Source organism: Lacerta agilis, chromosome 8 (genome assembly GCF_009819535.1).
Source record: "Lacerta agilis isolate rLacAgi1 chromosome 8, rLacAgi1.pri, whole genome shotgun sequence".
In the NCBI taxonomy this organism is placed as follows: Eukaryota; Metazoa; Chordata; class Lepidosauria; order Squamata; family Lacertidae; genus Lacerta; species Lacerta agilis.
This window is the reverse complement of record NC_046319.1, coordinates 911,669-1,055,046: the sequence shown is the minus strand read 5'-3', so window position 1 is coordinate 1,055,046 and position 143,378 is coordinate 911,669. Positions and strand designations below refer to the sequence as shown.

The 143,378-nt window shown below is 45.3% G+C and overlaps 3 protein-coding genes across 3 annotated transcripts; 2 read left to right on the top strand and 1 right to left on the bottom strand.

The window, feature by feature from the left end:
• The first annotated feature begins 6,625 nt into the window (after nucleotides 1-6,625).
• On the top strand, nucleotides 6,626-38,968 carry PLAT (plasminogen activator, tissue type). The gene is made up of 13 exons (XM_033156690.1): nucleotides 6,626-6,643; nucleotides 7,490-7,529; nucleotides 21,934-22,065; nucleotides 22,827-22,943; nucleotides 25,319-25,493; nucleotides 27,575-27,666; nucleotides 28,717-28,888; nucleotides 32,383-32,468; nucleotides 32,916-33,105; nucleotides 33,756-33,892; nucleotides 33,985-34,125; nucleotides 36,834-36,982; nucleotides 38,048-38,968. The coding sequence occupies exons 1-13, from the start codon at nucleotides 6,626-6,628 to the stop codon at nucleotides 38,204-38,206; spliced, it is 1,608 nt and encodes a 535-aa protein (XP_033012581.1). The 3' UTR covers nucleotides 38,207-38,968.
• Nucleotides 38,969-47,688: 8,720 nt separating this feature from the next.
• AP3M2 (adaptor related protein complex 3 subunit mu 2) lies at nucleotides 47,689-60,547 on the bottom strand. Its single transcript, XM_033158989.1, has 8 exons — nucleotides 60,198-60,547; nucleotides 58,152-58,323; nucleotides 55,897-56,034; nucleotides 55,522-55,607; nucleotides 54,069-54,202; nucleotides 51,416-51,623; nucleotides 49,359-49,503; nucleotides 47,689-47,897 (listed from the first exon to the last, which is right to left on the bottom strand). The coding sequence occupies exons 1-8, from the start codon at nucleotides 60,468-60,470 to the stop codon at nucleotides 47,797-47,799; spliced, it is 1,257 nt and encodes a 418-aa protein (XP_033014880.1). The 5' UTR covers nucleotides 60,471-60,547; the 3' UTR covers nucleotides 47,689-47,796.
• Nucleotides 60,548-74,841: 14,294 nt separating this feature from the next.
• On the top strand, nucleotides 74,842-143,101 carry KAT6A (lysine acetyltransferase 6A). Its single transcript, XM_033158988.1, has 16 exons — nucleotides 74,842-75,771; nucleotides 104,158-104,266; nucleotides 106,092-106,207; nucleotides 107,751-107,832; nucleotides 108,462-108,597; nucleotides 109,656-109,972; nucleotides 110,750-110,868; nucleotides 116,818-116,933; nucleotides 118,882-119,023; nucleotides 119,815-119,976; nucleotides 121,660-121,753; nucleotides 125,214-125,445; nucleotides 130,056-130,260; nucleotides 132,044-132,760; nucleotides 133,983-134,280; nucleotides 138,086-143,101. Exons 1-16 carry the CDS (start codon nucleotides 75,169-75,171, stop codon nucleotides 140,689-140,691), a joined length of 6,054 nt encoding a protein of 2,017 aa, XP_033014879.1. The 5' UTR covers nucleotides 74,842-75,168; the 3' UTR covers nucleotides 140,692-143,101.
• Nucleotides 143,102-143,378: the final 277 nt, after the last annotated feature.

Genomic DNA, 143,378 nt, shown 5'->3' with positions numbered 1-143,378 from the left:
CAACCCCCTCCAATGCAAGAATCTCAGCTAAAGCATCCATGACAGAACTGATAATCTGCTTACTTTTTTAACCACCTCAAAGTGGTTTATAATTAAAAATAAAAATATCCAAATTATCATCATACATCTTTACAAGTACATATAAGTGGGAGGGGGGAGACCCCCTCCTCCTCTTTCTGCACAGACAGCACTCAGGAATTTGAGAGTCACGTAATAACAAAAGGTTGTTTTGTCTTTCTGCGGGTTCTGGCTGCCTTTGCAGCAGATAGATGTTCCCAAAAGGCAATCCAGTCCACACGGTTTTAAACTGCCTTTGGCACTGGATTTACTATCTTCTCCTTTGTTTGTAAAGGCAACAAAGGTTTACCAGACTGCAGAGAATGCTTCCTTTGTCTTTTGTCCTCTGGTGATGCATGACTTCTGGGTTGGTTTTTTTGGTTAAAGCCAATTTCTTGGACTCTCTGGGATACCATTTCTGGATGGCTATTCCTTTTCAAGTCTTTGCTATTTGAGTCCTTTCTAGAAAGCAGCACTTTGAAAGATGTGTTTGTGCTATCTTTTGATACATTGCTAGTGAGCCGTACCCATCACGAGAAGGCAACCTTTGAATGAGAAGAGAGAGAAAGAGGCAACAAAGAGAGACGCCAGTCTGTCCAGATGCATTCACTGTGGTGCCCAGTTGCTCCCACTTAAGGTTTTGCAGTGGGCTCCATCACAGTGGCTGGATCCGCCAGAGCAGCCCTGTGTCCCATACAGGTGCTGCTGTTGTGTAGCCTGTTCATGATCAATGCTGTTTTACTTATTTTGACTATTGGGTTACTATGTTTGCCAACGAGATGCTGGTAACAACGGACTATTAACCTTCCCACTTCCTCAGGTGATGAGAAATCTAGAGCAGGGGTCCCCAAACTAAGGCCCGGGGGCTGGATGCGGCCCAACCACCTTCTAAATCTGGCCTGCCGACGGTCCGGGATTCAATGTGTTTTTACATTAGTAGAATGTGTCCTTTTATTTAAAATGCATCTCTGGGTTATTTGTGGGGCATAGGAATTCGTTCATTCCCCCCCCCCCAAATATAGTCCACCCCCCCCACAAGGTCTGAGGGACAGTGGAGCGGCCCCCTGCTGAAAAAGTTTGCTGACCCCTGATCTAGAGAGCTTTCTTTCCATGAAATCCCTCACTCAATGCTCCTGTCCTGAGTAAACTAAGGTCACAACCACACCACACATTTAAAATGCATGGCTTCTGCCACCCAAGAGCTGTAGTTTGCCTGGCACAGAGACACAGTTTCCAGCACCCTTAACAAACTATGGTTCCCAGGATTCTTGGGGAGGAACCACATGTTTTAAATGTTTTTATATGTGAGGTGCAGCCGTGAGCTAAGGCATCCTCATGTGGATCAATAACCAATTGAAACAGCAGGAAGCAGAATGGAAGTATGGACAGTTGTCACAGTGAATCTGTATTGCCTCATTTTGCTTTTTAACTTCCTCATAAATAGCGTAGAGTGCAGGGTGAGGAGCTGTGAGGTGCTGGATTTTCCTGATTGTCTCTCCAAAAGGAGTAACTGGGAGGCCAAATGGCAAATGGGGTTTGATGCAGGCAGGGGTAAAATGTTGCACAGGCAGGGGGTGGAGGGAGAATCCCAACTCTCTCTCTCTCTCTCTCTGTATGATTGTGGTCTGAATGGACAATAACTGACCGTTAAAGGGATCTTTGCTTTGTGGTGGACAGCTCAGTGAGAATGCTGAACAGCTGCTGTGAAAAAGTCAGATTCCATGTTGGGGATCTATAAGAAAGGAGTAAAAAATAAAACTGCTGAGAAAAAGATGCCTGAATGCAAATCTGTGGTGCAACTGCAGTTGGATTGCTCCGTGGAGCTCTGGTTGCTGAAATCAGTGCATGGTTTAATAGGGGTTTGGACAACTTAATGGGGGATAAAGCTATCAGTGGCCACTGATTTATCTCCAGGATCAGAGGCAGGATTGTGAGGGAGAGGGTCACTGCCCCAAGGCCCAGTTCAGGGGCTGCCAGGAAGAACAGGTGCTGCATTAGGTAGGATTTTGGACCGACCCAGGAGGGCTCTTAATGAGCATGAAGTTCCCCAAGGACAGCAGGGCTGGTTTATTATCTTGTAAAGCAATTCTTTCGGATCACTTGTTTGGGCAGCGAATTGGGTGGAGACCTGATAGAGGCTGGTCTCTTCTGGAAACAAATAAAAGACTTGTATAACAAGAAAATAATATAGTAAGGCAAAATAACCCAGTAGATGGTTCAGTTTTGAGTTTTGTGACAATCACATTAGTTAAGCCGGATTTGGCCACCTGCTTCACAGTTAGTTAATTCCCCAAACTATTAGATTTTGGATCTACTTCTCATACTCAGTACTAGGACACAGTAAGCAAGAATGCAGTGGGTGGGTGTTTGTGTGTATGTATGTATGGTGTTGTTGTTTTTAAAAAAAGGAACCCAAATAAGTTTTTTAAAATAATTGTATTATTTAATTTTTTGCTTGTGCCACTCTTTATCCAGCTAACTATGCAATCTGATAGCCTGGGGAAGGTCTAACTCAGAGATGGCAGCTATAGCTCTGTGCCACAGGCCATCATCAGTTTTGCATGCAGAAAGTCCTGGTGTGGCTGGGCCTGCCCTGAAACCCCAGGGAGATGCTGCCACTGAGTGCAGACTGTGCTGCTCTAGATGGGCCAATGGAAGCTTCCTGTGGACAACAGGGGCAGCCACCCTGTGCTGCCACAGGCATTGCTGCACGACAACCTCCCTTATCCTTGACTTGTAGGATGGGGCTGAGAGGAAGTGTAAACAATAGCGACCCAGGTGGATCAATGGTCTGCTTCAACAGAAGGCAGATTCCCATTTTCCTAATGTCCTCTGGCACCTCAGAGGAAGGTCAGCTGTCTGCTGTTTGTCCTCCTTAAATTCAGACTAGGAACCAGTTCTTTCAAAACAAACCTTCTGCCTCCAGTCTATTTAAGAGCATCTTAAAGAGCTCCCAATTTCCATTCAGGCTCGGCCAAGTACTACACTGGAAGCAAGAGTGTTGCTAATGGAACTATATGCAGCAGCTCTCTCTTTGTGGCTCAATAAGTTATTTCTCCTTCTTTCTAATACAGGATTATATTATATACAAGCACCAGGTTGACTCCCTTCTGGTGGGGCTGATCCTTGGAGCTGGCTGGCAGGGGCTTTGGGAGCAGGAAGCAGGTTGGATGGAGGTGGCGGCCTTTGGGCTCTTAGAACCATTTGCTTCCTTGAGATGTGCTTGCCAAACTCAATTTCCACCCCCTGTAAACACAGCTGTAACTCTGACACGTGGATCCAGTTAGATTGCTTTATCTTTTTGGAACATCCTTGTTGCTGGCTGGAGAAAAGGGCGCAGGCACCAGCATACAGAAGACAGTGGGCTCTGCACATCATTGGGCACTGGCAACAGCAGGTGTGACACTGTTTGGGTTTCTTTTTAAAAAAACGCTGGTCAACTTTTTGTGCCGAGCACTCAGATGTGCAAATCGCCATAATACTTTTCTACCATAATACAGCAATAATGATTTTTTGAAAAACAGAGGGCAACAGTGCAGATTAAAATCCATTTACAAAGTGCAGGGGATAGAGATCATAGAATTGTAGAGTTGGAGGGGACCACAAGGATCATCTAGTCTAACCCTCTGCAATGCAGGAATCTTTTGCCCAACATGGGGCGCAAATTCACAACCCTGAGTCTCTTGCTCTGCTGACTGAGCCCTCTCAGTCTCTCTGCTGGAGCGCTGGTACTGAAGTGAGGTAAGAGAGACTCCCTGGGAAGCAATTCCACCATGGACAAGGACCTTGTGGGGCCCTGCAAAATGTCACTTTGTGTAGAGCAGCCCCTTCTCTGTCCAAGGGCCTTGTTCCCTTCTGGAGAAGCTTCTGGGGTGGGGGACACATGCCGGGGGCGGGGGGCGGGGGCGGAGCAATAAATGTGGGTTTTACCTTTGCACAGGAGGCTGGTTTACACACACACACACACACACACACACACACACCACTCTGTTCTCCATCCCTGCAAGCTGAGAGTCACTATCAGCTTTCAAGGACACATTCCAGCCAGACAAGGAGGGCGCAGAGCACTGGTTGAAGGAAGAGTTTGCTCATCCCGCTTTTGCCTGTGGTTTGTGGGTTCGCAAAACTTTTTCACAGACAAAAGAAATGTGTGTGTTCGGTGCCTATAGAAAGCAGACAGCTTCTCAATAAGGGTGTGGGAGAGAGATTAATTCATGCAAACCTAATCTGCCCTTCCTAAGCTAATAAGCAAACTGAAACACAGGTATTCCTTTGGCTTGCAAACTCACCAGCCGTTCCTTGATTTTCAGGTTCCAGGATGGACCTATGCCTCACTTTGGTAGCTTAATGAAGTAATGCAAATGCAAACTTTTTGGGAGGTTTTTCTTTTCCTTAGACAGGTGGCTACCTTTAAGCAAGGGTTTTAATTAATCTTTCTCCAGTCTTATGCCTCAGGCTTGAGGTAGATAATTAGGATTTTTAAAATTATCAAAAAGTACAGTGCTACCCTCACTCGGTAAACTCAGGTTTTGTGGACCTCCAAATAAAATGTTTGCAGAGTATTATTGTTAGTATTCTTTTCTTTTCTATACCGCTTTATATTTTTAAGAAAAAGTCTCAAAGCCGTTTATAACACATTGAAACATCAAATAAAACAATCCAGAATAAAACATTACTGAAGAAAGTCAAAGATAAAGTATGTATTCAAAGCAATGTAAAAGGTGAACCGACTCCTGACCATTAGGTCTAGCCACGGACGACTCTGGGGTTGCGGTGCTCATCTCGCTCTATAGGCCGAGGGAGCCGGCGTACAGCTTCCGGGTCATGTGGCCAGCATGACTAAGCCACTTCTGGTGAACCAGAGCAGCGCATGGAAATGCCATTTACCTTCCTGCCGGAGTGGTACCTATTTATCTACTTGCACTTCGTGCTTTCGAACTGCTAGGTTGGCAGGAGCTGGAGCAATGTACGGTAGTTAACTGGAAACTAAAGTATTATCTTAAAGACTTCAAAACAAAAGCTTATAAGTCAAACATAAAATGCACATTTAAAACAGCACAATTAGCAGGAGATGTTACCTTAAACCAGTGCTTTTTTCTTAAAAAAATGTTTAGGGGTACTCTCATTTTCCTACTCCTATTGAAATACTGCCCCTCAATGAGGCCAAACTTAGATTCCAAAAATGTTTAGGGGTATGCGTACCCCTGCACCCCCCCCTCAGAAAAAAGCACTTGTCTTAAACAGAGAACCTATCTGCTGCTGTTGCTGCCAGTCCTGCCAATGGTGGTTTGTGGTGGGTGGTGGCTGTGGATGCTCAGGCTTGAAGAACTGCATCTGCGCTAAGAGATAGACAAGATGGTCTCTGGCCTCTTCAGCAGCCCCAGCTTTTGTAGCTGGAGTCAGTCAGGGCCCTTCCTCCCAGACCAGGCAGGGAAAGGCCTGCAAGGCAGGGGTCAATTCTTCCAGGACTCCCAGCCAAGATGCTCTGTGGGAGGAGACCTTCAGAAACCTTCAGTGACCTTGCTGGATGGCAGCACCTTTCCAGAGATTTTGGGCCAAAACTCCCCTCAGTTTCAGCCAATTTGCTTAAAGCATCTGGAAAGGCAGCTATAGAGGGCAATTTTAAAATAGGGAAAGTATGGGGATAAGGGGAAGGAGAAAATAATTTTTGCCTTTGGAGGAAGACTGTTGGATAATTTAGCACCCACAGCCACAACTTCTTTTGGGGTGGGCGCGATGCCATAAATATGGCAGCAGGAGAGTTAAACCAGAAGGGCAGCAGTCAAAGTCGACTCCAAGGCTACAAGAGGCTTGTTGTGGCTGCAGGGAAGTGAGTCAAGGAGGTGAAAGCACCTCCACCCGGATGAGCAGAGAGCCAAGACCACAAGCCCCGTTGCTCTCAGGCCAAGTAACCTACTTTCATCAGCCAGCCAAAGGGAGGGACCAGAATGCAAACAGCCAGCCTGGGCTGAAAATGCTGCAGCAGATGGGCCTGGCTTGGAATCCACCAGCAAATATGCTCTGCTGCTGCGGCAGCTGCTGTTGCGCTTCCGGGCTCAGCTCTCCAGCTGAGAGATCCGCTCCTGCTGCCCAGCCACCCATTGTTGTGTGTGCTTCGCAAGTCTTGGGCAAAGTTCCTAGAAGAAGCCAGTCAGCTCCCGGGCCAGGGTTGCCATCACAACTCCCTTCCTCCAAGTAGAGGTCTCCAGTTTTATTATGGATTAGGTCTTCCTCAGTTGCCTTCTCTCCTACCTCTCTTTTCTTTTAGGGTTCTTGATTACACTTGGAAGAGAAGGCCTTGAAAAGACTTCGAAATGAGGCTGGGACAAGGACTCTCCCCATTTCTCCTGCTGCTGGGAGCATTTGCCACAATTCAGTGCCAGGTAAGAGCTCATCCTGCCAACCTGTCTGTTCACTTTGGCCTTTCTTTCCAGCTGCCTTAGCAGCGCATTAGAACAGGGATAAGCAGACTTCCAGCTTGCGGTGCAGTTGGGTAATTTTAGACTCTGGACTTAAATCACCTTAGCAGGTTTGAGGGGATGGAGAGATGCAGCCTCTTTAGATGGTCATGTATTGCTTCACTTCCGTTAGAAGGCCAGCTCTGCTCTGTTGGGGGACCCCTTCTGCTGACATCTGTCTCAAAGTCCTGCCCTGACAGCACTATGGGGCATGGCCTCTTGCTTCAACCCCTTACACACACGCACACCCCATAATGGCAAGAATGAGCAAGAGAAAATGTTTATGTGTGTAGTGCTTAGTTTTAAGTCATGTGCTGCACACTGTTTGGGGGAGCAATCCTAACTGGTGCAGCAGCTGGTGGGCAGAGATGTGTTGGGGGAGAGGCAGACAATTGTTGCAGCAGCTTGAAGTAGTCTGACTGGACCCCATGCTATCATGCAACATCACTGGGACCTGCTTGGGATCCAGTAGATCCTGGGCTGATTCGCCCCTCCTTGCCTCTGGGACATCACCTGCCTGGACATTTGGAGGGGGCCACTGCACTGGTGGATTGACACTTGGGTCACCCCTCAGGCAGGATGCCAGCTTAGCCTGCAGAGTGGCCCCTCCACCCAATCAAATTGTCTCTGGGGTGGGGGACTAGGTTACTCAGCCAATTTATCTCTTCTTAAAAAACAGTGTTTAAGTGGGTTAAACAACAAAGGGGCCAGCTGAGAACCCATAACTCATTTTGCTTCACTTGGGAATGGCAGGACATGGAGCTCTCCCCATGCCACCTTCCTGCTGCAAAGCATCTCTAGCATGCTGATTGGGACTGATTGGAATTGCAGCCCAAAATATCTGGAGGGCTCCAGGTTGGGGAAGGCTGCTCCAGAGCTTAGGAAGTACCAGAAGCTGTGCTTGGCACAATAGGACTTTCTCTGACAATGTCTTTCTTTTAAAAAGCCAACATTTCCCCTCTGTGTCTTGGCAGGAATTTTCTCAGTATACTGCACTAGGAGCTCGGTCAAAGGGTAAGTAGCCAGGATTAGCACCCCAGTTCCAAAATAAATGAGTGGGGTGTGCTATTTTGAGCAGATAGACACAAACAAACCAGGTGGTCTATTTTGATTTTGCTCTCTCAGTCCTAGGGGTCCCCACACAGAACACCAAACTAATCCCAATTCTGTGCTCAGGATCTGTAACTGGAATTTTAAGCAAGCATGGAAATCTGTGACCTAACCTGTTCAAAACTTGGGTTTTGTAAATGGGATGAAGTTGGGATTCGTTTGGCAAGGCCAAAAGTAGTGTAAAAGTAACTATTGTTAATGATAATATTGGGATTTATCCAGAGCTTAGTTCTACTCTGAGTAGACCCATGGAAGTTAATGGACATGGCTGAGCTGCTTTAATTTCAATGAGGCTACTTGGAGCAGTTCTAGCATTGGATACAAGGAAACACCATTAATATCAATACTTAATACACTGCTTAATGCCAAGCAGTTTTATGAAGTTGAGGATAAATGGGGCCAAAGCACAATGGTCACGGGCAGGTAGGACTAGCTGCACAAGTATTCCAAGTTGCTGACCCCGGATACCCACATGGCATGATCTGTTTGCTTGCAACAAGAGTGAGCACTGGGGACTTGGAAACTACTGAGTGTATTGGAAGAAAGCAGGCTGCTCAAAGCAGGCAGCACAACTGCCAGTCCTGCATTGCTCCCCCTCGCCAAAGTCACCAGCTGTTGCCTCCTTGCCCCCCCCCCAAGGCTCCTGTGGCTTCAGGAGGCTCTGCCCAACATGGTTTATCAAACTTTTCTCTGCAGCCATGAGGACCAGGCAGAAGCTTGCTTTTGATTAATATGAGTGTTACAGGGACTGTCTAGTTACAGGCAGGTAGCCGTGTTGGTCTGTCATAGTCAAAACAAAATAAAAAAATAAAAAAATTCCTTCCAGTAGCACCTTAGAGACCAACTAAGTTTGTTCTTGGTATGAGCTTTCGTGTCCATGCACACTTCTTCAGATACACTGAAACAGAAGTCACCAGACCCTTAAATATAGTGAGGGAGTGGGGAGGGGTATTACTCAGAAGGGTGGTGGGAATGGGTGATCAGCTGATAGGTATGGAAAACCTGTTGACGACTGTTATTTTTACAGGGTCTTACAGGGAAAGGCAAGGGGTGAGATGGCTAAAGATAGCTTTGTCATGCATAATGAGATAAGAATCCAATGTCTTTGTTCAGACCAGGTCTCTCCTTGGTTTTAAGTTTGGTAATGAGTTGCAATTCAGCAACTTCTCTTTCCAGTCTGTTTCTCAAATTCCTTTGTAGTAAGACAGCTACTTTGAGATCTTGTACAGAATGTCTTGGGAGACTGAAGTGTTCTCCTACTGGATTCTCTGTCTTGTGATCCTGGTATCAGATTTATGTCCATTTATCCTTTGGCGTAGGGTTTGGCCTGTTTGTCCAATATAGAGAGCTGAAGGGCATTGTTGGCATTTGATGGCATACACAATGTAGCAATTAAATAGTCCTGAGACTTCCGGCGGCAACGCCATCGCGGGCGGTCGTGGGTTGCCTCGGCTGCGAGGTGACCCAGTCCGTCCCGGGGGTTGGAGCCCCGCTACCGCAAAGCGGGGCTCCGGTGGGGTGCGGGAAGAGCGTCCCGCACCCCGGGCTCCCCGGCGGGCCCATTATGGCTCTGAACCCTTCCCTCGTTCCCCCTGTAAAGGGGGAGTGGGGGTGAAGGGACAACAGAGCCGGGCTATAGGGGACATGCCCCAACCGGGACGCGGAGCGGCGGTCGCCGCCCGCGACGAGCGTCAATGTTCTACCTGTCAAGACTGGAACTAAAGAAACCCGGTGGTTGTGAGTATTTGATTGGACTTGTTTTTCGTTCTTTTTTAACGATCCGGGAGGTATTTGGAAAGGAAGCCTGCCTCCCTCCCCTCGGTGGATAGAAAGTAACCAGCTTAAGTGACTGCTGTTACAGTGATGGCTACAAAGTATTTGAATTTTGATAAGTGAGACTCTTTTTGATCCCCCTCTGGGGAGCAAGTTTGTGGAAAATATCTCTTTTTAAAATCTGTGGTTCTTGCGCCCTGGTTACAGGGAAAATGGCTGCGAAAGACTGTGACTGAGTGGAAAGTTACTGGCATTAAGATGGAGAAGTTTAGAAGTCGAAACTGTAATTTGACACCTATGCCCGCTTCTGCCATGCTGGGTTCTGTGTTTGAGTTGGTTATGAACTATGAGTTAAGTGATGATCAAAGGATTACTTTCTTGAGACTGGAACTGCTCAATCAAAAATTGGTGATATTGAACCGGGACATGTCAGAAAAGATATACCCCACAGAGGAGACTTTTCAGGAAATGGCTGCATTGGAAGAGAGCCTTGGCAAAGAGCTGAAAGGGATGATTGAAGAACAGGACAAAATGGTCTGGCGACTCTGGGAAAATGAAACGTCCTTCGGGGGTGGCAGACCCAGGACGGGGAGAATTGTTGTATCTAACTCTCGAGGTGAGAGCTCGGGAGTGTTGGTGAAAAAACTATTATGTCTACAAATAAAAGAAGAATGGGATTGTGAACCGGAGAAGCTGGAAGAAGAGGATGCGTGTACTCCGATGCTCTATGCAAGGAGTGTTTTGGACTTTGTCTGGATCTGTGGACTTGTAAGGAAAAAGGATATTTTGAGGAGCGGCTCTGAAGTAAGACGAGTAAAGAAAATGGACAGAAGGGGGATAGGGTGAACTGTATTAAGGGTAAAGAAAAAATGATATATTATGGTACCCTGAAACCGGTGTGTCAAGACTTTAAGCTTTTGAATAAGAAAAGGGATATTTAAATTTTTGTTATTAACAGCAGTTTTAGGGAAGGAGGATATTTGTATTTATATGATTTATTTTGAGAATAATGTGTTAAGAATTAGAATCTTGTGTGGAATGAATATGAATTAGAATATGATTTGACTTTTGTCAAGTTAAGAACGGGAGAAATATTGTATATTAGAAAACAAGATTTTTTAAGAAGAATGTTTAGATGTGAACTTTTTAAAATGAACTTGAATTTTTTTAGTATATGATGTTATTAAAGTAATATTTGGAATTAGAACCGAAGGTGAAAAGGCAGGGGAAGTCTGTGCCAAGATTCGAACAAGATTTTTTTTTTATGGTATAAGAAGAAGAATTATTGGTGTATTTGTATTTGTCTATTTTCAGTTAGGTGTTGGGTTAATGTTGGTGTTGTATTTGTTTGTTATGGAAATTAATAAATTCGTATTAAAAAAAAAAAATTTAAATAGTCCTGAGATGGTATGTATGATGTTGTTGGGGCCAGTAATGGTGTTGTCCGGGTTTATGTGGCAGCAAAGTTGGCATCTGGGTTTATTGCAGGCTCTGGTACCAGTGTCCATGTTGAGTCCTGTTGTTGTATTATTGTGGGTGAGGAGCTGTTTGAGATTGGGTGGCTCTCTGTAGGCGATGAAGGGTCTTCCTCCCAGAGCTTGAGAAAGAGAACTGTCAATGTCTAGGAGAGTTTGTAGATCTCTGATGATGGGTTGTCCCTATTTTCAAAAAGGGGGAAAGAGAAGACCCAAACAATTACCGCCCAGTCAGACTGACATCAATAGCAGGAAAGATTCTAGAGCAGATCATTAAGCAAACAGTCTGTGAGCACCTAGAAAGGAACGCTGTGATCACTAAAAGTCAGCATGGGTTTCTGAAAAATAAGTCATGTCAGACCAATCTGATCTCATTTTTTTTACAGAATTACAAGCCTGGTAGATGAAGGGAACACTGTGGATGTAGCCTATCTTGATTTCAGCAAGGCCTTTGACAAGGTGCCCCATGATATTCTTGTAAAGAAGCTGGTAAAATGTGGGCTAGACAATGCTACCATTCAGTGGATTTGTAACTCATAGAATCATAGAATCCTAGAGTTGGAAGAGACCACAAGAGCCATCCAGTCCAACCCTCTGCCAAGCAGGAAACACCATCAAAGCATTCCTGACAGATGGCTGTCAAGCCTCCGCTTAAAGACCTCCAAAGAAGGAGACTCCACCACACTCCTTGGTAGCAAATTCCACTGCCGAACAGCTCTCACTGTCAGGAAGTTCTTCCTAATGTTTAGGTGGAATCTTCTTTCTTGTAGTTTGAATCCATTGCCCCATGTCCGCTTCTCTGGAGCAGCAGAAAACAACCTTTCTCCCTCCTCTATATGACGTCCTTTTATATATTTGAACATGGCTATCATATCACCCATTAACCTTCTCTTCTCCAGGCTAAACATACCCAGCTCCCTAAGCCGTTCCTCATAAGGCATTGTTTCCAGGCCTTTGACCATTTTGGTTGCCTTCTTCTGGACACATTCCAGCTTGTCAGTATCCTTCTTGAACTGTGGTGCCCAGAACTGGTCACAGTATTCCAGGTGAGGTCTGACCAGAGCGGAATACAGTGGTACTATTACTTCCCTTGATCTAGATGCTATGCTCCTATTGATGCAGCCCAGAATTGCATTGGCTTTTTTAGCTGCTGCATCACACTGTTGACTCATGTCAAGTTTGTGGTCTACCAAGACTCCTAGATCCTTTTCACAGTAACTGGCTGACTGACTGAACCCAAAGGGTACTCATTAACGGCTCCTCTTCATCCTGGAGAGAAGTGACTAGTGGGGTGCCACAGGGTTCTGTCTTGGGCCCAGTCTATTCAACATCTTTATCAATGACTTGGATGATGGGCTTGAGGGCATCCTGATCAAGTTTGCAGATGACACCAAATTGGGAGGGGTGGCTAATACCCCAGAGGACAGGATCACACTTCAAAATGACCTTAACAGATTAGAGAACTGGGCCAAAGCAAACAAGATGAATTTTAACAGGGAGAAATGTAAAGTACTACACTTGGGCAAAAAAAATGAAAGGCACAAATACAGGATGGGTGACACCTGGCTTGAGAGTATTACATGTGAAAAGGATCTAGGAGTCTTGGTAGACCATAAACTTGACATGAGTCAACAGTGTGATGCAGCAGCTAAAAAAGCCAATGCAATTCTGGGCATCAATAGGAGTATAGCATCTAGATCAAGGGAATTAATAGTACCACTGTATTCCGCTCTGGTCAGACCTCACCTGGAATACTGTGACCAGTTCTGGGCACCACAGTTCAAGAAGGATACTGACAAGCTGGAACGTGTCCAGAGGAGGGCAACCAAAATGGTCAAAGGCCTGGAAACGATGCCTTATGAGGAACGGCTTAGGGAGCTGGGTATGTTTAGCCTGGAGAAGAGAAGGTTAAGGGGTGATATGATAGCCATATTCAAATATATCAAAGGATATCATATAGAGGAGGGAGAAAGGTTGTTTTCTGCTGCTCCAGAGAAGCGGACACGGGGCAATGGATTCAAACTACAAGAAAGAAGATTCCACCTAAACATTAGGAAGAACTTCCTGACAGTAAGAGCTGTTTGACAGTGGAATTTGCTGCCACGGAGTGTGGTGGAGTCTCCTTCTTTGGAGGTCTTTAAGCAGAGGCTTGACAGCCATCTGTCAGGAATGCTTTGATGGTGTTTCCTGCTTGGCAGGGGGTTGGATTGGATGGCCCTTGTGGTCTCTTCCAACTCTATGATTCTGTAACTTGTGAGCTGTATGTCTGTTGTTTTCTTTTTTGGGTCTGTCTTGCAGCAAGTTCTCTCTGGGTATCAGTGGCTCTGTTGATCTGTTGTTTAACTTCATCAGGCAGATATTTTAGTTCTAAAAAGGTTTGCTGTAGATCTCTTAAGTGAGAGTCTCTGTCTGTAGAGTTGGAACAGATGCGGCTATAACGTAGGGCCTGGCTATATACAATGGATTGTTTGGTTTGTTTGGGATGGTAGCTAGAAGCATGTAGATAGGTTTGTCGGTCAGTTGGTTTACGGTATAAGGTGGTGCCTATGTGTCCATCCTGTATTTTTATAGTAGTGTCCAGAAAATGTATTTCTTGCATGGATTTGTCCATTGTTAGGTTGATGGTGGGGTTTATCAGTGTTTGTTTTAAAGGTTCTGATCTCCTTTTTCTCCTTTGCCTGTTCCTCGAACCCGCACCGGCACAAAGGAGTCTTTGAGCAGAGTATCTTTGCAGAGTACTGCTTTTATTCTTAAAAAGAGTCTTTGTCTGCAAACACGACTAACAGCTATTACACAAACCAACACTACCAGCTCTAACCAACCAACCAACCAACCAATACTAACATTTCAACCACTTTATATACACAGGTACAATTTGGTGAGAAATAGCATGAGTCATCGCAGGCTGCTGACTCATGCTGACTTTCTTCTTTTTAGTATTAAAGGAACAGCGGCCAATTTTCTAATAGCCGTGACACCCCTTCTGTTTCTTTAAATACAAAAACTCCAACAGAAAACAAAACATACACATACTATATACCGGTACATAAACCCAGTTTTGTCATCAATTCCTTATGACTTGTTGCTGGCAAAGGCTTGGTAAACAAATCAGCAATATTATCATGTGACTGACAATACTCCAGTTTGATAATTCCATTCTGTACACAATCTCTAACATTTGCATGACGAATAGCGATGTGTTTTGATGCAGATTTCATTATTTCTGAGCCCGCTAGTGCAATACACGATTGACTATCCTCATACACTTTGATGGGCAAATCCACTTTACAATCCAGATCTTTCAGTATCTGAATAAACCACATGATTTCATTACATGCTAGTGATAGACTTCCATATTCCGCTTCACAGGATGAAGTTGCAACAAATCCCTGTTTCTTTGATCTCCATCCCATTAGGGAATTGGCAAACATTATAACCATTCCACTTGTGGATTTTCTGGTAGCTACACAGCTTCCCCAGTCTGCATCAACAAATGCTTCTAATCTCTCATCTTGTGTACTAGATATCTTCAAACATATATTTAATGTCCCCCTTAGATATCTAATAATCCTTTTCACAGCACACCAATCCACCGTACTGGGTTTAGATACACGTTGGCTCAGAATATTTGTAGCACATGCAATGTCTGGCCTTGACCACTGACTTAAATACAACAATGATCCGATTTTTGAGTGATACAATTCAGGCTGATCAAATTCATCATTACACATTATCTTTTGGAAATCTGGTATCATGGGAGTCTGAACTGGCTTGCAGTCTTCCATGCCAAACTGCTCTATTAAATGAAGAATTTTCTCTTTCTGACTTAATAGGAAGCTTCCATCAGTTTCCCTCCTTACTTCTACTCCCAAGTAGTTGCTTACAGGCCCTAGGGCTTTAAGCTTAAACCTCTTTTCCAGTTGACTTGCAAGTTTCTGGATCTCATCTGTGGAACTCCCTGCTACAAGCAAATCATCAACGAAGACTAGGAGTATTAGATATTTGTCACCAGTTCCCTTAGTGTACAGGCATGGATCAGCTACACTCTTTTTAAAACCAAGCTTTATAAGGGCTTCATTTAAATACTGATTCCAGCATCTTCCACTTTGTTTGAGACCATAGACAGCCTTTTTTAAACGCCAAACTGCACCATTTCCATCTTCAAAACCAGGAGGTTGTTTCATTAACACTTCATGGTCTAAATTTGCATTCAGATATGCAGTATCAACATCAAAATGGTGCACTACTAATTGTCTTACAGCAGCAACAGACAGCATTAAACGGAAAGTTTCACTTTTTACAGTGGGAGAAAACACTTCATTATAACTTTCCCCTTTAATCTGAGTGAAACCTCTGGCTACAAGTCTGGCTTTAAAACGTGGCTCTCCAGATGCAAGGGTTTTTCTTTTGTAGACCCACTTGCATGATACCACCCTGCCACTAGGTGGCGCCATTACAGTCTCAAACACTTTATTACGTTTGAAAGAGTCCATTTCTTCTTTCATAGCTTGTTGCCACAAAGCACGTTCCCCAGGGGGTAAGCCTAAGACTTCATCATAGCTTTGTGGCTCTACACAAGTCACATTACATACTCTCACTCCTCCTATGGTGAAACGTTGAGGAGGTACACCCTTATTTGTACGCTGAGAGCGTCTAGGCAAAACTACTTGTTCCTGCTCTCTTACATCAGGCTCCTCTTCCTCTGGGGAAGAGGTATTATCTATTGTCTCATCTTTTGGGGAAATCTGTGCCTCCTCCTCACCATGATCTTGTGTTTCCAATGGCTGCAAAGAAACCTCTTCTCTTGCTTGCAGGGGTAGTAGGCAATCTGGGTTAGCATGGATCATGGTCCACCTGTCTTGGTCAGCGAAGTCTGCACTTCGTGACAGAACCACGCGTCCTGGGCATAAATTAAACTGCCACCCTTTGCCATAGGACTGATAGCCCACAAATCGCAGTTTCTGTGCTCTAGCGCCCCCTTTTTGGCGCTGACCTTTGGGGATATTTACATGTGCCCAAGAACCCCAATTATGGAGCATTGACCAATCTGGTTCTTTTCCAAACAACACACGATAAGGTATATCTTTTATAGAGCTTGTCCAGGTTCTGTTAATCAAAAAATTTGCTGTGAGGAAAGCCTCACCCCACAGCCTATGGTTGTGACCTAATCCTGCATCCACTAGCAGGCAGTCCTTTACTGACTGTATTACAGCCCCACGTCTCTCACACAGACCATTTTCTGCAGGGCTATAAGGGTTGGTCAAACGATGAGTAATACCCTTATGTCGCAACCACGCCCCAAACTGTTTGTTCAAAAATTCACCACCCCTATCTGTTTGTAACTGTACAACAGGGCGATTGAAGAGCTTTTCAACTTGGACAACCCATTCTCTGAATGTGGGGAAACACTCTGATTTCTGCTTTAACAAAAACAGCCAACTAAAACGTGATTTGTCATCTATTACCAGAAAAGCATATCTGGCGCCCCCTTCAGTCTGTTGTGGAAAAGGGCCTATCACGTCACAATGGACAAGTTCTAAAACCTCTTTAGATACCCTATCACTTTTAGAAGCCACAGGCTTTCTCTTAGATTTTGCCATTTTACATACATTACAGTCTAGGAAACAATTGCAACTGTTTACTTTCAGGTTCTTACACACCTTTTGCATCTCTGAAAGTACACGAAAATTAGCATGACCCAATTTTCTATGTAGTTCATGTACACACCCCTTATGAACTGGCAAATTCTCCTGAACCACTTGGGCTACCTTAACAGGTCTGTTTTGCATTACATATAACCCATTTTCCAACTTTGCATGGCCACATACCTCAGCTCCATTCTTTATCAGACAACCATCCTGTGTGAACTGAATACTATACCCTGCTTTGATCAAACAGCTTACAGATAGTAAACAGTAGTCCAAACTGCTGACAAACAGAGTATCTGGTAGAGTAGTGTTCAAACACTCCAAAAAACATGTCCCCTGGCCATCAATCTTGCTTTTATAACCATCAGCAAGATAGATTGAGTCTTTTCGGTTGACTGGCTTCCTCAGGGTCCTAAAGTCCTTCCGGCTATTGCAGATGATTTTGCTGCTGCCAGAGTCCAGCAACCACGTTCCTCGAGGTATATTCCTCTCCTCTCGAGAAAGTGCCGACACAAACTGAGCAGAACGCGTGTTCCTCTTCCCTGAAGAGAACCCCTTCTGCTTGCGTTTCTGCGTCGATTGCTGTCTCTGCTCCACATCATCTCCTGGCAGCTTGGCCCTGCATTGACGTCGAAGATGCCCAGGTTGGTTACATCTATAGCATCTCCTCACCGCCATGGCCAAATCAGTTTCTTGGCGTTGCTGTATTTGCAGATTATGCTGCTGGCCCCCTCGGTTGTTACTCCTCTGCTCCTGGAGTTCAGTCTGCCTATCTGACCTTCTTTCTGCCTCCTCGGTCAACCTTCCAACCACATACTCAAGGGTCAGATCTCGGGGACGCATACTCTCCATGCTGTTAATCACGGGCAACCAGCTTTCAGGTAAACTTGAAAGGATAATGTAGGTCTGGTCAGTCTCATCATAACGCTTCCCTCTTTGTTGTAATTGGAGGAAAAGAGATTTTAGCGTTTGCAGATGAGTTGCCAAACTCTCGCCTTCCTTCATCACTGTCCTGAACAGCCTTCTAGTCAGAGAAATTATAGTTCCAGCAGTTTCTCTGACATGCATTGCCTTTAATAGACTCCAGCACTCAAACGCTGTACTGGCATTTGCAACATGTAATAACTGTGAGTTGCTTAAACACAGCATTATTTGGGTACGAGCCCTTTCATCTAGCCGTTTTTTCTCAACAGAGTCAGTTATGAAAACCTCATTTTCTACACAGTCCCACAGTCCATCTCGCCTCAGCAACTGCTGCATTCGTATTGACCATGTTAGCCAGTTGCTCTCAGTGAGTATTTCAAAGGGAATGCCTCCCCCAATATTCACAATCTGGGGAGACTGAAAATCTGCCATCCCAGCTGGTACCTGCTGAGCCTCTTCTATGGGGCCTTCAGCAATTTCCTCTGACTCACGTTTTAGAGTCTGCTCAGACGGTCCAGGCTGGCGCCCACCGGCTTCTGGTTGCTGCCTCTGTCGACCCTCAGGTCCCACCTGGCTTTGTAACCAATGCAGCCGCTCAGTGAGGCGCCTGTTACGGTCCTGGATCGATTCAAGCTGTTCCAGCAGCCAACACCGGATACTTTCCTGCTGCTCCAGCGTTGACTTAGACAGCCTGCTCCCTTCTGAGATGCTGTTAGTCAACCTGCACTCTGCTTATGCTCAGGAACACTGGGCCCATAACCTATCAGTGTTTGTTTTAAAGGTTCTGATCTCCTTTTTCTCCTTTGCCTGTTCCTCGAACCCGCACCGGCACAAAGGAGTCTTTGAGCAGAGTATCTTTGCAGAGTACTGCTTTTATTCTTAAAAAGAGTCTTTGTCTGCAAACACGACTAACAGCTATTACACAAACCAACACTACCAGCTCTAACCAACCAACCAACCAACCAATACTAACATTTCAACCACTTTATATACACAGGTACAATTTGGTGAGAAATAGCATGAGTCATCGCAGGCTGCTGACTCATGCTGACTTTCTTCTTTTTAGTATTAAAGGAACAGCGGCCAATTTTCTAATAGCCGTGACAGGGTTAAAGTCATTGAATGTCTGGTGGAAGGTGTCCAGGGTCTGTTGACCATGTGTCCAGATCATAAAAATATCGTCAGTGTATCACAGGTACAAGAGAGGTCTGAGTGGGTAGGAGTTCTAAATCTGCTTGTTATGATCACTTGGCAGCCCTAAGCAGATGCAAATAAGGCACTGCCCTGGAGGAAAAATATTTTGGATTTATCACCCTCACTTTGTCTGACAAGGTTTGAAAGTATTTTCAAGCACTTGGAAGTGACGGTAGACATTTCCCTTTCTACTTAACAGGACACATGGGCCTTGGCCAAGTGGCAGGCTACAAAATGCCCCCGTCACCCACAGACACCAGTGAGGCAGAAAGAGGGTGACTGCTGAGCAGGGGAGGCTGGTTCATGAGGGCACATTGGGCGGGGCCCTACCATCCTCAGTCTGCTTTCAGGCAGCCCCTCTAGGAAAGGATATATTGTTTAGTTGTTATCCTTCCTTGTCCACATTTGTAAGATCAGCAGAGTACCATCCTTTGCAGCTTTTAAACTTGGAAGCTAAGGCAAGGTTAATTTAATCTTCTACAGCAATAATCCAGGATGTTTTAAGGCACACTGGATATCCTGGTGCTACTTCTTTTCTCCCCCTTAAAAGCACCAATCACACAAACATTGTTTTGTGAAGAAATACAAGTAGTATTTACTTACGTAATCTAGGTATTGAAGCAGGAGTTAGAGTAGCAAAATGAAGGCAGGTTTAAAACTGCTAAGTTACCAAAGTCAATACACTCAATATGCCAGCAAGTTTGGAAAACTCAGCAGTGGCCAGAGGATTGGAGAAGATCAGTCTACATCCCAATCCCAAAGAAGGGCAGTGCCAAAGAATGCTCTAACTACCGCACAATTGCACTCATTTCACACGCTAGCAAGGTTATGCTTAAAATTCTACAAGGCAGGCTTAAGCAGTATGTGGACCGAGAACTCCCAGAAGTGCAAGCTGGATTTCGAAGGGGCAGAGGAACCAGAGACCAAATTGCAAACATGCGCTGGATTATGGAGAAAGCTAGAGAGTTCCAGAAAAACATCTACTTCTGCTTCATTGACTACGCAAAAGCATTTGACTGTGTCGACCACAGCAAACTATGGCAAGTTCTTAAAGAAATGGGAATGCCTGATCACCTCATCTGTCTCCTGAGTAATCTCTATGTGGGACAAGAAGCTACAGTTAGAACTGGATATGGAATAACTGATTGGTTCAAAATTGGGAAAGGAGTACGACAAGGCGGTATATTGTCTCCCTGCTTATTTAACTTATATGCAGAATTCATCATGCGAAAGGCTGGGCTGGATGAATCCCAAACCGGAATTAAGATTGCCAGAAAAAAATATCAACAACCTCAGATATGCTGATGATACAACCTTGATGGCAGAAAGTGAGGAGGAATTAAAGAACCTTTTAATGAGGGTGAAAGAGGAGAGTGCAAAATATGGTCTGAAGCTCAACATCAAAAAAAACTAAGATCATGGCCACTGGTCCCATCACCTCCTGGCAAATAGAAGGGGAAGAAATGGAGGCAGTGAGAGATTTCACTTTCTTGGGTTCCATGATCACTGCAGATGGTGACAGCAGTCACGAAATTAGAAGACGCCTGCTTCTTGGGAGAAAAGCAATGACAAACCTAGAGAGCATCTTAAAAAGCAGAGACATCACCTTGCCGACAAAGGTCCGTATAGTTAAAGCTATGGTTTCCCCACTAGTAATGTATGGAAGTGAGAGCTGGACCATCAAGAAGGCTGATCGCCGAAGAATTGATGCTTTTGAATTATGGTGCTGGAGGAGACTCTTGAGAGTCCCATGGACTGCAAGAAGATCAAACCTATCCATCCTAAAGAAATCAGCCCTGAGTGCTCACTAGAAGGACAGATCCTGAAGTTGAGGCTCCAGTACTTTGGCCACCTCATGAGAAAAGAAGACTCCCTAGAAAAGACCCTGATGTTGGGAAAGATGGAGGGCACAAGGAGAAGGGGACGACAGAGGATGAGATGGTTGGACAGTGTTCTCGAAGCTACTAGCATGAGTTTGGCCAAACTGCGAGAGGCAGTGAAGGATAGGCGTGCCTGGCGTGCTCTGGTCCATGGGGTCACGAAGAGTCGGACACGACTGAACGACTGAACAAAGTTACCAAAGTACAAAGTGCTGTCTGAGCTGTAGACCTCAGATGTGCACCTCAGATGGTCAGTTTGGAAGCAGGATAAAGAAAAAGGAGACTGCAGGAAGGAAGGATGTAGTGTTACAGCTTTCTGCCAAGGCAGACAGAGGAAGTGATCTCACAGAGTTCTCTCGCAAATGTCACAGGAAAGCTCTATCAGCTCAGCCCCTTCATGTGCCTGTCTAGCAAAGCATGAATTGTTGGCTTGACTGTAATAATGTCCCACAGCCCTCACCTGCCTGCCTTCTTATGTGTCCAGGGGTTGGTCTGCTTCCTCCTCCTCCATCTCAGTGTCCCCCTTGTAGAGCTTTTGCAGGGAGGAGGAAGATGGTGACAAACCTAGGATTTGTTGGCTCTGGCCTGTCACTGGCTACCTGGCACCACCTACTGTTCGCCTCCTGGCTTAAGTCCCCCCACTTCCACGGGGTGCTAGCCACCATTGCTGGGAACAAAGGGAACTTTGGTGCTTGGAGGGTGGGAAGTGGCAGGGGCGTAGCAAGGGGGGTGGGCCGCCCCAAGCTCCATAATGGAGAGGGTGACAAATTATCAAGGAACATTTTTTTTGATTGAATTTTTTTTTGAATTTTTTTTTAAATGCCTGCTCCGAAGGTCTTATCTCACTATACTAGGGATTATATAGCTATATATGAAATTCCATGCATATCGGTTAATATCTTGACCCTCCTCCACCAAAATAGCTGTTCACTTGGCTGTTTTCCTATGTCATGAAGGCTGAAATTTCAGTTCAGAGAACACTTACTGTTCCCAATCCTAACCCTGTAGAAAGCCATCCAATCAGACTTTAATTTGATTTTGAGATGTTTTTAGGAGGTAATTTAATTATTGTTTGATTTTATACCAATGTTATGTATCTGATGTTAGCCACCCTGAGCCCTACTTCGGCCGGGGAGGGTGGGATATAAATAAAAGGTTTTTTTAATTATTACTTGTTATTATTCCTTTGTAAGAAAATATGAAATAATATAAAACCATTTTTTGCGGGGGGGATCAATGGGGGGGTTGACAAGAAATTTTCTGCTCCGGGTACCGCCTGACATTCTCATGCCTGGGAGGGGGGGTGACAATTTTTTTTTTTGCCCCCGGGTACCAATTTACCTTGCTAGGCCCCTGGGAAGTGGTGATGTGGGGGACTCTCTTCTCAGCAGCACTTCCTCTCTCCTGATTGCAGTTGTATGCAAAGACCCAGTAACGCAAGAGATCTACCAGTTCAGGGACAGTTGGCTACGCCAAAGAGAAAAAGAACTTGAATATTGCCGGTGTGCGATCAACAGCATCATTTGTCATATTGTGCCAGGCACAGGTGGGTATTAGATGGGTAGATATGGGAGACAGTTTGGGTGCAGGATGACCAAACCTTTTGCAGCTTCTTTCATAGGACCCTGGTGTTGTAGTGTGGGGTTAGTGATTTCAGTAAGTGATTTCAGCTTTCTGACGTAGCAGGCAGGAGACAGCTTCTTCATGTAACACTCTTTATTCAGGCAAACAAGACACGGGAACTGAGGAGAGGGAAGCTACATTTATAGGGACAGAAGACTGGCTAGAAAGGATACATTTTGGAGGGAACAATCTCAAGCAATCACAAAGCTGCCTTTTGGTGGGAACCAATAAGACCGAGGATCCAAATAGCTTAAATGAACCAATAGTAGCTGTTCCTTCTGGAACAGAAAGGCAGTTACTTTCCCCTAATGTGAATACAGACAGTAGTAATACAGATATGACAACACCTGGGACCCGATGGCGGGAGCTTGACAGTCTTGCCTTGGTCCTAGGAACACCCCTCCTGTGATGTTGCTCACTGTCCTCCTCCTTCTGCAGCAAATTGCAAGGCTTCCAAAGGCAGTGAGTGGGGTAGTTGAAAACGCCTGACCCACAATGTGGCTCCCTAGAACCTCTTTTAACTGGAGAGGCCAGCAAGTGGTGCACTTGAGACCTTCTGCAAGCCAAGTATCTGCTCTGACTTTGAGTTGCTCCTCCACCCCAAGAGGTTATGGGCCCAGGAACTGAAAGCACTCTACTGCTGGCGGGGGAGACCTGAGGTTCTCTTTCTTCCTTGTCTGACAGCCTGCAGCAGGAGGCAACAGTGCTTCAATGAGGGCCGCTGCAAGCAAGCATTATACTCTTCTAACTTCTTCATCTGCTTATGCCGCCCAGGCTTCTCTGGGAAGCGATGTGAGATTGGTGAGTAATTGGTATGCAATGTGGTTGGTTGGATGGCTGATTGATTAATTAATTAATTGATTGATCGCATTTATAGTTCACCACCTTCTCCAAGGAGCTCAAGGTGTTATACGGGGGCCTCCCCCTCCACATTTAATCCACGCAGCAACCCTGTGAAGCTGAGGGGCAGTGACTGGCTTCGTGTCTAACAGGATTTGAACCCCAATCTCCCAGGCCTGACACTCTAACCACTGTGCCACATTTATTGTGGGGTGCAATATAAGGATCCCTGACTTGGGTTGAAAGCCACAGTGTAGAAACTTGGCCTTTATTTGGCTTTCATCTTGGTAATCCTTACAACAGTCCTATGTGCAGGCAGGCATTATTCTCCCCTGCCTTGCTTGTCTATTATTGGATGCATTTGATGTGGGATGTACCGTATTGGTGACCTTACAGTATCACTGCTGAAGCAGCTGCCCACGAGGGCCGTCAGGGGTGTGGGACAACAGCACCCGTCCCAACCGCGTCTCTCAAGCCTCTGCCAAGCCACTGTAAGGAAGGGGGAAGGGCAGGGAGGCCTCTGGCAAAGCGGCATGCCCCCCCCCCCAGAAGCAGCCTGGAAGTGTGGGGCAATGGCACACAGCCCGTCTACCACTGCCAAACCTCCCCCGGTGCCGGCTTGGGGAGGTAGTGCCAGGAGGCGGTAGTGTTGGGAGGTGGGCACGCAGCACGCTCAGAACTGAGCACTGGTGCTGGCTTGGGGAGCGGGGTGGCAAGTGCTGGTGCCAACCACCCCCCGTTCAGGACGGTAGTGCCAGGAGGCGGGCTGCACCTGCAAATAAGCCTTGAATTTTAAAGGTGCGGCTTATTTGCAGGTGCATCTTATATTTGGGCCAATACGGTAATCCATTGGCACAGTCAAATACAACATTCCTTGTTTGCCTAGAGTGGACACAGACAGGGGGATGTTGATCCAGTCAGTTGAACTTCCAGTTACACCTGGTCTGGAACATCCTCCCCCTGCATGTGACCGGGTAGGTGGGTGTGACCCTTGCAGACCTAACAAAAGGTCCAGTCATGCAGCCACCCTCCTCTCTTGATGTTTCTTCTTCCTCTGCTCTCCTGATACTGATGTACTTTGCTGTCTGCTGGCTCTCAGCCAGCAAGACATGAGCTCATTCCCATATGGGATGAACTCAAACTCTCTTCTGTAATTCCAAGCTAAAGCCTGCCTTCAGGGATCCAGCTGTGAACTGAATGTGAGTAAACTTCTTTATTCTTTTTAGGAGGGATAAAAGGGGTCTTACCAGGACAAAATCCAATCTGAACAAAGCCACATTGGATTATTTAAGTACAGAGTTTCAACCGAAGCTACCAACTAGCTTCCTGCTATATATTGGGGAATGAACTCTGCTGTATGACTCACTAGTGTGAGTTAAGAAGGATAATATTTAATCAAGATATCCTCTCCTAGTATGTACAACATTCCCACATTTGATTTATTACCTTCCCTCAGCATAAAATACTGTATTTTGTATGTAAAATACAACATACAAAAAGCAGTATAAAAGAAATAAAACCAATGGCTGTAGTTGCTTACACAGAAAAATTTTGGTCTGCTTAAGACCACATCTGCGTTTGACACAGATGAAGCCATAATATGAACTGGAAACTTCCTTGCCTGCAGCCTTTTTGGGGGAAATAGCTGTGGGTCCCCAATTTGGAGAACACTCCTGAACCAGATCAGGACCCTGCTTTGGTTCCCCACTAAAAATGGCCCCCTGGCTGGCTGCTGCTGTTATGATTAATTAGTACAAGACTGCATATGTGGTGTAGTGGTTAAGAGCGGTAGACTCATAATCTGGTGAACCGGGTTCCTGTCTCCGCTCCTCCACATGCAGCTGCTGGGTGACCTTGGGCTAGTCACACATCTCTGAAGTCTCTCAGCCCCATTCACCTCACAGTGTGTTTGTTGTGGGGGAGGAAGGGAAAGGAGAATGTTAGCCGCGTTGAGACTCCTTTGGGTAGTGAAAAGCGGGATATCAAATCCAAACTCCTCCTCCTCCTCCTCCTCCTCCTCCTTCATTTCAAAAAGAAATACCTGAATTTGGTACACCTGCAGCAGTTTTTTCTCCAAAATAAAAGCAAGCAAGTTTAAGCAGCCTTGTTCAAAGATGTGACTGTGTGGTGTGATGGTTAGAGTGCTAGGTTATACTCTGGGAGACCAGGGTTCAATTCCCCACTCAGCCATGAAGCACCTTGGGTGACCTTGGGCCAGGCGTCATTTGTAGCCTACCTCACAGGGTTGTTGTGAGGAAGAAATGGGGAGGAGGAGAACCACGTACACCACCTTAGGAGAGCAGGAGGGAGACTGATACTCTGCTCCTCCTTTTCAGATACCAAAGCCAAGTGTTACGAGGGCGCTGGAGAGAGCTACATGGGGACATGGAACACAACTGTGAGTGGAGCCAAGTGCTTGAACTGGAAGCTTGATTCCTTGAGGAATAAGCGGTACAATGCATACCGGGCAGATGCCGCTAGGTTGGGCCTTGGAAACCACAACTATTGCAGGTGAGAAAGTGAGGGGCGTCTTCCTCTGACCACCCATATTCTTGCCCCCCAATACTGTGGGACATTATTGCAGTCAAATAAAAAATTCATGTTTTACCAGATAGGCACATGAAGGGGCGGTGGCTCATAGAGCTTTCCTGTCAAATTTGTTAGAGAGAACTCTGTGAGATCACTTCCTTTGGCTGCTTTGGCAGGAAGCTGTAGCACTACATCCTTCCTTCCTTCCAGGCTGGGCAGCTTCCTTTTTCTTCGTCATGCTTCCAAGCTGACCACATGTCCGTGTCTGAGGTCTGCAGCTCAGACACAATTTTGAACTTACATTTTGTACTTTGGTAACTTAGATAGTAAAGTCATAGCTTGGTTTTGGAACAGCTTAGTTCCCGAACGTTTTGGCTGTTGAACGCTGCAAACCCAGAAGTGACTGTTCCGCTTTGCAAACAATTTTTGGAAGCCGAATGTCCAACAGGGGTTCTGCAGCTTCCGATTGGCTGCAGGAACTTCCTGGAGCCAATCAAAAGCCACACTTTGGTTTCTGAACATTTTGGAAGACGAATGGACTTCTGGAATGGATTCCGTTCGCCTTCCAAGGTACGACTGTAGTTATAAACATGCCTTTATTTGGTGCTGCAATTGCTACTTCAAGACCTAGATTATGTAAGTAAATACTACTTTTACTTCTTTACAAAACAATGTGTGATCGTTGTTTTTAAGGGGGAGACAATGGGCAATACCAGGAAAATCCAATCTGTCTTTACCTTTAGAGCACCTTGGGTTATTGTTTGTCGAAGCTTAAATCAAACTTTTCTTAGCTTCAAAGTTTAAGCTGCAAAGGATGGTACTCTGTTGATCTCACAAATGTAAGCAAGGAAGGGTAATAACTAAACCGTGTATCCTCTTCTAGTGTCTAAATCCATTCCCACAAATACTTCCTTGTAGGCAAAATCTACTCTGAGAGGGAGAAATATTGACATTGTCAACATTGTCAATGTTGCGAAGCTGGAAAAGGTTCAGAAAAGGGCGACCAAAATGGTTGAGAGCATCTCCACTGTGAGGAAAGGTTACAACATTTTAGTGTAGGTGAGACTTGGGGAAGACACACAAGGTGGAGGTGTATAATATCATATCATCATAATTTCATGAAACTCTGCACTTTGTGGAGAAAGGGAATAAATAGGAAGACATTAGGCCATATAATGAAGCTGAATATTGGAAGATTCAGGGCTGACAACAGGAAGGACGTCTTCCCTCAGTGTTTAGAATTAAACGATGGAGCTCCCTCCCCCAAGGAATAGTGTCAGCCACCAACTTGGGAGCCGGTGGAGGCAGAGCATGGTCAAAGTGGCCCAATAGCCCTCTCCTCCTCCTCCTCCTCCTCCTCCTCCTCCTCCTCCTCCTCCATGAATTGGTCCAATCCTCTTTTAAAGGCATTCCGGTTGGTGGTTACCACTGCCCCTGTGGGAGTGAGTTCCAGAGCTGAATTCTGCACTTCATGAAGAAATACTTTTTAAAAATCTATCCTGAATCTTCCAACATTCAGCTTCATTGGGTGTGTTATGAGAGGGAAGAAAGTGTCTCCAACCACTTTCTTCATGCCTTGCATAATTTCATAAAATTTCCTTGTGTCAGCTCACACTTGCCTTTTCTCTGAATTAAGGAGTCCCCAATGCTGCAGCCTTTCTTCATAGGAGAGTCACTCCACCCCCTTGGTAATTTTGGTGGCCCCTTTTCCTGGGGGATAAGGCGGTCAGTGGCTACTGGCCTTGACGGAGGTGATGCTTTGCTGGGGGGGGGGGAGGCAGTCGGCTTCTGGGAATAGCAAGTGGGGGCTGCTTACAAGCCTTTCACTGACTTCTAGTTGGCTACTGTGAGAACTGCGTGTCTGTCTAGATGTTTCTTTGTATGGTCTAGCAAGACTCTTCCTACATCCTTAAAATTATCAGTGCATTATTTTGAGTATAAATGTTGGCCTTTCCCCCCTTCTTTTTGAGTCTGCAGCTGTCTCCAGTGGTGCAGTGGGCCACTTCTACGATAAATGTCTTAATTGTACAAAATGCCCAGTGCTTGCCTTTCCTTTCCTATAGAAACCCAGATTCCGACACCATGCCCTGGTGCTTTGTCTACAAAGGAAACAAGTACGGCTTTGAGTTCTGCAGCCTCCCTCCCTGCGCCAACAGTAGGTTCAAGGCTCCTCTGCAGTGGGGCAGAGCCAGGTTGGGGTGTGGAAATGTTGTGCTATGAGCATCGGAGCCGAAGGGAAGAAGGCTTTTAGCAGATTCTCTCCACACCACGGCCCTGATCCAAATTAACTTGTGTTAATTCCACACCCACACACTTGTATTTTAGTCTGCTCTTTAAAAAAAAAAAAAAATACGCACCAGACTCCTAGAATCTTGCGTGGAATCTTGAGCTGTAGTTCCACCACAATCATTCCCTATTTGTACAGCATGTTTAGTTTTGCAGAAACATGCAGAATTTGCTTCATATATGGTTATTGCCACACTTGCAGGAAAACGGAAGTTGCTGGTAACACTATTTGAAGAATGGTTAGAAAACTTGTGGTAGTTGGTGGCCTCAATGACCAAACTCGCTCATTATGGTAAAAAAAGAGAGACAATGAGAAGATACCATATACACTAAAAGAGACTTGATTATGAATTAAAGAAAAATGGGAGGGTACTGGCTTCAAATAATCATTTTGCAATGTTCTGATGGCATTCAACTTAAACATTTTCTTAATGTTGCATTTTGGATTTTGATACCTTCATGTTTGCAGGGAAAAATGTATTATGTTGTTTATTACAAATTATTTAATAGGGCCCGTTTTCATAAGGTATGTGTAAGCTTTGTTCTAAGACATGTAACTTTCAGCTTTTTCTTCTCTGTTGGTTTTCTAGTTAAATAAAATATGTAAAATTTAATTTAAGAACCAACCCCATCCCTTGCAACATCTGTGGGGCTTTACAGATGAAAAGTGGATCCCTGCCCCAAGGATCATACATTTAAGGCACATTCCCCCCCTCTAAAAAGGAATCTTGGAAACTGTGGGTCATCAGGGGTGCTGGGAATTGCAGCTCTGTGAGAGGGAAACTATAGCTCCTTTGGAGGAGGAATGTGCTTTTAATGTAGGCTTCACAATCGAAAATCTGCAGTGAGAAAAAACTCTAAACTATATGCCCCATGAATGTGGTCCGGGACTGATTCAAACCTGCCATTCTTGTCACAGAAAGCCACACTTGCATTTCTGGAAGGGGCAACAACTATCGAGGTCCCCACAACCGCACGGAATCCGGCGCTGCTTGCTTGAGGTGGGATTCCCAGCTGCTTACTGGGCTGGTCTTCAATGCCCGCAGGGAGGATGCAGAGCAGCTCGGTCTCACTAGCCACAACTTCTGCAGGTAGGCAGACCCTCGCCTTTTCTCCTTGGAGTTTCTTTTCCAAAAAGAAAAACTACATGCAAAACATGGCTTATTGATAAGATAACTGAGAAATGTGTTTGGTCCACATCTTATAAATTGAGGTTAATACACCAGCCTCCAACTTGCACAACTTGTTGTGCACTGCTCCAGATTTTGCAATGCGAAATTGTGGTACAAGTCGGTACAAAAATGGGTGCAAAAATTTGTTTTGGGGAGCAATGGATATTTTAAGAGTAAAATGTGCATAAAATTTGTACAATTTAAATATGATTTTTGGTGCAGCTCCCTCCACCTAAAAAGGGGATTTATGATAGAACACACGTGAAACAGACCCAGAAAGGCAATGAGCTGATTTGTCCATTGTTACTAAAAACCCATTTAACGGGTTTCATATGCTCAGGGTTGCGGAGGGGAGGCAAAGTGGCAATACCTTTGTTGAAAAATGGAGTTAATTTATGAGAGAATGCAGGATGACATAAACCCTTATGTCAGGGTAGCCCAACCTTTCATACCAAGTGGCCTGCAAGAGAACACAGAACCACGGGCCACACCCTGAATGACATTTACATTTCCCCCCTAATTGTTGACATTGGTATTTTCCCTGTCTACAAATGCTCATATATACAGCAACACTGATACTTCTAATAAATTTTAATGCAAATAATTAAATACATGTCACCAATATTCAGACTTACATTTTTAAAACTGTAAGGTGTTTTTTTTTTCTTGAATGTTGCTAAGGGCTTCCCAAAAAAGGCATGTGGACCGCAGGTTGGACCATTCTGCCTTATCTAGTGATTTGCTCTGCCCTGTGTGCTGCTTTTATTGAATTCATAGAAATAATTCTGCAATTAGATTAGGGTGTGTTTTTTGGTTCATCCAATCCATTTGTGCCATTTCATTCATGTTTGCTACAAATGCCTATGTGGTTGTTGATGAAATATTGGTGAAAACCCAAATCTGGATGTGGTTACGTGTAGGATTGCATTCAGGGTCTTGGTGTGTGTTCTACTGGTGTAGGCATATATGATCTTCCACACTGGTAAGAAAAAACACCACACACAAAGAATCTCGATGCAATTATCTAGAAACTTAGGAAGTCGACTTGTACTGAGCCAGAACATTCCATGCAGGGGCGCCGCTAGGGGGGCGCGGTGGGGGCGGCATGCCCCCGGGCGACAGGGGTGACAAGCGGCGGGTGGGGGTGACATGCGGCGGCCCCTCCTCCCACCACTCCCCACGCAACGCCGGTCACCCTGGGAGCAGCAGCGCTGCATGGATGGGGTGCTCCCTCGGCCGTGCGCTGTTGCTCCTTGGGTGACGGAGCGAGCGGCGGCGCGTGGGGGTGACAAGCGGCAGCCCCTCCCGCCATTCCCAAGTGCTGCCGCTCCCTCCGTCACCCCAGGAGCAACAGCGCATGGCCGAGCGAGCACCCCGTCCGTGCAGCGCTGCTGCTCCCGAGGTGACCGGCAGCGTGGGGAGTGGCAGGAAGGGCCGTCGCTTGTCACCCCCACACGCCGCCGCTCCCTCCGTCACCCAAGGAGCAGCAGCGCACGGCTGAGGGAGCACCCCATCCATGCAGCGCTGCTGCTCCCGGGGTGACCAGCCGTGCGTGGGGAGTGGCGGGAGGGGCTGCTGCTTGTCACCCCCACGCGCCGCCACTCGCTCCGTCCCCCCGGGAGCAGCAGCGCACGGTGTGTGTGTGGTGCTGCTGCTCCCGGGGCAACGGAGCAAACGGCGGCACGTGGGGGTGACAAGCGGCAGCCCCTCCCACCATTCCCACGCGCTGCCGCTCCCTCTGTCACCCTGGGAGTGGCAGCGCACGGCCTGGCGACGGAGTGCGCAGGCGCACTCTGTCGTTGGACCGCCGCTTCCAGCGCCTCCTTTTGAGCCGCAGAGCTTAAAAGCGGGCTCTTCGGCTTAAAAGAGGGCTGCAGAAGCGGCGGCGGCACCCCCGGAAACGCCCTGGGGGCGGGGCGTCACGACGTCACAATGTGATGTCACGACGCCCCGCCCCCGGGGCGTTTCCTTTGCCGCCCCTGGTACCGCGGAGCCTTGCTCCGCCACTGATTCCATGCACCCACCGCAATGGCATTGGCTCCCCTGGAGATGGAGCGTGGGTCCCTTGGCGTGCAGAGTAGATGCTCTTCCATCCCACCATTGGCTAGGCTGGTGGGATGGTGGGAAACATCTGGAGGGCACCAGGTTGGGGAAGTCGGTGTGGCATGTTGATCAGCCACTTTCCAAAATTTCACTGAGAGTCCCCCTTCTATCTGTGATCCTTTTAACTGAACATTTCAGGGATTGAACCTGGGACATTCTGCATCTGTGGTCCCATCTCTGAATGTACCTTGACTTGTCCCAAGGTGACCTTGATGCAGTGTGGCAAAGCATTGGTACTGTGTTACCAGGGCACATTTGTGCACCGGGAAGGGAAGGAGTGCAAAAGAATGGAAAGCTGTTGCAAAACGTGCCTGCATAGTGCCCTGTCCAACCTGAAAACAATAAAAACAAGGGAGAGTTTCAATAGCACTGCAGAAACTATTCAGATCTTCTAGAATGAAATTGGGATGAGGACAATTTCTCATGCGCCCCCTCCCCAAGGACTCTGAGTGAGGCTTTGAATCACAGCTGAGGCCAAAGGCCACTTCACACAGCGTCTGTGAAAGCCGACCAGGAAGAGGACAGGGTGCTGGATTGAATGGCTTTTGACTGTCCCCAAGTGTTCCCAGGCCTGCCGGTGACTTTATAGTGTAGGATGGATTGCTGGATGGACACAGGAAGTCACGGCTGATGCGGAGCTTTCTGTGGCATGGACCAGTTTCAAATTCATGTAGTGTTAAACTGGGTGGGGAACCTTTGGCCCTCCAGTTGTTGCTGAACTCCAGCTCCCATGCACCCCACAAAAACGGCCAAGGATGTTGGGAACTATCATTCAGCAACATCTGGAGGGCCGCTTGAAACAGTCATGGCTTTCCCCCAAATAATTCTGGGAAATATGGTTTGTTAAGGGTGCTCAGAGTTGTTAGGAGTCTCATATTCCCCCCCCCCGAGCTACAGTTCCCAGGGTGGTTTAACTACTCATCCCCCTTTACAGGGAACTCTGGGAATTCTAGCTCTTGGAGCAGGAACAGGAGTCTCCTACTAACCTTCAGCCACTTAACAAACTGCAGATCCCAGAATTCTTTGCAGGAAGCCCTCTAAAGTGGTATCTGGTGAGAATGTGGCGCCTTCGTTAGAGCCTTGACCAATCTGCATTGAATGGGGCTGATGGACAAAACGTCAGGAGTGTTGGGGAAAAGCTGTTCTAAGTACATGCAAAAATCAGAGAAGGGTACAAAGCAGCCCTCCGTAAACTCCAGAACATCACCTTCAGGGGACTTACAAACCTGGGTACCCCACCCTGCTGTTCTTTGCAGGGGCAGGGGGGCATTTGATCTCTGAAGTAATCCTGTTCCACTTGTGTGTTGCAGGAATCCTGATAATAGCACCCAGCCTTGGTGCCACATGCTCAGGGGTGGCAAGAGGAAGTGGGAGTACTGCAATGTGCCAGCTTGCTGTAAGTGCCCGCCCTATCCGTAGGGCAAGATGCCGGCAAACTGCATTTCAGTTGCTGGTTCTGGTGGTGTTTTGATGTCTCTTTACTATTGCTTTCATTGCTTTGTATTTTATAATAATGTTTCTAAATGTCGTGAGCCACCTTGGATCCAGCTTTGGGAGGAAAGGGGGGATAAATACTACTGCTGTCTGGTGTCTTATGAGCACTCTTCCAACTTTTAAGCAGGGATCTTTCTGTGTCTGCATCTGTACTGGAATTGTTTTGAAGATGCTTTTATCACTAAACTGTTTGCCACCCTGGGCTCCTTTGGGAGGAAGGATGGGACAGGAATGTGCTAAATAAATGGATGAAGAGGTTGGCCCTGTGAGAGCATTTTGCCCCAAACTGAGAGTTAACGTTCTATCCAAGTCTGGGGTACATTTTCCTTATTTTCCTGGCCACCTACAGCCACGTGTGGAACGAGAAAGTACCGGCAGACTCAGTTTCGGATCAAAGGAGGCCTCTACTCGTACATCCAGTCCCACCCGTGGCAGGCGGCCATCTTTGTCAGGGTACAAGGAGTGGAGGCCTACCTCTGTGGTGGGGTCCTGATCCATTCCTGTTGGGTCCTCTCAGCTGCCCACTGCTTTGTGGAAAGGTAAGAGTCCCGCGCCTGGTTTGCTTCTCTTCTGCACTTGCTGCCCCCTCAGGAATTCCGTCTCTTGAAGTCCGAGGCAATTTGTGGTTCTGGAGACTAAGGGCCAAGTGGGAGGCAGCAACATTTGTGCACTTTGCAATTGTGCCGTTCGTGCAGGTTTTTCTTGGAGTAAATAGCAGGTGGGATTCTACTGTGGGGAGGGTTTTAACCCTTGGCCTTGCTCCTGCAGTCCAGATCTCCCCCACCCATTCCTGGTATTTGTACTGGGAGGCAAGTCCCAATTCTCCATCTACCTCAGTAACCCCCCTCTGACAGGGAACATCCTTTCAAGGTCTGGGCAGGGTTTTTGTTTTTTCCCCCAAGACGCAAAATGTTTGCTCTGTTGTTATATGAAAGTAATCCATCTAGCAACTTTGCAAGGGAGTCCGTTTTCTCCCCCCGTAAGGGATGTTGCACATGGTTGAGCTGAAGCTTGAGCAAAGGCCTTCCAGTTCCTCTTCTAGACAACCACGGTGGTCAGTTAGCTGCAAAGGCCTTGAACGCTTGAGCAAGGAAGTTGAAGTCTGTATTTTTAGAAGCATCATAAATTACACCTGAAGTTGGCAGTCACCAAAGCTGTCCCCCCCCCCTCCCGCCCCCTGATTCTGTAGGTTTGACACCAGTCGTCTCAAGGTTGTGTTGGGCAGGACTTCCCGCAGAAACCCGGAATGGTCTGAACAGACATTCTCAGTGGAGAAATACATTGTACATAAAAGCTTTGTGCAAAGCACCTTTGACAACGATATTGGTAAGACCTTTCCCTCCCTGCACACAGCCCTAGATCTGCACCTGCTCCAGCCCCTTGCCTTGACCCACGCTGCCTTTTTCTCTCTTTGCTAGCTCTTCTGAAGCTGAAGTCCTTGTACAATGAGTGTGCAATGGAGACAGACTCCGTTCGTCCTGTCTGCCTCCCAGAGCCTGGGCTGAAGCTGCCTGACTGGACAGAATGTGAGATCTCAGGCTACGGCAAACATGAAGAATGTAAGAACTTCTGGCTTGCTCCAAACAGTGGCTTCTGAGAGTTGTGCTCAAAGGACCAAGCCCCATCCCAGTAGCTAGCTAGGAAGAGACCAACCCCGTCCATTTCTGTTTCTCAGCTTTCCAGTTTGTTACACTTCTGCATAAGTTTGAGAATTTTTTTACATGCCCATTTTGTAAGCAGTTTCCCCTAAAATAATGAAAGTCATCTTATTTTAATTAATACAGGCATTCCTGTGTATGATTTTTCTAATGTTTGTTTATTAGTGTGTATGCATTTTTTGTATGGAAAAGTGCTTTGCAAAATTTAGAGAAGGGTGAATCTCAAAGGATATCTGTATTGTGGTTTGGGAAATGCAAATATGTAAGTTAGTTTTTCAAATCAAACCAAGCAAATTTCTCCCTTTCCTATTCTGCATCCAAACCCCTTCTGCATTTTGAACAATGTTGAGCAGTGTTGGAGAACTGCTCAACATTGTTCTGGGTCTCTCTCACTGCCACCTTTGATAGCCCCCCCCCCAAAAAAAACCCTCTGCAACCTTCCCTTTCCTTGCAGTAGTCCCAGACCAGTGATGGCGAACCTTTTAGAGACTGAGTGCCCAAACTGCAACCCAAAACCCACTTATTTATCTCAAAGTGCCAACACGGCAATTTAATCTGAATACTGAGGTTTTAGTTTAGAAAACACAACTAGTACATTAACATATTTTGTCTTAAAAGAAAAACAGAATAACAGAGCTTTCAATGATACAAACAACATTTTATTGAAAGGTAAAAGCATGGCCGTTTTGATAATTTCCCTTCAAGAAACTCCTTTTTGGGGGGAGATTTCAAGCAGAAGCTGCATGGCCATCTGCCATGGATGCTGTAGTTGAGATCCCTGCATCACAGGGGGGTTGGACTTAGATGACCCTCGGATTCCCTTCCAGCTCCCCACAATGCTATGAAAAAACCAAAACAGTCTCCTTTGCCCTCCGCTGTGTGTCCCCTAGCAGGGAGGGTCTTGCACTCACCCATGGTGATGGGAGAGAGTTCAGCTTGAAAGTTTGCTTTCCGGCCTGACCAAGCAGGCGAAAAGGAGTGATGCCTGGAGACGCGCAGCGGTTCAGCGCACCACTGCCGTCGGTCGCAGCCTGGAAGGGAGGCGCCCCAACACAGAGTTCATAGGGGCAACACGCACGCCGAATAGAGCTGCGCATGCACAAGTAGCTGGTTTGCTGCCCGCGGGCTGCAGCCGAAACGTCAACGTTCTATTCCGCTGTCTTAAAGCGCCTCGGTGCAGAAGTGCCAGTAAGCCCGGCGGCATTTTGTGGGGAGTTGGAAAGGGCAACGGCACATGTGCCCACAGAGAGGGCTCTGAGCGCCCCCCATAGGTTCACCACCACTGACCTAGGCAGCGGCGGGGGGTGGGGGAGTTGTTTCACAAATGTCTTATGTACTTGCTGAAATTAAGGTCACTTGGTCTAGAATGGGACTGTCCAGTTGCCAGATTTCGCCTGTTGTGCAGCTGCAGAATCAGCCTCTCTCAACAAACATCTCCCCGCTCCTAATTTGATGCAGTGTTTGTCTGTGAGCTGAATTCCTATCTGCTTACTAACTGATCTATATGACTGAACCAAGTTTACACCAGAAGAGCATCTGGCTTCTATTAAAGCCAGCCAGATCCTGAAAGTGGTGACCTTTATCCTAAGTGTTTGGGGAACTTCCTTTCTTCCCTTCAAATTTCTGTGTCCCATGGCTTTCAAAGCCAATGAAAAGGCAAGTACCTAGAGCAGAGGAAGGCAGCGCATGGCCCTGGTCCTTGCATGTCCACCTGTGTCTGGGATGCCTCTCTTCAGAGGGCTGGGGTGGAGAGCTTGCATGATGGAAAGCTCATTCAAACAAAAGCATATCTGTATGCAGAAACCTGGCTTTTCTCTGAAATCTAGTTTTCCATGTGCAGTGAATTCTTTCTTGTTTTTCTTTGGCATTGAGGAACATTCTGCCATTTGAGCCTCTGACTCTAACTGCCTTCATGGCTGACTCTACATTCAGTGATCCTACGTATATCTCCTGCTGTATGCAGAACATGGTACAGAGACTTGTTGAATCAGGGGTGGGGGACCTTTTCTGACTGGGGGGCAGTATCTCTATCTCCCCACCCCTGCCTGGCCAGACTTGTGTCAGTCGCATGACATCACTATGGTGTCAGGTGATGCTGCACTTTGATGCTCCAATTTGCCAGGACATCAAAGTGCAGCATGGGACTGTTTGAAAGCCTTTTGCATACAACCCAGTGCTGTGCTTTGGCTACATGCACCTGTTCCTTTTTTTCTTTTCTTTTTTAAAAAATATTTTATTAAGACTTTTCATAATACATACAATTAAACAACAAACTAATATAAACAAAAACGAGGAAAAAAAGAGGGGTGGAAGAATGATTCAAAGTCCTGTTTCCAGCTGTTTTCCCCTCTGCTAGGTGATGCTTTTCCAGTCTTCAATTCAGGCATTCAATTTTCTTTCAAGAGAAGAAGTCCAAAAGAGGTTCTCTTGATTATTATTATTATAGATAAACATCAGCCATAATCTTCTACCAATCCAACATCACAACTTTTGTTCTAATATTAAGAAGTATTCAGTCCTCGTTCTTTATTCACTCCAGAGTTTCTTCACTGTGATTATGTATTAAGACAGTGATCCGGATGAATATGTTCTCTTTCTATCATCTACAGTTTCTGCTTTCTTCTCGGAGCGTCTGAAGGAAGGACATGTGAGGCTGTATCCAGACAGCCAATGCACACCCAAGCTCCTTTCAAACAGGACAGTCACTGAGAACATGCTGTGTGCAGGAGACACCAGGGAGATTGATGATGCCTGCAAGGTAATCCCAGTTCTAGGAATGTTAGGAATTGCCCCGCTGGATCAGACCAGTATCCTGTTTGCTGTGGCATCAGTTGGGTACCCCTGCAAAGCTCACAAGGAGGACATCAAAGCAATGTCCTATTTTTTGTCTCTAGATTCTGAGGATCAGAGGTAAATAACATCTGACTTTGGAGGTCCCATATTTCAGAGGGGGTGGGGGAAGCTTTGACACAGGATTTTTAAAAATAAACAGCCATTGTGGCTTATAGCCATGGTTTGATAATAATAATGATAATATTTATATGCCACTCTGGGCAGCTTTCAGCAAAATATAAACACACAATAAAACATTAAAAACTTCCCAGAACAGGGATGCCTTCAGATGTCTTCTAAAAGTCATTTGATCTGTTTGACATATGATGAGAGGGTGTTCCACAGGTTGGGTGCCACCACCCAGAAGGCCTTTAATCTGCCATTAATTTTGTCTGCCCAAGCTGTTGACCATCCCTGCACTTTGCAGTGTTTCTCAGACTTGGGCCCTCAGCTGTTGTTGGACTTCACTCCCCTTATGGCTGACCACTGGTTCTGCTAGCTAAGGATGATGGGTGTTGTACCACAACAGCTGGGGACCCAAGTTTGAGAAACACTGCTAATCAATTTAATTGAGTAACCTCTTGAGTTTCGTGATTATGAACTCTACAATTCTGAGATTCCGTTGTATTTCCTTTTGGGGGCCTTTTTAAAATAGTTTTTTGAGTGGATGCAAACATTTTGAAGTAGCCTTCAGGCACCAGGCTGGGGAAGGCTGCTTTACCCTTTCCTCCTAGAGCACACCATCTCTTTGGCATGGAGCTTTGCAAACAGTCTTCATGAACGCAACAAGGAAGCCCACTGACCCACTTAAAGGTGAGCTCATTTGGCGCCTGGGTCTAGGCAGCTTATTTAGATAATGGTTCCTGGATCTGCTGAGCATAGAAGGACTAGGAGGCTAATCGTGGCTAAAGACTTGTCTTCAGTGAGCTTTAAAATGAATAATGAACCTGTTGCTCACTTAATTCACCCCCTCCTTTTTTTCTTTTTGCAGGGTGATTCTGGTGGGCCTTTGGCTTGTCTGAACGATGGCCAGATGAACCTCCTGGGGATCATCAGCTGGGGCGTGGGTTGTGGGAAGAAGGGCATCCCGGGCGTCTACACAAAGGTGGTTCACTATCTGAGCTGGATTCATGAGAACATGAAGCCTTAATGGCACCCGCAAGCCAGTCATTCTTCCCATTGGAGAGACAGTGGACGGCAGAACAAGAAACTTGTTTCCATATGTATGGAGTGGGAGCTGGCAGAAAGCAGGCATGTGCATGTCTGAATGCACCTGCGTGTCCAGCAAGCAGTATGACCCTGACATGCACTTTCTATGAGAGGAATGAAATCTTCAGCATAGAGCCACACTTGCATTGTATATCTTTCCCACTTCCACCCAGTAAAGAACTTTTCAAACCAGGAAGTGCTCTAAAGAGCAGTTTATGAACAGGAGAAGACAGAGAGTGTATTACTCTAGCAGCAGGCTACACAATGATGATATTGGGGGGGGGGCAGCCAGTAATAATAAATGCTCTCTCATGCGCTTCGCCTGCTGAATGAAGCAAGCTCGTTTCCTACAGGTATGCATGTGAAGGGAGTGGGGGCATTGCAAAGGAGGGCCCTGATCCAGGCCAGCTTGCCACTTCTCTCCTGCTAGGCCCCTGGCCTGAAAGACCCAAGGCTCCCCCAGCTGGGGACCAAATCACACTTCTAGTCAGGAACACATTCAGATCCTTTTAATCCAAAAGTTTGTTTGTTTGCAGGTATTTAACCTTTCTGTGTATGTTTTATATAAAACTCTCTTTAATACCATGTTAACCATCTGTCCACAGGCAGAGTTTTCTGCCGCTACTTGAAAATACTCCTGTGCTGAAAATTGTCCTTCTGTGTGTGGTTCCTAGGGCATTAAACTACCTTGTCTTTGAATTAATTGGTGTGTATTGTATTAATTTGCTTCGATGTTTTTCTTTATTTTTTTAAAAAAAGGGGTTACAAAGAAAAGACACAGGCACAGTATCGACCGATCCAGAATCCCACTGAAATCAATAGCACAGTAGTTCTGCTTGCCCAGTTCCCGCGCATTTTGAGGTGGTTGTGCAGGAGATCTTTCTCCTAGGTTGTGTGCTTGATGAACATTGAAAAGAGCTGTGACCAGCTTGGAGGGTGGAGTTTGAATTGACATGACAGTGCAAGGATTGGGAGCCTCTGGCCAAATGTGGCGCTTCAGGCCTCCCTTGGGAATCTGCCCCAGTCCTGTTCCACATTTTTCTTGAGTATTATTGATTAAATTTCTATATTGCCCTTTGAGGATCACAGAGCGGTTTACTATATCAGAGGCAACAGGGCTTACTGAGTGGGAAGGGGCTGGGGCAGAGAGCAGTCCAGAAGCAGAGGCTGGAGAGAAGAGGAGGGGGCCAAGAGGCACAGACGAGTGGCTGCTGAAGAAGCCAGGGGCTCCCCCCCCTCCTGCAACCATCTCTCCCCCCCCCTCATCCCCTAGAACCAGAAGAGGCATGGAGATGGCGGAACACCAAAAGGCACAGCAATGGAGTCTGGTTGCTTGAGAAAGCCCTGGGAGAGGAGACTTAGACAACCCTGGGAAGGTGGGGATCTTCAGCCCCCACAACTGCCTCACAGGGGCTAGATCTACAGGGATGAGTTGCTGTGCCTGATCCTAAGCCTCCGCTGCCATGTGGGATGCCTTTGGGAGAAGAAAAGGCTCAGAAGTAAACCCTACATACACCAGGCACACCCAACTCCCAAGAGACTGGCAGTGATCTACCCATTGCCATTGGAGGGAGGAGGAGCATGCGTGGGATGGGTGGAGAGCCCAGAGTTGTTGAGCTTTTGTGGGGTAGGATTGCCCAGAGTTCTTCAGCTTTTATTTGCTAACTTTTGGTAAACTTTATTTAATCCCATGATCAATAAGGGTCCCGCGATCTACCAGGATCAGCTGGGGATCTACCGGTAGATCGCGATCTACTGGTTGGACATGCCTGCCCTACACAAATCCAGAGTGGAGTCCCCAAGGCAGTTGGATGGCGCCTTGTATGCCTCCTTCCGGCAGCCTTTGGACCATGTTCGTGAGGCCCAGAGTCGCCTGGGCAGCCCAGGGCCTCCAGACACACTGCCCAGGCTTGCGCTCCAGGGAAGTAATGCACCAGGTTGACTTCACCCCCAGAGGTGCACTCCATTGTCTCAAGACTGAAGGACGCTAACTTCCAATGTTAACCTGCATTTCATGCCCCAGCTCTCGTATGCTGTTTCTCAGCACTTTGTTTTTTGACCTTGCTGCTCCATAAGCCTGGAATATTTCTCCACCTCTGATCTAAACAGCTACTTACTGAAAGTGCATTTTCTCTCTGTCCTGCTGTTTTTTCATGATCTTCCTTCCTCCCCTCTGCATTCCCTTTCTCTTGCATACCATAGTTTATTAGATTGCAAGCCTGGGGGTCAGAATGTGCCCCTCATTTATTTCTGCGTGATGCCTAGCAGGATGCTGAGGACAGCACAAACACCAAATGTCAACTGCAGGAATAAAACAGTCCTTGTATATAGAAATGACAGAAATAGATGAAAGCAGAAAGAGAGTAGCAAGTAAGATAAAAGAAAAACTAGCAAAATGGTTCAGGGCAGTTAAAGGCGAAGAAAAGAAACAGAAATCATGCAAAAAGGATATTGCAGTACTACTATTTCTGATGGCATACACAATTACTTGGGCATAAGTCCCACTGAATTCAAAGAGGACTTGAGGTATCAGGGTTGGGAATTCCAGGCTTTCCCCCTCCCAACTTCACAAGGTCTTTCTGCTCTGCTGCTGTCCAAAGTTCAAGCCAGGGCTGATTTGGCCTTCTGGTGATTTAGCCTTTCAGGAATGAGGGCCTCACTCCAACGCAGTGAACAAGGCGTTCGGTGGGAGGCTTGTCGACTCATAGAGAAATGAGACGGTCACTTCTCCCTCTCCAGAAGCCCCAACAGGACAAATGACGACAGTAATGAGGGCACTTGCTTGGCTACCTCTGCTGTGTCCCTGGCATAGATAAGCCATGGTCTTCTGGGTGATGTTGAACTACAACTCCCATCAGCCCCAGTCAGCAGGTCTTAGGGTTGCCATATTTTTGTTGAGCTTTTTTATTTTTGGCCAAAGTTGTTGAGCTCCTTTTGCAAAATCTCAAAAAACTATGAAGTTTTGAGCTACTTTTAAGGAAATTAGCCAAAATCCACACTTCCAACTTGGGTTGCCATACGTCCAGGTTTTCCTGGACATTTCAGTGATTTCCAACCAGACACTGTTTCGAAGGGATGGATCATGGCCATGTCCAGGAAATTCCGGACGTATGGCAATCCTAGCATAGCTACCGTAATAGGGGTGATGCGACTTGTAATCCAGCAATTCCTGAAGGGCCACATCTCTGCCATAGAGATCTGGGAGCAGGGGCTGTCGATTTTGTGTAGTGCCAGAGGTGTCTCCTTTCAGCAACTCCTGCAGCCAAGCTGGTGCCAAATGTATTGCTCTGCTTTCCTTTGGACCCCACCAGTGAGGCTGAGAGGCGGGCGGGTCTTGTCGTCCATTCACATGGCCCAGGCTGGTGCCCTGAGGTGGTCACTTTGGTGCTACTAACGCAGCAAAAACAAGGCAGGAGGCAGCAGTCACAAGTTACTGTTCTCACCAGCCACAGCAGGTGCTGCGATTCTCCAGTGGTTTGATTCCCACCCCTGCCAAGGCATATGCAGGGGTCTCTTGATACAGATGGCTGTCAACCAACACCACCACAAATTGGGTGTGAGATCTGAGCCACCTGGGTGGGGAGGACACCAGTTTGTAGGGAAGCTCACTCACAAAAGTTGCTGGCGGAGGGCCATAGCTCAGAGCACACACTTTGCAACTGGGTCAATGGAATAAGGATTTGTCTCCTTTTAAAATCAGTCCTTTATTCAGAATCATGAGGGCTGGAATCTTACTTTATTTTGTGAGGGAAGAGTTTTATTTTGGTAGTAGAATGCACACTTTAAACACAGGTTTCAGTCCTCAACATTTCCCTGCCCCAAACCCTGAAGAGTCACTGCCAGTCAGTATTGGCAACACTGAGCTCAAAAGAGCAACTTGGCAGGAGGCAGCTTCCTATATTCCCATTGGACTGAAGGTGAGCAGCATGAGACCATCAGATCCAGCAACTGGAAACAGGCTTTCAACGGGCACCAGGAGGGAGGCACCAGCACTGAAGGGAGCGTGGCAGCGGCGGCAGCGGCACCCGGCAGGCAGTGCAGCCCAACCCTCACCTTTCCAAGGTCAAAAGCAGAAAGCAGGCAAAGTCGTATCATGAAGAGGATGCAAACTCATCAGGAAGGCCTGATGATGATACAGAACTGGGTCGTCCCGGAATTAAACTTGGAAGCAACATCAAATTCCAGGCCTCTGAGCTGAACTTGCCCTCAGAGATCAAAATCAACAGAAGGCTCCCAAGCTACCAGAGTAAACATACTGGTTTGTTCTTTAGTTTTTATCAATTTTTATTGGATGTTTTCCACATAAAATACAATAAAAGCCAAGCTAATCTAAAAAGAAAGCAAGAGAGAGAGAAAAGCAAGAATAGAATCACAGAATTGTAGAGTTGGAAGGGACCTGAAGATTCATCCAGTCCAACCCCCTGCAATGCAGGAATCCCAGCTCAAGCATCCCTGACAGATGACCATCCAACCTCTGCTTAAAAACCTCCCAGGAAGTAGAGGCCACCAACTCCTCAGGGAGTCTGTTCCACTGCCAAACTGCTCTTACTGCCAGAAAATGTCTCCTGATGTTTAGTTGTAATCTCCTTTCTTGTAACTTGAAGCCATTGCTTCTAGAGCAGAAGAAGCTTGCTCCATCTTCCATGGGACAGCCCTTGAGATATTTGAAGATGGCTATCCTATCTCCTCTCAGTCTCCTCTTTCCCAGGCTAAACATACCCAGCTCCTTCAACCATTCCTCATAAGGCTTGGTTTCCAGACCCTTGATCATCTTGGTTACCTTGCTCTGCACACATTCCAGCTTGTTAACATCCTAAAATTGTGGTGCCCAGAATTGGACGCAGTATTCCAGGTGTGGCCTGACCAAGGCAGAAGAGAGTGGGACTATAACTTCCCTTGATCTGGACACTGGACTTCTGCGGATTCTTCTGTTGATCCTTTCCACATCTGCTGCTAGTGAGCCTGTATATGATTATCTCTGCTCACAGGAGTGTCAGCAGTCAACACCTAGTCTGCCACAATTCCTCCTCAGAAGTCCAGTAAACATACCGGTTTGGAAGAGTGGGGTAACAGTGCATCAAGTGGATTGGCACACGTGCTGGGTGCATGTGTTTTACATTAAAATCAGCACGGTGAGTTGTTAGAGCAGAGGCATGGAATCTTTTCCAGCCCAATTCTCTCATAGGCAACCTGGCAGGGGCTACCTGCCAAAGATGGGCACCGCCAGAGATGCAGGCAAGCAGCTTAATGGACATGACTCTGTTTTATGCAGGGGGCTATATCTGAGCCATGCAAAGTCAGATGTTTCTACACACACCTCTTGACCCTTCCAAGAGGCACAATCACAGTTCAAGGAGACATTCCTGTTAGGCACAAGCACTTGAGAGAGCAGAGCTGCAAGCCAAGGGGCAGGACAACTGCTTGTAGGAGCTGTCGCTCTTCAACCATCTGGCCCTAAATGGGGGATTATCTTCAACCATTTTGGCTAATTATACTTGCCCTGTCTGGGGCATGCTGGCAGGTGCAAATAAACACAAAACTACCTACCTTGCAGACACTTCCAAACAAAAAACATATTGCCAGGGCCCAAGAGCCCTACTCTGCCGTGAGCCCTACCAAGAAGGCACCAGGGATGCAAACTGCCTCCGAAGGAGTGCTAACCATCAACCTGCCAGCTATAAACTTGTGAAGCTGGCTATGAGCAGGTCCAGCAAAATGGTATTTGAGGGCCTCAAGGTGGGAAATCCAAACAGCCAAAGAAGACACCTGTTCAATCAGACAGAAGTGCCAGAGATCTGCAGGCAGGAACATGTAGGGCACATGTTTTTCATGCAGGAGGTCTCAAATTCAACTTCTGACATCTCCAGGAAGGACTGGGAGACCCTGCCCGAAAACCTGGGAGAGCTGCTAGCCAGCCAGTGTAGACGAATGAATCCACTGGTCCATCTCACTCAGTACTGTCTGCACTGACTGGCAGCAGTTTCCAACCATTTCAGAGAGGGGGTGTTCTCACCCCTACCTGGTGGGGATTGAACCTGGGACCTTCTGCACACAAAGCAGATGCTCTGTCACTGAGCTCTGGCCCTTCCTTAATACTGGGCTAGAAGGAATGCTGGTCTGACGGTAGAAGAGCAGCTTCTGCTGCTCCTGCCTAGTCCATCATCCTTGGGAAGTCCCCTTGGGAAGCCCTCAGTCGGGGCACAAGTTGTTTCCCAGAAAGTGACATCCTGCAACCCTGTCATTAGCTAACGTAGGGCACAACATATACAGAAGTGCTGCGCCTGCTCCCTTGGAATGAAGCAAGACGTTTCCATCAGTGGGAGGAGCTGCAGAAGAGCATGGTCTCAGGTGAAGGATTTCCTCCTTGTCGTACCTGATGGGCCAGATCTGTGCACCTCCTGCTCTCCTGTCCTTAAATGGTGCCAAACATCACCCACCCACCCAAACTAGGCCTTCCTCTTGGCTCCCACCTGAGAAGGCCCACTGGTTTGAAGAAGGGGAATAACTATACAAGGGCACAGAATCACCATTCCTGGAGTTGCAACTCCACCTATTGAGCATGGGAAGCAAGCACATCTCTTCCTCCCACAGAAAGAGTAGAGTGCACTTCTCCCGTGTGCCAAAACCACACCTAAGCCATTGCTTTCCTTTACTTTCACACACACTCACATGGTTGTGGTGGGCTTCAGCCCCGCTGTGCATATCCAATTCCATTGCTAATCCTCTCATATACGGCGCTTTAGGACCCTAAAGGACTGCTTTCTCCTGCGTAAATCTGCCTGCATTTCTAAGATTATCCTGGGAGGCTTCTCCAAGTCCACATGTCCTTTGAAGCAAACAGGGAAAGGCTCTGCTCCGTTGTCTTCATGGAATGCTCTCTGGTTTCTTGCCTGCACCAAGTGCTGAAATAGGAACAGGCCTTCCACCTCATGTAATCCCTGACCGCTTCATCCATGGTTCCAAGACTCAAAACGAAGTCCTGGGCTCATAATTCTTTTACATCTAAGTGTATGTTTTTTGTACTTGGCTCCAGTTGACAGATCTTGAGGCTACAGTATAAATAAAACACACGACAAAGCAGATCACACAAGCTGAAGCCTGCCCACCCTTGCTGGGGATCTGTCTTTATGCCAGAGTCCATTTGGTTTTATTGAGATTTTGTTGTTTTTAAATAGTTCACTACTGCTATGCACTTTTATATGGAAATATCAGAGACCGGAGTTCCTTTCACACAAGGATTGTAGATGTGGGGGTGGAAATTGTAGGTAGAAAAGGGCTGCACTCAGGGTTGCAGACACACACTGCCGAAGCCACACCCCAACACTGGCCTCCTCCACAACATCCACAAATTAGGCATTTGCAAAAGAAAGCCTCCCCATGTTCACATCTAGGCAGGATTCCAGAACACACAGAAAGTCTAATGTGTTTGGAAGTCTAGACATGTCGACTTTTCTTTGCAGATGTCCGCTCTTAATGTGCAGGAGAAACTTCAGGAGCGATGCACAATCTTGGGGCTGAGGACAGAGGGCATGGCAAGCTGAGGCTTAAGCCAGGCAATGGTCTGTGGAAATGCTGAGGCAAGAACAGAAGTGCAGACCTGTTCCTGGTGGGGTTGTGCTCCCTCTGAAGGACCCAATTCAAGTTTTGTAGCTGCTCTCAGATCTGGAGCTGCTTCCAGATCTTCAGGTGGCCAGGAGTGCTTTGGCCCAGTTTCAGCAGGTGTGTCAGCTGCACCCCTCCCTGGAGAAAGCAAATCTGGCCAGTGACTTTAAGTCCCATTTGGATCAGATCAACACATGGAATTATTATTCAAAAGTGTTTGGAAATGACAGCTGGTGCAGAATCATGCAGACAGAATACTACATTACAACAGTCTGCTAAAAATGGAATCACCATACAATCTGCTAGTGGCTGCAATTCAATGGGCTGGTGATTACATACAGGGTCTTACTGTAGGAAGGTGATCATTGAGGGTGGAGGAATTTCCTTTAAGAGAAAACCTCCACCACTACAAGGGGACGCACCTCATTCTTCTTTGCACTCAGAGAGTGGCAGGGATCTGACGGGCGAAAGGGTCTTCTGAGATCTTTTTTCAGGACCCACCAGTCCTGAAAAAGCAATCCAAGGTACACTGCCATTTTTATTTAAAATAAAAATAAAAATGGGCACTTGAATCATGAAGTCCAGCGCGCAAGGATTGTTTTGGCACAGTAACTAACCAGCCTTGTGGATTCTCCCCATGTGGCTCACAGCTGCATGCTGTGCTTTTAGAGTTCTCAACAATGGGGACATTCGAAAGATGGTTTGCTGTGTCAAAAAGGAGACAACCTGGCTTTGCCACATTTTATAAAACAAACAAGCGTGCAAACTGATGTAAGCTCTGACTGGTATGCACACAACTACAATCTACTTGTACAGGAGCGATATGCGTAAGAGAGAGGACAGCCAGGCGAGCAACACACCAGTGCATGCAGGAAGAGGAGCCACAATCCAGCAGCAAAAGCAACCCCCCCCCAAAAGCCCCAGGCTCTGGCCACCACTCCACTCCCTGAATCCAGCCTTCACTGTCTTGGTGCCCTCCAGATGTTTGGGACTACAACTCTCATCAGCCCCAGGGTGGTCCAAAACACCCGGAGGTCAACCAGGTTGGTGAAGGGGCTGCCTTAGCAAGGCAAAGGACACCTGGGACACAGCCTTCCCTCCCACCACAACCCTTCAGCAAAGAAAATAATGGGGATTTTTTGGATAGCCAAAGATGGTATAACAGCAGCAGCCCTGAACACAGTTGCATTTTGTGTCCCACTGCTATCTCTGGACAAACAGACTTTGTGGTTTTCAAAGCATGACCAAGAAATCTGCAGAAAGCCATTCGAGACAGATGAGTGTTGGCCTGGCCCTTGGCAGATCTGCAAGGAGCTCCAGTGCCTCTTCCACGCGCCCTTCAGGCCCCCACAGGACTATTAGCTCTTTCCAACCTCTTCCCCAACCAATACATTTAAAACGGAACAGGAGGAAATGAGGAGAGCGTCCTGTCCCCCTGTCCAGTCCTATTCAGCCAGCTCTTTGTCAAGGATTTATGGGGTGGGGAGTTCTTCCCTAGGCAGTCTTTGAAACAAACAAGAAGAGTCCCAGGTGCAAAAGAGGAGGAGTGTTCAGGATTGAATCCCTCAACCTCTAGAGACGTCTCCTCCTCCTGTCTTCAGATGCTACTGGAACTCCAGCCAGCAAATAACTAAGCAAATGCCAGCCAAAATATAGGGAGAAGGGGGCAGGGAGTTCATGAGCAGAAACATTTGCTGGTAAGCCGGGAAGATGGTTCACAGTTTCCCGTTTGCTCTTCAATCCCACCCAAGAGCTTCACAATTTAAGATCCAGGTGTAATGCTAGGTTTGCCCAGCTGGCGGGGGTGGGAAGAGATACCTGCCTTGACCTACTCCAGGTGGGCCATAGCAAGGAGCAGCTCTGGAAGATGGGACAGAGTCAGGCTGAAAGTCAGGGCACACGCAAGCCTTCTTGTGGGCAGGGCCACCGTTAGGTTCGCACTTGGAACTTCCCAGCTTTGGTCATGTATTTGATCCCTTTGAAAGGCTTGTATTTCTCTCCGTACATGTCCAGGCGATTCACTTTCAAACCTAGGAGGGTGGAAAAGGGAAGGAGAGAGGTTGGGGGAGAGCAACTGGGGAAGACCAGACATGGTGGCTCTGTTCTGATGGAGGCAGAAGACCCGAGTGCCCATTTCTGGGAACCACAGGTGAGGAGAGTGCTCTTGCGCTCAGGGCTGGCTTGTGCACCAGGAGATCAGAGTGTGGCCTGATCCAGTGGGCTCCTCTTAGCCCCTTAGGATGTTGTGACTGTTAAGCACATATGCATATAACTGCTTAATCTGCATGAAACCTATTATGCTAGAGATGGGAAGGAGCAAAGGGGGGGGGGACTAATCGTCTGCTGCAGTCCACTGAGCCATATAGTTTCTTTCACATATCCTCCTGTAGCAGTAAGATTACTGCTTCGTACATCCCTGTCTTTAGGCACCAGGCAAAAAAAAATAAAAAAATTGCTCTATAACCAGGACTTTGGCCTTTAACTATCTGTGGCTTTTTAGAAGGGGGTGGGATGTTTTTAATGTATCCCCTCCCCATGGTTTTAGTATATCTTTGTGGGGTGGGTGAGTGGGTTGTTAAGTTGCTTTGGGTTGCCTTGGGCAGGATAATGCCACTAACAAGTTGAATAAACAAATAAATGTTAGGCGAGTGGCTAAGTGCCCCAGAATAGACTCCAGCAACAACCAGGATACCAAGTCAGAGACTACAGCCATCAGTTAAGGAGCCAGATCAGGTTCCTGGCTCCAAGCTTGGCACTGGCAGTAAGGGGATCTCCGAGCCCCAGCTCCCACAGCACCAGGGGTCAGAGAACCAGAGCGAAGACACTCACCAGTGCCTTCTGCTGAGCTCGAGGAACCAAGTGCCTGCCCCTCCTAAACGACCTAACCAGTCCAACAGGCCAGGGACCACAGCAGGCAGGAGGCCAGAGAGCCTAGGAGAAGTGGCCATCTTCAGGCCAGAGGCTGCCCCTTTAAGGACACTGGTTCCCCAAAGGAAGTGGAGCCAGAAGAGGCAGGACGGAAGGCAGAGGCTGAAGAGGCCAATCTTCTCGTAGCAAGTCACTCACTGGGCACACTCTGTGCTGCTGAGCCAGCTGACTGGCCAGGATGCATGAGCTCTTCCAGGCACCAGACTGATAGGGCATGACAGGAGAAAGGGGATTCTCAAGGATAGAGAATGTTTGGCCTAGAAAGACCTACCTGCTTTGGTCAGGTGTCTCTTTTAAGAAACTGGCAAAGGGGACACTGGGCATTCAAAACACTGATCCCCCCACCTATTGGCCCAACAGAGTGGGAGCTTTTCAAGGTGGCTCAAAGCAACCATTAAGATAGAATAAGGGCGGCTTTTGTGTCAGCAACAGGCTGTTAAATTGCCTTGCAGGCCCACCCCCCTGTGCTGTCGTCTGCTTTGCTTTATCCTAATTGGATCAACTGAGAGAGAAATGTTTCAAGAGGAAGTGCATAAGTCTCCCTGAACTCTCGGCCCACGTACCGGAAATGGCCAGCTGCTGGATTCTGAACTGCAGGTTGATGGTGGGGTTCTCGTCAGGCTTGGAGGCTCCTGCCTGGAGGCTCATGGTCCCCTTCAGATTGGGCAGCTTTTGGGGGTTGATCTTCCCCACGTCCCAAGACAGCAGCTTCGCAGGGGAAACAGAAGACGACAGGAAACCTCAGTAAGCCAGAGTAAGGGTGAAAGCCAGTGGGATGTCATGGCTAGAGGGTCGGACTAGGACCTGGGAGAGACCAGGGTTCAAATCCCACTCAGCCATGAAAGTCACCGGGTGACCTGGGGACAGTCGCTCACTCTCAGCCCAGCCTACCTCACAGGGTTGTTGTGAAGATAAAACGGGGAGGAGAACAAAAGTGTATCACCTTGAGTTCCTTGGAGGGAAGTTGTGATATAAAGGTAATAAATGAATAAATAAAATAAAGGTTTGAGGCCTGGAAAATGTAGGACTTGCAGTGCTGACACACAGAAGGAAGGGTATCAGAATATGCCTCTGCCTTGACCTCAGATGTACAGACCAATCTGCAGCTAATGCGCTGTGCGTTAATTTGAATTTACATCTCAACCCTCTTGTGTGCTTATTCAGAAGCAAGTTCTTGTTCTATTCAAGGGGCGTAAGTGTGGATAGGAAGCTTTAGTTACAGGTACGTACCTGTGCTGGTCTGCCATAGTCTGAACAAAATAAAAAAATTCCTTCTAGTAGCACCTGAAGAAGTGTGCATGCACACAAAAGCTCATACCAATAACAAACTTAGTTGGTCTCTAAGGTGCTACTGAAGGAATGTTTTTATTTTGTTAGGAAGCTTTAGTTAATCATCCAAGACACCCTTCCCAGGGTGACGCTGCCTTTGGAATCAGAGGGTGGGCAGGGCAAAGGGAGGAAACAGTAAGAACAGGGGCTTCTAAGCAGTGGTGCCCTCCCTGGGGAACTCTTTGCTCACTGGACACCTCTAGTGGGCTGACCAAGACCTTTCCTCTGTTAAAGCAAACTGGTGATTCCTAGTGCTGCCATCTCCAGTTCCACTCGACTCACTTTGACTGCCTAAGCGACTGCAAATTGTTTTTAACTTGGTTTTAACATATCAGTGCATATGCACATTGTGTGGCCTGTCTTTGAGTTTTGAAGACGCTCAAACTCAGGATGCAAGGGAGAAACATGCTAAGAGGAAGGCACGCTTGGCAAATCCGCACCATGATCAACTCCCTCCTGGAAACCAATGTCCCCAATGTGGAAGGACATGTGCATCCAGAATTGGCCTCCACAGTCACTTACGGACTCATCACTAAAACCGTGTTTGGAAGAGTTTTGGATTTGATATCCCGCTTTTCACTACCCGAAGGAGTCTCAAAGCGGCTCACATTCTCCTTTCCCTTCCTCCCCCACAACAAACACTCTGTGAGGTGAGTGGGGCTGAGAGACTTCAGAGAAGTGTGACTAGCCCAAGGTCACCCAGCAGCTGCATGTGGAGGAGCGGAGACGCGAACCCGGTTCCCCAGATTATGAGTCTGCCGCTCTTAACCACTACACCACACTGGCTCTCGTTTATGGAAAACAATCTTACTCGGTTACGAGTGATCACCAAAGAAGGAAGAACATTGTGTGGTAAGTAGGAATGGATCTCAGGTTTTCATTTTTTCAGTCATAATATCTGTACTCCAAATTTCTGCGGCAACTTGTGGATTATTATTTTTTAATCCTCCTGAAAATTCACCAGCATTTTAGTGCTAGTAAACACATTTTGGTATACTATTTTTAGTAATATACACAATTTCACAAGCACTTTCCTGTGATATAATGCATTATTGTATGTTGTTTTCACTAATACACGTGTTTTTATGCACAGATTAGTATACATTTCTGTACACATTACTTGGCAGGAGAACTGCATGCAGAAATTGTGCCATTCTAATTGCCTGACTTTGAAAAGATGTTGAAAAACATCTAAATGGGTCAAGGGGTTCACATCTCCTCTCTTCCTGGAAGACGAGAGAAATTGTTCAAGAACCAGACTTTGCTGCTCCATTCCCAGCCCCCTTCTCACCTTTGTGACAGGATCAAACGTGTGCGTCCCCTGCGAAGGTGTGAGGGTCATGTTTAAGACGCCTTTTGGCATTTGGCTGGTGACCATCACCCCCTCCACGGTCTTCCCCATCGTCTGCTTGGGACCCACTGTGATCTCAAAGCGGCCCAATGAGTTGCTGTCCCGGAAACTGATGTTGTGCTTCACATAAACAGGGATGGACACCAAGCTGGAACAGAGGAGACACCATTGCAGCAGCAGTATAAACCAGCTCCCTCCAACCTGATGTCCTGCTCCATATGTTTTGGAAAACAACTCTCATCAGGCCTAGCTAGTAGGGTAGCCACGTTTCAGTGCTGTGGTCCAAACCGCCACCTCCCCCCCGCCCACTGTGCTGGCCAGCGATGATGGGAATTGCAATTAAAAGCATCTGGAGCAGGGCACCAGGTTGGAGAAAGCTGCCCTAATCTACCCGGTCCTGTGTAGCAGGCTAATGTTAAGCAGTCACATGCGATGATCCTTCCCGGAGGATAGTTGGGGCTGGCTGGTGTCTGTGAGGAGCAGGGCAGGGAGGGGAGAATCCTTCTGGAGTAGGCTCTGATATCTTCCTTGCACAATGATATCTATTATATTTTAAATGTTTCTAGTTCTTATGACTGCAGAGGAACGCCTGAAAGAATATCTTCCTCGGGTTTTCCATGGTAATTCCGAATGCATTGGCAGTAATATGCAAGAAGCCAGAAGGGACTGTTGAGCAGGACTTCTAGTGGTCTGAGGAGTGGGATTTCAATATCCTCAGGCCGCTCCTTGGATTTTACCCCCCCCCCCACACACACCTGTGGTTAGTTCTCTCTGGCCTCTGTACCCAAGGCTATTTATTTGTGATTCTCTATAGCCTGTGACTTCTAATCTTTGCCAAAAATATATACAGGCAGTGACTGTTTTAGGCGCATCCAATATGTGCTGGACCGCACATGCGTGCACTGTGCTAAACTTTGATGTTACCCAAAAAGTCACAAAAAGGGGCAGGGGCAGAATGAGGTGTTTGCAGGCTTCTTCAGTGGGTGCTCTGATTATACACAATTTCACACAAGCATGCAATGACCCAGAACACAACCCCTGTGCAAACGGAGTTGCCTGCAGACTTCCTTTGCACAATGTGTTCCAGGTGCATCATTTGGGAATGCCTTGTGGAGGATGAGCATTTTTGTGCAGCCAAAGATGCACTGTAGATCTGAAACAAATTTGCGGGAGGGACAGCGGCTCCCAAGTGCTTTTTTCCTTTTTAAATTTGGCTTGCAAAACTGTGAATCTACATTGTCAGCATTCCCAATGACAACTACTACTGTCAGATATATGGATTTTAGTCAGTCAGTCCCTAAGCATCATCACCTTAAAATTCATGAGTACTGTTACACCCTAAAAGCATCTCTCAACACTGAATGGCAATGCCAACATTCTTAGTTTGTGCAAGGTTTTGTTTCAGCTCTAATATAGAGCAGATTAGGTTTGTCATATTGCTTTTTCAAGAGCCAGTCTAAATTGCACTCCTGAAGGGAGGTGGGGAGGGAGGGAGGTGGGGTCCATCTGTGCACACCCCTAGCATCTAGTCTTCCTGCCCTGATCCAGGACGTTCAGGAAGAGCTGCTCCTTTGTCTTAATCCTGCTCTTCCTGTGCTCAGTTTTAGCAAAGGGTCTGCAATATCCCCTTCCATCACTCCCTCTATTTTCGGCATTCAGGGATGTCACTGCTTATGGAGCAAAAACAGAAACCCCCGGGACTGAGTGTATGCAGCGACCACTGAATACTGACTGACTGCTGGGGACGAGGAACAAAGCAGAGTATCCTGAACAGCAAGACACCATGCTGTAACATTTCGTTGCAGGTTCCATTTGGCACCTTCTAAGCCAAGGTTGACTTCATGCCCCTCAGTTGCTGATTTGTTTCTGCGCCCAATTCAAGGTGCTAATGTTCATGTTTAAAACCCTAAATGACTCAGGCCTCAAGTGTGTGTGTGTGTGTGTGTGTGTGTGTGTGTGTGTATATATATATATATATATATATAAATAAAACCTTGCCTCCTTCCTTACAGACTGTCCCGGGCAGTAAGACCAGCAAAGTGGGCCTCTTGGTAGATCCACTTCCCTCAGAAATTCAGTGAGTATGTGGCCCAGAAGAGAGCATTCTCTGTGGTGGCCCCCCAGTTATGGAATTCCCTCCCCAGACAGCCATGTCTGGCTTCTTTGCTACGCAGCTTTTGGTGAATGCTGGAGACATACCTCTTTACCCTTTGATGCCTGAGATGTGTGTTTTCAGGACCTACCGTATTCTTGTGAATGTAGTATGTTTTAACTGTTTTTAATTCAGAATTTTAAATTGTTGTAACCCGCCCTGGCGTGCCTGGCGTGCTCTGGTCCATGGGGTCACGAAGAGTCGGACACGACTGAACGACTGAACAACAACAACAACAACAACCCGCCCTGGGACTTGATGATGAAGGGGGCACAATGAAGATAAGAGAAATAAAAATAAAATAAAAAAGGGAATGGAGCCAATAAGAGGGTGGCAGTTCCCCTGGGTGGGGCGAGAGGCAGAAGGTCACCATGAGGGATTCCTTTTCAAACCAAGTGTTTAGGGAAAGATCTTAGACTTTGGGAGTCAATGATTGCTTACTTCTGAGCGCTGACATGATATGACAGCAGACGGAAGTTCCCATCTGGAGGAATGAAGGAGAGGATTCGTTCCGATTCCCAACGCTTGAAACGCACGCATGGGTGGAAGCTGACGTCGTCCAGCAACCTGGGATTCTAATGCAAGCAAGATAAAGACAGCAGAGATTTCTAACCAGACTGTTCTCTCTCCTGAAGTCAGTGGGTTGTCACTTCTGCTGCCTTCTCTTCCCCACAGATGTATTCCCAATACCCATTTCAGGGGTCAAATTGAGGGATGGGCCATTGGGACTCTCCCCAGGTCACACACCCTCCCCAGCCATGCATTGCACCCTCCTTGGGTGCTTTCGCTTGGATAGGTGCCCTTGAACTCTGATAGTGGCTCTTGCTTGTCTGGATGGAAGCGAGGAAGGTTTGCTGCTCTGCTTGCTTTTGCCTCTGTCTCCATGCACCACTGTCAGGTGGCCCCCAGGGGGTTGCCAAGAAGGAAATATGGCCCTTCAGCTGAAAAAGTGTGCCCCACCCCTAGTCTAAACCCTCCTTCCACCCACACCATCAGTTCCTCTGGCATCTTCCCCCAGGGAACCTTGGTGGGTCTGCATGACAAGCCCCACTTGAATGCCTGGACCTCAACACTCATCAAGTGATGAAGGACCACAAAAGCCCCCTTGGGCTTGATGGTCATCAGAGGTCATCTTCCAGGCTTCCCTGACATCTGAAGCAAGGCATGGAGAGAGCAGGAAAAAGGTATCTCTCTGTTGTGAGGCTCCATATAGCCAGATATGGAATGCCTTCTCTAGGGGCGCTTGCCTGCTGCTGACTCTGATGCTGTACTGTTGCCAGGCAAATAATTTTAAAATTTGCCCAAGCATCCCAGTATGCAGCCATTTTCCTGCTTGGCTCCTCCTGCTTTTTTACTATCTGGCATGTGAATGTCTTTAAACACCAACTGTTCTACTATATTACACATGCCACCCCGAAATGTTTATACGGAAGAGCAGCACAGAGTTGTATCCAATAAAACTGGAACCACAGAGATTAATGGACCACCCACCCACGTCATTCCACTTCATTTGTTCTGCAATGTTTGCCCAACGCGACCAGATCATTGCTGCCTGGTGGGCCATTATTGCACTATAGCGCAATAAAAGAAGGACAAAAAACAAACAGAATATTTACAGTATAAAAAAATTACAATATTTCAGCAGAAAGTTACAAGACATGCATGGATTGGAGATGAAGCAGGGTGTCTGCCCCGAAGGTTTTGCAGGCACAAGCAGTATAGCAAGTGGGATTGCATATACCTGCCCCATCAACACCATGAGTGCAAATAATCATGAACGCACAACAGAAAGGACATATGGAGGGTTCCATAAGCTTGTGATGATCCTTAATTCCAGTAGGTCTACTCAGAGCATGAAAAAAGCAAGCAAGAGGTCCTTCCTCTCAAACTTTACCATAAAGGAGAGGGTAAGGTCTGGCATCCCAGTTAATTTCACGCAAGCATCAATCACCCCTTGGATTTCAGCCGTAATCGTGGAACCTGCCATGGGAAATAAAAGCCAAGTGGGTCACAAAGGAGGCCAGGAAACCCTGGGGAAATCACTTTGGACACTGATTATGGCTAATCGTAGTTGAGACTTTTCAAAATGGCAAATCACTTTGTACGTTACGTCTGAAAAGAAGCATGCAAACACCATCACTGATGAGAGAAATGAAATGAACAAGAGGAAGGGAATGCATTGAAATGCGTCTTCCTTTGGCCCAAAATGCTGCTGCTTCTGTTCATTGAGGCAAGGACACTGCTGCCTAGCGAATATAGCTCTGTGTACCTGATTTCTCAATGATGGCATCTATCTCCTCAATCACATCAAAATAGGCCTCGTTGTTGGTATACTTCACACCGGTTCTTCGCCAAGGAACAACAGACAGCTGTCCTGTGGGGAGCTGCTCTCCCACATTGGTGCTTCCTGAAAAGGTTAAGAGAGATGGCAGTAGACAAGTGGACAGCTAAACCCATTTCCTAATTTCTCATACCCTTATACCACAGCAAAACACTGCTATATCCCTCAGAAACAGCAGTATTTTCAGATTGCATTTAGTGCAAGGAGTTCCCACCAGGAAGAGCCAAAATATTTTTCTTCTGCATACCAGATTCATAGGGCAGAAGCTGTATGTATATGGAAGTTTGCAACTCTTGCAGCAAAATTTCCCACAGCCCAAAGGGAGCAGCTAAGTCTCACTGAGGTTAATGAGAGCTACTCACACATAAATTTCCTAACATTTTTATGGCAAGGAACGCACCAAACCTGGGGGTATTTGTGTCTTCTGGAAAAATCTTCTTTGCATATGTTCCTGCATGTCTGTCAGGCATTCGCCCTCCAGGGACACCTTCTGGAGGGATGTTTTGGTACAGTAGGAGAAGTCGTATGCATGAACATTGTCTTAAGCTCACTGAAACTGTGTATAAATCTTACAGTGTGGGAACATGGGAGGGCAAGATCCCTGCTGGGATTCTGACTGTTAGTTTGTGGTTCAGAACAAGTTATAAATAAAAATAAATAAAAACAAAATCTCCACATTGGCAAGACAGATCCCATCACCGTTAGCCCTGAGAACATTATTATCAAACTGAAGCATAACCTCTTGGCTGCCTTCATCCTCACAGAGATCTAGGATGAATGGGAGAAGTTGCTTTTTCAGGTAAGCTTTGTTTAGGTTCCCAAAGCTACAGTTGGAGACAATGGGTACGTGCAACAGTTAACCATAGCTTCTACTTACATTCAAACCAACAAACTATGGTTAACTGCTTCCAAGCCAACCAACTTTAAGCTGTGTCTCCATATTCTGGCTTGCTGAGAAGTCATTAATCATAGTTTCCTGGTTGGTACATAATAAGAAGCTATTTTTAAACTGCAGCTTCCTGGCTCATTTCCCCATCATATGAAGGGAGGAGCAAAGCAGCTGCATGTGGAGGAACAATGCTGGCTCATAACTTGGCCTATTAAGCCAAGATTTGATCATCCAAACACAGCCACTGATGACCAAATGAGACTATTTGAAGGTAGGAGCTGTGGGGGCTTTTACAGTAAATAATAACCAAAAAACCAAGGTCACGTACAACAATATGCTTTTACAGGCATACAATCTGCATGCAAACCAGGAATGGGAAACCCTCTAGATGTTGTTAAGGCTCCAAATCTCCTCATCCCTGACCACAGGCCATGTGAGCTGAGGCTGGTAAGAGTTGGAACCCAATGATATCTAGAGAGCCATAGGTTCCCTGCCGTCAGTGCAGACAATCAGCTCACTGACCTGTACGCAGTGTGAGAAAACACATTGACAGAAATTAGAAGTGAAAAGCGGGCAAACCCAAATATGGAGAACAGTTGTTGAACTGAATATGGGTCAGTTGCAGGGAAAAGGCTGTCTACATGCAGAATAGTGTCTCAGAACCATTCGGTTGTCAAACTTGTTCATGACAGTCTTCATGACATCATCTGAACTGAGCTGAAAGAGCTGCCTCTTCCATTCATTCCAGCTGTTCAGGAGGATAAACCTGGCTGTGCTCTTTGTCAAGAGGAGGTCCACAATGCCACATACACTTCCACAGTGAAAACAGTCAGTCATGGGATCCATCTAGCACATGCAGTGAAGATTCTTCAGGAAGTTATGAACACCCCCAGAGTCTGATGCATCTCTCATCAACAGGTGCAACCCTGCATAAATTTTACTTGCAAGCAGATCCTACTTGTCTCAGTGGAGACAAACTTCCAGTTGCAAAATGCAGCTGTGAAACATTTTTACTTTAAAGCTCTTACACCAGTTCTCCACTAGTTCACCTGTTAAGGCTCAGCCCTCGCCCGCTACCAGGGATGGGAAAATCCAGTGGAAAGTGTGAGATAACTCTCGCTGCGCTGCATCACCATCTAACCACCCCACCAACAAATGAGAATGCGTGCTCATCCGTTAACGCCATCCAATCTCGCTGCGAACAAATCAGGGTGAACGCTCAATAAATAGGTTATATGGAGACCACACACACACACACACACACACACACACACACAGACACAAAATCACAGACCTGTAATGGTGTTGACTACTGTCCGTAGGATGGTCGGGGGCTTGATCAGCTCCTTCAAAATGTTGGACTCAGTAGCCAATGGGAATCCATTGTCCAGCATCTCCTCCAGCACCTCATAGACCACCACGACATTGTCCTTGATGACAATCTCAGAGCAGACTCCAAAATAATCCTGTGTGTGGAAACAAGGTAAACAAGCCTCCTCAGAGTGTCTGCTGAAACAGGCCAAAGAGGGAGAGCTCCGCTTATTCCCCATGAAAAGAAACGCCAGAGGTGGTTTCCCTGTGTAGTAAGGGGAGGAAGCAGGAGTTTTGAGGTATCACTGGAAGCAGCAGAGTGAGAGAGGGGGAGTCCTGGCCCACGGGATACAACCCAGGGAGATGTTCTCTTGCACAAGATCACAAGGAATGAATGGGACAGCTTGGGACCAGGTTAGCTCAGCCTTTTCCATCCACGGTCCATGCAGGTGACTGCGATGGGGGGGGGGCACTGCTACCCATACCAAAGTCCATTTGGCATGGGTTCAAAGGAGGGCCTTTTCCATTGTGGAGCCCATTTTGCGCAACAAGCTCCCTATAGAGACCAGGTGATTATAGACAATGGAGGCCTTTTGCAGACAACTGAAGACCTTTCTGGTGTTCCTTGACTGCTGGTATAGAACTCCTTTAAGAACATTTTAAGAACCTGCTGGATCAGGCCAATGACCCATCTAGTCCAACAACCTGTGGCCAACCAGAGGTCTGTGGGAAACCTGGAAGCAGCACTCGAGCACAAGAGCAGTCACACCCACTGTGGTTTCCAGCAACTGGGATTCAGGCGGAATTTTGCTCTCTTGGTCGCTGCTGCTGCTGTTGAAAAGTATATGGCTTGTCAATGTTTTAATTGGTGTTATTTATTGATTTTATGTATACTGTGAACCACTCTGAGATTTATAAAAAGCATTTTAGTATTTTTTAAAAAACAAAACAAAACACAGTAAAGTAAAATAACTGAGGAGCAATGCTGGTCCACCTGGAAGTGAACCAGAGCACTCTGTAATAGTGGCGAGAATGCTGGAATAGGGCCAAGGAGACAAGCGTTTAAATGTCCCCCAGCCATGAGGCTCACTCGGCACCCTTGGAGCCAGTGACTATTTACTGACCTAACCTCTTCCATAGGGGTCTTGTGGGGATAAAGTGGGAATATTTGTGTGGTGGGGGGCGGGGACAGGGCAGGGGGGAGAGACCCCTGTTTGTCACCACAAGTTATTTGGAAGAATTGCAGTATAAAGCCATTAGACGTTAGGAAGCATCTGGCCCTGTTCATTTCAATGTGGAGAACATCACCCTGCATTGTGACCCAAGTTGGGTTGGAGCTTCCGAAATTTGGGAGGGTGGGTTCTCCCTCCCCGTCTTCCCCGGCCCTTTTCTTACAGCCACCAGGAAGCTACAGCAGTAACTGGAGAAAATGAGGCCCATAAATAATGAAGGAGTGCAGAGAAGCATCCCTGATGCTCAGCTCATCAGATTACAACTCAGATTCCATCACTGTTTCTCATGTGCTGGCAGGTAGTTAGAAAATTGTGGTGGGTGTGCAATCTGAGCATGCCCAAAGTAAGAAAGGAGACGAAAGCCATTTTTTTCTGTAAGGAAGGGTAAAAAATTAAGAAAGAGAACTGGAGCATCTCTGAGGTGGCCTTTTAAATGGGGGTCTAGGAGTCTGTGTGGCCAAGAGCCCGAAGATGGACTCCAACTTCCATCCTCCCCAGCCACCATGCCCAATGTCTAGTGATTGCATGAGTTGCAAACATTTCCTGAAAAGCAGTCTGAAAGCTTAACAAATAAATAGTCCAGCCTATCAAACAAACAGACAGACAGACAGACAAACGAATAGTCCACCATCTGGAGGGTTTTGAGCCCCCCCCCCCCAGTGTAGACCATGCAAAACTAGATAGAGCAGTGGCCTGACTCTGCATAAGGCAGCTTCGTATGTTCCTGATCGTAAGGTGTCCTGTGACAAAACACAGAATCCTGCACCAGTTTCTAGTCCTCATGCCATTTTACTTACCTGAAAAGTATCCACAACTCGATGAAGAAATTCAATGACAAAAAGCGGGGGTACCTCTGTCTGGATCACTGCCACAAAGAAGATCTTGTGCCGATAAACACTCAAGAGATAGTGGTGAGGGGTGGGGATCACGGGGGGCACATTTTCTGCCTCTGAGGCTCTTTCTTGTGCCTCAAAGAAGTAGTCACAAACCGAGCGGCTAACCACACTTTTCCAGTGTTTCTCAAGGAAGATGTCCCCAGAAGAGTTGATCAGGAAGAGGCTGTGAATCATGGCTGGTCAAACAGGGAAGCCCAACGCTGGAGATGCCTTCCCAAGTCAAGAGGAAGTTGGACTGTGCTACTTCAGATCTTTAAAACATCAACAGTGACAAAATATATATTACTTCATTGTTTGTTACTGAGGAAGGCCACCTCACAAGTGTTGTACTAGCACTTGGGAGACCAGGATTCAGATCCCAGCTCAAGCATGAAGCTCACTGGGTGATCTTGGGGCAGTCACTGTTTCTCTGCCTAACCTACCTCACAGGGTTGCTGTGAGGATAAAAAGATGGGACATAAAAGGAGTAATCAGAATAAATAAATCTCAGGACCAAAATAATTTCATCCCATCCACTCCTTATTCCTCAGCAGTCACAGCAGCTCCCATCTAGCTGCTCATGATGGTTCACTGTGTTCATGGAAGACAATCTTACTCTGCTACGAGTGATCGCAGAAGAAGAAGAAGCAGCAGCTCATGATGGTGTTGGGATGGTTATATGCAATCTCAGTTTCAATACTGTTTTTTAAGTTTCAGGACAGACCTACAACTTTGTTTCCATGTTTAACTTCCTGCTGAAACCCCATATCTCTTTATGCTGCAATGGGGTGCCCCTCCAGACGACAATAATGCAATAATGCTGAGGAGGCATCACAGAATAACCAAGGAGGTGGAATTGTGTGTGGCTGGTCCAGGGTACATCCTCCACTAATGCCCCATTACTGTGTCAATGACATCTTGCAGAACAGATCTTCAAAACAAAAAACCACAAACGCCCCCCCCGCACCGCAACCCTTGGCCCATGGCCACTCTCCATTCACATACACTCTCATGTCCCTATACTTCAGCCCCCACCTCCTCAAACTTCAGAGTGCTCACTTTATCGATCATCTATTAAGCTTGAGCCAATCTTCTCCCTTCACTTCAAGGTGCCCCATTACAAGTACTGGTAAGATACCCTTCCTTTCATTCCTAGCCTTCATCCAATTAACTCATCCTGTGTTAAGCTTTGAAGACTAAAGCAAACTGAGAGATGGTTCACACTTCCAGTCACACCAGAGAGAGAATTGGAGTGAGGATTTCAGGTGTGGGACCATGGCAGGAAACGTGATGTGATTACGATGCAATTGCATGGGTGGAAAGTAACAGCGACAATATTTGCAGAAATGGCGGTATGTGAACCTTGTGAAGGCTTGAGCCTGACCAACAAGCACTCTCTTGACAATGACATCGATGCACCCATGTCAAACATCAAGGGAATGCACAGGGGCATTTCTGACAATGCTGCACATTTATGGATCAGATTCTCACTTAGGGTTTGCCAGAGCCCAAACTTCAATGCAGAATAAAACTTCTTTTACGGTATTTGGGCAGTTGTTTGACAGCTGGGATTGCAGACATTATTTAAATTTACAAGAATGTTTCCTTTCTTTGCTGCTTATAATAAAATGCCAGTATTACGAATTAATGTGGTACCAGATAATAATGTACTATGTGACCCCCCCAAGCTCTGCTGTGAATTTCTCCAAGGCTTTCCCTTAATAATCACCAGGGTCTCCAGCATCCACATTCCTGTTTTCCTAGTCAGGGATCCACAATTGCACTTGCCAGTCTTCCCCTAGAGAAAGCAAGGGTAGCCTCTGACCTTCTCTGTGCTTGGGGGGAGTGGAGGGGCCACACTGCTCCTAGGAGGAGGCACTCAGCAAGTAGACTTCTCATCATTTTCCAAATGGCTCTGAGGTTTAGTGCAACAAAGGCGATACCCCCCCCTTTCCCACCTCAAAGTTGGGGAAGATGTCAAGGTATTCTCACCCCTTGTCACCCTGGCTTTTGAACCCAGTGTGCCCCAGCCCTGCCCCTTCTCCTGCAGGTGGAACAGGCTTGTGGGGAGCCTTGGTTGACCCCCTAAGTGTGGCCCCTAATTGTATTTCCAGCTGGCTTCTCCCCTAGGGACACCAGCCTTCCCCACTGACATGACTTCCATGCCCTCACAGATCTCTTGTGACTATTCCAATGCTGCACCCTTAAGCCAACCCCTACTAGAATCCAGAGCTTTTGATCTTATTCTCATTCTTCATTCTATTGTAAATCTGCAAGCAACCCCAGCTGCAGTCTCTCAGCTCTCCAGAATAAAAAGCCCAACTCCATGGATGTCACTTGTCATTCCTAAAATCCCCATTACAACTGCATAGCTCCCAGCTAGTCATCCACAGGCGAACCAAGAGCTCTGCCCTCCCCACCCTGTGTTATTTCTAACAATTCCTATTACAATTGCCCCAGAGCACAGGGAGGATTTCTACTAACTTGACTGCTAACTCAGTGATGTGGGTTAATAAAATAAATGAATTCCCCCTCCCCCATGCAACTTAGGGAAATTTGCACTGAATAGCTTTCTGTTTCCATCAGAAGATATTGTGATATTGTGATGCATTGGAGTAATCTAATTTAGCAAGTTCATTTTACTTGCATTTAGCAAATAAAGATTAAAAAATTGAAACACCAAAGTAGCCTAATATTGAATTATTGCACTTGGTATCCATTCATTCTTAGTGACAAACTTATAAAATGGAAGCATTTTAATAGAAAAACAAAGAGCTGGAAAATGTGGAATCTTTTCAACTCAACATCGCTATTACTGCCCTGCTGTCATCCAGGATGCTAAACTGAAGACCCTAAAGGAGCTCCTAAGCATTCTCACTGGGACACCTTCATGCCTAACATACCAGCACATGAGTCGGAGCCCCCCTCCCACTTACGCAAACACTCCCTTTCATACAACCCTCCACACCTCCGGAACTCAGAGCCCTATATCTTATGTACCTTTTCAAATATGCACGTTGCAACCCCATAGCAGCTTTCACCCACACGACCTCATTGAATCCCCATAGCAACCTTGCCAGGGAGGTTAAGCCGAGACAGTGACTGCCCCAAAGGGGCTTCATGGCTGTGGTAGGATTTGAACTGTGGTCTCCCAGGTCCTGCCCTGACCAACGCTGTAGCTGCTGCACATACTGGCTCGAGCAGCCTTTGCGAAAGTGGTGCCCTCTACATGGCCATCAGCTGGGGCAGATGGGAGTTGTAGTCCAACATCATGTAGAACAGTGTTTCCCAAACTTGGGTCTCCAGCTATTTCTGGACTACAACTCCCATCATCCCCAGCTAGCAAAACCAGCAGTCAGAGATATTGGGAACTGTAGTCCAAAAGCAGCTGGCAACCTACGTTTGGTTAACACTGACCTAGAGGGCACCACGTTGGCAAATGTCGTTGCGAAGCGTTCCCCATTGGCGGAACCCCTACGAGACTATGGCTCTGAAGTCCACACACTGAACCCCAAGCGGGCCACAGCCCCACCTGCAGCACCCCAGGCTACGCAACACACCTTTCGCCCCGGCGCATCCTCTTGGGTACCTCAGCCTGCAACCCGCTGGGTCTCCAGAGCCCCGACCCGCGTCAGACCCTCTCCCCCCCCCCCGAGGATCTTGGCAGGCCTCGAACAAGCAGGGATCCTCCCAGCCCCTGCCAATGCCCCCCCCTGACCGACCCCCCACCCCCCCCCCCCGCCCGGCTCACCGCTGCCTCTCCCCGGACGGAGACCGGGCGCTTCCTCGCCAGAGCCAGGTCAGCTTTCCTCGGCAGAGGCGGCGGGGGGCGGGGGACTCGCCTTCTCCCTTGGCCCCGCCCCTCACCCCGGCTCTCTCCGCTGATTGGTTCGCGGCAGACAGCCCCCTCGTCCTCCCATTTCGCGTTGGTCGCCGCCAGCAGCACCAGCTGGGAAGGGGGCGGCGGCGTGGGGCGGAGCTCCTCCACGTCGGCCGCTGATAGGCTGGAGCGAAGGGGCAATAGCGGGGGGGGGTGACCTACCCGATTGGCAGCCGCGGCGGCCCGTGAGCCTCGACCACAGCGGAGAGCGGGGCTGGAGATTGGTCGGCAGCAGAGGGGCTCTTTCCGCGGCCCTTGCCGAGGAGCCTTAGCAACGGGCCGTCGCCCGAATCCGCGCCTGGTTTGCCCACGCACGCGCGGCGCGTGACGGTCAGGTGGGCCTCGCGCGCCTCCCGCCAGTTCCCTCAGGGGCGAAAAAGAGGGCGGGAGGGGCAGTGACGCACAATGACGTCATCGAGGAGGAGCAGCAGCAGGCGGATTGTTATTGCTCTTTTATAGGCGCCTGAACAGCTGAAAACACGGGGGGTGGGGGGGTGGGCTATACCTGGGCAGTTCTCTTTCCACAAGGGCCGGCATTGATGCCGAAATCCAGCATCGCCTGAGATCTGCGAGTGCGGCTTTCTCCCGGTTGAAGTGCAGAGTGTTTGAGGGACATTCGCAGGAAAACAAAAATGCTTGATTACAAAGCTATTGTACAACCTTACTATACGCTTGCGAAACATGGACCACTTATACACTAAATGCCATCTCCAACTCCTCGAAAGATTCCATCAAAGGTGTCCCCAAATTTTTTTTACACATCACCTGGGAAGACAGGAGAACTAATGCCAGTGTACTGGAAGAAGCAAAGATCACCAGTGTCGAAGCAATGATTCTTCAACATCAACTTCGTTGGACTGGTCATGTTGTGCGGATGCCTGATGATCGTCTTTCAAAGCAACTACTCTATTCCGAACTTAAAAATGAAAAGCATAATGTTGGTGGTCAACAAAAGCAGTTTAAAGACTCTCTCAAGGCAAATCTTAAAAAATGTAGTATAAACGCCGACAACTGGGAAACACTGGCCTGCAAGCATTCCAGTTAGAGAACAGCCTTTACCCAAGGTGTCATAGGCTTTGAAGACACTTGAACTGAGGACGAAAGGCAGAAACGTGCTAAGAGGAAGTTACACTTGGCAAACCCTCACCATGATAAACTCACACCTGGAAACCTATGTCCCCACTGTGGAAGGATGTGTGGATCCAAAATTGGCCTCCACAGTCACTTACCGACTCACTGCTAAAACCCTGTTTCGGAAGACGATCTTACTTGGCTATGAGTGATCACCAAAGAAGATAGATGCAGACTTGGAACAAGAGCCTCCATTAGAGGACTGTGGACTGCTATGCCCCCTCCAACACAGGTTGTCTGGGATGGATGGAAATAAACCTGTTTGGTTGGTAGAAGGCTCCGCTGACTCCATTGACCAAAGTGAGGCTAGTTTGGATAGATGACTTGTGACTAATTTGTTCGAATTATGGGTTCTCCAGCCTCTGGCACTGGAATTATAGACCTGGGACTGGAATGGGACCGCTTGGAGTGAAATGAAGACCCCTGCGTATAGAATGACAGGCCTGGGACTGGAATGTTTGGTCTTTGGGACTGGAATGACAGACTAGGGATTCCACACATGGAATTCCAGTCTCAGGGGTCATCATTATTTACATGTTTGTCAGGATGAAAGAACTCCCATATAAGAATTTGCCGCTGTCTGGAGAGCACATGCCAGCAGAATCTGAAGAGAGGGGCAGGGGCGTTCCTAGCCCCTTGGCTGCCCGGGGCGGGAAGCCAAGGGGCACCCCTGGGGGGCGGGGCATCGCGGCGCGTGCGTGCGTCATGACGCACACGCGCGGCGACGGCCCGGCATACCCGGGGGCGGGGCATCGCTGCGTGTGCGTCATGACGCGCGCGCGCAGCGACGCCCCCGCCCCTAGGGTATGCGGGGCGGGGGCTTGGGGGCATCGGCGGGCTGCAAAGAGCCCAGAAGCCGCTGCCGTAGCGCAAAGGGGTGCCAGGCTGCGGCTTCGAGGCTCTTTGCAGCCCACCGAGGCTCCGGAAGCAGCGGCCCGGCATCCCCGGGGGCGGGGCATCGCTGCGTGTGCGTCATGACGCACGCACACGCGGCGACGCCCCGCCCCCGGGGATGCCGGGCCGCCACTTCGGGAGCCTCGTCCGTGCAGCGCTGCTGCTCCCGGGGTGACGGAGGGAGCGGCGGCGCGTGGGATGGGCCGCCGCTTGTCACCCCACGCGCCGCCGCTCCCTCCGTCACCCCGGGAGCAGCAGCACCGCACACACCCGCCTAGGGGCGGCACGAGGGGCGGCCCGCCCCCACCCTACGACGCCCCTGGAGAGGGGTGAAGGAGAGAATGGACTGCAAGTTGCCAGAGAAACAAGCGGGCAGGATCTAGGTGAGGGATCAAGTGATAGAGTGAGGGAGCCTGCACAGAGTGACAGCTTGTCAGGGAATTGGAGCCCATCAGTTACAGACTTCGTCAGAGGGGAGGCTTACAAGATAGAGACGGGGAGAAGCAGTGAAGGAAAAAGACGTACTTTCATTGCTTCTTTCTTAGTAAGAGAAAGGGAAACCAAAGTCTAGTTGAGTCATCGTAGGCTGTAATAGAGGCTGCTCGGGAGCAAGCTGCCAGACTTTCTGTTTGTTCTTTGCAATAAATCTTCCTTTTTAATTAGCCAGACTCATGGGTTTTAAGTGCTGCTGACAATGTTAGAAGTGTGAACCCACCACATTTGGTAGATCCTGATTCAGCTGTTTGGGAAATAGTTCACATTTGTCTGAAGCACTTCAGAGGTTGCTTGATTCAACTCAGGGTCCAAATCTAGTTCTAAAAAAAATGAAGCTTCTTCCCGCCCTTCTCATTCACTATTATGAGGACTAAAAATGGATATAACATTTTCCCTCTATTGACAGAAGTGATTGGAATTTGCAGGTGAATAGATTGCCACTTTTTAAATTTCTTGATAGAAATTGATGAAATTTGCAAACATAGTAGACCCTTCTGAGGAGATCAAGCCTGTCCTGTCAGCTTGTGGAAGGATAGCTACATGGGCAGCCTTTATAGTTTTAAGGTGAGCTAAAAACGAACCACTTAATCTCCTTCAGTGTTTTATGAACAAAAAATCTGATAATTGTACACATGAGAGGCACCCCTAGTTAAACAAACAAACAAGCCTGGCCAAACGGCAAACGAATATGTGCAAGGCACCTTTAAAGCTAACATTTTTTTTGTTTGGTAGGGGACAGCTAAAAAATGATATGATTCACTCCCAGTGGTTTCTCAGGCAATAATTTTATTATGCAAATAACATACATTGCAGAGGTGCCCCCTAGGAAAGTAGCCTGCAGAATTTCAGAGGCCCAATCTTGCAACATCCCTGTTGTTGCCTAATTACAGTCATGAGATTGCAAGTATCTCAAGGACCACAGACAATGGTCAGGATGGGTGAAGTTAGAATCAAATAGGAAGCTATACAGTTGGTAGGAATGCTTCAAAATATAAATGCCAGTCCCTTTATCATAACCTTTTGAGAGGGTGCAAGTTTGACAGGCCAAGACAGATCATTGTACAACCTGGATGCCTTCAGCACTGCTAGCTACACAGTGCGATCATACTTCACATCTCTGTTGCAGTGGTGCTAAATTGATAATGTCAGGTGCCTGCACAAAAGCCTGTGGGAACCTACCCTCAAACCAGACTGCTGCTAAAAAAAGCGCAGAGACAACAACCGTCATAAATCATCTAGAAAATATAAGTGCTGCAGTGTTTCCTGAAAGCCAACAAATAAGGAAACAAATTTGGGACATAAGTAAAGGGTGATCCAGTTGCTTATGCCTAGGAAAGGTGCCTAGGAAAAGAGCAACACAAAGGTTTGACATGTACCTGTGGCTGTATTAGCCCAGCTGAAAAACGAACTGTTCCATGACAGACTGTCCCTGATTAAATGCTGTTCCACATTTTCACTGTCTCGATGATTAAGAATGGGCCTATAACCTGGCAGCTGAAGGGTGATTTGGGGCTTTAAAAAAGGGTGTAGGCCTAATGTTCTCTAGCTTCTGCTAGTCCAGTGGTATTTTTTGTTCTCCCCATCCCACCAAAGAGAGCTTTGGAAATAAATTGTGCCGGTGTGTAAAGCAGAAGTTTGGAAACATCTGTTCTTAGTGTGAAAAGAGGATCCTTGCAATTTTTACTTTGGTGGTCTACAACTCCCATTCCATCCTGTGCCTTAAGCACAGTGTTTTAGCTGGACCTGAGAACACACCTTTTGGCTAAGGTTTCCATCATTATCTTTCTAACCAGTGACATATTTGCTCATTTGTTAAATGTGGTGGGTTTTTCTATGTGAGCGACATGCTCTTGGTGACTGTGGTTAATGCTTAATGACATCACCAGGGCTGCTCCAGGTCTCCATTTTGGGCCGTGAAATCTCACTTGGCTGCTCTATTAGAGAGCCTTAGCCTGTAAGCCAAATCTTCTTCTCAAGAGGCTATTATTATTATTATTATTATTATTGTGTTGTTGTTCAGTCGTTCAGTCGTGTCCGACTCTTCGTGACCCCATGGACCAGAGCACGCCAGGCACGCCTATCCTTCACTGCCTCTCGCAGTTTATTATTATTATTATTATTATTTTATTTTATTTATTTATTTATACCCTGCCCATCTGGCTGTGTTTCCCCAGCCACTCTGGGCGGCTTTTAGCAAAATATTAAAATACAATAATTCATCAAATATTAAAAGCTTCCCTAAACAGGGCTGCCTTCAGATGTCTTTTAAAAGTCAGATAGTTGTTTATTTATTTATTTATTTATTTCATGCCCCTCACCAGCCTTGCTCTGCACCCTCCTCAATAGTTTTTCCCTAGTTTCCTTGAACTGGGATGATGCTTCTTGCTTAACTGGACTGAGAGATTAGCGGGGGGGGGGGTGTGATCATGGAACCCAAGAAAGTGAAATCTTTCACTGCCTCCATTTCTTCCCCTTCTATTTGCCAGGAGGTGATGGGACCAGTGGCCATGATCTTAGTTTTTTTGATGTTGAGCTTCAGACCATATTTTGCGCTCTCTTCTTTCACCCTCATTAAAAGGTTCTTTAATTCTTCTTCACTTTCTGCCATCAAGGTAGTATCATCAGCATATCTGAGGTTGTTGATATTTTTTCCGGCAATCTTAATTCCGGTTGGGGATTCATCCAGTCCAGCCTTTCGCATGATGAATTCTGCATATAAGTTAAATAAGCAGGGAGACAATATACAGCCTTGTCGTACTCCTTTCCCAATTTTGAACCAATCAGTTGTTCCATATCCAGTTCTAACTGTAGCTTCTTGTCCCACATAGAGATTTCTCAGGAGACAAATGAGGTGATCCGGCACTCCCATTTCTTTAAGAACTTGCCATAGTTTGCTGCGGTCGACACAGTCAAATGCTTTTGCATAGTCAATGAAGCAGAAGTAGACGTTTTTCTGGAACTCTCTGGCTTTCTCCATAATCCAGCACATGTTTGCAATTTGGTCTCTGGTTCCGCTGCCCCTTCGAAATCCAGCTTGCACTTCTGGGAGTTCTCGGTCCACATACTGCTTAAGCCTGCCTTGTAGAATTTTAAGCATAACCTTGCTAGCGTGTGAAATGAGTGCAATTGTGCGGTAGTTGGAGCATTCTTTGGCACTGCCCTTCTTTGGGATTGGGATGTAGACTGATCTTCTCCAATCCTCTGGCCACTGCTGAGTTTTCCAAACTTGCTGGCATATTGAGTGTAGCACCTTAACAGCATCCTCTTTTAAAATTTTAAATAATTCAGCTGGAATGTCATCACTTCCACTGGCCTTGTTGTTAGCAAGGCTTTCTAAGGCCCATTTGACTTCACTCTCCAGGATGTCTGGCTCAAGGTCAGCAACCCCATTACCTGGGGTGTATGAGACCTCCATATCTTTCTGGTATAATTCCTTGCCACCTCTTCTTGGTGTCCTCTTGCCACCTCTTCTTGATGTCTTCTGCTTCTGTTAGGTCCTTTCCACTTTTGTCCTTAATTGTGGTAATCTTTGTACGAAATCTTCCTTTCATATCTCCAATTTTCTTGAACAAATCTCTGGTTTTTCCCATTCTGTTATTTTCCTCTATTTCTTTGCATTGCTCGTTTAGAAAGGCCCTCTTGTCTCTCCTTGCTATTCTTTGGAAATCTGCATTCAATTTCCTGTATCTTTCATGATCTCCCTCGCATTTTGCTTGTCTTCTCTCCCCCGCTATTTGTAAGGCCTCATTGGACAGCCACTTTGCTTTCTTGCATTTCTTTTTCATTGGGATGGTTTTCGTTGCTGTCTCCTGTATAATGTTACGAGCCTCTATCCACAGTTCTTCAGGTACTCTATCCACCAAATCTAAATCCTTATACCTGTTCTTCACTTCAACTGTGTATTCATAAGGAATTTGATTTAGATTGTATCTTACTGGCCCAGTGGTTTTTCCTACTTTCTTCAGTTTAAGCTGGAATTTTGCTATAAGAAGCTGATGATCTGAGCCACAGTCAGCTCCAGGTCTTGTTTTTGCTGAGTGTATAGAGCTTCTCCATCTTTGGCTGCAGAGAATATAATCAATCTGATTTCCATGTTGCCCATCTGGTGATGTCCATGTGTAGAGTCATCTCTTGTGTTGTTGGAAAAGAGTGTTTGTGATGACCAGCTTGTTCTCTTGGCAGAACTCTATTAGCCTTTGCCCTGCTTCATTTTGAACTCCAAGGCCAAACTTGCCAGTTGTTCCTTTTATCTCTTGACTCCCTACTTTAGCATTCCAATCTCCTATAATGAGAAGAACATCCTTCTTTGGTGTCATTTCTATAAGGTGTTGTAAGTCTTCATAGAATTGGTCAATTTCAGTTTCTTCAGCACTGGTAGTTGGTGCATAAACTTGGATTACTGTGATGTTAAAAGGTCTGCCTTGGATTCGTATCGAGTTCATTCTATCATTTTTGAAATTGCATCCCAGTACAGCTTTCGCCACTCTTTTGTTGACTATGAGGGCCACTCCATTTCTTTTACGGGATTCCTGCCCACAGTATGATAGTCATCCGAACTGAATTCGCCCATTCCTGTCCATTTTAGTTCACTGATGCCTAGGATGTCAATGTTTATTCTTGCCATCTCATTTTTTACCACATCCAGCTTACCAAGGTTCATGGTTCTTACATTCCAGGTTCCTATGCAATACTTTTCTTTACAGCATTGGACTTTCCTTTCGCTTCTCTAGTAAAATGTGCCAAATTAAATATCGGAATCCCCTTTGCAGTTGACCGCTATTTTATCCAGTTCTTTCCTCCTGATCTTCTTGGCTGCCACCGCACAGAGTGCTACTTTATAAGTTACAAAGTCGTCATCAGTATTGCTCAGCAGCCATTTCACCCTTTCCACCCTATTCAAGTGAGTTCCATTCGGAAACAGAGGTTTTATGAATTGGTCTCTTGGGTCTATATATAACGGGCACTGCAATAAATAGTGGCCCAGGTCCTCCACACAGGGTTGCCCACATGGACAAAGTCTCTCTTCATAATGTACTTTGCTGCAGCGTCCACCCACTGGAATTGTAATTCCGTGAAAGCGATTCTAAGCACGGCAAGTGGGAGCTTTGACAGGTAACTGGCCCAGGTATGCTCCGTTTTAATGAGTGGGAACCATGGCGAACTCTTGGTAGAAGCCATCATAGATTACCTTCTGCATCGGACCTAAATGAAGGGGGGAGATGGAAAATGACCACAACAAATGTGGTCTCCCCCTTCCCTGCTCATAATTCAGTTTAAATGTATTCATGACCTGTCCTTTGAACTTCACCATGGATCTCATCACCCAATCCCCAAATTTAAAATGCTGCCTTGGGTCTGCTAATAACAAACACAAACAGGTCAGTTATTACCTCTCAATGCTCTTTTTAAACTGTACAGTCAAACAAAAATTGTGGCTCCTTTGCCTATATCCCTTTCATGGCATATTTATGCAGTTACTAATAATACATTAATACAAAATCAGAGGTGATGATTATTCCCATGAGCAGCTCAATCTTTTGCGGGGGATGAGAGATGTCTGGGGCTTGGCTTCGGTCTGTGCAGTGGAGAGAGAAGGAAATGCACTCTGCACACGCTCCAAGAGTCCTTCCCAAGTCCACTACTCCAGGGTTAGATTGGCAGATGGATCCTGCACGGAGAGCACCGTTTCCAAGGAAGCCCACATGCTTGAGATTACTTAAGGCCAGTGCTTTTTCCCCCTAAAAAAACAACAAACGTTTAGGGGTACTCTCATTTTCCTACTAATATGGAAATACTGCCCCTCAATGATGCCAAACTGAGATTCAAAAATGTTTAGGGGTATGCGCCCCCCCCCCGAAAAAAAGCACTGCTTAAGGCCCAAAGAAAATGGTCTGGCAGCATGTACGATCGGATGCCTGGTTTTGGTTTCCTTGTGGCAGAAATCCTCCTCGGGGTGACGCCGATTCCGGGGGAATTAGGCACAGAAATGGCTCCGCGCCCTTCGCACGAAGGCACCACGCACCTGAAGCACACAACCCCCCTTGGGAACTGTAGTTTCCCTTTCCCGGCAGCACCCAGCCAGTCCGCGGGGTTCTCCGTGCGTGTGCAAGTGCTGCTTCCCAGGGATGGGACCGAGTCCCGCCTGACGTTCCGTCGCAGCAAGCGCAGCCGCTCGCGCCCCGGGAGAGCCGGCAGCCCCGGCGGGACACGGACGCAGGCCGAGGTGACTTCCGCGGGGCTCCGTCCGCACGGCTGCCGCGCCCCCCGGCTCCCGGCGGCGGCGACCTCCTCCCGCCCGCCCGCCCGGGTCTGCGCGTCTCTCCTGGGCGCCGCCGGCGCGCACGCGCCCTGCCTCTCTCCGGCTCGGCCGTTCCGCGGACCAGGCTCCCCTCCCCGCGCGGCTCCGCCCCCTCCGGCTGTTCCGCTGCGCGGCGCCCCGCCCTCCGCCGAGCTCCGGACCCAAGATGGCCGCCGTGTCAGTTTGGGTCTTCGCCGCCGTCCGGCCTCAGGCTCCTGGGCTCCGCCTCGCGTAGGCCCCGGTAAGCAGCGGCGGCCGCGGCGCCTCTCCCGCTCGCGGAGGGCGAGGGCGGGCGGAGGGGGGGCTACGAGCCGGAAAGTGGCGGCGGCGGCGGCGGAGGAGGAGGAGGCGGCGAAGGCAGCGGCGGCGAGAGGAGAAGCAGGCGGAGGCGGAGGCGGGGGAGAAGCCGAGGGAGCGAGAGGCTGAGCGCGGGCGGGCGGGCGGGCTCCTCGCGTCAGGCCCGCGGCCTGCTCCGGCCCGGACCAGACTCGCCTGCGCCAGGCCCAGCCGCGGCCTCGCCTGCCTGCCCGCCTGCCTCCCTCGGCGCCCGCCCGCCCGCCGGCGGCAGGTGCAGGCCAAGTCGGCCTCCGCGGCGCCAGAGCGAGCGAGCGAACAGGCGGGCGGGCCTAGCCCTGCGAGGCCGCCGCGGGGCCGGAGCGCCGCTACTTGGCATCCGGGCCGCCTCGGGCGAGGCCTCCTCGGCTTGGGCCGCGCTTCGCCGTCGGAGACCCAGCCGCGGGCGAGGCGGATGGGCCCGCTTCCTCCTGCGTGCCTTGGGCCTGAAAGTGCGAGAGGAGAGAAGCGGCCGAAGGACGGAGACGGACCCAACTTGTGCTGCTGCTGCTGCTGCTGCTGATTCTCCTCCTGCTTCTCCTTACATAACGCCTTTCCTCGCTCGCTCTGGCGGCGAGTTGTTTATTGTTGCTTTTTTGAAACACACGCACGTCGAACGACTTTTGCTTTTTCCGACTTCGTCTGTGGAAGATGCGCGGCGCTTCCTTAGGCTTCGCGGCCACCCCAGATCTTGCGGTGTTCAGATCTGAGCGCCCCTTGCAAACTTAAAAACAAAAAAGGGACTCCAAAGAGGGCAAAAACTTTATTCCGTAAAGTTAGGATAGGCGGCATTCTGGCTTATTTTTGGGCTCAAGGCGTGCAGTGCATTGTGCCCTAGTTCTTCTGTACATCCCTTGTAAGTTAAGGGAGTTTGAAAGTTTGTTCTCTTACATCTTGGAGCCTGAGGTGGGATACATGTGATTGCCAGTCAGGCGCTGACCAGACCCCAACCCTGCTCAGCTTGAGCAGGTGGTAGGATCCTATACCTTCAGAAAGTAGTGTAGCTGCAGCCTTCATGTAGGTGTTGGGTTGGCTCAGCTGCTGTGAAAGGTTGGGCTAGATGGGCTTCTGCAGCTTTCTTGTTAGGCAGTTGCCTTTGCCCCTCCCAACTTACCTTCTTTTTTCTTTTCCCCCCAAATGACGGTGACTTGTCCGACCAGCTTGTTTTCTTGTAGTAATCTTGCAAGTCTTTTTCCGGGGTGAGGAGATGGAATGAGCTGGCTTTTCTATGAGATTTTCTTCCCTACTTTTGGAGGATTTTGCCTCAGTTGTTTTGGTGGCTAGTGCCTTCTAAATGGTGTTTTGCTTCAAGTCCAGACTTGTTGAAGAATTTGCCCAATACATTGCCATTTTAAATGCCAAATCTTTAATTGCTTTCAGATTTTTTTTAAGACCATATATTCTTGGACACATTTTCCTTTTTTAACACAGCTGTGTTGACACTGTTGTGCTGAGGGGCTAGCAAAACTTTACAGTTTGGAGCTGCTTGTTAAAAAGTCAAATAACTCTGTTTTCTCTTTTTTCTTTCTTTCAGGCTCGTCATTTTATTTACTTGTGTACCAGACTTGGAATGTAAAGAGCTGGATTGAGATGTGCTGAATTCGTCTCACCTGTATGATACACCTGCTGCTTTTTTTGGAGGGGGGGCATTGGAAAAATATGAATTGGTTCCTAACAGGATATATATATATATTAATGGAAAATAGGAAATTTTATGTTTGAAAAAGGAATTTGGGGCAAACAACGTGTATGCTATGGTTAACTGGTCCCTATCCTCCGATCATCTGTTTTCCCATTCTGTGAAACTCCTTCAGTATAGGGATAAGGGATAACGACTCTATGGATATACAGAAGTCTTCATCATGGTAAAACTTGCTAACCCGCTGTACACGGAGTGGATTTTGGAGGCAATTAAAAAGGTCAAGAAGCAAAAACAGCGCCCTTCAGAAGAGAGGATATGCAATGCTGTGTCTTCGTCCCATGGTTTGGACCGAAAAACGGTTCTGGAGCAATTGGAACTGAGTGTTAAAGATGGGACCATATTAAAGGTTTCCAATAAGGGACTTAATTCCTATAAGGATCCTGATAACCCTGGGCGAATAGCACTTCCCAAACCACGAAACCATGGAAAGTTGGATGGTAAACCAAACGTGGACTGGAATAAACTGATTAAACGGGCAGTTGAGGGCTTGGCAGAGTCCAGTGGCTCATCCTTGAAGAACATTGAACGCTTTTTGAAAGGGCAGAAGGATGTGTCAGCTCTATTTGCAAGCAGTGCCCCTTCCACCTTTCACCAGCAACTGCGATTGGCTGTCAAGCGGGCAATTGGCCATGGGCGACTCCTTAAAGATGGACCTCTGTACCAACTCAATACTAAAGCAGCCGCAAATGCAGATGGGAAAGAGAGCTGTGAATCTCTTTCTTGTCTTCCTCCAGTATCTCTCCTTCCGCATGAAAAAGATAAGGTAAGAACCACTTGCTAACCAGCTCTTGGGTGCTGAATGGCAGATTCAGTGCTCCACATTACTTTTACAAAAGTAACTTGTAAATGTGTTGGTTTGTTAGCTAACAGTGTGAGCTGAGGACTCTCAGCTCAGCTCTGAACTCCCAAGTGGCTTTAGGCAAGGTCTTATCCCTCATCTTTCAATTTGCAATATTTGCATTTTTGGCAGGGTAAGTTACACTGAGCTCTGTGTGTAGGGCCAGTGAATGAAGATAGTGAGGATGCAGCAAACCATAGTTTAAACCCCCTCCTCCTCCTCCATGAGTTGCTTTCCCCACCCTTGACGTGCCCCCTTTTGCCCTGTACACTGGTGTTACTTTCCCCAGCAGGGCTTTTCTTCAGCCGGTGTAAGTCCATGAGCCGGGTAGTTTGGATTTGATAGCCCACTTTATCACTACCTTAAGGAGTCTCAAAGCGGCTAACAATCTCCTTTCCCTTCCTCCCCCACAACAAACACTCTGTGAGGTGAGTGAGGCTGAGAGACTTCAGAGAAGTGTGACTAGCCCAGGGTCACCCAGCAGCTGCATGTGGAGGAGCGGGGAATCGAACCTGGTTCACCAGGTTACGAGTCCATTGCTCCTAACCACTACACTCAAGGCCAGCTAAGTTGGGGTGGAGTTGATATGCTTCATCTTAACTTCTCCCAGATAGTGCACATGAGGTTTAGAATCATAAACCTCATAACTTCAGTGTACATACTTTCCCAAATACACAGTATTGAATTTATCGTTAAGACCTTCCATGTCCTCTCAAGTTTTGTCCTCACTGGGAAAGAGTGAGGGAAGCTGCTTTTAAGCAACTTTGGAAATGGAATGGGTGTGTATTTTAAATGGGAAGGAGCGGTTTGTATGTTAAAGAATGAGTAGCTGTTGATGTAATGAATGTGATAATCATAGAGACCTCTTATTAGTTACATTAAAATCAACGCTTGTCCTGATACAAGTTTGGGAAAGCCATAAGATAACTTACATTTGCAAATGAAAAGTAAAGTGTAGCACCAGTAACTTTTAAACGATGTCCTGTCAATCTTAATTTCATTGACTGTTTCAAATAGTCTGCCATCCTCATTTGGTCTTGGTCAGCCATAGACAAACTCAGCCCTCCAGATGTTTTGAGACTACAACTCCCATCATCCCTGGCTAACAGGACCAGTGGTCAGGGATGATAGGAGTTGTAGTCCCAAAACATCTGGAGGGCCGAGTTTGCCAATGCCTGGTCTTGGTAGATATAAATTTGAAATCTATGGTTGTGATGTGAATACGTTACTAAGGTAGCAACGGTGACCATTGTCTAACTCAGTTGATACACAGAGTAAACACTGTTAGTCAATAATGCTACAAACTTGTCATCTTGGAAATCTTAAATATTTGGATATAGGAAAAACATATTACATGATCCAGAACAAGTCTATAAAGTTTGGCATAGTAGCTGTTCTCCCTATTGATCTCATTTGTAGTAGTTTGGGTTGCTTTTGACATGAGAGTATTCTTCCTGACTGTTCTTACAGGGGTAATGGGTTGTCCACTCTCATGAATGCACCCATTCCTTTCGGAAACAATAATACTCTACCTTTCTTCCAAAGAGTAAAGGTGGTGTAGAAGGGGATTACCATAAATAGTTTTACATCAATAATAATGTCTGGTAGCTGAGGCTGAGAAATAATGAGTGATCCAAGGTCTACCTAGTATGATTCAAGGTTGAGCAGCATTTTGAATCCACTGTTCCTTTTCTGTTGTCCATTTCCATTTCCTATGGCAACTAATGCAAAGATTAATGGTTAAGAAACATTTAATTTCTTAAAGGTGCATGTGAGAATTTCATCAGGCATTCTCTTCTAGCAATCTCTTTTTGGTTGAAGTCCTGTTTACACACATCCCTTCTGGTGTTAGAAACTCAGATATATAGGCTAGGTGCCAAATGGCACCTTAAATCTAGGTCGTGGTTGCCACAATGGAATGTCTGTTCGCCAGGGGGGTTGGACTATGTGACCCTGGGGTTCCCTTCCAACGCTATGATTCTGTGATCTCAACTGCATTGCTTGACTTTAGCTTGCTTGTACAATTCACTTGTCCTAGTATTCAAAAAAGAAAAAAGCACACGCAGGGGAAATGGAAATGGTATTAACTATGAACTAAGGCAGATGTTTTTAAACTGGTCGCCAACCTGGCGCCTAGAAATCTCCATGTCGCAATTGGACCCACACCAGTAGCAAAACGCTCCTGGTGTCTGGTTAGTTTTGAACGCTGGTCCCTTCTATTAAAGGATCTGATACAATGATGCCCCTGTTGCCCTTTTAATTTTATTGGTGTATCATTTGTGAGGCTCATAACTGCTAGTAGTGCATATTTGGCACATTTCCCCTATGAAATAAGCACATACTGTGGAGTGATGCAGGAATGTGCATATGTGTTGATAGGGACCAGTGAGAACAATAGTAACATTTCAAAAAGAGTTGATTCTCTGTTTGTAACTACAGTGATACCTTGGATCCCGAACGCCCTGGAACTCGGATGTTTTGGCTCCCAAACGCCACAAACCCGGAAGTGATTGTTCCAGTTTGCAAACATTTTTTTTGGAACCTGAACGTCCGATGGGGCTTCTGCAGCTTCTAATGCTTCTTTCAGCCAACCAGAAGTTGCAGTTTGGTTTTCGAACGTTTTGGAAGTCAAATGGACTTCCGGAACGGATTCTGTTTGACTTCCAAGGTACAACTGTACTAAGATTGCAAGGCTCCCTCTGGGTGCAGAGGGAGTCCCTTGGAGTCCACCCCGCCCACCCCCACCCCCGAAATATCTGGAATACAGCTGCTGGATATTCCATGGAGAGAAATGAGAGGGCCACTGCTTGATGGGAAACCCTGACTATTGCTGCAAGTTTAGCATAGCAGTGTTGTGGCTAATGTAGGGGAGGTAGCTGGAGTAGGTATGCTGAACTTCTAAGGTAGTCATCTCAAGCCATTTTACTAGAAATAAAAAATTCCGTTGAATTCTGTTCTGAAATAATTCTGAGTAGAAATGCTTTGGAGGGGGCTGTTGAGAGCATAGTGTTTACCTAGAATAGATCACATATCTTGTTTGGGGTTAGGTTTTGAACATGGGAACAGATTCACACGCAAAAACGTTCTTTTGAGCATTTGGCAAAGCTTTCCAACTGACTATGTCTAAATTCCTGCTAAGTTTCAAATCTGCATGCTAACCCTTTATTGATTTTTTTTCCTCAACAAGGTGGTTCCATAGATTTAAGTAAACTATATTTCATGTTGTCTGGTTTTTAACTTCCACTTCAACAGTGAAATACTTTTTTGTACATTCTTGCCAGCTTTATTTCTAAATTCTCACTATGCTGTTGTAGGTGCACCATGTCAGTGCTTAAAAGGATTGCCTGATATAAAGGGATAAAAACATTTGACAATCCAGCATATGTTAGTGCAAAGGTGTTGCTTTGAGAGACACAAACATTCCCTCCAAAATAAGATAATCTAAAAGTCGAAGTCACCAAGATAGAGTGGGACAGACAGTTCAGTCACACTGGTTTTTGCTTAACTCTATCCTGAGCCCTGCAATTCACTGGCTGATTTCGGGCAAATAACATCCTTATGGCGACTTATTGGTAAATTGTAAAGTATATCATACCTCCCACCCCCAAGTTGTATAAATTGTTTTCCTAGTCTTTTCAATATCAAGACCCAATTATTTAACCCTGGCTTCACAAATGTTGTAGCAATGGTCTCCCAGTGATGTAATGCTATTCCCCATACTCTTAAGCATTTCAGAGAACATGTTGTCTGTAGTGGTTCTTGAATGTTTTAGGATTTATTTGAATAACAACCTTGTTCATTCATATGGTGTCTTAACTTCTTCTGACATTTTAAGCACTTGTTCACACTGTAGCCTTGAAGGCTGAAACCACTCTTGTCTTTTTAATCTAACTACTGGGTTAAAATGCCTAGTTAAAGGAAAATGGCTTTTTAAATACTTTGTACAGTACTTTATGAAAATAAATGGCAGAGGAACCAATTTTGCATAATTGCAAGTAAAACTCTATGAACAGCAGTATGTACTGCAAGTTTTAGGTGTGGCTGAATTAGGGTGTTGGTTGTGTAGAAAAGAACTTGGAAGTTATTTGTGTGAAACTTCTTGTGTCTGTGTTGGGTGATGTAATTACCAGCTCAGAGTTTTTCTAGTTCCACAGAATCCCACCTGACATTCCTTTAAGGCTATTTGGATATAGTTGAATTATTTTAATCATGATAAACCTTGATAGCTGTTGGATACCTTTGGATATGGCAATACCTGAAGTTATGGTATATTGTGACAACTTTGAATGATTAATAGCTCTCATACAAGGAAAGTATTATTTTATTTAAAACCATGACTGTTGATTCATGGATTCTTTGGAGGAAATTATTTTGTAGATGCTTATGCTTTAGAGAGATCCCTCAAGTTCTGCTCCTGTTTATCATAGTGAGGCAGGGGTGTCAAACTCAAATTCATCGGGGGCCGCATCAGCAGTTTGGTCACCCTCAAAGGGCCGGTTGTATCTGTAGGACTATGTGTCCACTCTTTATTATCATAAATTATTGTCACTGCATTCAATTATTACTGTTTTTTGTAATAATGTAAGTAATAACTAGCACTGAAAGCAGAAACATAGTCAGAATAATGGCAAGTAGATATTCAAATGTACAATTATTGTACAATTTATTGAAAAATGATTTTATTGAAAAAAAGCTTGCGAAGAAGAGGCGCCACAATCCGTTTCGCGCAAGGCAGGAATCGGATCCAGTTTCTCCCTTTCCTCCCCCCCCCTTTTGTTTTTTTTAAAAAAGAAGTGCTCCATGAAAGCTTGCATTTCTTTGAAATAAAAACGAGCATGTCGGGGGAGCAGTGTATAAATAACAACAATAAAAGAAACGAAACCCCGAAAGCTTGGCCTCCGAAACAGGCGCGAAGATGAGGGCGCGTCATGTCAATTGGGGGGGGAGAGAAGAAGGAAAAAAAACCCAGGAAGAAGAGGAAGAAGCGGCTGCGTCAGCAGAGTCTCCCGCGACATGAGCTGCCCGCCCACCGCTCCTCCCAGCCGCGTCTCGGGGCTTCCTTCCTCTCGCCCGCCGAGAGCAGGCCCAGGCTGGGGCAGACCCCTCGGCGCCACCAGGCAGACCTCACGCCGCCCCAAAATGGCTGCTTCCCCCTCAGCCGCCGCCGCATCCAGCCACGGAGAAGGCCCCCATGCCCCTCACGGGTTGCCGCCGCCTTTCTCCCCACCCACAGGTGACCCTCTCTCCCCCACCGGCGCCGCCATTTTACTCACCGACCGAGCTCGCCGCCTCCTCCTCCGCCAGGCCTTCAACGCCAGGCCCCGTCACCTGCTCCGCCCCCTCCTCCCAGCGCCGCTCTCGCTCCCCCCCACATCCCCGCTGCCGGCCTCTCGAAGGCTGTGCCTCTCGCGAGAGCTCCGCCAAGCCGCCCTCAGCCAATCGCCTCCGAAAGGTCGCGCGGATCATAGAGATGAGGAAGAAAGGGGGTCGGCACTTGGGGGAAAGAGGAAGAGATGGTCTATAGAGAAGGGGAGTCCTAGAACGGCCTAAAAATCGCTACCGGCTGAAGCTGTTAAAAAAAAAAAAGCGAGAATAAAAGGTGAAGGCTGGTGGCGGGCGGCGGCTACACGGGCCACATGATGAGGTCTGGCGGGCCGGATTAGGCCCGCGGGCCTTGTGTTTGACACCCGTGTAGTAAGGGATTTCCTTGGCACTGAAAAGTTAAATACAGACCATATTTAGACAAATTGCACAGGACTCCTTGATCACTAGGTGGCGCTCGAGTCGCAAAACTGACTGGCGACCAATTAATTTCGGATGCTGTTTATGTAGTATCCTAAGTGTTGCAGTCTGTTTTGAAACAGTGGCAAATTGTGCAGAGGTTTGGGCGTGTTGTGTTTTCTTATCAGTAGTTTGCTTTTTTGCTGTCTGAGATTTTAAGGGTTCAATTGTGCATCCATCCTATGCCTTTCAATTTCATTCTTTGTCCACCACTCTAGTAGTGTCTGTTGAATGCAAAAAGGTGAATGATATATCAAGCTAGCAGTGTTTCTAACATTCCCTGTCATAGAGCTGGTTGAACAAGTGGGACTTTATTTAGAGTTTGACTTTTGATCTCAACAGAAACTGCTGGGATCTGAATTTGTGATCCCTGCAAAACACATCCTGCACCACCACCTCCTCCTCCTCCTCCTCCTCCTCCTCCTTTTATTATTTATTATTTATACCCCGTCTATCTGGCTGGGTTTCTCTAGCCACCTCATTTGAGATGATGCTGTGACCACTCTCAGAGAAGAACCATGTGGCCAGATGTGTTTGGGCTCCTTCGTGGTCTACCCATAGCCATTTATCTCCTTTCAGTTGGAAACAATAGCACCCACTATCCATGGGAATCTGAAGTTTGGGGTGGGGGTGGGGAGGAACAACAAATATCAAGTACTGTATTTTCTCTCTCTGCTTTCAGTTGATTATAGGGGGTATTCTTGAGAGAACACTGTCTTGTCAGGGAGATCTGGATTTTTAAGGTTTTTTTAAAAATCTTTTTCTTTCTGGTTTTTTATTCAAGGTTGCATACACTTTTAAGGTCAAAATTTCTGAAGGGTAATGTGATCTGCCTGCAAAATTCAGATTTTTTAAATTTGATGTTAATGTGTTCTGCCTAGTTCTGACTTACTTTTGACAGATACCTTATTTTATACAAAACTCTTGATTTGTGAAAGTCTGATGACTAGGTGCAGATTGCATATATTGGTTATCTCTGTCCCCTATACCTGCAGTGCCAGAGGTAGAGTGAAACTCCAAATTCACTACTGCCGACTATGCAGCTGGTGGCTTGCTTTCCTTTTTCTTTTCTTTTTGCTGGGAGCCAGAGGAGATTCTGAAGGCAATGATGTTGGAGAGAAGTCTTCCGGCTTCACTTTGTGATAGAAAGTGAGGGGTGATGGAGGCAAACACACTATGTGCCAAGTGACAGAGAAAGTTCAGTGGCTAGCAAATAATTTGAAGGAGAACTGTCAATTCCAAAGCCCTTCCTAGCTTGTTGGGCCCAGGGGTGGTGGAGAGGCTGCCCATTTTCCTTTCTCCTGATTTTATTTTTTAATTTCTCCTCTACCCTTGCTATCAGTGAGAAAAAATCAGCAAACCAGCTCCAGGGCTGGTTTTCTTCTTCTTCTTAAATCCTTTTGGAGTGTGGGAACTTTGTGCCTTTGAATCTTGATCTTCCGTCATCCACTCTTGACATACTGTATTGACCTGGATATAAGCTGCACCCACAAATAAGCTGCACCTTTAAAATTCAAGGGCGGGGGAAGAAAAAAAGACAATATACAAACATAAGTCACTCCCTTAAAATTCCACAGGCACTCACACCTGTAAATGACAAATGTAGAAGAAACTACAGGTGAAACTCGAAAAATTAGAATATCGTGGAAAGGTTCATTTCTTTCAGTAATTCAACTTAAAAGGTGAAACTAATATATGAGATAGACTCGTGACATGCAAAGCGATATATGTTAAGCCTTTATTTGTTATAATTGTGATGATTATGGCGTACAGCTGATGAGAACCCCAAATTAACAATTTCAACGTTGGGGTTTTCATCAGCTGTATGCCATAATCATCACAATTATAACAAGCAAAGGCTTGACATATCTCGCTTTGCATGTCATGAGTCTATCTCATATATTAAACTCCAGTAGCTAACAAAAACAATTGCTTACATAAATGGACTTTTCCATGATACTCTAATTTTTTGAATTTCACCTGTAGAAAGGACTCCTTGTGCTGCTTGCCCCATGCTCCTGGCTGCACACTGGGCTGGCGGGAGGGGGGGGGAGCAGCACTGCATTGTTGGCGGCCTTTCCACTTCCTTGCTCTCTCTCTTCCCAGCCTTGGGGGGAGGACAGGGACTACATGTGGGGGGGGCGAGGCTTCCCTTTCTGCCTGCTCCCCAGGAAGCCTTTTAATGTGCTAAATGAACTGTGAAGAAGCTGGGGTGGGGCGAGGAAGATAGTAGCTTTGGAGAAACAGAACAGCTGTGTGGGAAACACCTTTTAAACTGGTGCATATTCTATAAAATATAATCTTTTAGAAATAGAAGAAAGAGGTGTGTGTAGAATTGTATGATCTTTTAAGTGCAAGGGATTTCAGTATGACCTATCAACATTTATAATTCAAACTACAAGTGGCCAGTATTACTTGCACTGTTGTTGTTTTTTTACTGGAAGTGAATAAAGTGTTTTTCTTAGGTAAATCCCATTTTTTTATGTCAGAAGAAATGACATGTTAGGGTTTGTATAAATGTATCAGGGTTTTCATGCTAAATCCTAGTTATTAATATAGGGTAGCTTTTTTTAAGTACAAACATTTCCCACAGACTTCCTCTCATCTACACTCATTGAGCTAAGACACTACAGCTGCTATAGTAATTTGCAGTTGGGACAAACCTTAAAAGATACCGAGGATATTGAAATGGACTTAAGTGCTCCTGTACCATTTACACAAGGAAGTGCTTTCCTTACAGTAATAAAAACATTAGAACTTTGAAAATAATCACATTATATGGGCATGAATGGACAGAGTGAGACAATATCCTTCACTGGCAGCTCCACCTATCACAGAAGCTGTGACTTTGCAAACTGAAAGAAAATAGTTCACCCCAGTGAGAGCCAGTGTGGTGTAGTGGTTAGAGTGCCTGTAGGACTAGAATGTAGGAGACCCGGGTTCAAATCCCCACTCAGCCATAAAGTTCACCGAGTGTTACTGCCTGAACTTAAGTCTCAGTGTGCTCTGTGTATGACCTGTTTTGCTATGGCTGGTTACAACCCTCCAAATACCACAAATTGCAAAAAGAACCAAATGAATTCTCTACGAAAAAAGAAATAGGAAGTGCTGCTGCATTGGGGGGGGGGGTGACTAGCCATTCTGTTTTTTGCTCTCATAACCCAGGTTTAAGGAGCCATGTGGCAAATAACTTTTCTAACACTGGTTTTCACATGTAACACTCAGGCAAACCATGACTAAGTGTGAATGTGCAGGTACTCACAGCACAAATCATGGTTGCTTCACTCCTTCCCTGCTGGTTTGTTGTTTAGTCGATTAGTTGTGTCCGACTCTTTGTGACCCCATGGACCAGAGCACGCCAGGCACTCCTGTCTGCCACTGCCTCCTGGAGTTTTGTCAAATTCATGTTGGTCTCTTCGTCTCCTCTCGTCCCCTTCTCCTTGTGCCCTCAATCTTTCCCAACATCAGGGTCTTTTCCAGGGAGTTTTCTCTTCTCATGAGGTGGCCAAAGTATTGGAGCCTCAGCTTCAGGATCTGTCCTTCCAGTGAGCACTCAGGGCTGGTTTCCTTCAGAATGGATAGGTTTGATCTTCTTGCAGTCCATGGGACTCTCAAGAGTCAACTCCAGCACCATAATTCAAAAGCATCAATTCTCTGGCGATTAGCCTTCTTTGTGGTCCAGCTCTCACTTCCATACATCACTACTGGGAAAACCATAGATTTAACTATACGGATCTTTGTCGACAAGGTAATGTCTCTGCTTTTTGAGATGCTGTCTAGGTTTATCATCACTTTTCTCCCAAGAAGCAGGTGTCTTATAATTTTGTGACTCACCATAAAATCTGTTACTGCTTCCATTTCTTCCCCTTCTGTTTGCCAGGAGGTGATGGGACCAGTGGCCATGATCTTAGTTTTTTTGATGTTGAGTTTCAGACAATATTTTGCGCTCTCCTCTTTCACCCTCATCAAGAGGTTCTTTAATTCCTCCTCACTTTCTGCCATCAACGTTGTGTCATCAGCATATCTGAGGTTGTTGATATTCCAGCAATCTTCATACTGGCTTGGGATTCATCCAGTCCAGCCTTTCACATGATGTATTCTGCATATAAGTTGAATAAGCAGGGAGATAATATACAAGGGTCATACTCCTTTCCCATTTTTGAACCAATCAGTTGTTCCATACCCAGTTCTAACAGTTGCTTCTTGTCTCATATGGAGATTTCTCAGGAGACAGGTAAGGTGGTCGGGCACTCCCATTTCTTTGGGGCTAAACCATGGTTAGGCTTAGTATTAACATTCAAAACTGGGCTGATGGTTTGTCTCACTCCAGACAAACCATGAACTGTAGCCAGGGTTTGTTCTTGACTTGTCACTTAAGCTTTGTCCACAGGAGACAACCAGGAGCTTGGGTTCCTGCATAACTAAGCCAAATCATGGCTTTGCTCTGGGTAGTGTGGCGGCAGCAGCAGGACTAGGGGGGGTAGGCATCTGATTTTAGGACAGAAGTGGCTGGAATAGTAACAGATTGTTTTGAATGAAATAAAAATAAGTAAAAGCAATGTAAATCACTGACATAAGCAAGTTTCCAACTTTCTTGGTTGGTGTATTTCCTGAATAAGCACACATATAAATTGGTCACTGTGATAAAGATGTGTTTGTAATGAAATAGAACTCTCAGGTAGTATAATCCAAAACCTTTAGTCATGCATCCTACATGCCTCCCTGCACTGCGTAATTTATATATCATAGAGCGGGGCAACTGTGAAATGAAGTATTTGTGTTTTATTATTTTTCCAGCTTTAAATTAAACTAAGCAAAACTAATTCCTTAGTTTTCAAGTGTCCGAAACTTTCAGAACCAGAGCTAGTAGTTCTGGCCCCTCGGTGTTTCTTCATGAGTTGGATATTAAATATCATGCTCTGCTATTGACAATTCATAATTTCATAAATATAATACAGGTGATACTCAAAAAATTAGAATATCTTTATAATTGTGATGATTGTGGCGTACAGCTGATGAAAACCCCAAATTCACAATCTCAGAAAATTAGAATACTGTGAAAAGGTGCAGTACTCAATCCATAACACCTGCAAAGGGTTCCTGAGCCTTTAAATGGTCTCTGTCTGGTTCAGTAGGAATCATAATTATGGGAAAGGCTGCTGACCTGACAGTTGTGCAGAAAACCATCATTGAGACCCTCCATAAGGAGGGAAAGCCTCAAAAGGTAATTGCAGAAGAAGTTGGGATGTTCCCAAAGTGCTGTATCAAAGCACATTAATGGAACGTTATGCGGAAGGGGGAAATGTGTAAGAAAAAGGTGCACAAGCAGCAGGGATGACCGCAGCCTGGAGAGGATTGTCAGGAAAGGACCATTCAAACGTGTTGGGGACTTTCACAAGGCGTGGACTGAGGCTGGAGTTAGTGCATCCATAGCCACCACACACAGACGGATCCTGGAGATGGGCTTCAGATGTCGTATTCCTCTTGTCAAGCCACTCCTGAACAAGAAACAACATCAGAAGCGTCTTACCTGGGCTACAGAAAAAAAGAACTGGTCTGTTGCTCAGTGGTCTCAAGTCCTCTTTTCTGATGAGAGCTATTGTTCTATTTGCAATCCTTGTGTTGATGATTTCATTTAATATTCTAATTTTCTGAGATTGTGAATTTGGGGTTTTCATCAGCTGTACGCCACAGTCATCACAATTATGACAAAGTCTTGACATCTCTCGCTTTGCATGTCATGAGACTATCTCATATGTTAGTTTCACCTTTTAAGTTGAATTCCTGAAATAAATGAACTTTTCCACAATATTCTAATTTTTTGAGTATCACCTGTAGGTTGTATCCGATGATGCAGGTGTGGTGTTCTGTTCATATAATGGGAATTCCTCTTCCTCTCATCTCCCTGCTTCCCCCCCCCCCCCCGCAGCCTTCTCCAAAGTGTCTCCCAATCCGCTGGAATAGATTTAGAAGGTGTGGCAGTTGAGGCTGTAGACCCCCCCCCCCCCATATTTTATTCACGTTGGCACTCCTGGATCCAACACTAGTTACAGTGTTAGACCTCAGACCTCCAACACCAGGTCCTTGGTGGCGTGGATCGTAGGGCAGTTAGCGACTGAGATGCAAGGAGGCCTTGGCTGGTTGGGTCCTTTGGGAGGCAGCTGATGCACAGGATGATTTGCACAGTATTGTGGAGGTGTGCTGCTAGTGAATGACTACTGCTGACATTGGCCCATGCTTGGCAATCGTCAACAGAGCACCTGCACAGGGCACAGCCTGTTGCTGGCTTCTTTGTTCTAAAATAGAAAAGTAGGCTTTAACAGTATTTTGTGATAAAAGGGTTTTAGGAGAGTGTGTACATTTTAAGATATTTGTATAAAATTCAGGGTAGATTATTTTAAAGAGATACTTTATATATAAAGGCATTCATTTAAAAATAAAATAAAATTACAATTTTATTAATTAATATTGAACAGTAACAATATTCTTAAATTCTTTATTTGGCTTTACTGGTAGTTTTGGGTGGGTCAGTTAGGAGGATTGAGTTAAACTAAACATTATTCTGTTGGACTACAGCAGCAGTTCCTTTTGGCAAAAGGAGTATAGTTTAATGCTGCTTAGCACAGGAAGAAAACAAGCTATTTATATCTTCATTTATAATGCTGGGGATTGGCTCGCTGATATAGGGAATATGCCAGGAGAGATCATGGCACAGGGCTGCAATCTTATCCCCACTTGTGAGTAAGCCCAATTTAATTCACTTGAACTTACTTTTGAGACAAGCTGAGTTTTCCCAGTTAAACAAACTCGGATTGCTTCTCATTATTCTAGAGTCTAGACAAAGCAGATCTAAGTGGAAGGCCCTACAGCAGACTTGGAGGTTCCTGATCAGGCTTGGAGGCCTTCCTCAAGGCAAAAGCAAATGGAAATTAAATTGACTCTGGTACTGAGCATTTAGCCTGGGTGGGTTGTGCATCTGACTTATTTAAATCAGATGCTGGGTGGATGGGAACCAGTCTCTTATACTGTAAATCTAAATGAAACCTGAGCTTGCGTACATTTTAACATTTTTGCATTAATCTCTCAAAAACTTTATCAAAGGCATGAAGGTCTGCTTTTCTGTGTTAAACAAGATGGCAGCAGCCAAGCACCATTTAAGTGGTGACTGTGAGGAAAAGGAGCCCTGTGTCTTTCCTGGTGAGATTCTGTTGGAGGCAGCTGAAGCACAGCATAGGGCAGGTGCTCTGTTGAGGAATGGCAGGTAATAGCCCTACACAACACTGAGTTTGTTGACTTGGACAGTTGGGATGATGAAGTGAAGAAGTGAATCCCCACCCCTTTTCAGGGTGAAAGTTTACTTTAACCAGTAAAAATGTTTGTAGACTAGTCTCTCATGGGTTTTTCCAAAGCTTGATAATAATTCTTACCAGTAAGTGGTAATGAAAGAGTGAATTACAGGTGAAACTCGAAAAATTAGAATATCGTGGAAAAGTCCATTTATGTAAGCAATTGTTTACATTAGCTACTGGAGTTTAATATATGAGATAGATTCATGACATGCAAAGCGAGATACAGTATGTCAAGCCTTTGTTTGTTATAATTGTGATGATTATGGCATACAGCTGATGAAAACCCCAAAGTTGAAATTGTTAATTTGGGGTTCTCATCAGCTGTATGCCATAATCATCACAATTATAACAAATAAAGGCTTGACATATCTCACTTTGCATGTCATGAGTCTATCTCGCATATTAGTTTCACCTTTTAAGTTGAATTACTGAAAGAAATGAACCTTTCCACGATATTCTAATTTTTCGAGTTTCACCTGTACACTCTTGGGAACAAAGCTGCCTCAATAATGCTTACTGACAACCTGTGCAGGCAGGACAGAAGTTTGACCTTGCCAAATCTCTTCAACTTTCCTTTTTTTTTTAATAAAGATTTTATTGTTTTCCATTAAAACAAAGAAAAACATAGCATAAACATAAACATAAACACCATAAAAACACAATACATAAACACAATAAAAACAATAACAATATAAACGAACGTAAAGAAAAACATATACTAACCTTAACCAACACTTATCTTTGTAATTTACTTATTGCATTCTTCTCTATTCAGGGGACTTCCCCTGTTCCCTCCACTGTCTTCCAAATCGTATATATGTTATAGGTAGCTTTATATCTTATTCCATTAACATTTACCATATTTCTTGATGCACTTAGCTTTACTTAATCAAATATAGATCATAACTTAAACATAGAAATCTTAAAATACTTTTTTAACCATTGAATCATTCATACAAAAAATTTCTTCTAAACAGTTTTAACTAACATAACCCTGCTAAAGCCAATCTTCTGCTTAATTCTGCTCAAATATTCAATTTTACAGATTTAACTAAATAGTCTTTAATTTTTTTCCAATCCTGCGACACCTTCTCCTCCCTCTGGTCTCGGATTCTGGCGGTCAGTTCTGCGAGTTCCATGTAGTCCATCAGCTTCATCTGCCATTCTTCCACTGTTGGGATCTCTTCACCTTTCCAGGTTCTTGCCAATAAGATTCTAGCCGCTGTTGTGGCATACATAAAAAATACTCTGTCCTGACTGGGTATCTCTTCATTGGTCATGCTCAAGAGAAATGCCTCTGGTTTCTTACTAAAGGTAATTTTCATTACCTTTTTAAGCTCATTATATATCTTATCCCAAAAAGCATTTACCCCTGGACACGACCACCACATATGAAAAAAGGTACCTTTCGCATGTTTACATTTCCAGCACACATCTGACATTTTAGTATTCATCTTAGCCTCTTCAACTTTCCTATTAGATATCATTAATCTTTAATACTCTTCTAAACTGGAGATTGGGGCCATTGCATTATAGTGGTTCTGTACTTTTTCAGAAGATGGAGTCCAGATTTTGTTGTTCCTTTTATTCCTCCCCCTCAGCAGCTGTCCACATGAAATCTCTGGGTGAGATGAGCTTCAGTGTTATCAGTAAACTTGATAATGTTCAAATCTATTTTTTTTCCTGTTTTTCCTTTATATTGGCTCCATATGCCGTATGATGTCTTTAAACTTTGCGTGCAGTTGTTGGCGGGTTGATGAGTTGGGAACTGTCTGTTTGGGGATACTGTTAAATCTCCAACTTGTGGTTGTCACCATGAGTGCGATTTACCACCTTTAGCTAATTTTACCAGCTATACCTGCTACTGAAAGATAGAAACCTATGCCTTGCCAGCTAGATTTTGGCAATGCATTCTATGTGGAACTGTCACTGAATGTTGTTTGCTTCTTCAGCACAGTCATATCAGTTACTCTGAAACAGCTGCACTTGCCTGCCTGTTTGCTTCCATGCCCAATTCAGGTTTTTAGTTTTGCCTTTAAATTCCTAAGTAGCCTGGGTCCTGGTTATTTCAGGAAATGATTACTCCTGTATGAAGATCATCACAATTAAGCTCTGCAGGTGAGGGACTTGTTCATATTCTTTCTTTTGTGAAGGCGTGGATGGGCCTCCAAATGTGAAGCAAGGCCTATCAAAGCACCAACATTGTGGAATATCCTCCTGCTTGAAGTATGTCTTGAGTCTCTCCTGTAACCACGATCTACTAACTGTTGATTGATCCCACTGCTGCTGTTTTTGCTGCTGTCTTGGTTTTGTAATAATTTTTAAAATGAAGTTGTTCCTGCTCTTTTCATTTATTTTAATTTTGCTGTTTTGTATACCACTTTTTGGGATGGGAAAGACCCTTAAAATAAAACATGCTTTGAAAATCTTCCCCCACACGCTGAAAAGTTGACTTATTAGAGATACATAAATATAATAGTCTCTTCAGCCTTCGTCCATATGATTAATGCTGCTTTTCCTCTACAGAGACTTCATAAACAAACTTTGGAGCCAAAAGCTATCTAATAGAAAGTAGACATGTTTATGGAATGGTTTATTTTAGGTGGAGCCAGTATAGAAATGATTTGTGGTGGCTACTATAGTGTAATGAGAGTAGGAGAGACCTTCCCCATGTGAGCATGGGCTGTCGCAGGTGGAGCAGGATTAGGGGAGTTGCTGTATTTCATCTCCTTTATCTGACAAGGGGAGTCATGGCTCTGAACAGATGGCCACCATCTGCGTGCAACTCTGGAAACCCCAGTGCCAGAAAATTAGTCTGAATTTGTTTCACTGGATTTGTGAAAAGGTGGAATGGTTCCTAATAACCTAGCATATTGTGTAAATGGCATCTTTTCATGAGTTTCCATAATAGTGACAAGAAGCAAAGCAACAAGCATGGCCTGGATGGAATTTTAAATAAAGGAGATGGCAGCACATTGGCATTTAGCCTGAAAGGCCAAAATACCGTATATACTCGAGTATAAGCCGAGTTTTTCAGCACATTTTTTGTGCTGAAAAAGCCGCCCTCAGCTTATACTCGAGTGAGGCGGGTGGCGGTGGGGGAAGGAGCAGCCCGTTTTGGCCGCTGATTCCACCAACGCAAGGGCAGGGATTGGAGCAGTGGTTGGGAGGGGTGCTGTGGAGACGGAGAAGCAGCAGCAGAAGAGGGGCGGGGAGCTTGAAGAGGAGCAAGCATGGCTCCTGCTTGCCCTTTCCACCCTCCTCGCCTTCCTTGCTGCTGCTGCTTCTGCTGCTGCTAAGAGAGAGAGGCTGCTTCCCGCTCAGCAGCTGATTGCAAGAGATCGGCAAGCCAGATAAGAGATGCTAGCAATAAAGGAGGCTGCCTGGGAGAGGGGAGGTAAAAGCACATGGATCCTCAGGATTTTTGCATTGGGTCACCCCAAATTCACCATCAGATCACATAGCATGTCCATGGCCAGGGTGGATAAAAATCAATGATTAAAAAAAAAAATCAAAAAAAAAAAATCGGATTTTTTTTATTTAAATCTGATTTTTAAAAAAATAAAATGCTTTTTGAGGAAAATATATTACCATCCAAAGGTTATTCAATCATGAAATAAAGATTAGTTTTTTAATTATGTAGAATAAGGCTGTATATGTTTAACTTTTTTGGTAAATAAATTCACAATGTCATTTATACTCTTCCAGAGGTTTTTGTAAGATTAACGGGCAGTTTCTTTCCCTACAAGATATTATCACAGATGCTTGGTTTACTTTTGCAGTTCTCAAAACTGAATTTGACTCAGCAGAGATCACATGCCTCTTCTTCACAGCAAAAATGTTATAACGTGAACAGAGTTGAGAAAAAGACCTTAATCCTATTGTTCTACAAACCTATGAATACAGAATCAACCCCTTCAGTGTTAAGTTTCAAGAAGTTCAGTGAATAGAATAGAAACAATATTTTTCTGATTGTTTGGAGTGGAGTGGATCTAATAAATCTATTTAAATTGCTATTATTAAGGTAATGATTATTTTTCTCCTTCCTAAGTACAACAGAAAAGTCCAAATATGAATGATTAACCTATTAAACTGGGGATAAAAAAACTAATATGAAAAGTTGTTATTCTAAAAATCTTCATCTACTTGCATATTAAAAGTTATACCAGCAAGAATTAGTCTTTATGTAGAAAACTGTGATTTAAATCAAGCCTTACTGACTAGTGATTTAAATGCACCCTGTCCATGGCTACAGCCTGCACCAAAAAAATCACGCATCCACTGTTTCATGGGGCTGCAATGGTGCAAAAACGTGGTTACAAAGCACGGATCCACACGGATGCTCAAGATTTTTGCATCGGGTCACCCCAAATTCACCATCAGATCACATAGCATGTTCATGGCTACAGCCTGCACCCAAAAAAATCATACATCCACTGTTTCGTGGGGCCGCAATGGCGCAAAAACATTTTATATTAATTTGTCTAATCTCATTTCGGGCTGCTCCTTCCTCCTCCTCCGCCTTTGCCGCTGTTGGCATTTCCCACCCTTGGCTTATACTCGAGTCAATAAGTTTTCCCAGTTTTTGTGGTAAAATTAGATGCCTTGGCTTATATTCGGGTCGGCTTATACTCGAGTATATACGTATGTTGCAAAAATGTAGAAGCTGGTGGCAGTGGAAGTATATTTGAAGAAAAAAAAGTGTTGGGTTTAGGAACAAATTCAGTAGGAGCTAAACACAAAGAGTTGCAAATTAATCTGGACCAGTATGCTGTATAAAATCCGATTGCTTAGGACTTCCTCTTAATGTGACTGTTGGTGACCACAGAACAAGCCATCCTCAAGAGGCTGTGATACATGAACCATTTCTTTTCAACAGAAGCATTTACAGTAATCCAGTTGCTAGACTGGATTAAGTCTGCCAGTGTGCATGGTTTCTCATGTGTGTTTGTTAAGAATTTTGTTCAGGCCAGTGAGACTGGGTAAATCTGGTGAGTGCTCCTTTCAAGCTGTCAGTGTATCACAAATAACAGCCATAGATATATGTGGAGAAGTTGACTACTATAATTTTTGTGGGCTAGTAACTCTTTCCTGGATTTATTTGCTAGGATTTGCAAATAAGAACAATTTACAGGGGAACAGTAAGGTATCCTTTTCCTACTCCCACTGAAGAGACCCCCCCCACTTCACTTTCTGTAACTTAACCCAAATGTTGGTGCTGAGTAAGGTAAAGGTAAAGGAACCCCTGACCGTTAGACGACTCTGGGGTTGTGGCACTCATCTCGCTTTACTGGCCGAGGAAGCTGGCGTTTGTCCGCAGATAGCTTTTCTGGGTCATGTGGCCAGCATGACTAAGCCGCTTCTGGTGAACCAGAGCAGCGCACGGAAACGCCGTTTACCTTACTGTCGGAGCGGTACCTATTCTTTCCTCACTCCCTCTGAAGAGATTGCCCCCCTCACTTTCTGTAACTTGAATGTTGGTGCCGAGTAGTTGGTAGCAAATGGTTAACCCTGTTCAAGATGCTTGTTAGAAATATTGTCCATTTTGTGAGAGGGAGGGTCTTAATAGTGTGTTCACCTTTCAATTAAAAAAAGGTTCAAGGTAGCTTGCACTTAAAAACAAAAACAAAAAACATTCATTCTTCAAGGAATTGGCAAAATAAAACAGAGTAGAAGTGCTGAACCTAGCACCAGGGACAGAGCTGTTTGCCAACCCTGTTCCTTTCTTTCTCCGTGAACTCAAAATGGTCCTGTCAAGCTCCACATTGTGGCTACTCTTGTGTGTTGCCTGTCTTCCTTCCTTCCCAACTATTATGGTGTTGCTCAGCAATTTGTTCACTTCAGGCCTTAAAGAGCTACTGCTTCCTTTTTCATATTGTAGCCAGGAATCTGTGTGTAAAAGAGTATGCATACTTAAAAAAATTATTTGTCAAGGAAAGCTGAAGACATGCATACACAAATTATGAAAACTGGGCAAATCTGCTTGGCCCCTTAAAGTTTGATAATATATATTTACAATGCTATGCAATGTGTGTGAGAATTGGCAAAAGGAGGGCAGGGCTGTAGCCAGTGTGGGGCACTGGGGCAGCATCAGGCTGCACCTATGTGTGTTGACTGCAGAGGGCAGAGACCAGATATGAGATTGAATGAGTAATTTGGAAGAATTGGGGGTCTATTGGAAAGGAGCATATGGGGAAACTAGAAATATGACGGACTTGTTGCCGCAATTATTTAATAATGCAAGCTTCTATTTACTTAATCATAAATACTGTAGTAAATATTTGCATAATTAAAACTCATGCTACATCATATATTGATATGATTCTATAAAAGTTTATTTTTTTTCTTCCTTGCAATGCTCTTTATTTATTTAAGGCGTTTATAATATTTCATCATATTTGTCCCGGGGCAAGTTTACAAGGTAAACTGAAACAAAATCAACAGGGGGATAATTCAGTGAAAATCAATCAGCAACAATTCCTTGATGTTGCTATAAAAGTTTATTGTACTGAGTCAGACTACTTATTGGTTCACATGGTTCAGTAAAATCTACAGTCGTACCTCTTGTTAAGAACGCTTCAGGATGCGTACGACATGGGTTACGAACGTGCCGAACCCGGAAATAACGGGACGCGTTATTTCCAGGTTCGGCAGTTCCCGCATGCGCAGATGCGTCCAATGACCGCATGCGCAGAAGTGTCGAATCACGTTGCACACATGCACAGACGTGGCACTTCAGGTTACGCACGTCACGGGTTACGTACGGGGCTCCGGAACGGATCCCATTCATAACCAGAGGTACCATTGTACTTGGGACTGGCAGTGACTTTCTAAGACTAAGTTGTATGGCACGTCCATTTTTCTCTTTTAACTCGAAGTGTCCGGAGCTGCTGTATGTAAATAATGTGCTTCACTACTGAACTATACCACCATTCTGTGGTATTGTTGTCACTGTGAGTATTTTTTGTCTGATCAGTTTTTCTTCCAAGTTTAGAAGTCTAGCTTTTTTTTCTTTGTCATTGCCAAAGGGAAACTTAAGTTTATTCGGGTTGTTTTGGATTTTTTTTAATATGATGGAGCATGTTCAGTGAACCAGCAATAGATACATTTTCTAGAAATAAAGTTTGTTTCTTCATTAACCCAAGTTGATGTTAATAGCACAAGTCTCTACCACAGTCAGAATAAACACTGAAAATGACTGGATCAGCCCTCAGTGGATGCACTTTAATAAACTTATAATTGTAATATAGTGTGTGAGAGTGAGTGAGAGAGAGAGAGAGAGAGAGAGTAGGAGCCTAAAATTGTAGGGTAGAAATTAAATGGATATTAATTGAGAATCTGCTTGCAAACAGTTGTGAAAAGACTGTTGCCATTTTGAGGCCAGTGGCAGTGGCCCATTTGGCAGTGCTTATGATTGAAAAATAAGATAATTGCCAATTCCCTCAGTCTAGGCTCTGCATGTCTTCCTTTGGCAAGGAATGGGCTGCAAGATAAAACTTCCAATCTGTCATATTTGTGTGTGTCATTGACTCAGGGCTACTATGGCCTGAATTGGAATTACTGTAGTGTCTGAGCTCATTTACTATCTGTCCCTCAGCCTAGCGCTTGTTACGAGGTCCATTTTCTTTGTGGCTAAGGCACAGGCAAGGGGCATTTGATCTCTCCATTTGCTAGTGTGAGCATTAGCAGAGGCTTTGCCAAAGCTCACTTTATGTAACACAATTGCTCACTCCCTTCTGGGGGTCCATATAGAAGCAAATGGTTGTGAGCTGCTGAGGTGCACAAGGGGAAAGCTTTCTCAAAACTGTAGTTACTGTTTGCTCCGGGAATGAGGGTGTTAAAGAAGCTCATTACTTGGTTCAATGGTTCATCTGAGAGTGAGTTGGTGGACAGTACTCAAGTTGCTAGTTCAGTTCAAAATATATTGCATTTATGTGAATCTAATGCACCATCAAATCTAATGCACACCTCAGTTTTCAAAACCTTGAAACGAAAAAAGGATTTGCTATGTCAGTGGTGTTTTTTAAGTTTGCAATCAAATCTAATATGCACCCTAATTTGCATGATGTACGGTATTTTTCCATGTATAAGACGCCACCATGTATAAGATGACCCCTATTTTTTAAAACCGAAATTAAGAAATCAAGTTGTTTAGCTTTTTGGGGGGGTGGGGGAAGTCACTTCCGCCAGTTGCTCACCTGCCTGCCCCCCACTGCTGATCGCTTGCCACAGCCACTGCTGTTTGCACACCTCGCCGCAGCTGCCAATTGTCTGCCCGCTCGCTGCCACCAACAGCCCACCTGCCCACTTGCCGCAGCTGCCAATCGCTTGCCCACCTCGCCACAGTTGTCAATCACCTACCCAATTGCCGCAGCCACAGTCAATTGCCAGCAGGCTTTGCCACAGCCACCAATCACCTGCCCAATCGCCACTGCCAATCTCCTGTTTGCTGCTGCCATTAATCACACACCCCTGCATTCACTATCAGTGTATAAGACGACATGCAATTTTTGCCTTTTTTAAAGCAAAAAGCATCGTCTTAATACATGGAAAAATACGGTAATTTGTGCAAAAAAGGAGCACATTGCATTCGAGTAAATATGGTACTGTTTGTTTAAGGTTGACAGACTAGAGTCTTAACAGTTCTGTGTCCAGAAGGCATATTGGGAGATATTAAAAATGGAGGTTTTCTCATCAAGTTGTGAATTTGACCTGGTCTAGAGGGGAGGAGAGATTATTTGTGAGTGGTTGTCCTGATCGTCTCACTGAATCATGGGGCCATCAGGCTACTTTAAACAAAAGTACAGTATTGTGGATTTTGAGCAGACTCTTGTAGAGGATACCTATATCAAGAACCAGTTTTTCTGAGAACAAATTTCTGGTGCTTATTGAATTGGAGAACTGACATTCTTGTTCTTTGACTTTAAATTGCCCTCTTGAATGTTTGGGAAACCTACCAGGAAAATCTGTTCAGGGAAGTCATATGGAGCTGTGACTAAGAGCTTGTTGTTCTTCACTCCATGTATTCATTTACAGTTTCATTTGTAACTGCACTGGTATTGCAAAATCCCTTACGTCAGTTTTGTGGCAAAATAAATTTGGCAGCGGTGTCTTTGCCTTATTCACAAGCCCCCTACCAAGGTCTGTTTTTTCACCTGTTTGGTTAATGATTTATATACCTACTAGTGAAGATGCAGCCAGCTTTATGAATGTGATTGCCCTTAAACTTCATCAAAATGAGAACATACACCTGTCATGTGCGTGCGCGCGCACTGGCATGTGCATGCAGGTGTGTCTTATTTTCCATAGACTGTTCTCTACTCTGCATTTCTCTGGGGGCACAGTTTAGTCTTTGAGTCTGTCAAAGAGGTTGACTTCCCATACATCCCTTTGTATAGTACAGTACTGAGAAACTGGCATCTCTTAGAACCCAGACAGCCTCTCTCTTTTGCACTTTATTCCCTTCCCTTGTTTTCCCCTCACCTTTCCTCCAGCTCTGATGACATTACATAGATGTGCTTGCAAGAAAAATAGCAGAGTGAATTGTGTCTGCCAGAATGCCACAGTTAGAAATGGGGCTACTTCCTACTGCTTTGTTTTTCCAGGTCTTCAGTTCTGTATGTTTAATTTCTCCTTTTTGTCTACATGTCCTTGCTGAGCACATAGTCTGGCAAGGTGCTCTTCCCCATAATGCTGGATTCAAGAGAGAGATTACTCTTGTCATACTTCCACACTTTTTCAGTGTAATTACATGTACCCTTATTGCATCCTAGTAACATTCAGCGTGTTTTCATTCTGAACATACTGGCATTGATTGGACTTGTAAAACTGTTAGTTTATTGCTCAGTCCCCCTTAGGGACCATAGGGAGAGGAAAACTTCAAGCTATGAAAAATGATTTTCTTATCCTTTGCAGTGTGCTTTCTTTTATTTGCTGATCTACACTGGTATTCCTGGTGTAAAGAGAGCCAGATAAGGTGGCATGAACCAGAGAGCCAGATGGAAGGTTGCTCTGCAGGATTGTCTTGGGGGAAAAGGCACCATCTTATGTATTCCACCTTGAGATCTTTTGGAGAGAAAAAGTAGGAAACAAATGTGACTAGTACCCACATTTATTTACCTGTGTGTGAATTTATTTACTGAGTATGTTGGGGTGACTGAGAGCTTTCATTCCCCAGAGCAATTAGTATTCAAGGCCTGCATTGTACTTATAATGTTAGTACTAATCACATTTGCTTCCCATTTCTCTCTAAAGAGCTCCAGGTAGAATGCATTAAGTGGTACATTTTTTTCCTGTCACAGACCCTGTGCAGTAGAATCCCCTGTGCAGTGTTGTTGTTGTTGTTCAGTCGTTCAGTCGTGTCCGACTCTTCGTGACCCCATGGACCAGAGCACGCCAGGCACGCCTATCCTTCACTGCCTCCCGCAGTTTGGCCAAACTCATGTTAGTAGCTTCGAGAATACTGTCCAACCATCTCATCCTCTGTCGTCCCCTTCTCCTTGTGCCCTCAATCTTTCCCAACATCAGGGTCTTTTCTAAGGAGTCTTCTCTTCTCATGAGGTGGCCAAAGTACTGGAGCCTCAACTTCAGGATCTGTCCTTCTAGTGAGCACTCAGGGCCGATTTCCTTGAGAATGGATAGGTTTGATCTTCTTGCAGTCCATGGGACTCTCAAGAGTCTCCTCCAGCACCATAATTCAAAAGCATCAATTCTTCGGCGATCAGCCTTCTTGATGGTCCAGCTCTCACTTCCGTACATTACTACTGGAAAAACCATAGCTTTAACTATACGGACCTTTGTCGGCAAGGTGATGTCTTTGCTTTTTAAGATGCTGTCTAGGTTTGTCATTGCTTTTCTCCCAAGAAGCAGGCGTCTTCTAATTTCGTGACTGCTGTCACAGACCCTGTGCAGTAGAATCCCCTGTGCAGTAGAATCATAGAATCATCAAATCATAGAGTTGTAGAGGTGGAATGTACCCTAAGGGTCATCTAGTCCAACCCCCTGCAATGCAGGAATCTCAACTACAATAACCATGACCGATGGCCATCCAACCCCTGCTTAAAAGCCTCCAAGACATGAGAGTTCACAACCTCCCGAGGGAGACCATTCCACTGTTTTTGTTAGCTTGCGCCCAGTTCTCCAATCTGGTAAGGTCATTTTGAATTCTGATTCTGTCTTCTGTGGCAAAAGCCTTACTGATATCACGATATACTATGTCCACAGCCTTCCCTTGTTCCACCGAGCTTATAACTCCATAAAAAAAAGTTAGAGAGAGAGAGAGAGATTGATTTATCTGGCATGGCTTATTTTTGTGAAACCCATGCTGGGTCTTAATAATCACAGCAACCTTTTCTAAGTGCTCACAGACCAACTGTTGAATTATCTGTTCTAGGATATTTTATGATATCAATGTTAAGCTCACCAGTCAATACTGGTAGTTACCTGGGTCTCCTCCCCCCACCCTTTTGAAGATGGGGACAACATTTGCCCACCTATAGTCTGTAGGGACCTCACCAATTCTTGAAGAATTTTCGAAGATCATAGACAAAGGCTCTGTGATTACATTCCAAACTCCCTTAGTACCTTTGGATGCAGCTCATCAGGCCCTGGAGATTTCAATTCATTTCAATCCATTTAAAGTAGATTGGGCTGTGAGAGTAGCTTTCCTAATGCCTCATCTAGTGAGCTTCCATGGTGGAGTAGGGATTGGCTTTTATTCCTCCCTCATGCTAACTACCACTTTTTGGCAATCACTCTGCACAGGAGCCTTGGCAGTAAAATTAATCCAAGCCCGTCTTGCTAGTGACTTGAATCCCGCTTGTGTCAGTGAGGGACATGGAACGTTTTGCACTGTGGAACTGCTATTACCTTTTCCACATGACAAATAAAATCATAAGAAGAGCCTTGCTGGATCAGGCCATCTAGTCTAGCATCCTGTTCTCACAGTGGCCAAGTGGATATGTGTCAGAGGCACACAAATGTGACATGAGTAGACACTCTGTTACTCAAGAGGCCTACTTTCTCTGATACTAGAGATCATATATAATTGTCATCACTAGTAGCCATTGATAGCCTTACCTTCATAAATTTGTCTAATCCCTTTTAAAAGTTGTCCAAGTCAGTAACCATTACCATGCCTTGTGCCTACAGATTCCCATAGTTGTGAAGAAGTACTGGTACTTCCTTTTGTATGTCCTGAATCTTCCAATATTCATCTTCTTTTGATGACCCCACAGACCAAAAGAGAGAGGGGAAAGAGCTTTTCTCTGTTCACTTTCTCCACCCTGTGATAATCTTATACATTTCTGTAATTTACCCCTTTTCACTTCTCTTTTCTCTAAACTAAAAAAGCTCCATATGTTGTAAATCTGCCTCATGAGGAGGTTGTTCCAGCCTCTTTATTATTTTGGATATCCTTTTCTGCACTTTTTTGAGTTCTACAATATCTTCTTTGGGGATCATTGATCAGAACTGTGGACCATAGAGTTATATAACAGCATTAAGATTTGGGTGGTTTTATTCTCACTCCTTTTCCTAATGATACCTAAAACGGAATTTGCATTTTTCTCAGCTGCTGCACACTGGGTCGATACCTTCACTACAACCCCAAGATCTCATTCTTGGTCAGCCATCACCAATTCAGAACCCATTGCTGTGTATGTTAGCATTTTTTTGTCCCTTTGTGCATAACTTTGCACTTCCTGACATTTAACTGCATTTGCTTTTTTAGCGCCCATTCATCCAGTTTGGAGAGCTCCTTTGGGAGTTCTTGTTTCTAGAACTCTGATCAATTTGTTGCCACCTCCAGATTTGACTTTCTCACTTTCCAGCCCAACTCCAGATTGTTTCTGAGCAAGTGAAAAAGTACTTGTCCCAATACAGATCCATGGTTGACCCCCACTTACTATATATTTCTCCAATTTGGGAGCTGCCCACTTTTTCCTACTCTCAATTTCCTGTTTGTTTGTTGGTTTGTTTTGTCACTAAGGCCTAGGACTTTATGTCTTGTCACCACTCTTTGCCCCGGTTCTTCTGACTAGCTCAGGCACAGGGCTCTGCCTGTCTGCAGTGAATACTGTTGAAAGGATTCATACATTTCCCCATCAGTCTCCTTTTCCTCCTTTAGCACACATTTGACTCCCTTGCCATCCAAATGTCCAATATCACCCCTAGGCATTTTTTCTTGCTTCTAATTTATTAAATAATGTTTTATTACTAGGCATAATGTTTTAAAGTGATGAACTCATTGAAATCCTATTTTTTGTTGTCAGCTTGCCTTTATTTTGCCAATGTTTTGTTGCTTTTTGTTCTCATCTCATCTATTTTCTGAAAGACACATTCTTGCCTCTATCTAATAGGTTCTTGACTTTGCTTGTTAGCCACGCGTCCTGTAGACCTTTGTGGCACCTTTCTTGATCTGTGGTATATATTATATTGATAGCGGAGAACATTCATTATGGTTTTGAATAACCTCATGGCAGTCTGGAGAAATTTAACGTTGCCTTTCTATTCTATTTCCTTTCTGCCAGTCCCCTCAGTTTTCTCCTTTGAAGTTCTGTGTGACTGTTTGACTTCCTTGGCAGTTGCCCACTTGCCTGTAAGTTGAATTTGATAGCATTGTAGTCACTGTTTTCCAGTCTGTTCCATAACACTTACACCAGGTCCTGAGTACCACTTAAGATTGTCTCTGTGACCAGTACAGGCCCAGCACCTGCAGTCTGCTCTCATTGCAATCACTTGGAACTGGCTTCCTTTGTATATATATGTCAGACCTGTGTTGCAGTTGCTCACGAGTAACCAGGCATGAGTCTCAACTGTCTTTTAACAGTTTATTGGTGCAGACTATTTACAGTGCAGAGAATGTGAAAACATGACCGTCCTAGTCACTTGCAGAATCCGGGAGTGCTGGTTTCTGGCTGTGACCCCAACATAAGAATTTCGGCACCCCAAAGCGCCACCTCCCCGGTCTCCTTTTGACCCCTCTGCGCAACTGGGGCGACGGAAGTGGCATGCTCCCCTTGGAGCGAAACGCATGAGGCGTGCTGGGGCTCTCCGCAGCATCTCCAAGCCCTTGTCTCGCCTGGCTGCCTTCAGCCTGCCCCTCCCCGCTGGAGGAGGTGCCGCTTTTCCCGCTTGAAGAGGTTTCACTACTGAGGAGGTGTCAGGGCTCTTGGTACATCAACAAGACCTCCCGCCCTGCCGAGGCCAGTTCCCTGACATATCTTTGCTGCAGTGCTCTGTGAATTTTTGAGGTAGGGACAGGGACTAGGAGTGGTATTCAATTAAGTTTTACTCAGAGCAGACCCATTGAAATTAATGACCATGATTAAGTTAGACCCATTAATTTCACTCTGAATAAAGCGTAGTTGTCTAACACCCTAGGACAGTGTTTGAAATTAGCCAGGTGCCAGGCGCATTTTATACCTGGCTATCAACCACTTGCAACCAAGTGAAGATGCCTGGGCACCAGGATGGCACCTGACATCAGCACCATTTGGAGGTGCATATCTGATCATCTTGGGTCTTCACTCTTTCCACTCACTAATACCACATCCTGTAGAATTCTATCAGTTTTATTTTATCTGCATAATCAGAATGAATTTCCGGAACCAATATGCTTTTTCTGTGTGCAGCCTGAGCAGGAGCAGTAAACAACGTTATCGTTAATAGTTATAGTTAATAGTTGTAGCTTGTCTTCACTTACCCCACCCCACTGCCCTGCTCATGGCGGTGAAGAATATTCTTACGTTATTATGTCACCATTAAGAAAGAGAGGTTGGAATAGGCTAATGTACTGTGTAGGTGGGCATGTCCCTGGATCAAGTGACTTTTAAGTTCTCAAAAGTTAACCTGGCTCAAGGTAGTCGTCTTAATTAGCCAGATATTTAACTGAGAATCAATCACAGTCAATCCATCATTTGAAAAACAAGACTTCAGAGCTGTTTTACCCCAAAATGGCAACTAAACATCCTGTTTTGGTGACTGTAACCTTGGTTTAAGGAGCCATTTGGCACCTTGCTTATATATCTGATTTTCTAACGCTGCCCTAGGAAATGAATTGTTTATGTCTCAATACTTTTGACCTGAGTTACCTTTCTCTGCTCTGTCTTCATCCAGCATATGTTTTGCAAATATGATGTAATTAATGAATATCTCTCTTCTCCGTCCCCTTCCCCCACAGCCAGTTGCTGAACCAATCCCAATCTGCAGCTTCTGCCTTGGTACAAAAGAACAAAACCGAGAAAAGAAACCTGAAGAGCTCATTTCTTGTGCTGATTGCGGCAATAGTGGTAGGTGGCTGCCTGCATTTTGGGCAATGAGATCTGTTGAATTGGTGACCTGCAAATGCATTCATTGTGCACATTTATTAACAAGCTAACTTAAAAAATAACACCTTTTTAACCCAGTTGGAGAATTGCTTCAAGACTGCTTGTCATGGGCAATATCCACTGTAGTTATACTGCTACTTATGCTTGGCTATGCTGCTAGGGATTAGTTTTATGTTTTCTGAGGTAATGCTTGGAGCAGTGCGGAAACTTGCAAAACTTAATATGACCAGAGTTCATGTTGGGGCTGAAAAGTGTGGTACACTGTGGCAAATTATTTCTTGCTCTAGAGTTTTGCTGCCGAAAGAGAAGTAAAAAAGAAGTTGCTTGGAAATAAGTTTCATTGTAGGCTGGGAAGACTCTTTGTCACACAGATGCCACCAACAGCTCAATTAAAAAATGAATGCAATGTGCAGGGAATACAATTTGTAAAAAAAGTCCCCTGCAGATGTGCCCTTTAGCCTAACACAGCTTTCTTTTTAGCTGCTTGGCTGATGAGCGTAGGTGAGTGAGCTGCTGGAAGAGAAACAGAATGCTCAGGCTGTCCTCTGGTAACCCACTGCATTTATATATTGGGCATGAAAGTTGGGGCTTTGCCTCCTCTCCACCCATTGCAGAAACCAAGTGGGCTTCTGCATGGAATGCTCTTCACATCTGCTAACAGCCCACATGGTTCCTATGCTGGTCAAGGAGAATTGGAAGCCCTGCTTCCCATCCAGCATAGAAACTATGTGGTGTACTAGCATAGGCATAGAGCATTTCACGCATCCTCTGGCAGTGCACTGGATGCATAGGAGGTAAAGCTCCCTGCCTACCATAGAAACTAAGAGCTTGGAAATGGAGTCCAGAAGGGCTCTACCCTTTCACCATTAACCCACCATGTTAATGTGCTAGACCAGAGCTTTCCAAACTGTGTATCGCAGCACGTTAGTCTGTTGGCTGCAGTGTGTAGGTATGTCGTGTGAACGCTCCCCATGCTCCTCCTACGGCTGGAGAGGGGTTAGTTTAACCTCTGGTTTGCTAGTAAAACTGAATTATTTTGTCATGAAATGATGCTTGTCAAAAAAGTGTGTCACCAACATGAAAAGTTTGGAAAGCTCTGTGTTAGACTCACAGCCAATGAATCTCTTTTGCATTTAACAGAAACATGGTGAGCTGATGACAAAGTGACAGTCTGTGTCTGTTATTGAACCAGGTTTCTTTAATTGTATGCTGGATACACAGGAAGGAGCTTTTCCTCTTGTACGTCCAGCACTGAAGTGCAGGAGTCTCACTAAGAAAGCAGGAACCTATCTGTGCCTTGGCTGCCACCTACTATGTTGGATAAACTGGACAGGGTTCTGCCTCCTGCATGTCCAACATAGAAACCCAGTAAGCTCGTCTTTTGAATAAAATGCAGGTGTGTTTGCAGGCTTGGGGGGCTAATCTACAAAGCTCTCCTCATGAACGGCTTCTTTGGCATTATTTGGGCACATCATAATTTCTGGAAGTACTTAAGTACATATTGGAATCAACTTCGGTTAGAACCATTCATGCAATTCCTCAAGGGTTTTGTTTCCTCTTTCCTCTGAATATTGAGTGTTTGGGCAAGAAACCAACTTCCCTTCCAAAAACACATATTGTGGGTTAATCCCAGAGTGCCAAGCACACACTGAACTGTTCTGGCAGAACTGGAGTCTTCTTAAGATGTCAAATGTTAACTGCAATAGAACCTGTACCTTCTACTCTTCCTGAGCACAGGCTGCTCCTACTTAGTTTAACTGAAATTGTTTTCACCTTCTTGGTATAGGTCATCCATCCTGCCTGAAGTTCTCCCCAGAGTTAACAGTTCGTGTGAAGGCCTTACGATGGCAGTGCATTGAGTGCAAAACATGCAGTTCCTGTCGAGATCAGGGCAAGAATGCTGTGAGTACCTGGACATTCACCTTCTGGATCATGTTCATATTCTAACTAATTGCATGAGATTCTGCAGTTGGAGGTGAATAACCACAAGGAAGGGTGAGATTTGACCTTGCCATAAACATGTGCACAGTGCAAACTTCCAGGCTGGACTACTACTACTACAGCATGCTGTGCTGGAATAGTATGTTGAAGTTTTAATTGCTACAAATTGCGGTGGTGCTGCAGAGAGCATTTGTCATATTGGTTGTGTTGGTTCCATATTTGCTTCTGAGCCCAGTTCTGGATGCTAATGTTAACCTTCAAAGCCCTAAACAGCCTGAGATCTTATGGGGATCTGCCTTCTCCCCAAAGAGCCTGCTGGTGCTGCTGCTTTCTCTCTCCACTTTCTGAGGTTAGGTGGGTTAGTATGCATGACAGGACATTTATGGCCATTGCACCTAGGCTATGTTCTTGTATTTTACTAACAGGTTAAAACTTCGTATTCCAGAAGTGTTTAGTGGAGAGGTCTTGGTTATTTCTCCTACTTCAGATTTGAGTTCATTTGTTTCTACTGCAATCTTCTCTGCAAGCTATTGTTTTTTAAAATAATCTATATTGGTTGCATTTATGCTCATTTATTGCTAATTCAGATAATTTTAAAGCAGAAAAGTAGGGTACAAATGTTTTAAAGGAAAATAGGAAGAACATTTTTGTAAATAGAATAAACAAAATATTCTTTCTGACTCATTAATTCAGTGTTTATTCCTTTGATTGCATAATGGTTATAGGCAAATATTTATCTAGAAATATTTAACCAACCTTTCAATAAAATATTACCAGAGCAGGAAATGATACTATTCTATTAATAGAAACAAATAAAGCAGTGAAAACAGTTTGAAACAGCACATGCAAGCAGTAACAGCTACTCTGACTAGCTGACAATTAGCTACCGTGCTGTGTTCAAGGGGCTGGTTTCGGTGTACAAAGCCCTATACCAGTGGTATCCAAACTTTTTTCAAAGAGGGCCAGATTTGATGAAGTGAAGGGCCGTGGGGGCCAACCAAAGGGCCAACCAAGAGTTTTCTTTCATGATTTTACCCCAGGAAATAAACTGCCACAGGGGCTGGATTAAATCGACTGGTGGACCGGATTAGGCCCCCAAAACGGACTTTGGACATGCCTGCCCCATACAGTTTGAGACCAGGATTGCCTCATTGCCTACATACCCATACATGTGAGCCAGAGTGGGAGCTTCGTTAAACTGCTCTGCTGAGGCTTGGGCAGCCACTCACCCCTCAACAGAGTAGTTTAAAGAAGCCGCCTGCCCATGTGGTCCCTCTGCAGTGTGAGGGCCACAGCGTAATGGCGGCTTCTGATTATATATTTCTTGCAGTTTCCCTTCCTCATCCTTGTACAGGCAGGAAGATACCAGTCTGCAGCTGGAATAACCCCTCCCAGCCTAGAATCATAGTGGTTATATTTGATGATAACAGAAAAGAGTATTCTTGGTCTAAGTGCTTGAGTTTACATATGAATTGCAGTAACTTGAAATTTCTGTGCTTCGCAGGATAATATGCTATTTTGTGACTCGTGTGATCGTGGCTTTCACATGGAATGTTGTGACCCCCCTCTGACCAGGATGCCAAAAGGTAAGAAAGGGTTAAAAGATGCTGCAGGGGGGGAAACTCACACAAACAACCTTTTTAGCCTTCAGATTATAGATGTCTTTGACAGGCGGAACAGAATAGTAGCATAGGCTTGATTAAGAGTTCTGAATCACTTTACAGATAGTGTTGTAGTGGCCAAGAGTGTGAGCTGCGAGACACGAAGAAGACCATGGCTTGAATCTGCCCTTTTCCATGAGCTTACTAGGTTTCCTTAGGGAAACCTCAAGTCTGTCAGCCTCAGCTTCTCCTCCTCATCCCCACACCTTAAAAATCTGCAGTACAGGGTCATAATACTACTACCATATGTTAAAAGTTGTTGTAGGGAACTCTATAATTCTGTGATTGCAGAGAATGTATTTGAAGTGTTTGAACACTCAAGCAGTACTACATACAGTCCCAGGGAGAGCATTGCTGTTGTGTTGCTGTCCTGCACATGGGCTTCCCATGAGCATCTGGTTGGCCGCTGTGAGAACAGGAGTCTGGACTAGATGGGCCACTTGCATGCCCAGCAGGGCTATTCTTAGGTTATATAAATAATATGGTATTGTTCTCTGGGACTAACATGCTGATAGATGTTGACATATATTATGATGAGTCTGTTCACTTTACAGGCATGTGGATATGTCAGATATGTCGACCACGTAAAAAAGGAAGAAAACTTCTACACAAGAAGGCAGCACAGATAAAGCGGCGTTATGCCAACCCAATAGGACGTCCCAAAAACCGATTAAAGAACCAAAATGCAACGTAAGTTTTTCCAAAACTTGGTGGCAGTGGGTACAGTGTGAATAAGGGTACCTGTGCAGTTCTGTTGTTAGAGATATTCCATCTTCTTCATTGGGTTAAATATTTTGGTATGTGCTTTTTGTTTCTGAATATGCCACAATGCATATCTTTTACTTTGTTGGATTCGTTAATTTCCCAGGTTCCTAAAACTTAGCATTTGTTTTGGTTTTCACATTCTTTTTATTTGTAGAAGAAGCCTGTTTACACCTTTCAGTGTAGGTGGTTAGTCCTCAGGAAAAAAAAAAACTTCCTGTGCTGATTTCAAGCAACCCAAACTTCTACTTGGGAGGTAGATCTCTATGCTAGATAACAACAGTGGCTATTCTTAGCTTGCATTCCCACCAAATCTAAAGTAAGCGATGAGCTTCCCTCCTTCAATAAAATAAGTTTGAGCATCCACTTTGCTCTGTTAGCTTGAGGCTACTGCAAACCCTTCTAGCCTCTCAAGTTAGACTGGCAGAATGTTCTGCTGCCATTAGTGGAGTACTCTGTCCCACTTCTTTTTCAAGATTTTTCTACACCCATGAAATCTGGAGGGTGCTTGGATTGTTGCTCTACCTAATACAGGACACGATCCATGTCACTGCTGCTTTGAATATTTAGATGGCTGCCAATTTTGCTCTAGAGTTTCATGTCAGAAAGGTGCGGGAGGAAAACTATCTGAAGGGTCAAACAAGCCTTGCAATTAGGATCATTATACACTGCTCTTAAACACTGAGTTCTTGTGGCAGTTTTGTGTGTGTGTGGGGGGGGGATTAAATAAGTAACTCCTATACACTTAATTTTTATTCAAAATACCAGATTCCTGAGAAATTTGGGAAGGCTCCAATTCTGTGTACACTTAACCATACAGTAAGCTTCATTGAACAGAGTTGGATTTGCTTCTGAGTAAACTTCCATTAAATTGCACTGCAGGTATCTTTACTGCCCAAGGAAGAATTTGAAATTATCAGCTGGCTAATGCCCTGCATAGCTTCTCTTTCTGTAAGTCTCTATTACCCACTTTACTGTTTGTTTAGATCAAAAGCCCCCTTCAGCAAAGTTCAGACGGGACCTGGTCGAGGTCGTAAGCGCAAGACTCCCCTATCCAGCCAGTCCACTTGTTCGTCAGAAGGGGGCTATTTGGAGCAAATTGACGGCCTGGAATTCTGCAGAGATGCCAGCACCACCTTGAAATTCAACAAGAAAACCAAAGGGCTCATTGATGGCCTTACCAAATTCTTCACCCCATCCCCTGATGGGCGTAAAGCTCGAGGAGAAGTGGTGGATTACTCTCAGCAGTATAGGATCAGGAGAAAAGACAATAGGAAATCAAGCACTTCAGACTGGCCTACAGGTAGCTAATTGTAGAGGGTATTACTCTTCTTATTTTCTGGACTTCTAATTTTCAATTTGAGAACAGATTCTGAAGAAACTTCAACACTTTGTTTTTTACATTATCATAAGTGCTGTTGGGGAACAATACATTCTGCTGAAGGTACTTGGGTGGAAGCAGTAGAATGAATATATATTACAAAGAATGAATTTATATATAAACAAAGATAAAACAACTACATACAATTAAAGGGTCATCTTCAAATACATCACAAAACCTTGGCAAAGTGTATATTGTAAAATCATCATAATATATCTTTTCATTTGTGGACAACAGTCCAAGCAGTGGAGGTTGTGTATCATTTTGTGTTTGTTAAGATTGTAAGAATATTTATTTCTTTTATTGCACTTCCATGGCACCTTTCCTCCAAGGAGCTCAAGGTGGCATATATAGTTCTCCTCCCCATTTTCTTTGCACAACAGCCATGTGAGGTTGGTTTAGACTGAGAGCGCATTTCCGCAGTCCAGGGGACTATCCCTTCTCCCAAAGCCAAGAAGTATTGATGGGTGAGAGTGGAATGATTATATCACTGGAAGAATTGAAGCTGCCAGGTGGTGGAGTGGAAGGGTCTATGTTGGTATGGCACAGTTTAGTCTAAAGGGGTAGCCTGCCGTGAACTTCAAAACTTCTTAGTGCAGTAATAACCCCTTTTTAGATAGTTATTTATGCTGTGACCCCTTACATATTCAGCTGCTTAATTTCAGGAAATTCCATTTGTTGTTGTGTGTTCATTTTCAGACAATCAGGATGGCTGGGATGGAAAACAGGAAAATGAAGAATGGCTTCTTGGAGGTCCAGATGTCATGACTGAGAAAGATATGGAGTTGTTCAGAGATATTCAGGAGCAAGCACTGCAGGTAAAATTGAATGAAGCTTGCATGCAAAGGTATGGTTAGTTAGTAGACCCCTACAGGGGTGCGGGTGGCGCTGTGGTCTAAACCACTGAGCCTAGGGCTTGCCGATCGGAAGGTCAAAGGTTCGAATCCCCACGATGGGGTGAGCTCCTTTTGCTCTGTCCCAGCTCCTGCCAACCTAGCAGTTCAAAAGCACGTCAAAGTGCAAGTAGATAAATAGGTACTGCTCCGGTGGGAAAGTAAATGGCGTTTCTGTGCGCTGTTTGGTTTCACCAGAAGTGGCTTAGTCATGCTAGCCACATGACCCAGAAAAACTGTCTGTGGACAAACGCCGGCTCCCTCGGTCAGTAAAGCAAGATGAGCGCCGCAACCCCGGAGTCGTTCATGACTGGACTTAACTGTCAGGGGTCTTTTACCTTTTTACAGGGGTATATTAGTCATAAGATGCATAGTACTGAGAAGAATTGAGGCAGGTAGTTTATTGAGGATTTTCTGGGAACCAGCCAGTTGATAAGAAGTGATGAGGTGTGATGCTGATGAGAGAGAAGAAGGCAGCTCTGAGGGCAAACTTAAAATATTATAGCCCAAAAACATGGGGCTGATGAGGGGGGATTGAGGATTGTCCGAGATTGTGAGACATGCATGCCAAAGCTATACAATAGCTTTGCTTGCTTCAAAACTGAATCAGAGTAAGTCTGTACCTCTCCGTTTCCATTTCTACTGGACATTTCTTCCTCTCCGTTTTTGTGCACATTGAATTCTGCAAGGTCTTGCCTGGCATTTGTGAGGGGAGTTTGCTTGTTTTTCAGTGTTCTGTATAAAGGACACTGACTTAATGCAGAGGCATGGTAGATTGTTCAATATTCCATGTTTGTGTGCATCTGTCTAAGCGTGGCCCTTCAGCTCCTGCATGGCTGTATTGGTGCAGATAGGATATGTCCTGATTCAAAACTGCAGGAGAAGGGAGACTTATAGGTTCTGTTTCTGGGGAGGTGTTGATGACCCTCCACCTGGAAGGGTCAAAATACAAATACAAAATACACAAATACACAAGCCAGCAGAACCTTTGGAGTAAGCAGATGAAGGAATCAAAAAGAAAGCTTGTTGGTATTTCTGTAACAGGAACATTCCAAGGTCATATATATCCATGTGGTGATGGGAATACAGAAACAAAGGCTCGTGTGTTGCTAGTTTGCTCTTTTTACAAATATTTGCTTAAAGAGGTAATCACCTCATCATCAGTGTTTGAAATTCACTGGGCACCATGCATGTTTGCTATTGACAAGGGTCCAGTTGCAACTACATGGAGATTTCTGGGCTCCAGGTTGGCGACTGACATCTCAATCGAGCCAGATGACTCATGTGCAGTAAAAGTTGTGAGTCTTGTGCTTCTGCGTGGCTACGCAAATCATGGACCCCTTGCTGGGCATCTTAGTCCTCCATCGTCACATCAAGGAAAGTAAGTGCAGGGCTGAATACAGATCTATTTGACTGTGCTACAGCTTTTCCACAGGCCACTCAAATGGAACTCACAAACCACAGTTTGAAAACCTCTGCCTTAGTACATAGTTTACATATTTTCCATTTCCGCTGCATTTCTCCTTTTTACACATTGGGACAGTCAGGCAATGTAGTTGAGATCATAGAAGCGTAGAATTGTTGGAAGGGATCCTTAGGGTCATCTAGTCCAACCCCCTGGTGAATAGACATTCCGTTGTGGTGGCCATAACCAAGGTTTAAGGTGCCACTTGGCACCTGGCTTATATATCTGAGTTTCTTACACTGCTCATCATTATCTCATCCAGGAGGTTTAGTTGATTATTACATGAGTCTTCTCTCATAGAACAAGATAAGCTGGTGACAGCAAAGACCACAAATATTTTAGCTGCTGCCATTAAAGTAAGGGCCACAATGAATGTCCTCTGAAATTGACTATTTTATATTTAGTTGTGTTTATATAGGTGCACTCTGTGCACAAATTAAAATGGCTGGTGCAAATATATTATTTTTGTAACAGGGTTTTTTGGTCAGCCAGCTTCAGCCCGGGATGCCTTTCAGACAGCACAAACTAGTTAATTTTTGATCAATGTAGAGTGACTTCTGATATCTGAAAGTAATTGCTTTACAAATATAGCATGATGTAAAATCCAGAGTTCTAGAGCTCCAGAGCTCAGGAGTTACTAAGCAGCCCTACATCTCTTTTCAACTTCTGATAAATATTACTGTTATCTTTTCTTGCTGATATTGTATATAACTTTGCAAAGACTTGTGAGTGTGAGTTTGGCAGGGATTGGGTTAAACTCAGCTGAGCTGTTGACGCAGTGCGTATCCAGGTAGAGCAGAGTGCCACACCTGAGCAAATGGGAATATGCTGAGCAGAGGTGCAAGAATGGCTGGCTGAGTTGTTGGAGAGAGACCGTCTGCGGGAGGGAGTGGTCTGTGGCCGGGTGCCACCGTTGTGGGAATTGGACGTCTGCTTTGATGGGACTTTGAGCTGTTATGATGTGCAAGCAGTTGTACTGGAACTGGGACTCCACCTTTATCTCAGGCATCTATTTGGAGGAGAATTCACTGGCCACCCGGAAGGCACAAACATGCAAGGCAGTGCCACAGGTGCAGTCTGAGAGCATCCTTGAAGCATCTCCGTGTAAACTAGTGTGGTTCTGTTGGCAACAGACTGTGAGCTGATTAATTTCAACGCTGTCCTGTCTGGGATTAGCGATTCTAAACTACATTTTTTGAATTGTGCATTTTCATAGATACTGTATTGTGTGTGTCTCATTGTTCTGTGGAATGTGTTCTTAAATTGGCTTCTATCAGGTGGTAGAATTCTTGAGTTTCAGTTTGGGTGATTGAACTTGTGCTTGCTACCCATTATATTTGAGGAGCCAAATGCAAGAAAGTTTCTAGTATCAAACATGATTTTGATTTGGCTATTGTGTGCTTTTTTCTCTTTTGACTGAGGTTATTTTGTATCTTATGGAAAGTAAATTGGCTGTTGCAGCCTTTCCCTTAGGAAAACCCATCCAATCCCTCAGGTTTTTTTCCTTAAAAAAGAAAAGGGGAAGAAAGAGCCCTGGGACTCAATCAGTGGCAAAGAGGTGGTGTTTAGAGCAGTTGAACTTGCTATTGTGCACACTATTAAGTAACTGAGAGATTTTATTTGTGTATTGCTGTGGAAAGGTACATCAGGTTGTTTTCTGGCATGGCAAGATATGAAGGAAGGACAAAGAGATTTGGTGAATATAGCTGTTACCTTATTGCTACTTTGAGATTATTCAAATGTAAAGGTGGAAGAAAAATGGCAAAACAAGAAATGTCTACAAACTTTTGGAGAAAAAATGGTTCTGCCTTAACTTTTGTTTAAAAACAGAAGGATTTCCTTGCTGAATCGTACCAAAGGTCCATAATAGTGCAGCATCCTGTTTCTAGCACTGGCCAGTCAAGGGTCTCTAGTATTCATGGGAGGAGCATTCTCCTGGTAGTCAGACATAACTGGCCCTAAATGTGGAGGGCAATGATACAGCTCTTATCCTAATCCAGCCCTTCCCATCTTCATCTCCACCACATGTTTGGACTACAACTACCATAAAGAGAGTTTGAGTTCTAAGCATCTGGAAGGGACCAAGATGGAGACCGCGGTCCTTTAAAATGCCATCAGTATCTCTCATGATAGAGAATTCAAAGCGCTTTTAGCACAGTTTGGGTAAAGAGTAAACCAGTATGAATATTATTTCAAGACATAAGCTGATCACCAGTTCCTGTTTAGCACTTTTATATTCTGAAATTAAATTAGAAGTCTTTTCTACACAGTTATAGGGATAGGTTCTCTGTCATTGCGGTCTGTGTTAAGGGTGCATTTTTGGTCACTGAGACCATTTATTTGGATAAGTTATCTGCTGTATTCTACCCCCAAGGCTCTCTGACAGATGAAAGAATTTCTATCAAATATGCTATAGTTTATAAGACTGAGAATGAGTGTTATGTCTGCCTGCTCTTTTTTTCTCATGCACTACGCTGAAATACTTTCAGGGTTTGTTAAAACTGTTGTTTACTGTTACTTCCAAACTGGGAAACTGGTTAAATTTTAGACTACAAACATAGTCTGAAAATAGAGTCTGAACGAGGTGGAAACACATGGGCACAATGGTTTTTCTCAGTCGAATAAATCATAGTTTTTTTGTGGCCACAGGTATACCGGTAAATATTTATGAACTGATGGCACCCCATGTTATAATTAAATCATAGGACTGGTGCTCGCATCACCAAACCTCATTTTTGGAGTGTTACGAGCAAAACTGCCCCCCCTCCTATCCCACAGTGCTGCACTGCATGGGGCCACCTTGTAATTCCAGCCAAACAGAGGCAGACTTTAGCTCTGGTTGCCCTCCAAACCAGGCATGCAGACTGAGTTAGAGTCCTGCTTGGTAGTGCAAGCACAGTCCATAGTTTGCCAATTGAAGAATTGGATTACGGTGAGGGGTAGAGGCAGGTGTGTGCGGCTTGTTGAACCACCTAAGTATAGTGTGGGATTGTACTTGAACTGAGCTGTGTGTGAGAGAAAGGAGGAGACTCAGCTGCCACTTCCTGTATCTGAGCATTGAAAAGTGCACCATAGTTTATAGAAAAACAAAGGGGGAAAAGAAATTGCTTTAAGCAAGCGTTTCTGTGTTGGATAAGCTGACCTAATTGGCCCTTACTGATGGCCTATCTGTACTGACTTCGTAGTCCTGAAGAAATGGTGTGTGCAAAGGGGGGGAAGGTAAGAGATGGACCTTCCATAGCAGATAAAATTCTTTTGTATAGAAAATGCTTTTTAGCACTTGTATAGAACTTGATGTTTCCAAATGCCCTGGGATTTGAAATACTTCTGTCACTAAACACAGCACTAGGAGCTCAATATGAACACATGCTACAGAACTTATAGGTGTATTAGGATGCAAGACAATAGTAGATGCAAGATAATAGTAATATCACCACTAAGCAAGTCTTTTTAATGTATAGTTTATTTTTCTTAATACACAATGTAAACTGAGAGAAAAGAGTGTTGGAAGTCTAACCAGCATTTTCTCTCTTCCATTCACTCCTCTGCCTTCACATGTAGATGTAATTTGCAAAGCATCCTCAATTTTTCATAGTGTATATAAGGAAGAAAATGTGTCTGGGGAGGGGGGGAGTAGAAAGGGAAAGCTGTATTTTACTTTATACATGCATGAAAAATAACAATGGAGGCCAGAGGTATGCAGATTGCCTCAAAGGAAGATAATTTCCTTAAGGGTTGATGGCAATGATTCTTCTTGCAAAACACCTTTGCCAAATATATTTTTTAATGAATTTTCTTTCTTTGCATCTGAAGAACATGGGTGATACCCATGCACAAAATAGACCCATTGAAATAAGTGGACATGAAATACTTGATTTCATTGTATCTTCCACTGGATAGCACCCCATAATCTGGGTATTTCTATATATTTCTTTTGGTGACATTTTTCTGGTTTGATGTAAATATTCTTCAGAGAGAGGTGTTGTATCTTGAGTTTTGAAAACTTACACAAAACAAAACCCTGTTTGTAGGTTCGTGGGTGACCCATCGCCTTTTGTTGCAGTTCCTAACCAGGTTCTGTGCTGTCTATTACAAGTGCACTTGGGATACACTCCTGCCTGCCTGCCTGCCTGCCCCTCCCTCCCTCCCTTTTGCTTTTTCAGGAGTTAGTTATTTCCTTGGATTTATTAAGTGGCTATTGATTCCTTTATATTACTCTTAATGCGAAGACGGATTGGACTAGCATTTTTACTAGCACACCTGGCTTTATATTTTTCTTGCTTTGTGAATTAGTTCAGAGGAAGAAAACTGTGCTATCCCAAAGCTTTTCCTTCTTTGCTGGGTAGCTGGATCTGTTAAGTAGCACTTTTGTTGTTGTTAACTTGGAGAGATATTTGTTTCTTTTACAGAAAGTAGGAGTAACAGGAGCCCCTGATCCACAAGTCCGCTGTCCATCAGTCATCGAGTTTGGGAAATATGAAATCCACACCTGGTATTCCTCTCCATACCCACAAGAGTATTCCAGGTACAAAACAGGGCTCCTCTCCATTATACAGCTTACATTATGCAGCTGAATGTTTAGCAAGTGTAGGAAATGAAGCGTATCTATGTGTTAAGCCTGACAAGCTCATACTGTAAAGACATGCTCTTCCTTAAAATTAGGACTGGGTGTCCGAACAGACCAAATGTGTAACCAAGTTAAATTATGCAATGTATATATATTATATATATAGGTATTTGCTTGTTTAGCATAAGTTTTTTTTTTAAGGTTGAAGCTATCAAAGAATTTTGAATATATTTTAGCAAGCACTGTGACATTGGGGGAGGGTGGGAAGAGAGCAAAGAACATGGAAATTTGAGTGTAGTGGCTAGTGTGCAAAAATAGTAGCAAGGATTGGAGACACAGGATTTTGAAACTTTGCCCGGCCCCTCCCAGATCCTTCTGCCACTGATTTTCTTCTTGAAGTAAAGGCATTGCATTTGCAACTGTGAGAGTTGGCAACTTGCTTTTAAACAAACACAAGCACAGTAATGTCAGTATGTCAAATTATGTTAGGTTCCTCTTGTTTATCTGATCATCTTCACATATAGTATAGGTACAGATCTGCTGTACTTATAACCAAGGAAAACCAGACAATATTTAGTGATAACTGAAAGAAGTATTCAGAGCTGAGCTTCCTCCTATCTTTGGGATTTACATGCTGAAAGACTTTGTTTTATTAAACGTTTTGTAGATGTAAGTGTTGCTTTATTTTCTGTACAGTGCAGCAAAGAAGAGCAGAATTTCTGTTTTATTGAAATTTGTATGATGGGGAGGGCCATAGCTCAGTGGTACAGCATCTGCTTTGCATACAGGAAGTTCCAGGTTTCATCACCAGCATCTCCAGGTAGAGGTAGGAAGGCCCCCTGTCTGAAACCCAGGGGAGTGCTGCCAGCCGGCCTGTGGTGTCAATACCGAGCTAGATGGACTCGACAATAGGCAGCTTCCTATGAATGTTCCAGTTGCCAGTTGCATAAAATAAGGGGGGAGGGGCAGTACTGGAAAGGGGTCTACGGGGTCACTTCATATCCAGTGATAGACATCCTTGGTAAACTATAGGCTAGAAGTAATCCATAGAGGTCTTTGTTGTAGTTGCTTTTAATTAAAAAAAATTTTTTTAAGTTTTTGTGGCAAAAAAAGAAGAAAAAACTAGAAAAAAACTTACAACCACAATCATTCAAAATAATTCAAATTACAAACACAATCATTTTACTTTTATATCACATTCTCAATAATTTTCCAAATACCACCCTCTACTTCCCTCCCCCCCCCCACTTCCCCTCACCCATGTGAGATCTTATTGGCATTTGTATTATTGTTTCTTGTTGTGTTAGCAGTTATTTATACTTAATTGTCATATCCTTTATTAAATCATCTTGTATCCTTGCGAGTCTTTCCTTTTACGTTTATGTTAAACTTAATTTCCATTTCCATATTTTTTCATATATATCTCTACACACTCCCACTATCTTTTAATTTTTTGCTTGGGGCAGCCCCTAATTGATGCCATTAATTTTGCCATCTCCATAAATTCACACATCTTAATTCTCCATTCTGATAATTCTGGTATTTTTCCTGTTTTCCAATTTTTTGCCACTAGTAATCTAGCCGCTGCTGTCGCATGGAGGAATATATTCTTTTTATTTTGGGGGATATCGTTGGTTATTAAGCCTAACAGATATGCTTCTGGCTTTTTGAGAATTGTGCTCTTAAATATTCTTTGTTAAGACGCTCAGTCTCAGTAACTGAATCCAACCAAATACACATTTTAGCCTGCTCTTATGCTTTTTTTGTTTCTATATTGCTTCCTGTATACCCAGCTTTAAGGCAATGGACCTTTGTGGGAATTGCCACAGTAGAGATAACAGTACTGATTGCCTCATGTTGTACCCTTGCAAAACTGCTCAATGCATCCATGCCTTTAATCTTGCAGGCTGCCTAAGCTGTACATTTGTGAATTCTGTCTTAAGTATATGAAAAGCAGAACTATCCTTCAGCAACACATGAAGAAGTGTGGCTGGTTTCATCCCCCAGCCAATGAAATTTACAGGAAGAGCAATGTTTCAGTCTTTGAGGTAAGTGTCAAACATTATTAGCTGCTGTTTATGTGCCTGCCTGAATCTGCTGTGAGCTTCCCAGAGAAGATCTGTTGTCTCAGGTTAAGAACTTAATTCATTCTGGAGGTCCGTTCTTAACCTGAAACTGTTCTTAACCTGAGGTACCACTTTAGCTAATGGGGCCTCCTGCTGCCGCCGCCGCGCGATTTCTTTTCTCATCCTGAAGCAAAGTTCTTAACCCGAGGTACTATTTCTGGGTTAGTGGAGTCTGTAACCTGAAGCGCCTGTAACCCAAGGTACCACTGTAGTTCCCTTGTAATGGGCTGCTCTAATCATGGCTAGAATCCCCTCTTTGGGAGGCTGAGGGCAGCCCATTTTGGGCAGAACAACAGTTGGGAGTGAAGAATTGGTTGGTAGGGAATGGGGTTAGCATGTTTATTATATATTTATATGTGTGTGCTATATTTTTGTTTAAAAAACCCCATAACTGTCACACTTTTGTAATATTTAATGAGTGTTTCAGTTCATTCGGTAATGATTGGCTCCAAGATAGAAGTATATTGGCATTTTTAATGATGTGCACCCCTCTTTGGAAAAGGTTGGTAGTGTGAGGAGCGCTGGCCACTTTGGGCTTCTCCTTACTTACTACTTACCTCAGGCTGCGTACTTTAGTTCTTGAAGCTACAAGTCCTTAGATGGTTTGTGTCTGTTTGGTATAATCCTACTTGATTTAAGCAGATCACTTTGTGTTGTGGCCTGCTAGCAGTTCATGAGGGATAGTGTCTTGACTTGTTCTCCATTTCTCTAAGGTGGATGGCAACGTCAGTACCATTTACTGCCAGAACCTGTGTCTATTAGCAAAACTTTTCCTGGATCACAAGACGCTCTATTATGATGTGGAGCCATTTCTTTTCTATGTGCTGACGCAAAATGACATGAAGGGTTGCCACCTGGTTGGCTATTTCTCCAAGGTGAGTGGTGGGGAGATTTCCATTTGCTGGTGTTCTGTTGGTGTACTGAGAGTACCTAAGGGAACTATAAACCAGGAGCATATCTATAATGTACTTTTAAAAAAATTGCACCAAGTTAATCCAAATATTGGGTGGTGAAAAGCTGGATTCTTAAGCTTTTACTAATTGGTTGCTCTGTTTTTGCTAATCATGAGGAGAGGCACAAGGCATTTCAGGCCCTTGCTTAACTACTGGAACTTTTCCTGCTGACATGTGCAGGTGCTTTGGCCATACACTTTTCCATGCCTATGCTTGCACTTAAAAGAAAAAAGGCTGGGAATGTGTTTTTGAGACTGAAACTCTCAGTAAACTGAATTCTGCACCCAGTATTGCATTCCACACTTTTTTGTGCTTGTGTGGATTTGCTTCATACACACAACCCTGACTATGGCCAAATACCTGGTGTGTGCAAAAAGACTATTAACATTCTTTTGTTCTTCCTGTCAAGTCTTGTATGTGATAAGACTTGCTATTTTAAGGCCATCATTCTATGGCTATACCTCTGGAAAAGTCTGTTCACACTGGTATGACTTGTATCCAAGAAAATATAATTGGATTTGAATTGTGCGTAAACTGAAAGTGAGTCATTTTTCAGCAGATCTAAATTTTCTCCCTCCTTAGTGTATTGGATCTAACCAAACTAGTGTCCAGTCACACTTCTAAAGTGATGGGTATAATTTTATGGGTTCCAAACAGCCTTTAAAGTTCCAGGGAATTGAAGCAGTTAATCAAAGCAGCTTTCTTTTTTATGCTGTTGAACAGAGTGTATTCTCTAAGGAGCATGAATTCCAGCCTGGCAGCTCTGAAGGGAGAGGGTTTTAAATGACTTCCTAGTCCCTTGGGTGGTGAAGAGGAGACTTAGTTGGTGAAGTAAACATTAATTGTTACCTCCATTGAGCTTGCTTCTCAAATCAGATGCTGATCTCATTTCAGAGCTTTTGTTTGCATTTTGGGAAAGAGACCATGGAGGCTGAATGTGGCTTTAGTATTCCTCACACAGGGACAGAGAGTTACTTTGAAAGGCCCGTCTTAACCCCCCCCCAAAAAAAATAGAAGTTGTTTTTTACTTCAACACTTTCAGAAAAGGAAATAATGTGGGCATAATCTAGGGCCATCCTATCTCCCACAAGCTCACCTGCAGATGGATTTGTATTTTGTCTTACCCCCACCCCCCACCCCACAAAGGTTCTTTATTGCTTTGGAAATCTCTGGGGATTTGAAAAGCCCTTTGTGGGGAAGTAGGGGGAGAAATAATGTATTGCAGGGGAGGGGCCATACTTCTGGTGGTGGTGCAGGTTCATTCTTGGGCATCTTTAACTAAAAAGGATCCCAGGTAGGACTGGGGGGGCTTATTTGACTGAGACCCCGGAGAACCACTGTCACTTGGAGTAGTAGACATTACTGCACTAGGTACATGAATGATGGCAGGTTTACAGAAAGCAGCTTTGTGTGCTCAGTGACAGTTTTTTCTACCTTTTCCTTCCTGGCTGTGATCACAGAGGTTCAGTGGCTTGATAATGTATTATTTCCTTGGAGACTTGCTTTTGGGGTGATTGTGATTTACCCCAATTAATTCCTCATTGAGAAGAAGTTCTATTCCATATTGCTAATATTCTGTGTATGTTTGTTTGTGTCTCTTACTAGGAGAAGCACTGCCAGCAGAAATACAATGTTTCCTGCATAATGATTCTTCCCCAATACCAGCGCAAGGGCTATGGCAGGTTCCTCATTGATTTCAGTAAGCATATCCTCATTTTTCTGCCTTTCTCTTCAGCTTCATATTAAAGTTTATGAAACCATGCAATTCTCCAGCAGTGTTTCTTAAGTTGCACTTTATTTCAAGAGCATTAATTATCTGAATTGCCTACTTTTTGGGATTCCAGCCAGCATCCTTTCCCCAACTGCTTTCTTGCACCCCAGATGCTTGCACACAAGGCCCCCTCCTCCCCCATCACACTTCAGCCCACAAGGACATCTAAGATGGCACTCCAGAATTTGTTCTTCTTCCTGCTTTCCTAGCCATGTGGAGAGGCAGAAATTTTATTTGTATGTTTAAAAGGCTATTTATATCCTGTCTTTTCCACTATACCAAGCAAAGTGGCTAACAAACACATCAAATCATTTACCAGTAGTCTTTACCCTTTTCACTCCTGGGACTCACCTGTAGCATTTGAAGACCCACTTCTTATTTTTTGGCCATATATTTTTGTGAATTTATTGACAAACAGTAGCATAAATTTATTTACATTTTGGCTGAAATACAACCTGATTAGGGAAAGTGACCAGTTTGCAAATCCATTACATCAGTAGATGGGTTTCTTCTTTCAGAAGAGAGTAAAGTGGACCATTAAGGCCAGCCCTACTGTTAGGCAGAACAAGGCAGCTGCCTCAAGCAGCAGATGCTGGGTTTGGTGAGGGCACCCATTTCTTCTGAGCCCCCTGACCACTTGCCCCTATTAGAGGAGGGAGCTATGTGTGCCTCAAAGCCTGCCTCGCACCCCAAAGCTTTCTGATGTGGTAGAGGTTGCTGTGCTGTTGCTAGGTGTGGAAATAATTTTGAGCTGCCAGTCATGCTGGCTTCTGTGTGTTCAGTGGAGGTGGGCAGCATCTTGCCTTTCACTGCAGACAGCAAAACATTTTTAGCTGGCCCTACTGATGGTTATGGCATATCTATGCAGCAGCTGCTGCTGCTGCTGTTTAATTTCCCATTATAAATGTTTGTCTGAAAAATGAACGTATCTCAGTATACATGGCTAATTTGAGTTCTATAACTTGTGGAAATGTAGGCATTAAATATAGAATTTTCATTTTTTTGTTCAAATTAGTTTTGCACTAAATAGTCAAGAAAAAATATCATCACATAAAGGAAAACAAAGAAGCAAGGTGCCTTTTATGGAGGGCTCAGTGGCAGTGGCATCAAACACAAAGGGAATACAGCCATGTTGCTTTCTGGAGGGAAAGCAAAGGGCCAGTTCCAAAGCTAAGCTAACTACCTTTCGCCAAGTCCTCCTATCTTTTAAATGAGGAAGATACTTCTTATTTTTATCACTGACCATCACTTCCAGTGGGCATCTTCCCATTTGGTGAGGAGTGAGGCCCACATTATTCACTCTTGAAGGAATGCTGATGCTCACTCACTCATCGTCGGGAAAAAACACATGTACTGTAGAACCAGATGAGGGGACCTCTGGCTCTGACCATTGGTCATGCTGACTGGGGCTGATGGGAGTCAGAGGCCATCTGCAGAGCCACAGGTTCCCCATCCCTGCTAAATGACTTCCAGCAGCAAAACCCTTTCATTAGCATTCTTTTAATGCTAAAGTTTGTCCATGTAGCCTGGCATATGCTTTTGTGGACTAGGGTCCACATGAGATCTGCTATAAAGTCGCTCACCTCAGTGGCTTTAGGATAATTCTCTGGAAAGCAAGGGAAGAGAAGGAGATGAAGGCATATGTAGAGGTAGCAAAGGTAAAAATAACATGTCTGATAAAAAGTGAGTCGGTTGTTAATAGTTGTATTCTGGATCTAGCAAGGTTGAGTGAATCGATACAGCCAGCCCTGTGTTCAAACAGCAGGAGGGAAAGAGAGAAGTACTGTGGGAAGTACTAAAAAATAGTAAGAGGGCCAGGAAAATGGAATTTTATCAAAATACTCTGGATAAAATAAGCATTTGAGATAAAAAAGTGCCTGGATTTCCAGTTCCAAAACAATATTGTGTTGACCTAGAGGGAGTTTGCCAGAAAATGGGATCAAAATATGTTTGGATTCTCTGTCCACAGAGGTATGAGTTGTTGTTTTGAGCACACCTATACAGAATTCGTCCCAGCTCTTGCCAACCTACCAGTTCAAAGCACGTCAAAGTGCAAGTAGATAAATAGGTACCGCTCTGGCGGGAAGGTAAACGGCGTTTCCATGCGCTGCTCTGGTTTGCCAGAAGTGGTTTAGTCATGCTGGCCACATGACCTGGAAGCTGTATGCCGGCTCCCTCAGCCTGTAAAGCGAGATGAGCGCCGCAACCCCAGAGTCGTTCGTGACTGGATTTAACTGTCAGGGGTCATAGAATCATAGAGTTGGAAGAGACCACAAGGGCCATCCATTCCAACCCCCTGCCAAGCAGGGTCCTTTACCTTTACCTTTACCTTTATACAGAATCTACATTTCTAGTTCTCTAAAAATGCTCTTAATTTCCAGTAACATAATGTGTTTAGAGTTACAGTGCCCATTATTTGGGCACCTAATAATACAAGGTGTCATTTATGTTTGAAATAATTCTTGGAACATCTGATTTCCCTAATTAATGATGATGGAGTTCACGCACATTAGCAACTGCTTCATAGGGCATTAGGATGGTCTAAAGTGGTTTGGTCATGTCATTGGTTGTGGCCGTTTGGAGGCCCCACCTATACTTGCCTCTCATATCAAGCTCAGCTGGTGAGTGCCAATGGGATTATGGCTAAAATGAAGCTGCTAAAAACAAGAGAGAGGTGTGCTTTAGGAAGAGAGAGGAAACCTTAAGGTTTGCAGAAAGGCAAACCATCAATAGAGGGTGGGGAACAAAAGGGAAGGGGGAAATTCTCCAAGCAACTGTGTGAAGAATAAGAAGGCTTAGTGGCGACTGTGGCCATTGCCGGGGGGGGGGGGGGCAGGGGAAAAGGCCATGATTTGTTGACCACAACCCTGAACAGGAGGAGCTCTGCTCTGCATTTTTTTTTTTGCAAGTTTCATTTTTTTCACTGTAACAGGAAAAATCTGCCACCTAGTGGCACTGTTCATATCCAATTACAGTCAGCCTGCAGGACCTTTCCCACTGATTTACCAGCGTTTGCTTCCATGATCCCATGGGAATTGGTGCTGAAACGGGGGGGGGGGGGAATTGGTTGACCATATGAGAAATCGAAGGTCTTAATTGGAGGGTGTTCTACATTTCTGTCCATGTTTCTGAAAAACTCAAAATGCCTTCAGCACAGATTAGAATCTCCTTGTACAGGTGGCTACCTCTGTGTGGAAGGGGGCGGGAAATGCTGGTGACCTCTGGAGAGAAGAGCTTCTGGGTCCTGTGGGAGCCATTGGCTGTTTTTGTGGACTTAAATTCCAGTCAGAGTGCCTGACCCTATAGCTGAATAAGGAAGAGACACTCAAACAGGGTAGGCTAGCTTCCGTACAGAGCCCAGTCCTAAGTGCTTTCTGCTTTCTCTCAGGTTATCTCCTATCAAAGCGTGAAGGCCAAGCAGGATCCCCAGAGAAGCCGCTATCTGATTTGGGTCGTCTCTCTTACATGGCTTATTGGAAAAGCGTAATCTTGGAGTGCCTTTATCACCAAAATGACAAGCAACTCAGCATCAAGAAGCTAAGCAAACTGACGGGCATCTGCCCTCAAGACATCACTTCCACCCTGCATCACCTGCGAATGCTTGATTTCCGAAATGATCAGTGAGCATCGTAGAATTGGAGGGCCAGAAATGGCAGGGTCATAATTAAAGACATGGCTATGTCCAATGGTAGATTTCTGTGGAAGCACTGCAAAAGTGCTGTAGTTTTGGGTGTAAAACTCTGCTTCCTCTTAAGGGGGGGGGGGGCGGCAAAACACCAAATCATCCAAATTTCTAACTCTTACTGTTCTGGCACACTGCTTTTAAAGTGAGGGCAATGTCTTTCAGAATGTGAGAAGCAGAGGGATAGCATAATTTATTTACTGTAGTCATATTCTGCATTTCAGGTTACAGATATTTTCAAGGTGGATCAAAAGTAATATCAAAGCAGGCTAATGAAAACCACAGCCCTCTGTAGAGGGACGGGGACATTCTCCCATGCCAGCAAGATGGTCTCAGGTGGGGCATGAACTCAGCCTAGTGCCTAGTTCTTGATGGTGCAAACACTGACTTGCTTAAAGGCAGTTAAACAGCTTCTCTCCCTCTGAAGTGCCAGTTTTAAATTCTTGCGTGACTCAAGCCACTGCTGAAGCCAGTCCCTGGTGTCCTTTTTGCTGACTTTGAATCTTCACGTTTCTCTTACTTGTTGGCATTGCCTGCTGTGATTGTGGTGTCAGGAGTTTATGGTGGGGTCCTTGGAGTATGTGTGACTTTCCTATTAAGGAAATAATTTTCCCCTGATGTGTGTTGGGCTCACTCAGTGTGAACTGTTTGTGTGTGTGATTTAACAGTCCGTTTAAAAAAATATATTTTTATTAATTTTCCATTTAAACATATATAGTCACATCATTATTGTCCACTTAGCTTCTTTGGCTCTTTAGAGCCTATCAACTTCCTTCCCTCCCACCTCCTGGCTTTCAAAAGTAACCTTTATATCACAGTTACAGGTAGGTAGCCGTGTTGGTCTGCCATAGTTAAAACAAAATAAAATAAAAAATTCCTTCCAGTAGCACCTTAGAGACCAACTAAGTTTCCAATTCTAATATAACTCATTACAAAATACCTCAAAGTTTAAATAAATGTAGAAAGGTAAAAAATTTCTCATTACAAGTCTTCAGATAACCCTACTAATGCTGTTATATACTACTAATGATCTTTCTAATATTGTGTAAATTTACTCCAGTCTTTTTGGAATACTTGGTTGTGCTGGTTTCGGATTTTCCCCGTCAGCTTTGCCAGTTCCGCAAAGTCCATCATTTTCATCTGCCACTTTTCTATAACAGTCCATTTTTTACCTTTTTCATAGAATCATAGAATTGTAGAGTTGGGAGGGACCCGAGTGTCATCAAGTCCAACCTCCTGCAATGCAGGAAAATCTGCTAAAGTGTCCATGTCAGATGGCCATCCTAACCTCTGCTTAAAAACCTCCAAGGAAGGAGAGTCTGCAACCTCCTGAAGGAGTATGTTCCACTGTCAAACAGTTCTTACTGTTAGAAAGTTCTTCTTGATGGAATCTCCTTTCTTGTAACTTGAAGCCATTGCTCCTCTAGAGCAGGAGAAAACAAGCTTGCTCCATGCTAAACATACCCAGCTCCTTTGACTACTCCTCAGAAGGCTTGGTTTCCAGACCCTTGATCATCTTGGTTGCCTTCTTCTGCACATGTTATGTTTATTTAGCCACAGTTTAAGTTTAGGCCCAGCCCATTTTCCTCCTCGTGTGCTGCTTAAATACAAAAAACCAAAAAAAACACCCCATTTTGTGTCTGTTCAGTTCTTCCTGGTTTTCCAGCAGTCTGTCCCCCTACAATCCTGTCTCCCATGTTGTGGTTATTTTTGCCCCATACCTTTTCTGGCGGGGGGGGGGGATAATTAGAGACTGTCAGCACCTGCAGCAGCAGCCTGGAAGTTAATAAGGAAGCACCAGCACACAAGAGACCTGGAAGCATCTGTGGCCGCAAGCATAACACCTAATATAACTGCTGCCATTATGTGGATCCCTGAGGGGACCAAACATGAAAGGCTTCGTGTCGGCAGCAGCTGCAGTTCTGCAGCTATACCTGGTGCTTCCTAGGTAGGCAGTAGCCACCGTTTGTGATCTTATCAGGGCTTAGCTAGCTCACCCCAGGTCAGCTGCCACTGCCTTTTGTGGGAGCGATCAGTGTGTAAAGGCAGAGAAGTAATGGCAGGGAAGCCCCTACAGAAGCCCCAGTCTCAATCCTTGTCCAGTGGTGGCATTGAGAGGGCACGGCAGTTTTCACAATCCTTGATGAGGCTTTGTCAGGATGAGCCGCTGAGAAGGCAGTGTCAGACAGTTCTTCAAAGGGAATTGGCAAAGGAGACCTTGTTTCTCAGAGGTTGTTCCACTGGCTGTGACCACGCTGCATCTTCCAGGAAGATGCAACATTCTGTCACAAGGGACATTTCTTCCTCAACACCTTTCGTGGTTGAACCTGACCAAGTTTGAACATGGTGCTTGAAGAGTGACCTGCCTTCAGATTTGGTGAATATCATTCTAGCCTCAAGGTATCCTTCTCCAATTTGTATTTATTGATCAGCATAGTCAGCATTTCTGCACTGGTGCAAGCAGAAACGAGTGCAGCTGGATAGGGCTGGCATTAGAGATTTTCTGTCTTTCCCCCCAAAAGGACTTACACCCCAACACATTGTGAAGATAGGTATCAGCATCATGATCTGTCTTGTCTGACACTCAGGAGGTTTCTTTAGGTGCTCTTCCTTTCCTTAGTTTCTTAAAGAGGCTACAATAATAAATCCACCCGTGCCCCAGGTGGAATTGCATACAGAGATAAAGCGTCTGCAGTGACCAACGTTTAAACATTTAAAATTAGTCTCTATGTTGGTTATCATTTAAGGTTGTATTTCTTCATGTGAGAAGATCTTTGAAGATTCACATTGCATGTACAAAGACAGTCATTATTTGCATCTTTTCCTCCAAATGGATTAGGAAAGAGAGTTTCAAATTCCACTTGGTCTTAGTGAGTTAGGGCCTGAATAAATATGCCATATAATGTGTTGCACTTGATGCCGCCATCTAAAATTACAGCACACTCAACTACTGGGGCAGGGGCCAAATGAGCAGACCTCTATAGGAGGTTGCTGCACATTTACAAAGCGCTACAAAATGGATTTATATGCCTTGGCTGAGGCAGCTTTGGGGAGAAAAGTGTTGCAGCACGGACTCCTAGACCAATAGGCAGCTAATGCCCTCCCTACACGGGTACACTTTTGGACACTCCACCTGAGACCATCTTACATGCACATGAGAAGGGACTGTGCATGTAATGATGGTCTCTGGGCTGCACTCTATATTTTACAGTACCTACTGGGTGTGAGTTTGTCACTGGAACAGTGTTGAATGGTTAGCTTGTCGTTTGTGCAGTTGTATGTTTGTCTGTTGTTGTTTCTTTTGTGTTACATTTCTGCTCTTAAGCTTTCTCATGAACAAAAACTAGTGCTACAGAGGGGAAAAGACATTTTAACCGCCTTTGAAACAATTTGTGTTTATGCCATAAAGCACATGGGGCAGCTCACATCTCAACTGAGACCATATTTACATGCATAGAGAAATTCCTTTCAGTTAAGACCAATGATCCCATATAGCTGAAACATTCTCTAGTGTTTTCTTCATCTGTCTGTCCCAAAATCTCTAGTAGTCACAGTGCAGGCATTCAGTGCCTTGTCCAACTGTTCCCTCCACCCTCCAGCATAGCTAATGGGAACAGGAAACATTTTCATAACATGTACGGACCTTGTGTTGAATACATTGAACAAAAGAGTACAAGTCCCACTGAAGCAAACTAAGTCTGTCACTTCTGCTGAAAACACAATTGCTTATTTTCATCATTAAGGCTAACTAAAAAGTAATTCTGTACTCAGGCAATCAGAATTCTTCACCAAGAGCAGCTGAATTCTGTAATTGTTCTAAATCCTGCAGATCAATCAAATTTGCATATTTCTTTTATTTACTATAATTTTAGCATTGCAAGGGGACATAAACACTACCATGTGATTAACTTGCTGATTTACTTTGATTTCTGAGACATCAGCACATTTTCAGACAATAGGGATAGAAATGTGCATTTTATTAAATCAAACCTGAGATTTTTCAGAAGCTCAGCTCAAGCTTTTTGGCTTTGGAGCTTATTTTTGTTGCTAAAACACAATCATTTCATTGCAGGATTTTGGGTTTTGATATTGCAGTTTTAGCCAAGGCACTAAGAGCCTTCCAATACCTTGCCAGCTTGAGGCACAAGAAGCCAGAAAAACTGGTAGATATATTTTCTTTTCCTGCAACAGATGCTTAGCTGCCTTTAATGATTCTTCATTACCTTGCACTCTGCATCGGTTCTAGTGTCATCTCAGTTTGATTCTGGGCTGCAAGTTTCAAAGGGAAGTGAGAAAGAAATGTCCTACACAACTTTTTGTCAAAACTTCACAAGTCACTGTAAGGATTTTGGAGCTGACTTTAACCTATTTGTGCCCCTCAAATGCTGTTTGCTTCTTGATGCAACAGACTATGGCAGCTGCTCAGTAATGTGGCAGTCTTTTGGGCATCCTCCTGCTGGTCACTCTTCCTCCCTCCCTGCATCCGTATGTTTGTTACCTGTACTTAAACGCCAACATTTGGCTGAATCATTTTTTCCTCATTCTCAGATTTGTGATTGTCCGGCGGGAGAAGCTTATCCAAGACCATATGGCAAAGCTGAAACTGAATCTCCGGCCTGTAGTTGTAGATCCAGAATGCCTACGCTGGACTCCTGTCATTGTCTCAAACTCAGTGGTTTCAGAGGATGAAGAAGAAGAAGCTGAAGATGGGGAAAATGAAGAGCAGCAGCAGCAAAGGGAAAGAGAGGTAGAGGTCAGTTTGGAATAGATATTTATATATGCATGCAATTGTGGGGTAATTAGCAAAGCAGCCACACGTGTGCCCTGTATGGCAGAGGGATGGAAAGGTAGCTTAAAAGTGCAGATGGCTAAAAGCCCGCTGGAGTTGCTCAGGAACGTAATGGGAAAATTGGATCCCCTTCATCTTTCCATCAAGCCTGTATTGATTTGCCCTACCTCTACATATGCCACATTGGGAGGAATTTTATTTGAAAAGGTGGGGTAGGAACAAATAAACATGAAACTTTGTTATCCTGAGCCAAACCATTATTTATTGTTTAAATTTATATCTAGTGCTTCCTCCCAAAGGAGTGAGTCCAGGGCAGCAAACAAGAAAACACAAAAACTAACAAAATATTTAGAATGCTAAGAACATCTGAGAACATTTAAAAACAGCCACGTATCCTCACAGCTAATAATTTCCAGGTTGCTAGAAATAGGAAGCGAGTGTGGTGCAATGATTAGAGTGTTGGACTAGGACCCAGGAGACCAAATTCAGGACCCCCCACCACTGGCCATGTAGCTCACTGGATGACCTTGGACCAGTCCTTGCCTCTCAGCCTAATCTACCTCTCAGAGTTGTTGTGGAGATTATATTAGGGGGAGAACCATGCACGCCACCTTGAGCTCCTTGGGCAAAGGGTGGGATATAAACACATTAGGCCAGAAAATTAAATTAGTATGTTGTAGCCATTAAATACCTGGACAAATGGAAATGTTTTTTAAAAACCCCTGAATGTTGTGGAAGGTGTTCCATAAGTGAGGAACCAGTACTGCAGTGCTGGCCAAACTTGGCCCTCCAGCTGTTTTGGGACTACAATTCCCATCATCTTTTACCACTGGCCCTGTTACCTAGGGATGATGGGAGTTGTAGTCCCAAAACAGCTGGAGGGCCAAGTTTGGCCATCACTGCAGTACTGAGAAGGCCCTGCCGTGGGTCAACGTCAATCAGGAAGTCCCCAGAAGGGGTGGCACTTCCAAAAGGGCCTGCTTTGATGGTTTTCGGGCCCGAGGTGGTTGGTATTGAGGGAGGCTGTCTTGGGTCCTAAGCCTTTTAGGGTTTGTTTACTGGTACAAATTCAGACTGGTAGCTCACTGGCAGCCAGTGAAGCACTTTCAGGACCAGGACACATGGTCATTGCCCCACTCACCAACCTAGCAACCTTATTCTGCTGTAACTGCAGCTTCTGGATTGTATTCAGTCACTAGAGCATGGGCAACTGAGGTCAGGCTAATAGCTGGCAAACCAGCCTAATTTGGGTGCCATCACTCCTAGCTGCAGAAGCCACCTGGCTGGAATCTAGGAATGATCTCGAACTGCAAACCTGTTCCTTCAAGGGACGGTGCAAGCTGTCTACCTTATTTCTGGACCTGAGAATCACCCACTGTTTAGTCTCAGTATATTGGCCTTTATCTAGCTCATCACTTCAGCCAGGCACCAGTCCAACCCCACATCTTTTGCTGATTTAGATGGAAGGAGGGAGAGGAAGAGAGCTGTGTGATATTAACATATAAATGTTGAATTAGCTAACAGGGAGGTATTTGGGAGAGGAAAACTGGAGGGGAATCAGAAGAAAGGAAAGGTGGACATGACCAGGAGTTGTGGAATCAAGGAGGGATCAAGATTTTTCCAATCTTTGGCTGCAAGCTTGTACTTTAAATGCAGAACCAACTTTCCCAGCAACCTGATGTCTGTAGGAATAAACAGTTGCAAGAAAGTCTGAAATAAAATAGTTTGGTTTTCTTCTTTGCACTAGGTGATCAAATCTGTATCCTGGGAGAAAAAAGAGAGAGAGTCTTACTTTCCTCTGGAGAGTGAAAAAAAGCCAGACATTGTTTCTCCAGCCAATTCTGTGCGGCCACACAAACAAAGTCTTCCCCTTGCTGGTCTTCCTGCAAACAACCAGATGCCACGGAGGGGCCGTCGGAAGAACAAACAGTCGCGGGAGTCCTTTGCAGAGAAGGATTTGAAACTGCTTTTAGAGGAGAAGTCAGCCATGGCCAGGGGAGGTCGCTGTGGGGAGTGTCAGGAAAAGGCGGCTGCGGCTGCTGCGGCTGCTGCTGCTGCAGCTGCTTCCCGAGAGAGATTTGGGGAGAGTGAAGAGAGAACTACTTCCTCCCAGGGACAGTGTGGCAAATGTGAGGAAAAGTCCCCAGCTCCCCGGGGGCACTTTGGCAAAGATGAGGAAAAGTCCCCCATCTCCCATGGGCAGTATAGCAAAGGGGAGAAGCCCTCGGTGACGCAGAGGAGATACAGCGAAGGCATGGAAGTGTGGAGAGGGCAGCTTAAGACCCACGAGCCCCTCAAAGGCAGACTCTCCAAGGAGTGCGACCGAATACCCCGGCAACACCGCGAGGGTGAGAGGACACTGCCAAGGCACTTCAGTGAGAGCAGCGAAGAGGAGGGCGAGGAGCCTGCCAGCCCCTGCTCCACTTCCCCACCAGTTCTCACCAAACCCACTTTGAAGCGAAAGGTATGTCTTTCTCCCTTTCTGTCTGCTCAGCAGCTCCACACAACACTGAGCTTTTCTCCTTGTAGCTTCACATTGAACCCTTTTGCCTGTGTTAGCTTCTGCTTGCCTGTTGAACCTCTCTCATTCCCTGGATAGGTTTCTTAAAAGCTATTGAGTCTGTAGGCTTTATGTGCATGTGTAAGAAGGTGATCATATTCAGGACTGTGTATGCTTTTAATAATAATAAGCCCAGAAAAACTTAATTTTGTAATGTCGTTTTTTGCAAATTTACTGTTTTACAAGTAGCAGTTCAGGGAGGGGAAACCCCCCCCCCCCAATTTTGCTAGTTAAGGGAGAGACATGCAGGGCACTGACGTCCCACTCACAACCATTGGGACTCTTATCCAGCAGGTCTTCTGGCTTCTGAGATTTTGCCCATACTTCCAGACACATGTTAAGTCAGACAGTGCCAGAAACTTTGCTGCTTTTTCTTTTTTCTAAATGAATGCAGAGACTCTCAGGAAGCAAACTCTCAACGCACTGCTGCACTCCATTTGTTTATTCTGCTCTGTTGTTGCATCATGCACATGGCCCTAGTCATATTTGTGAGATTCATATTCTAAAGAAAGGATGGGAAGCCTGTGGCCCTCCAGATGTTGGTGGACTCCAATTCCTGTCAGCCCCAGCCAGCACAGTCAGTTATCAGGGATGATGGGAGATGTCGCCCCACAACATCTGGTGGGCCCTAGATTCCCCATCCATTTTTAAAGGTTTATCTTTGTGCCAGGGAAAGGCAGTAGGTTTAGACTTTGAAAGGGAGCCCTAGGATATTGAGGACTTCTCTCAATGGGCAGAGAATGTCTCCAGAGGTCTCTTTGTTGCAGCTACAGTTAGTTCTCTACTATCTGTATTCTGATGGTAGGTGCAGTGAGGGGCCTGGCATGCCCTTGACACCGGTGTGTGTGTGTGTGTGTGTGTGTGTGTGTGTGTGTGTGTGTGTAGGGTGGAATATGCCAGTCCTGAAACTGGAGTACTTACATGTTCTTCTCCAATCGCCTCCCCTCCTTCCTGTCCTAGCCAATGTGAGCCCAGCTGGTGGCCATAGGAAATGACCATGGCCCTACCCAGATGTCTCCTCTTTGCATGCTATAGGGCTACTCTCTCTGTTAGTTCCCACTTTCAGTGGGAAACTTGCCTCACTGAGTTGTGCTGTATGTAACCATCTGTCACTTGGTTTGTGCAGAAGCCCATTCCCCGGAAGAGGCGGGTCCGCAAGCGCAAATATCACAACAGCAGCGTTGTGACAGAAACCATCTCTGAAACAACTGAGGTCCTGGATGAGCCTTTTGAGGACTCCGATTCTGAAAGGCCCATGCCCCAACTGGAGCCCACCTTTGAGATGGAGGACGAGGAGGATGAGGAAGAAAGTGAACTGTTCCCGAGAGGATATCTTCGCCGGCTCTCTCCCCAAGGCTCCCTCAGGCACAGGTCCTCCTCAAAGAGAGGATCTCAGGGTGGAGAGGAGTCGGACGGTGCCACTGGTAGGTTTTGTCAGTGGCTGCTTCAGTGCAGTGTAACCTGCCATAAGAAAGGTAGCTAACTGCTCCCTCCCTGCACTCAGTGCCCATAGGAAACATACAAGATTGCCCAGTTCCAGGAATACATGACTTTTCCGGTATAGGAGTTATGCAGTGTGTGGCATTCGCTCCATCCCATTCTGCCACCCAGCTGCCCTGCAGCATGTCGAAGGGGAGAAATGCTCTCGTGTGGTTGGACTGAGGAGGAGCTGTGGAGACCAGTTGGAAGCTGCGAAGGGGCAGCAGGAAAGGGGGTTGCAGGATCGCCAGAGCTGTGACAGCTAGGGAAGGAAAGGTGGGGAGAGCATGGATGTGGGAAAAGACAAAGGGCAAGGGTTGCCAGAGCCCTTGGAACAAGGGCAACCTATGACACACACACACTGGGTTCTTGGGCTTCCGCCAGCCAGTATGGCCATGAGTGTTGCCAGCTAAAACATCCGGAGGGCCACAGGTTCCCCGTTCCTGCCTTGGGTGGCAATGAAACTTCTGTTGAAAGGGATGAGGGCAAAGGCTAAGCCCCAGGGGGCCAGTTGGTGACATACAACCTGCTTAAGGAACTGGGATGAACTCCATGGCTTACTGGTAGGGGTGGGATGGGGGAATTCAACAACAACAGCAACAATGAACAATCTTACCAGTGCAGGCACCTGTTGTCCCTCCTTTCACCTGGTGGTAAGAGTGGAAGGTAAAGCACCCACTTCCATCACATAGCCTGTTAGTTTCAGTGTGGTTCATTTAGTTAGATCAGTCTGTCACTGCAAAGCAGAAGCACAGGCATTTTGAATCCTGTAGTCAGCAAGTATGAACCAAAGGCTCTCAGCAACCGGATACCATCTCCAACTGGCCTAGTTTTTGTGCAGGTGCTGTTTTTGTGTTTTGTTTATATCCATGATGAAAACAAGGCATTTTATCAGAATAATTCTTTATAGCAATCCTTTCCAGTATTTCAGCCAAAAGCTTACTCCTAAGGGGTACGCAGAATGGACTGCACAGTACATAATGTATAATGTCCTCTGCATTGGCTTTAGATTCCCCAAGAGTAGATTTACAGGAATCTCTTTAAGTACCTTCTTTCTAGATTAGCTGAATGCCTTTTCTGGAATCAGAGCTGTAAAAGCATTCCTCAGAGAACAGAATACAGTATAAGATCATAAAACTAAGTTACATAATAGAAAGCAATATCATTGAGGATGTTCTGTGTCTACCTGTGTGTCTGATCCTCCACTCATCTGTTACCAAGCCATTATAAGACAGTAGCAGCCCACATTTCTTCATCTAATAGGCTGTTACCTTCAAATTGCATTTGTTCAGTTCCATAAGAACTGGAATTGGTTCATTCTTCACCCCCCTACCACTCTCCCTTTGCCGTCGATAACATTGTGGGAAAGTTCATGCTAGGCCAGGGGTCCCCAAACTTACCTGGCCTTGGGCTGGTTCCTCTGGTGCTGATTGTGCGGCGGGCCAGAGGGTGGGGGAGTGCGTGCCCATACGTGCGCACACTCGCTTTTTTGCGGCACGGCACCGGAAATAGCTTGTGCGTGTGCACATGGACCCCCACAGACCCAGAAGTGCACCGGAAATGACGCATGCGCACAAGCTATTTCCGGTGCCACGCCGACCCGGAGATGGGCAGCCGCGCCGCTCCGTACTAGTAAGAGCGGGTGGCAGGGGTCGGATAATTGGCTTGTGTGGGTTGCATCCGGCCAGCAGGCCTTAGTTTAGGGAAGCCTGTGTTAGGCTGTAGCTTTTTAACCCTCTTCAAAGTGCTTTTGCATCTAGTCTTGAATTTAGACTACTAAGCTGCATTTAACCTTTAAGAGGTTAAACGGCAGTCACTAAGCCCAGATGTCCCTGTTAAGTGTAATTTTGTAGTAACCTGTTAGGCACCTCTTTCACATCTGTCAAAAGTTTATACTTAATCCTTGGTTTTTTCCCTTGCCATACAAATTTTGGGAGCCTCTTTTGCCATATGTTGAATTGTCCTGTTCCACTGATAATTGGGATTGTTTGAAATAAAAAAAACATTTTGAAATAAAAATAAAATAAAAATATTTTATTTTTGAAATAAAAATAACGGAGCAATGGATTCAGACTACAAGAAAGAAGATTCCACCTAAACATTAGGAAGAACTTCCTGACAGTGAGAGCTGTTCGGCAGTGGAATTTGCTACCAAGGAGTGTGGTGGAGTCTCCTTCTTTGGAGGTCTTTAAGCAGAGGCTTGACAGCCATCTGTCAGGAATTCTTTGATGGTGTTTCCTGCTTGGCAGGGGGTTGGACTGATGGCCCTTGGGGTCTCTTCCAACTCTATGATTCTATGATTCTATGAACATTCTCGGTAGCACGTTCATTTTTATCGCAGAGATTCTTCCCATAAATGATAATTTCGTTCTTGTCCAAATCTCTAAATCTCTCTTGACCTCATTCCACACTTTTTCATAATTATCTTTAAAGAGGTTTATGTTTTTAGATGTAAGCCAGACTCCCAGATATTTTACTTTTTTCGCTATTGTCATTCCTGTTTTCTGTTGTAGTTCACCTATTTCATTACTATCCACATTCTTAGTTAATAATTTCATTTGGATTTATTAAGTATAAAACCAGCTAGTTGCCCATATTCTTCTATTTTGTCCAGCGCTTCCACTGCTCTGGATATTGGTTGTTTTAATGTCAATACCAAATCATCTGCAAAGGCCTTTAACTCTTTTGAACCAATTCTAATCCCCTTTATTTCTTTCGTTACCTGTAATTTCTTTAACAAGACCTCTAATACTGTTATAAATAGCAATGGTGACAGCGGGCACCCCTGTCTAGTTCATTTTGTTATCTCAATTTTGTCCGTAAGATTCTTATTAATCAATAATTTCACATGTTGTTCAGAATATATAGCATAAATACCATTTAAAAAATCCACCATTTCCAAATTTCTTTTCATAAAATACCAAGACACATTGTCAAATGCTTTCTCAGCATCAATAAACATCATCACAGCTTATTTATCTCTCCTGGAATACAAATACCCAATTAAATTAAATCAACTATGTTTCTTACATTGTCTGTCATCTGTCTCGCCTTGTTTAGGAATTAACGTGATATAGGCCTCTCTCCAGGTCTCCGGAGTTTTATTTCCCAATAAAATGCTGTTCATTAATCCATTAGAGGAGGTGACAATTGTTCCATATACCGTCTGGAGCCATGTACTCCTTCTCCACCAGCCCATTGGCTTGTTTCATCTCTCACTTGATTGACATCTCACTGGCCAGCATCTCTTGTTCTGGCTGCTCACCTTTGGTTGAGAGCTCTTTGGGTTTGTGCCCTTTCGAGGCTTGATGTGTAAATGCAATACCTGGGAAGGTAGGAGAGAGAGAAAGCAGTTTCAGGTCAGGAGACCCAGCTGAATCTCCTTCCTCTAACACACCAGCCCCACCCCCCAATAGATGTGCAGTTTGTTCTTTAGGTAGGGCTACAAGGTTTAATTAGTAGACTAAATCTTCAGTCAGTCAACTGTGGGGGCAACAATTGAGTGAAAAAGACAGCTTGAAATACAGTATTTATTTCGGATAAGGAGTGGTAACTTGCTAAATTGCACATTACCTTGAACTTGCTGTAACATCTTAGAGAAGCAGCTCTATAGAGCTTTTGGCAGTATGTAATATTAACAGACAGATGGTTAATCAACTGCAGATATTTCAACTGCAAGCCCTAGTGAGGAATTGGGATGAGAGCTCCAACTGCTTAACCTTTCCCTCCTCCTTTTCCCTCATTTTTTAGGCTCTCCTACCTTGAAACCAGTCTCGGTGCTGAGAAAATGTGAAACGAAAGATTCCCCACTCCAGCCAGACACTTCCACCCCCATGAAGAAGAAGAAGGGCTGGCCTAAGGGCAAAAGCCGCAAGCCCATCCACTGGAAGAAGAGGCCTGGCCGCAAGCCAGGCTTCAAGCTGAAGAGAGGGAAGGTCTTGGCAGCTGTCACCGAAGAGGCAGCTGACCCCACGGAAGCCGCTTTGAAACCAGGCCGCAAACCAAAAGTGCAGGAGAAGGAAGAGCCTGTTGAGCAGAAGGAAGAGCTTCTGCATGTGGCAGAGGAAAGGAAAGAAGAAGAAGGGCCTCCAGAAGTTGGGGACCTGGGAGAGGAAGACGAAGGTGCAGCTGCCAGTGAGGCAAGAGGGGCTTCTCCTTTAGGCAGCAGCAGCAGCAGCCCAGCAGCAGAAGTTAAGGAACCTGACATGGAGGAAGAGGTGGAGAAGCCCCAGAGCCTCGGAGAGCAGAGGCAGTCAGAAGAAGAGCAGCCGGAGATGGAAGAACCTGAGCGTGAAGAGGAGGAGGAGGAGGAAGAGGAAGTGGCAGCTGTGGCAAACCAGAATGAAGACCACGATGCGGATGACGAAGAAGATGATGGGCAGGTGGAGCCTGCCAAGAAGAATGAACTGGAAGAGCAGGCAGCAACAGAGGGGCTGAAGGAAGAGCCTGACACTCAGGAGTCTTTTTTAGAAACAAGCACACAGGACAGCAGAGAAGAAGATGTCAAGAACAAGAGTGAGGGAGAGGCAGATTCTGAGGAGGAGCAAGCCTCCCATGAGACATCGGTGGGATCAGATCCCGTTCCTGGTTCCGAAGATGACCAAGAGGAAGAGCAGCATGCTAAGGAAGGATTAATTGAGCTGAAGGAAGAGGAGCCAATCCCTCACAGCGAACTGGATCTTGAAACCGTCCAAGCAGTGCAGTCCTTGACGCAGGAGGAGGAGAACAGTGAGCACGACGTAGCCTACCAGGATTGCGAGGAGACCCTGGCGGCTTGTCAGAACCTGCAGAGCTACACCCAAGCTGAAGAGGATCCTCAGATGTCTATGGTTGAGGACTGCCCGGCCTCGGAACATAACAGCCCCATCTCCTCTGTCCAGTCTCACCCTAGCCAGTCGGTGCGCTCCGTCAGTAGCCCCAGCGTGCCCAGTGCCCTGGAGAGCGGCTTCACCCAGATAAGCCCCGAGCAAGGCTCTCTCTCCGCACCTTCTATGCAGAACATGGAGACCAGCCCCATGATGGATGTGCCTTCCGTATCGGACCATTCTCAGCAGGTGGTGGACAGTGGCTTCAGCGACCTTGGCAGCATCGAGAGCACAACAGAGAACTACGAGAATCCCAGCAGCTACGACTCGACCATGGGTGGCAGCATCTGCGGGAACAACTCGTCTCAGAGCAGCTGTTCCTACGGCGGCCTGTCGTCCTCCAGCAGCCTCACCCAGAACAGTTGTGTCGTCACCCAGCAAATAGCCAGCATGGGCAACAGCTGCAGCATGATGCCCCAGGGCAACGTCCAGCCCGCCACAAACTGCAATATCAAGTCCCCCCAGAGCTGCGTGGTTGAAAGGCCTCCGAGTAACCAGCAGCCGGCGGCACAGCCCCCCCAGCCCCAGCAGCCCCAGCAGCCCCAGCCCCCTCCTCCAGCGCAGCAACAGCAGCCTTCCTTGTCCCAGTGTAGCATGAACAATAGCTTCACTCCAGCCCCCATGATCATGGAAATCCCGGAATCTGGCAGCACGGGCAACATAAGCATCTACGAGAGGATTCCTGGGGATTTTGGTGCCGGTGGCTACTCCCAGCCTTCGGCCACCTTCAGCCTAGCCAAGTTGCAGCAGCTGACCAACACCATAATGGACCCTCATGCCATGCCTTACAGCCATTCCCCCGCTGTGACTTCCTATGCAACCAGCGTGTCTTTGTCCAACACCGGCCTGGCGCAGCTGGCTCCGTCTCACCCGTTGGCCGGGACGCCCCAAGCACAAGCCACCATGACACCCCCTCCCAACTTGGCGTCCACCACCATGAACCTCGCCTCGCCCCTCCTCCAGTGCAACATGTCCACCACCAACATTGGCATCCCCCACACCCAGAGGCTGCAGGGGCAGATGCCCGTCAAAGGGCACATCTCCATCCGTTCCAAGTCGGCACCCTTGCCCTCAGCGGCTGCTCACCAGCAGCAGCTCTACGGGCGCAGCCCCCCTGCGGTTGCCATGCAGGCCGGCCCCCGAGCGCTGGCTGTCCAGCGCGGCATGAACATGGGGGTGAACCTGATGCCAACCGCCCCTTACAACGTCAACTCCATGAATATGAATACCCTGAATGCTATGAACAGCTACCGGATGACCCAGCCCATGATGAACAGCAGCTACCATAGCAACCCTGCCTACATGAACCAGACAGCCCAGTATCCTATGCAGATGCAAATGGGAATGATGGGGAGCCAGGCCTATCCCCAGCAGCCTATGCAGCCAAACCCTCACGGGAACATGATGTACACTGGCCCCTCTCATCACAGCTACATGAATGCTGCTGGGGTCCCCAAGCAGTCTCTCAACGGACCCTACATGAGAAGATGAGCAAGAGAAACTTGCCGTCTTTAAAGAACTAACTGAAATCTCTCTATAAATAAAGGAACCTTTTATACTGACAAACCAGAGACAATGGACCTTTTTCCAGTTAAATATTGCTGTAGATCTTAGATGGGGTTTTGTTCCCTTTGGGTTTATTTTATTTTATTTTATTTTTAGGGGGCCTGGTCTTTATTCTTTTCACGTTTTGTGGGGTTCTTTTGGTTTGGGTCTTTGTTTTCCCTTCATGATCCTGAAACACTTCACAGTTCAAATCCATTTTTAAAATGGGGTTTGGGTTTACTTTTATTTTTTTCAGGGAGGGAATTGAAAATGTGCACAAAACCGTTCTGTAATTTAACAAAGAGTCTTACTTTGCTGACCATCTGGGCAGAGTGTTTAAAACTGTCATATTATCTCATTTTCAGCCGCCATATTCTTTCTCCTCCTCCATTTGTCCCTTGTGCACAGCTCCTAAGATGGCGCCATCTCTAAAGGTCAGATCCTTCCCACCCTCCCCTAGCTTCTCTTTCCTACTTCAGGCCCAACAGCAGGCTTTGAGGTGGTGACTTAAGGATGGGATAATAGAGCCCAAGGCAAACTTTCTGGTCCTCTTCTGCCATCCCTCCAGAAATAGGAACTCTGTCCCCACCTTTCTCTCTCTGAACTAAAATACAGTTTAAATGTAACTTCAAAAGTGCGCCCATTGCCTTCATCCCAGACTGCTTAGCCTAGCAGCATCATATTGAGAACAAGCTAAGTGCAGCCGGAAAGCGGGGCGGGGCGGGGGTTAGGGAGATGGGATGCTCAGTAAGCCCTGCAGCTGGAAATCTGGCATGTGAATCTTGGGACACAATTCTGCTTATGGACTGAGATTCCGAAGGTTCTTGCACCCCCTTGAGAGTTGGGGTGCACATTTCAATGGCTGTCAAGAGCCTGCACCTTCTTCCCTGGCTGGCCTGTTGCTAGCACTGCTGAGTGTAGGCCTCTTTGCTCCCCCTGCCCCAAGGTGCACCGCAGGGCTCTAGCAGCTTGCAGAGGGTCACTCTTGGGTGTTCCTTCAGCTGTGTGTGTCTGGGGGACCAGGGGAGGGAATGCGAGGGAGACAGGAGGGCAGGGCAAGTCTGTGCAGTGCAATCCATCCCGTCATCCTGTGAAGAGATGCCAGGCCCGTGGGCACATCATCAACTAACGATAAGGAGGGGGACATGTAGCTTATCCTTCTAATGTAAAATTCTCTGTATATTCCTGTAGAGCTACAGACGCACTTAGATTGACTTAGATGTGTAAAGATTTTTTTTTCAAAGAAACCTGAAAGGCAGTTGTGGAAGGGGGGAGGGGGGTTCAACTGCACTAAAATGGACTTCCTCTATACTGTTGAGTATAAAAGCAGAATTCCAGGGGCTTCCAGCCCTCATTTTCTCTTAGTTCTTCAGCATGTGTACAAGGCTGTGTAGGATCCTTGTCCCTGTATATATCTATGAATCCAGGCTCACCTCATCTGTGTCGAAAGACGTCTCGGGCTGCCCTCTCCTTCCTTCCTTCCTTCCCTGGTCATCTGAGCTGGCATTGCTTCCTGGTTGCAGGGGGGGCGGGGCGTTGTTGGGGTGTCAAAAGCAAAGCTGTTGGCACAAGGGCCATGTAATTTTTTTATTATTATTATTTGTCTGCTGTTAACCTTTTTCGGTTTTGGGTTTTTTGTATGGTTTTTAAAAATCAATTGGGCAGCTCCCTCTTTTCCACAAACCTTTGTGACTGTAGAACTATTGTAGAGAACCCAATGTTCTTTTCTATATTATAAAAAAAAATCCGACACAGTAATATTGGTACATGTCATCCCCCCCACTTCTGTTTAAGAAATAATAATGATAATAATGATAATAATAATAATAATAATAATAATGTATTTTTAGCAAAATAAACTTGGTAATCTTCTAAAAGAAATTTAAAAAAAACTCACTGTTAGTGACTTTGATGCCTTTTAAAAAAAAGAGCTTTTTCATTTCATTCCATCTTTAAAATTTTTTATCTTTGTTGTAGAATATTAAAGACTATTTTAAGAAAGATGAAAATTCTCTTTAAAGAGATCTCTAGAGTGTGTGACTAGAGTTCCAGATGCCTCTAAAGCCGCATGTACAAAATGAAGCCGCGTCTATTCCTGTCTGTTTATATTTGCTTTTCCTGTTTTGTAACTTCTTTGTACTTCGTTCTTGGTGACTTGTAAGCTTAAAAAGGGGAAGGGGTGCCTGGATGATGAACCCTTTGTAATTCTCCATGTCATGCGCTCCCGGGCCGGCCGGCCTCCCTTCCTCTCCTTGTATGTAATATCACTTTTTCCCTCCCCCCTTTCTAGCAAGTACTTTCAAAAGAACTCTGTACATTTTAACATAAAAAATAAATTATGTTGAGCCATTTTGGATGTCTGGTTTTGCACATCAAATTTTTATTCCTCTGAAACGTTGGAGATCCAAAGCCAGCAAGGGGGCGCAGGGGTCTCTTTGGATACTTTGCATGCAGGATGTGTGTGTGTGTTAAGTTTATCAGTGCGAAAAATTCTAGACGTGCTATGACCCCCCCAATCCTCAGATGGCAATGAATGGAAGAGAGAATACTTTCAACAGCGCCAAAGCTTAATGTTTCTCTTATCTGACCAGAGCTCCTTATGAAGAGAAAATGATTGGTAAGCCACTCTGGGA

Bases quoted from the DNA above. Each gene is read 5' to 3' on its own strand.
- PLAT (XM_033156690.1), top strand. The intron at 32,469-32,915 runs GTAAGTGCCCGC...GGCCACCTACAG, and splicing joins CTGCAATGTGCCAGCTTGCT to CCACGTGTGGAACGAGAAAG. The intron at 34,126-36,833 runs GTAAGAACTTCT...TATCATCTACAG, and splicing joins CTACGGCAAACATGAAGAAT to TTTCTGCTTTCTTCTCGGAG.
- AP3M2 (XM_033158989.1), bottom strand. From the start codon at position 60,470: ATGATTCACAGCCTCTTCCTGATCAACTCTTCTGGGGACATCTTCCTT. The intron at 55,608-55,896 runs GTACACAGAGCT...TTCCCATGGCAG, and splicing joins TGCCATCATTGAGAAATCAG to GTTCCACGATTACGGCTGAA. The intron at 47,898-49,358 runs GTACGTGGGCCG...CCACCCTCCTAG, and splicing joins CCAGCAGCTGGCCATTTCCG to GTTTGAAAGTGAATCGCCTG.
- KAT6A (XM_033158988.1), top strand. From the start codon at position 75,169: ATGGTAAAACTTGCTAACCCGCTGTACACGGAGTGGATTTTGGAGGCA. The intron at 116,934-118,881 runs GTACAAAACAGG...TTAATCTTGCAG, and splicing joins TACCCACAAGAGTATTCCAG to GCTGCCTAAGCTGTACATTT. The intron at 130,261-132,043 runs GTCAGTTTGGAA...TCTTTGCACTAG, and splicing joins AAAGGGAAAGAGAGGTAGAG to GTGATCAAATCTGTATCCTG.